Source organism: Pelophylax lessonae (assembly GCF_965119305.1).
Source record: "Pelophylax lessonae genome assembly, chromosome: 8".
In the NCBI taxonomy this organism is placed as follows: domain Eukaryota; kingdom Metazoa; phylum Chordata; class Amphibia; order Anura; family Ranidae; genus Pelophylax; species Pelophylax lessonae.
The window spans coordinates 171082659-171226837 of NC_138775.1; positions in this window are offsets into that span (position 1 = coordinate 171082659).

The following is a 144179-nucleotide window of genomic DNA, read 5'->3' on the forward strand; positions in this document are numbered from 1 at the left end:
CAGCTGCATATCCAGCCTACTACAAAAACGCAGGAGCGTTACAGATTGAACGAACCAGAAAAAAAAAATGGATTCAGCAGAATTACCCACTCAAGTGACACAATTAACACAACAAGTAAATGCGTTAATACTTGCTCTTACTGAAGTAAAAGAAGAGAATCAGACTCTGACGCAGCAGGTAACCCGTCTCTCACGGCTTACTACTGTTCAGCCCCCTGAACCTAAAATAAACCCTCCCCTAGTGTTTACAGGTGATCGGAAAAAATTTTGTGAATTCAAAAACGCATGTCAATTGCTTTTTTTGTTAAAACCTCGTACATACTCTACTGATCAGATTAAAGTCTGTACCACTATTTCATTCTTAACGGGTGATCCCCGGGCCTGGGCAGACTCTCTCTTTGAGAAAAATGATCAGATTCTCAACTCCTATTCCTTATTTCTAGCAGAACTCGCTAGTTTATATGAAGACCTCAATAGGCAGAGTACTGCTGATATTCAATTAAGGGCTTTAAAACAAGGAAGGAGACCTGTAGAAGACTTTGTAGCAGAGTTCAAATGATGGACCCTTGATTCAGGGTGGAATGATACATCTCTGCGAACTCAATTCAGACTTGGGTTATCAGAAGCTGTTAAAGACGAGCTCGCCCGAGCGGATTTACCTGGCACCTTGGATGCCTTGATACAACTTAGTATCAACATCGACAGACGACTACGAGAAAGAAGGGCTGAAAAAATGGGAATGCCATTAACTAGTCCTTCTCAGATTGCGGCCGTTGACCCTACTCCCATGGAGGTAGGAACTATACGCCCACCTTTATCAACTACTGAACAATCCAGAAGGAGATCCAGAAATCTCTGCATGTACTGCACATCCCCGGATCATTTGATATGCGTCTGTCCCCTTGTCCGCAAAAAAGAGGGTGAGTGTTCACATGTCTTGCTAGGAGGATTAACGACTTCCTTTTCTAACCCCTATCTTTTTGTTCATTTAACATTACAGTGGGACCAGACTAGGATCACCACCAAGGCTATGATCGACACTGGATCTTGTGGAAACTATATTGATACACGTTTTGTTACCTTAAATAAAATACCTATTATTTTAAAGCTTAAACCTGTTTCTGTTAGTTTCATTAACGGTATTCCATTGTCTTCTGGTCCAATCACCAACCAGACACAGGCACTCCTTGCCACTGCCAACGAGTCTCATGTGGAGACCATCACCTTTGATATACTATCCTCACCCCATTTTTCCATTATTTTGGGACTTCCCTGGTTACACACGCACCAACCAATCATAGATTGGAAAAGACGGACTTTGGCCTTCCCTTCTCACTATTGTGAGATTACGTGTAACCTCCCATCTTATGGAAAGATCCTGTCTGTGGTGTCAGATGAGAATGCACCACTATGCTATCAGGATCTGTCCGAAGTATTCCTTGAGAAAAATGCTCAAGTGTTGCCTCCCCATAGGGATTATGATTGCACTATCGATCTACTCCCTAACAGCAAATTGCCTTTCGGTCATGTTTATCCCCTTTCACAGGATGAACTTTCTCATCTCAAGGAATACTTGGATGAGAATTTGAAAAAAGGGTTCATCAGACCCTCTACTTCTTCCACAGCTGCAGGACTTTTCTTTGTCCGCAATAAGGATTCCAGTCTTAGGCCTATTATCGATTATAGGCAATTAAACACGATTACGATAAAGGATCGCTATCCTTTGCCGCTCATCCCTGAACTCATTGAACAAGTGCGTGGGGCTACTTTAGACCTGAAAGGGGCATACAACCTAATCCGAATCCGTGACGGAGATGAGTGGAAAACAGCATTCAGAACCAGATACGGATTATTCGAATATCTTGTGATGCCATTCGGGTTGTGTAATGCTCCCGCAGCCTTCCAAAGGTTCATAAACGACATCTTTAGAGACTTACTTGATGTCTGTGTCGTAGTATACCTGGACGATATACTTATCTATTCGCGATCTATGCCTGAACATATAAAACATGTAAGACTTGTGTTATCCAGATTACTCTCACACACTCTATACGTGAAATTAAAAAAATGCTTATTTCATAAGGAAGAAATATTATTTCTAGGATACATCATATCCAAAACTGGAATTAAGATGGATATGAGCAAGATATCCTGTATTCTGGACTGGCCTATACCAACAACTCGTAAGGCATTACAGCGATTCCTTGGATTCTCCAACTTCTATAGGAAGTTCATCAAGAACTTTTCAGCTATTGTGAGACCTCTCACACAACTGACAAGTATAAAGAAACCATTCAAATGGTCAGAAGAAGCGAATCAAGCTTTCTGCTTGTTAAAATCAAGCTTTAGCTCTGCTCCCATACTACGCCATCCAGACCCATCCCTCCAATATATTCTGAAGGTAGATGCGTCAAATATGGCAGTAGGAGCAGTTCTCTCCCAACGACCAACAAATACTTCACCACTCCACCCAGTTGCTTTCTTTTCAAAATCACTAAGCAGCCCAGAGGTGAACTACCCAGTAGGTGAAAAGGAGTTACTTGCCATAAAACTGGCACTGGAGAATTGGCGACATCTACTCGAAGGTACCCAGTTACCAATACTCATATATACAGATCATAAAAACCTTCAATACCTCCAGACTAACAAAACTCTCTGCCACCGACAGGTACGATGGTCATTATTCTTCCTAAGATTCAACTTCCTAGTGACCTACACGCCTGCAGACAAAAATAAAAAAGCGGATGTGCTATCACCTTTAATCGAAGATAACTGCGCCGAAATCCCTTCCATTCCCATAATACCTTATGAACGTATTATTGGTGTTGTCCGTTCCTTGAAGGAAGAGATTTTGCACAGTATAGGATTGGATTCACCTCCACCACAACTGAGTACTGATGCAGAAGGCTTCCTCTATTACAACGACAAACTTTACATACCCCCTACTATGCGCACCAAGATCTTGGAGTTGTCACATGATGTGCCCATGGCAGGACATATGGGTATGACGAAAACCCTTAATTTGCTTACCAGGCAGTTTTGGTGGCCTGATATGAAGACGTCTGTACAAAAATTTGTTTCTTCATGTGACATCTGTGCAAGGTCCAAGATTGACACTACAAAACCATCTGGTCTACTCTGCAGTCTACCAATACCCCAGGTTCCATGGAAAGTTATGTCCTTAGACTTTATAGTAGAACTACCACCTTCTAAGGGATTTAATACCATTCTAGTGTCAGTGGACCACTTGACAAAGATGGCACATTTCATTGCTATCCGTAGACTACCTTCGTCTAAACAAACAGCGGAACTACTGATGAAACATGTGTTCAAGTTGCATGGAATTCCAAAGACTCTTTTGTCCGACCGTGGTTCACAGTTCATCTCTAAATTTTGGCAAGCACTTTGTCAAATATTACGGATTGAGCGAAAGCTCACTTCTCCCTACCATCCTCAGACCAACGGACAGACTGAAAGAGTCAACCAGTGCATTGAGCAATATCTACGTTGCTATACATCATACCTACAGGATGATTGGGTGAATCTCCTCCCTCTGGCGGAATTTGCTTACAACAATGCAACCCACAGTACTACTAAGCAAAGTCCGTTCTACTTGAATTATGGGTTTCATCCCACTCTTCTTCCACCATGCATCCTGCCATCAAGTAACCCAGTAGCCTCGGATTACCTTACCCAAATAAAAGACTCTCTGGGTTTACTCAATACCACTATATCACACGCTCATAGTCAACAAAAAAGGTACTACGACCTTCGTAGAAGACCTTCTCCTCAGTATGCTATTGGGGACCTTGTTTGGCTATCAACAAGAAACTTAAGATTAAAAATCCCTAGCAAAAAACTTGGACCTCTATTTTTGGGACCCTTCCCAATTAAGAAACTTATTGGAAAAGCTGCAGTACAGCTCACCTTACCAGCAGATCTTAAGATCCATCCCATCTTCCATGTGTCGCTACTGAAGCCCCATGTTCCTAACCAAGGAATAAGGCCTACCATCTTACCTCCACCTCCAATACAAGTTGAAGGCGGAGAAGAATATGAGATCAAAGAGATTTTGGATTCTCGCATTCATAGAGGAAGACTCCAGTATCTCATAAGATGGAAGAACTATGGACCCCAAGACGACACCTGGTTGGATACCTCTGATGTTCATGCACCTAGGCTTATACGACGGTTTCACTCGAAATACCCAGAGAAACCAGTGCTATGGGCCTTCCGGAGCTGGCCTTAAGGGGGGGGGGGGGGTACTGTAAGATTCTGGTACCTCTGGTACCCTTAATAATCTATTTCCTTCCAAATATGTGTCCCACCTTTCCTACTAGGTGGTACGCATACACCTTTAAGACAGGTGATGTCATCGCTGAGCGCCGCAGAGCGGCTATTTCAACTGCCGGCGTTCTCACTCACATCGTTCGTTCAACCTGCCTTGTGTATCCACATGCTTTCAAGCCTGTCTTGCTGTCGGAACCTCCAGCTGGTTGCTTCTACCTGGAGCAGACCGGAACCTCGCTACTGATCCCTGTATCTCGCTACCGGATCTTCCCCTCTCTACTGGACCCCTCTACTACTAACATTTACTAGTGATAAGTACCCCACAGGGGAATCCTCCATAACCTACTTACACTATCTATCATCTGCACTGTTGCATAGATTGCTAGCTCTTGAGCCTACTACCATCTACTATCTACACTGTTACATAGATTGCTAGCTCTTGAGTCTATTACCATCTATCATCTGCACTGTTACATAGATTGCTTGCTCTTAAGTCTACTACCATCTATCATCTGCACTGCTACATAGATTGCTAGTTCTTAAGTCTACTACCATCTATCCTTGCACTGGGTTAGTCTATCCTGTAATTGTCATCTGCTGTCCTTACCACCTGTCACCATACTCGATTACTAACCTATCTTACCATCTCTATCACTGTTCACACCTGTCCCTTCAGCACAACACCTTCATACTGTCATATACATTCCACCACTCCAGGAACATCTTATTGAGTGTGTATATTTCTGTATGTTGAAGCTGACAGGCCCACAGTGATGAATCTGGAGAGTTGGATCTGGTTATTAAACACATCTCTACATGACTACTGAGTGGAGATTTTGCAGCTGCATATCCAGCCTACTACAAAAACGCAGGAGCGTTACACTTGTATCCATTTTCCTGGGCAGTTACATTGATCGAAGCGCAATGAGGTGACTGACAAATGGATTCCCAGTCACCCTCAGAGAGAGATAGTTGCAGGTCCCTTGACCCCGCGTGAGCAAACGTTGCCGAAGAGGCTGAGGGAGCATCAAGCAGGTGACCGTAAAGCTCAGAGATTATGTGTCTTTGAGGGCGAGTTCTCTCACAAATGGCTTCCAGAGGTTACCTGGGTCTAGTCCAGTCGATGGGGGTGCGTCTGGACGAAAGGAAGTGGCGGATTTGAAAGAACGTCCATAGTGGGAGGCCCGGGGCATGGAGAGAAGAATTTAGCTTTTCCCAGGTGATAGGTGCACCTTGTTTGTAGAAATGTTTAGCTAGAACTTCTTGATGTGGCAAGCAGGAGCGAAGGAAGCCAGAAGACATCCCCAGTGGAAAGGCTGGATTGAGCAGAAGGGACGTAGGGGGGCCACTGTGGGAAGGAATTAGTATCGTGGGCTAGAAGCGGAGGACGGATAAAAGGGTGCGAACGAAGGGATTGCGGGACAGTGGATATATGGAGCCATGGAAGGAGATTTAGTGGGGTGGTCGACCAGGAATTCTCTACCCCGACGACCGCCTTGTATCCAGCATGTAGGTTCCAGTCTACTATTCTGCTGAGAAGGCAAGCTTTGTAGTAGCTTTGGACATCCGGCAGACTTAGCCCACCTCGGTGCTTGGGAGCTGTGAGGCGAGAAAACTTGATCCTGGGCGGTTTACCTTGCCAACTGAATGTCAGCCACATGGATCAAAGAGAGGAGAAAAATGTGGGGGGTAGGTGTATGGGAATTGTTTGAAAGAGGTACAATAGTTTGGGGAGGATGGACATTTTTAAAAGTGCAGCCCTCCAGAACCAGGAGATCTGGAGATCCCTCCATGATTTCAAATCCGCCCCAACGGTAGACAAGAGTCCGTGGAATATGAATACCTAGGGACCATTTTTGTGGTAAGCCAATGATGAATATTAAGGGCTTTTGTAATGTTGGGAGAGATGGTAGGAAGGGGAGAATCCGATTGGCTAAGATCTTGGCGTATAGTTTGGCATCTACGTTTAAGAACTCGTCACTAAAGAGGTGTCCTTTCCTGCCTTGGGGATCACCGAAATATGGGCCTCCAGCAGGGAGAGAGGGTGGGAGGGGGAGGTGCCAAGACTCCCAAACGCACGAAGAAAGTGCGGCGCAAGAGTGTCGCCGAAAGTTCGATAGTACTGAAGCGATAGCCCATCAGGGCCCGGGCTTTCCCCCGGTTTCATTTCCTTGAGAGCTCGACTTAGCTCTTCCCCAGATGTGGGGGCTCATGCCGTGCGTCTGGAAGAAGGCGTCTAGTTGAGCTTTCCTGGATTCTGGAGAGGGCTTAACAGCAGAGGAGTCAAAAAAGACATTTTTTAAGTCAATGACAATCCATTGATCTGGACAGTAAACCAAGTTCAAAATAGCCGCTTCAGGTGAGTTGAAAAGAAACATCCTGCAAGAGCGGTTCAAGGGTGCCAGCATAGCTCGTCCATAAATGCACATCAAAGAAAAGTTTGTTAATTCCTGTACTCCTCGAAAATCCTTTATTGTTTATCATAAAAACATCCCAGAAACCATGGGGATATCACAGATGAAACATGTTTCATGCTAGTAGTAGTGCTTCCTCATCCTCCTGTGTCATACCAAGACTGACCAATATATGTAGGGGAAACAGGTGCAGGCGATTAATTAATTAATGTCTGCCACTAGCTAAACACAGCAACTCCTCTCATACAATTGAATCTTGTGTGCCATGTGCCACCATACACCATGCAATCTATGTATTTAAAAAACATGAGATCATTAAAAGAATTTGGTAGTTTGTGTCAAATTCATAACCCTAAAGATAAAAAGCAGCCCACACCACCAGATTACACATGTAAATGACCTGAAAAAACAGCTCTTATTGTGTGGTACAGGCTTGAATTGGATCGCTGGGGAAAGGAACAAACAGCAATTATAGGCTGTATTGATGGCCACTGATAGGCTGCGCTGATGGGCACTGATAGGCTGCATTCATGGGCACTGATGAGTCTGCACTGATGGGCACTGATGAGGCTGTACTGATGGGCACTGATAAGGCTGCATTGATGGGCACTGATGGGGCGGACTGATGGGCACTGATAAGCTGCACTGATGGGCACTGATAAAATTGCTGTTGTTAATATTAATTTTTGTAACTTAATTCTGCAAAAAACATTTAACAGTGTCATTTTTATGAGTTAATTTATGAGGGCATGTTTAGGGGCAGAATTAGGGGCAGGGCAGGGTAGAGGTTGGGTGTGGGGCAACTGGTGGCGAGTACAGTCTCCTAAACTTTGTCTTTAAAGTTAGATGTTTGCTTGCTTGGAAAGTGCGCTTAAAACTATTGCCTGTAGATACCATTGACAGTAGGTAGTACTCAGGGTTTTTCCTCAGGTTTCTCTGCATCTATTTCCACACAACTTGGAAAGTGCTCTCCACCATGATACCAATGGGCTGTGGCAGGTGACGGCTTTAAATAATTTGTTTTATTAGAGAAACAGGCAAACTAGAAAACATAAAAGAATCTAGAGTACTTGGGAAATGTTGTACTCATATTTGTTTCTTGGGTTTCACACTAAAAGGAAAACTAGGATGTGGAGAAAATTACAAATGTCAACACATCCATCATGCTGTATGTTAACACAGTAAGCTAGTACTGTATTTGTGTTATGGTGTGTGTGTGTGTCTGCGAGTTGTTTCAAGAACACTTTTGACCATTAAATTAAGCACTTGAATGACACAAGATTGTAACTGAACATTACAGCCAATGGAGATCCTTCCATCAATATGAATATGTCCTGTCCTGTAGTAGAATTATGATTGTCAGCAATGTTTTATGAATGTGACAAATGTACATGTTATATCAAATCTGTCAAGCGATGTAAGGTATAACTCTGGTAGAAGAAAACCAAAAACAATAGTTTAAAGGCTAATCTTTTTTCTATATTTCAGCTACCCTATGTACCAATGTACCATTATTGTACCTCTTTTGAAGAAAAGAAAAAGCTTTCTCTGTCTTCTAGGCCAGGCATTTCCTCAGTCTTCAGTGTGCTCCATAGAAAACTTCCACATTACTTTTTAGTATCTACCCCTTAGGTTGGGTTAACTGTTAAAGTATTACTAAACCTAGGGACCTGCATTTGCTATATCTGATCTCCCACAATACAGAGAGCATGGAAATGCAATTCGTTTAGGAAATATAACCTGCAAAAAAGTTTTCTCATTAGCAGTATATAGCGGTTTTATGACATCTATTAGTACCTGGTTAAAGCTTGCAGGAGGAGTTTTCATTCTACACTTGGCTTTCCTATAAGGGTGCAGGACCCCTGACCCTCTGTCTGGACAGCACTGATTGGCCCTGTGCTGATCACATCAAAAAAACAAAAAAACAAAAAAAAAAGCAATACACACCAAACTGAGCATGTGCAGAGTGCCTCTAAGTCTCTGTTCGATAAAGAGATGGATTGGAAACTATGGAAGAAGAGGAGGATCAGAAAATACAGAATCAGTGCTGTCCAGACAGAGGGTCAGGGGTCCAGCAGCCTCATAGAAATTAACCCTCTAGGCTCCACAGTGAGTATAATAAGCATACTTTACTGCATATACCGAATGATTTTACTATTGTGGGTTTAGTAACACTTTATGGCACAGGAAGGAGTTCAGCAGCTGACCTCATTGATTCACACCCTGCACCTGATCTCCCCCACCAGGAGATTGCTCCCTCCGCTCCTCTGTACTCACATACAATTAATGCTAATTAATGATCTTCCTCATTTTACAATTTACCTTCTTGCATTGATCGCTTACTTGACAGAGTGTGCAGGAGCTCAGTGATCACATAACAGCCTATGTGGAGCAGAGCTGTAGTGTTGAAAACAGGAAAAGTGTGTCCCTGGAAATCTGTAAAGCTCTTCACAGGCTTTAAAACCTGATTGTACCATCTTCTTTAGATCTACCATCAACTATGCAGTGCAAGGGCGTGCCTTATTGGATACAGAGTGATTGGATAGATATACTTTTCTTCTATTATGTTAATTTTGTATTAGGTTACTTTTTGCATATGTACTCTTAATGTTGTGCAAACATACTGTAGATCTTGGAATCACTAGACTGGACCCACCTGTGATTTTACGTATATATCAGTGTGTTTTGACTGCATTCCACATGGTTTTGCTAAAGCACATACATCGTGTGAAATGCATCAACCTATTTGTCCCCCCTTTGACGCAGTAGTGGGCTTGAGCACGATATGGCCATATGGTGGGACCAAACCCCCATTTTTATTTATGGACTCTCTTCAGATTTGGTAGTAATTTCTTTTGCATTTGCGCGCTATTCTTTTTTAATATACATGTCTTTTGGTTCATAGCTGCAGCAGCTTTGGAAATACATGGGTATGCTCCCCCAAATTTTTTGCCTGTTTATTATGTATTCGGTCTGACCAGACTATCGAGGTTGAGCAGCCCTCCCCACCCCCCACACACACCTGTACTCAATCAGTGTCCACCATCAAGTGGATATAGGAGGAGTCCCCTGTAGTGCATTTGCACATCTTCCCCAGCAAGGAGTGTTATCTCCAAGGGTTAGAAGGGCTGGATTCATCTCCTTTTCATGGATAGTGTAGGACCCACTGATAATGGGGTACTTTGACGCAGTAGTGGGCTTGAGCACGATATGGCCATATGGTGGGACCAAACCCCCATTTTTATTTATGGACCCTCTTCAGATTTGGTAGTAATTTCTTTTGCATTTGCGCGCTATTCTTTTTTAATATACATGTCTTTTGGTTCATAGCTGCAGCAGCTTTGGAAATACATGGGTATGCTCCCCCAAATTTTTTGCCTGTTTATTATGTATTCGGTCTGACCAGACTATCGAGGTTGAGCAGCCCTCCCCACCCCCCACACACACCTGTACTCAATCAGTGTCCACCATCAAGTGGATATAGGAGGAGTCCCCTGTAGTGCATTTGCACATCTTCCCCAGCAAGGAGTGTTATCTCCAAGGGTTAGAAGGGCTGGATTCATCTCTTTTTCATGGATAGTGTAGGACCCACTGATAATGGGGTACTTTGACGCAGTAGTGGGCTTGAGCACGATATGGCCATATGGTGGGACCAAACCCCCATTTTTATTTATGGACTCTCTTCAGATTTGGTAGTAATTTCTTTTGCATTTGCGCGCTATTCTTTTTTAATATACATGTCTTTTGGTTCATAGCTGCAGCAGCTTTGGAAATACATGGGTATGCTCCCCCAAATTTTTTGCCTGTTTATTATGTATTCGGTCTGACCAGACTATCGAGGTTGAGCAGCCCTCCCCACCCCCCACACACACCTGTACTCAATCAGTGTCCACCATCAAGTGGATATAGGAGGAGTCCCCTGTAGTGCATTTGCACATCTTCCCCAGCAAGGAGTGTTATCTCCAAGGGTTAGAAGGGCTGGATTCATCTCTTTTTCATGGATAGTGTAGGACCCACTGATAATGGGGTACTTTGACGCAGTAGTGGGCTTGAGCACGATATGGCCATATGGTGGGACCAAACCCCCATTTTTATTTATGGACTCTCTTCAGATTTGGTAGTAATTTCTTTTGCATTTGCGCGCTATTCTTTTTTAATATACATGTCTTTTGGTTCATAGCTGCAGCAGCTTTGGAAATACATGGGTATGCTCCCCCAAATTTTTTGCCTGTTTATTATGTATTCGGTCTGACCAGACTATCGAGGTTGAGCAGCCCTCCCCACCCCCCACACACACCTGTACTCAATCAGTGTCCACCATCAAGTGGATATAGGAGGAGTCCCCTGTAGTGCATTTGCACATCTTCCCCAGCAAGGAGTGTTATCTCCAAGGGTTAGAAGGGCTGGATTCATCTCTTTTTCATGGATAGTGTAGGACCCACTGATAATGGGGTACTTTGACGCAGTAGTGGGCTTGAGCACGATATGGCCATATGGTGGGACCAAACCCCCATTTTTATTTATGGACTCTCTTCAGATTTGGTAGTAATTTCTTTTGCATTTGCGCGCTATTCTTTTTTAATATATTTGTCCCCCCCGCCTGTCAGCTTACATGTTGTTTTTATGGAGGATGTGAAGTTTGAACACAGCCGAAACTGCATAGTGCGGGAGTGCAGCCATCCATTTTCTTTTGTTTACAATCTGCTATTATAAAGTTTTGGAAAATCTTAGAGCTTGTTCACACTTGAGTAAATAAAAAATGCAGGTAAAAACAGATATGCATTCGCCTGCATTTACATGCATGTTAATCTGCATTTTTGTGAGTGTTTTTAAACTCATTCTGACTCTTTCTTGTGTCATCATTTCCTTTTCATAAAAAAATAAATAAAATCATTATTATTGGATCAATGACCTCTCCTGTCTACAGCTGCGGGAGGTTTCTGTGCGCTTTGGCTGTGTTCACCTGGGGTGCAGTTTGGAAAACTGCAGAAAGTGACAGGTGTAGGGATGGGAAGTGTGATCGGGACACATAGAAAACCCTTGTTTTCTCTGTGCCCCTGCAGAAAGCTGCATTTTTCTTCTGCATAAAAAGGCAGCTCTCTGCTATAGTGTCAACAGGCCCTAATGGATATTGTATAGATATTGTACAGATCATATAGTGTATGACCACCTTTATACACCTGAAAGGAACTAATCATGCTTTCAGTACCACTAATTGTTAATGGCACCCCAAACACATATACAAAATATACATTTTGCCTCGTGAAAACAAAAGCATCAAACACAGCAAAATGCATAGTAAAAGATGCAACACATGAATTCCTGCTATGCAGAGATGTGAACGGGACCTGACAGCTGAGGGTCTCCATCCACTCCCTCCGATGTACTTGTATAAAGATGGCCATACGCTATGCAAACTAATTGTAAACTCTCTGTACAAATTTCCTTTAGATTTACCAAAACTATGGAATAAGAGTTTCCACCTAGGCCCCTTTCATACTGGCTTTCCGATCTGATCCGCCTGTCAGTTTTTCAGGCGGACCGGATCGGATGCTCCATGCAGCCCTATGGAGCAGCGGATGTCAGCAGTGACATCTCTGCTGACACCCGCTGCTATCCGATCCAATCCTGTCTGTGAAATCCAGACGGATGGAAACCCTATTTTCCATCTGTCTGGAGGATCAGATTGGATAGGATCGGATGAGGATGAACAGGCGGTCCGTTCTAATCCAATCTCCCCATATATACAAATGCTGTGCACTGTAGCAATCGGCTATATGATTTTTCAAGAAATTGTGTTGTCATACATTACAGGGCTGAATTATTTATCGATTAAGAATACATTTAGAATTCTCATCATGGGTCTATTCGTTTCTCATTTAACCACTTGCCGACCGGTCACATTGACCGTACTGCGGCAAAGTGGCTCGACATCGTCCAGCGATGTAGACTTACGTCCGCCGCAATGTTGCAGTCCCGCAAAAAAATCGCCGCCAGATCGCCGCCATTACTAGTTAAAAAAAACAATAAAAATGGCATAAATTTCCCCGTAGTTAGTATCTGCGATAACTTTTGCGCAAACCAATCAAAACTCACTTATTGCGATTTTTCTTACCAAAAATATGTAGCAGAAAACAAATTGGCCTAAGATGTTAAAAAATGTTGATTTTTACATTTATTTTTCATATAAAAAAATGTGAAAAATATTGTTATTTTTTCAAAATTGTCGCTCTCTTTTTGTTTATAGCGCAAAAAGTAAAAATTGCACAGGTGATCAAATACCACCAAAAGAAAGCTCTATTTGTGAGGAAAAAAAGGACATACATTTAATTTGAGTACAGCATCGCACGACCGCGCAATTGTCCGTTAAAATAACACAGTGCCGAATCGCAAAATATGGCCTGGTCAGGAATGGGGTAAAATCTTCCGGTCTTAAAGCGGTTAAAAATACGCTCATTGAGAATTTTTTCGTCAAAGACATGTAGCTAAATACATTTTGGCCTAAATATATGACAAAAATTGAATATATTGGATATTTTTTAACTAAAAAAATATTGTTATTTTTTCAAAATTGTCGCTTTTTTTTATTAATATCGCAAAAAATGAACATCGCACAGGTGATCAAATACCACCAAAAGAATACCTCCCGACCCACGGGGTGGGGACTGGGATAAACGGATTCTACAAGCTGAGACTCTCTGGATCGAGAGACTGAATGCTCTCGATCCTCCGGGACTTAACGAGATGCATACCTTTAAAGCATTATATATATAAGCATTTATAAATTGTGGATATATAGGTGCTCACAGGCGATGTCCGATATAGATCCTGTTGAGGGGCCTTTCATTTATCTTCCTTTTGTGTTTCCCTCCTTTCCATTTACTTTGAGATGCCCCTTGTGTTCTCTCTGGGTACCGCTCCGTCTGTTCTACACACGTTGTCCTTTTTTTGCGTTTTTATGTATTCCTTTATGTCTCCATGCATAGTTGTAACTATGGGATATATTGTTTAGCCAGGAGCGGAATTTCCGCTGAGAACTGTGTTCCTATGCGGCTGCGTTCTTGGCATATATAAATGTACTCACTTTGTATACTCTGTTGTGCAGGGCTACACAACTAATAATTTATTCATACAAATCATTATAATTGTATCCATCTTATTGTTTTTTATAATTACAGAGATGTGAACCCTGACATGTGGTCCGATATATGGCATGCGATTATCCCCTGGTAGGATTTGAGACCATCCTTGGATTTAGTGCATTGGATTGCCTGTAGAGTCCCACAGGCGGGTATGCGATGTACAGAGGCTCGTGATGACTCATCAGTCACACGCCCCTTTGTTTACATGGACGGACCGCCCACCGTGTGACGCCGTTTCCTCCTCACAGCGGATGCTGTGTCCCGGCGTGTCGGTTGGCTAGGCAACCACTGATGGGCGGTACCGCCCGTGCTCCTCACAGCTGCGCACCGCGTCTACCGACGCAGGTGCGCGGTTGTACATCGGACCCCGTGACGTCAGTGCGGCGCGCGTCGCCCGACACTGACGACGGGGTTGACGACACTCATAAAAGCAGCGGAAAGGCATGGTCATGACGCAGACGATGGAGGCTGGACACATGCACTAGGAAAGGTAATGGCGTTTACCACGCTGTATGCATAGGGGAATTAACACAGGCTGCTACAGACCTTGTACCCCCGTTTTTTACCTACTCTATAGTTGTTTGATTCTTTGGGTAATTGTATGGCTTTTTATCACGGAAGAGGATTGGTTAGGCTGTGTCAAACATGCCTCCATTATCTGATATCAATATATATATACCTCCACAGATATCCAGGGGATCCCTGGGAGACCCAAAGACAACGGGACACTTTTTATTCATATACAAAGATGTCCTTTTGCTTCATATATATCTAACCTCGCCATCTCCATCGTCTGACCAGTGCGCTGCCTGCTAGCCTTTATTTTGGTGGGTATTAAGATATTCAGATGTTGCTTTTGTTTCCACCGATTACCTAGATATTATATCCATCTACATCCGATTTATTTATGTTGATTCACTAGTACAGACTATACCCTATACCTTTTTAGGCATGGCTAACTGCTAGTTGTGATCGTCCATACCCACCTGGGGGACAATAGTCGGCACCCAGCACATGCATCTTGGATGCTTCGATACATCAGTCTCATTACCTAGGAATATCGCACGTTCTTCGGCCTACATGTCAGTGGTAATAATACTTTCTTGTGATCTTTGTAAGTACTCAAGACAATTTATGATTGAATAAATGACGTGCAAATGTCAGAAGATGGAGGGGTCTATGGCCCAAGACTCCATTCTTGACATACACGGATATTCATAATGATTTAATCATATGATATTTGAGCATGAATCGCTGAATTATAATGTTAATGACTGTTCTTTCTCATGTTATCTCTATAGTTGGTCACTGTTAACTCCTTATACCCCTGAGGAAGCGGTTCACACTGCGAAACATGTCGGGTAGTGGAAGTTGGATACACTAGAGGTTTGTCTATCGGCTAGGGTATCTAGGCCGGCAGCAGCCTCTTGGAGAGTCCACCCACGCAAACAAGGCTGTGACCACATGTTGATATAATGATGTTGGCCATTTTTGGCACATTTTTATTACATGTTATTTTTTAAAAAAATTTCTGTCAGTCACCATGTCTGTTGATATATGATTGTGCATCCCATTGTGGGATTATGTACACTTAATAACGTTATATATTCTTTCTTTTTTAAACAAGTGAACACACTATTTCTTGTGTCATATTGGTTATATTAGAACGGTACCTTTAAAATCCCAACCAATGCCCCAATGTTCGATACCCATTCTATTTGGGAAATATACTATATTACTATGGGATGAAGCAAATGTTTCTTTTACCATGTTTTTATTGAAGAATTTCAAATAAAATACAAACATCCAAATAGAACCTCTTCCCTTTTCTGCCAGCATAGTACTAATTACATTGGTGCCTGGCTCAGCATAGTCAATGTGAACAATATAGGAAAAACAAAACAATAAACACACAAAGCACAAAGGGTTCTGTGACACACTGGAGATGTTGGTGATGCCCCTGGAACATCCGAACACCCCTATTGGGAACTATCTGTGTCCGGATGGGGGCTAGACCAACTGCCTCCACCAATTCTTAATGAGTTGTTATTCATGCGAAAGTTATTATTACCTATCGCTATATTGTATTGTGTAAAAATGAACTCCTAGGGCAGTAAACAAATGCCGAGGCTAGGAGCCTACAGCAGTTTAACAAACAGTGTAGATATTACAAACAGTTTGACCCTGGATATGCTAAATTGTTTGGCTTCAGTCTGATAAATCTATCCAGGGCCCAAAAAAAAAAAGGGGGGTAAAAACAAAATATAATAGACTTCAATAAGTCTATTTAGAGACTAATAAAAGGGAGAAACATTATCCCAAAATTGTGACAAATGAGCAATAATAGTCTCTACGTGTAGGCTGCTGACTGTAGTCAACCAAGAAGGAAAAGCAAAAAAAAAGAAGGGAAAGGAAAGTACAAACAATAGGGGAGTAAAATTAAGAGATCTAAGACTTGAAATTGATGAGAGGGAGAAGAAGGGAAGAGGATAAACTAAGACCCCACCCCGGGGGGTTCAAGGCCACCTCTGACCGGCCAAGCAGGATCCTCGCTTACAAGTCCAGAAAGTGGGACAGTGGGCCCATTGTTGGGAAATAGTCCAGCAAAGGTTGCCAAATCTTACTAAACTTGTCTTTGGTGTTCGTGAGTATCACAGCTAATTTTTCGTTCGTCAATGTACCATGCACCCATTGCTTCACCTCCTCAAAAGAGAGGAGGGGCCTTTTCCATGATTTTGCTATGGTTTGTTTCGTGGCCATAAAGATGTGTGTTGCCAGGATACGTTCCCGCCTAGATAGTTCAAGAATTAGTTTGTGTAGTAATGCTTTCCAGGGATCTTTGCGTACGTTGGAATGAAAGAGCTTATTGACCAGTGCGTACACCCAAATCCACAATCTTTTAACTTTAGTGCATGACCACCATATATGTTTCATGTTGCCCTGGTCCAGACAGCCCCAAAAGCATAGAGCTGAATATCTCGGGAGGTATTTTGCAATTCTCACTGGAGTGTAATACCATCTAGACATAACCTTGAAGGAATTCTCTAATGCTATCACATTTTCGAGAGGACTTAAAGAGGGCCTCCCACATCCTGGACCATTCCTCCCGAGATGGAGAGATTCCAAGGTCCGCCTCCCACAGCCTACAATAGCTAGGGGTCTGGGTATTAGAAGCTCCCAGGATAGAGGAATAGAGCAGTGAGTCCAAGCCCCTAGTAGTCGACTGGGTACAACATGTGGTTTCAAATGCAGTTGATGGTCGTGAACTATCAGAATTTCTAACCAATGGGTCTAAAAAATGGTGAATTTGAAGGTATCGATATCCTTCTCTGGCCGGGGCTTCATAGGTTTCCTGAAGCTTTTGAAACGTGTATAACCCCCTGTTAGTAAGGAGGGAACGTACTGTTGTGAAACCCTTGGATCACCACCAATTAAAGCTTTGAGGATAATCTAGTCCTGGAGGAAACCACAGACAACTAAAGATCTCCAGAAGGGGTAGATGGGGTGAGAGTAGTACTGCAGAATACTAAACGGAACACCAGACTGCTAAGGAATATGATAAAATAGGGTTTAAGGATTTACGATGAAATTGCGCTGGTAGCCAAAGGAGGGACGATACTGGTACCGGGTCTGCATCCACCAGTTCCATATACATCCACCAAGGGGCCGATGCTCCTGCAAATAATTGTATCAGAGGGGCAATTTGCGCCGCTCTGTAGTAGCCCCTCAGATTTGGAACTCCCAGGCCCCCCCCCCTGCATACTTCTGTCTATAAAATACCGTCTGGTTTAGTCTTGGTTTGGTCAAACCTCAGATAAAATTTAGAACACTCCTTTGTAAAGATTGCAAAATATGGGAGGGGACCATGACCATAAGAACTCGAAAAGCATACAGAAGCTTCCTGAGAAAGGTCATCTTGACCACGTGAATGCGACCCCTCCAAGAGATCCTTGACTTATCCCACGTTTCCAGCAAGCGGGTGAGTGATTTGATGAGGGCAGGATAGTTTACCATATACAGTGCTTGATAGGTTGAAGTCAACTTAATTCCCATGTAAGGAAGCATTAACGTCCACTGAAATTAGTAATTTGTTGCTAGGGAGCATTGGACCAACTCCTTCATGTTTGAGGAGATAGTCACCCTGCATGCAGCCGCTGACATCAGCGGCACATGCAATGCATACTAGCACATTATGCTATTGTCTTGCAGGTTTTTTTTGTTTGTTTTTTTCAGGGGTTTACTACCGTTTTAATAAAGCGCCACCCAAAAACAGAAACTTGTTACCCTTTTCTCTAATCAGCATGAATAGTTTTGCAGTATTTTGTAAAAGCATTGGCATCTTCTGCTCAGTGATCCTGTACTCAAAAAACGTTTACTTACTAATGCAGAATTATGTCTCTATGGAGTATTTTCCTTGGTTAGGAACTGCAGCTTGACATTGCATATTAATATTCTATAATCTACCAGAGCAACCAGCTTCTTCTCAGCAATTGACTCCTTCAGCTGTACTCCTCATAGAATGTATGATGCAAGCTTGTTAACTTTACATTTAGCAATATTAGGCCTCATTTGCCCCATAGTTGCCCAATCAAACAGTGCATTAAGGTCTGTTTGTAAGCTGGAGACATCCTGAAAGAACATTATTCCACTACAGAACTTGGTGTCATCTGCAAACACAGAAATGGTAATTTTAATCTCAAACTCTATCTTATTTATAACTAGGTTAGAGTAAGGGTCTCAACAATGAACCTTAGGGTACACCACTAATAACTTTAGACCAATCAAAATTTGAATCACTATTCACAGGCCCTCCTAAAATGGTGTTATAGACTTTAACTTACAGTTTAACCATGTGTGGAGAACTGTCACATGCCTTTGAAAAGTCCAAGTATACTATATCTATAGCCACTCCTTTAATAAATGCTTTCCTATTTTGTCCAAAAAAAAAAAAAAAAAAGAAGATTTTTTTGACAACATCAGTCTTTCATGAATCCATGCTTAACCACGTCACCTCTGGAAGGTTTACCCCCCCCCCCCTTCCTGACCAGGCCATTTTTTGCAATACGGCACTGTGTTACTTTAACTGACAACTGCGCAGCCAAGCAACACTGTACCCAAATAAAATGTATTTTTTTCCTCACAAATAGAGCATTCTTTTGGTTGTATTTGCATTATTTTTTGTGCTATAAACAAAGATTGACCTACAATTTTGAAAAGAAAAAAAAAAACAATATTTTTTACTTGCTGCTCTAAAACACATCCAATAAAAAAATGTAAAAAATCAAATTTCTTCATTAATTTAGACCATGTATTCTGCTACATATTTTTGGTAAAAAATAAAACCCCTATAAGCGTATATTGATTGGTTTGTCAAAAAGTTATAGAATCTACAAACTTTGGGAAATTTTTATTTATTTATTTTTTACTAGTAATAGTGGCGATCAGCGACCTATGGTGGGACTGTGATATTGTGGAGGACAAATCGGACACCTACCTGACACTTTTGACACTTTTTTGGGGACCAGTGACACTATTACAGTGATCAGTGCTAAAAATATACAGTGTCACTGTACTACTGACACTAGCAGGGAAGGGTTAACAACAGGGGCGATCAAAGGGTTAATTGTGTGCCTAGATAATGTTTCTATGTAATGGGGGAGGTGTTTTTACTAGTGGAAAACATAGATCACTGTTTCTGCTTTACAGAAACACAGGAACTATGTCTTCCGTACTGAGAGAATGACAATCTGCCTTGTTTACATGGGCAGACTGCCATTCTGTCAGTGTACCGAATGGTCAGCGGGTTCCGGCGGAGATCAGGTCTGCGGAACCCGCTGATCAGCTCCCGCTGTGTAAAATCACAGTGGGAGCAAGTCACCAGCGGTGCACATTCACGCCCAATACCCAGAAGTGCAGTAAATCTGCTATGGGGTGGTCAGCAAGTGGTTAAAATATTGTTTTTTAGCAAAAACTCTTCTATGTGATCTTTTATCAAACTCTCAACTATCTTTTTTACCTAAAAAGTTAAACTAACTGGTCTGTAGTTACTTGGTAAAGACTTTTAACTCTTTGAACTTAGTCTTGTGTCAATCTAGTGATACTGAGCCAGCCATTAAGGAGTCTCGAAAAATTAGTAACAATGATTCTGAATGGCTCTGAAAAAATTTAATTCAACTCTTTGAGGACATATGAGTTTAAGCCATCTGGTCCCATGCTTTATTCACCTTTTGTTGTCCACATGCTTCTGGATCATATCAGTTTTCAGCCACTGGGGTTCTTTTGAGACTATGCAAATACTACACCATTATTACCTTCAGCTCCCCAATTTTGCTTTGCATACACAGACATGAAGAAGGAATTTAATATATTTGCCTTCTCTTTGTCCTGTCACCAGCTTTAAATTATATTACAGAATACCTAAAAAGGCCTGACCCTTTTGTTTCAATAGTTTCTTATTGAATTTTGTACAAGATAGAATTAAACCGCCTTGGCGGATGCAAACTAGATTTTAGTACAGTAGAACAATAGAACAAAAGAAAGTGCATGAGGTAGCACATCGATCAATAACCATTTCTAACATGTTTATACTCAAAAGGGAAAGAAAAATGCAAACTGTTCCGTAGTTATTACTATACGTTATGTTTTGTAGCAATCCAAGTTGACCAGGGTTCCCAGAGAGAATCAAAGCTGTTTAGTTGCCCATTCCAAGCTGCCAAAGTGTGTTCGTAAGAATGAAGGAGCTTAGTAAGTGCAACTGTTTCAGATGGGTTTTGAGCTTCATTTGCTTTCCAATTCCTGGCAATCGTGAGTCTAGCAGCTATAAGTAGATGCGTTACTACAAACGCAAAGAGTGGGGCATATTTTCGATGCCCAGATTTAGGATTGCCAGGTGCGGAGAGGGAGGTTTTATTATACCTGTAATTTCAGATATTATATGAAATATTTTGTTCCAGACACTTAGGATACATGTACATGACCAGAACACATGGAGGAGATTTGTGCTTTGTCCGATTGTAAGGTCTTCCTGTATCAAATTGGGTGCAATGCATTTGAACAGGTCTTGTGCAAAATGAGCAAGTTGGGCCTGTGAGACTCACTCAAGGATACCCCTTTTTTTTGCCGGTGATCGGCGAGATCGGTCTTCCATATATGCCACTTTCTACCTAAGCCAGTGTATATCTTCTCTTTGTTCCTCATGAGAGTTAATGAGGGAGGTGAAGGAGTATACATATTTTTCCATCCTATTCTCAGTCTCACTCATCCTTCCTCCTATCACTTTAAGATCTTTCTGAAACCCTTGAATACATGATACCATGTCAGCTTGCAGCGATGCACTCAGGGAGAGGAGCATATCTTTTAGATTTGAATCTTAGACAGACTGGTCCATAGGTGTGCTCAGTTTATTGCATTAGGGTGTGCACCCCAAAGCTCAAACACATATGCGTGTGTGTGCATGTGTATATATACTGACGGTATCAGTAGAGCAATGGATGGTGTAAGCAAGGCAGAGGTTGGTGTCAGACAGGCAGTGGCTGGTGTCAGTATTTTGTATTTTTATTATTTTATTTTTTATTATTTTTTACAATTTTATTTCTTCTATTTATTTATTTTTTCACAGTTTGTTTTAGGAGTCCCGTTAGGGGGCTTTGGTGAAATATCAGGGGTCTAAACAGGTGGAATCTGCACCACACGGGGTATTAGGGTGTGCCCAGGCACACCTGGCACACCCTGTGCGCACGCCTATGGACTGGCCAGAGGTAGGGAATGATATGATGGGGTCATTATGACTCTGGGCATTTTGAGGGGTGTACAAATTGCTTACCTCCATGCCATCCTGTATCAGAGGATCATCCTCCTTTTCCAGTCATGCTCTGGACTTGACAAGGCTTCTGGTGGATGGTGTGGAGGATCCAGAGCAGGTGGATGGGACTGGATGGAGGTTTATCTGGTCTCCCTGGAGTGTGGATGGAGCTGAGGAGGCCTCAGAGCTGCGGGCCTATGGTGGTGAATGGTGGCGGCCGCCGCCACTTTGTTGAGGTCTAGTGGCAAGGGAGGAAAGAAGCCGTCCAGCTTTCCAAGTAGGGGACCGTCTCTCCAGCACCTTGTCATGCTGCAAAGTTTTCACTGTGGAAGGGCCAGACAGTGGTGTGCTCTGGCTGTGCCATGGGGATCCTGAATGGGCTGTTGTGGTAGCAGGAGAGCAGAGCTCTTTCAGACTGCGCCAATTAATGAGTATGATAACCACGCCCCCAGGCCTGACCTTTTTAGTATTAGTTTTGGGGGTTTGTCTTTGGCAACCTGTCACTCATTTTGAATTTTGATTTTGTTTTTACATAGTCTGTTATATTCGTACATTAAAACAATGATAGTGTTTCTTCATTGTTAAAACTATTAAATGCCCTTTTCTTATTTATAGCTTTTTTAACTTTGGACATGAGACAAATAGGTTTTATTTTTAGCCTGTTAAACATATTACTCTTGAGAATATATTTTGCAGTGTGTTTGCATAAGTCGATCTGAAACATTGCCATTTCTGCAGTGTGTTCTTCAATGACAATATTCCCTCCCAGTCTGGGTCTTAGAGAGCATCTCTAAGCCCTAGAAAATTTGATCTCTTAACATAAAGTGTTTTTATCTTTCTAATATGTGCTTGTTGTTTACAGCTTACGTTAAATGAAAATATTGTTATGGTCACTGCTACCCAGATCTTCATCAATATGAACATTAGCAAACATCTCTATGCTGGATGATTTTTAGATATTTATCTATTACCAATGATCTTAACCTGAAAAGGGGGTTGATCTTCTTTTACTGACTCAGTTTCCTATTGATCCATCTTCTGGTGTTCCTACCTGTTAGTGAACCTGTTGCCAGCTTTGGCTTGTATCCTCAGCTTCACTCCTACCTAACAATTCTGACTATTGCTACCCACTCATTGCTGGTCTCCCTGGAGAGCAGATTGAGCTGAGGAGGCCTCAGACTCGCATGTCTCTGGTGGTGACTAACTACCCATGACCTCTTCTCTTCATACTGATTTGGTACTGCACTTTTGACCTGTTCTTCTTCTTGCGCCAACTGGGTCAGTGTGCTTCCTATCTCGATGCTTACAAGCTTTAGTGTGTGTGTCCATGCATCATAAGTCACTGATGCCCCTCCACACCCTTTCATTCTTTTTCTCACTACCTTAGGATTCTAAGGCTGACGTTTAAAGAGAGGCTGTTCTAAACATCTTGCGCTACTGATATCTGTACATGACACTAAAAAGTTTACCAAGTGGAAGTGGTCTCAAATCTTAGCAGCACCATTAACCGGTTGCCGACTGCGCACAGTATATTTACTGCGGCAGTTAGCCCCGGGCAGGCAAAGTGACGTAGATCTACGTCACTCGCCTGTCACTGCTACTAGAGCCAATAGCGGGCGAGCGCGCGCCCGCTGAGGCACGCGCCCACCTCGGCTCGTTCACAGAGGAGTGCGGGCGTGTGACCGGCGGACCCGATGTCCGCCGGTCACACTACCATCGCCGGTACAGCGGGAGAAAGAAAGAGCGGCTTATGTAAAAAATGAAAACAATACTATGTAGAACCGTTGATCTTTGTTTTTACACTAGGAGACCTGTCCTACTACAGTTAGAATCACGCCCCTAGGACACACTTAACCCCTCCCTGTCCAATACAGTTAACCCCTTCCCTGCCAGTGTCATTTTTGCAGTAACAGTGCATATATATAGCACTGATTACTGCAGTAATGTCACTGGTACCCCCAAAAGTGTCAAAAATGTCAGTCAAGGGTCCGATCTGTCCGCCCCAATGTTGCAGTAGCGCAAAAAAAATCGCAGATCGCCGCCATTACTCGTTAAAAAAAAACACCAAAAAATGACAAAAATCTTTCCCTTTGTTAGTAAACGCGATAACTTTTGCGCAAACCAATCAAAATACGCTTTTTGCAATTTTTTTTACCAAACATATGTAGCGTAAAACAATTTGGCCGAAAATGTTAAAAAATTTTGATTTTTAAATTTTTTTGGGGGGGAATTTCATATAAAAAAAAAGTGAAAATATTGCTATTTTTGCAAAAATTACGCTCTTTTTTTGTTTATAGCGCGTGATCAAAAAATCGCACAGGTGATCAAATACCACCAAAAGAAAGCTCTGTTTGTGGGAAAAAAAGGACGTGAAATTTGTTTAGGTACAGCATCACACGACCGCGCAATTGTCCGTTAAAGTCACGCAGTAAACAATCGCAAAAAAAACCCTGGTCAGGAAGGGGGTAAAATCTTCCGGGGCTTAAGTGGTTAAAAAATAGATTGTCCACTTTAAAGGTATCTGTAGAAGTTTTTTGCCTCTCTCTACCTTTTTAAATGTACTAAATTTGTAAACAGCGTTTGGCACTGTCTATTTAAAGCACCTTCGATTTTTGATTGGCAAAGTGGTAGGGTGATCTATCACACTGGGGTTAATTTACTAAAACTGGAGCACTCAGAATCTGGTGCAGCTGTGCATGGCAGCCAGTCAGCTTCTAACTTCAGCTTGTTCAATTAAGCTTTGGCTATAAAATCTGGAAGCTGATTGGTTTCTATGCAGAGTTGCACCCAATTTTGCTCTCTTCAGTTTTAGTAAATAAACCTCTCTGTTTTAACTACATGGTTTGGTATGGTCAAGTTTTATTTAATTACTGTATATTCTCCTTCATTCACATTTTGGCTGTTGCAACGTCCAGATACAGTAACCCTTACAATTTTAGAATACTTATAACTAAAACTATACGTGTGTCTCATACTTAAAACAAAGGCTAAATTTATTTTTCTTACTGGGAGTATGTTTCTCCAAGTACTTTGTTAAAATAATTCTTGCCAGTTATTCTAAACCATTTGTAGCTTAATCTTCACAAGCAAAGCCCACAAGACTGGATAGTGACCAAACACTATTATTTAATGTCAATGGCCAATCAGCATCTGGCTATAACTCATCCTCTCCTCCTACACAGACCTGCTGTTATAATATCTACAAATTCCATTCAATAGCAATGCAGAAACATGATAACAGAATACAGCTGTCATTAAATTCCCTGTCCCCTTCCTCCACTGTCAGCTGTAATGCTCTTTTATGGAAGCACTGAAATACTGGGATGCTGAGTATTTTACAACACATAATCAAAGTAATTAAACAATGTTGATGTATAAGCACACATATATATATATACATTTTTTAATTATATTCTCTGCGTCAGACTTAATTTTGTTATTACCTTGCTCCTTGCTATCAGTGTTAGGTAACTAAAAGACATGCAGTGTTAACAATCTTTATCTCATTCAGATTTTCTACAAGCAAAGGTTTATCTCCCATTTCTCTGATGTGACTTGTTCTTTATATAAAGTATATAAAATTATCTCATTAGTCAAGTAAGTAAAAGAGTGGGTCAGCCATTCTATGATGAAGGTGATGAGTTCTAGAGGACTTGTAGAAAAATAATGATTTGTTATTCATTAGAAAGAAATAAGAGCAACCCCCCCCCCCCCCCCAAAAAAAAAAAAAAAAAAGATAACGAAGCCAATTACATAGCTAAATGACTTTTCCTGACACCCCTTCATCCCAAATAAGCCAAGACCCTTTTTTTCTGAAATAATATTTTTTGCATTTCACTGGCTGCACATTGAATCCGACACAATGCAAACATCTGACTGTGTTTTTGAGTTTGCTCGTAATTAGGTTTTCACAGATGGAAAGCATATTCATCCTTACAGACCCATGTTGAGAATGTATGTGCAGCTCTCAACCAGCTGCATGAGTCATAGATCTGGCAATTAAACTTGGTCTCCTATCAGAGAAATGAATCTCTCCCTCCTGTGTTACCCACGGCAATTTGGCATGGAGGTAACTTTATTTCTAAAGGTTTCGTCTAAAATATTCTTGATGATTTCATATTTTAAAAAAAGGCAGTAGCAGTTATAAAACATATTTTTTTCAGCTTGTATTCTATTTTTTTCTCAAAATAGACTTTCGTGTTCTTGTTTTTTTTTTTTTTAATCTTTGCTGATCACTTTTCAGAGTTTAAACTACCACCCATATGAAATGGTCAGTACGCCATGTCAGTGTGTGGAATCATGAACCAGCCATTTATATCTCTGTGGAACTCTGGAATCTAAAAATTGGCAACGGAACTGCCAACTCACCATCAGCCAGTGAATTCTGTATTTATTTTTAAATAGTGAGAATGAAGATGAATAAAATAGATTTCCCTGCGTTGCTTTGTTACAGAGGCTGTCGGGCAAGCCATTCAGACCCCTGGAATTTTGTCACTTCAGCTGTAGGTGACCAGCTGCTGCTTAAATGCATAAAACATCAGAGTAAAAGAAGATGATCTGCATTTTTCAAACACTATATGATTTACTGTATTTCATAATGACAGAGGGGATTAAATAAAGGTTTTTACATGTGTATTAAGTTCTTTTTATAACCTAGTCAGGCTAACCTTCTCACTATTACCATAAGTGTGCGCAGCCTATTGCATTAGGGTGTGCACCCCAAAGCCCAAACACATATGTGTGTACATGTGTATATATACTGACAGTGTCGGGCAGAGATTGGTGTCAGTAGGGCAGTGGATGGTGACTGTAGTTTTTTTCATTAATTTTTTAAAATTATTTTTTAGTTTTATTTATTTTTATTATTTTTTTACAATATTTTTAGGGTCTAAACAGGGGGAATCTGCGCCACATAGGATGATTAGGGTGTGCCCAGGCACACCTGGTACACCCTGTGCGCACGCCTATGACTATTACATAGCATCATATGTAACTGTTGTGATAGAATTTTTTAGAAAAAAAAAATTACAAACAATATTAATGCTACTACTGTACATTGAGTAGAACTGCTTGTATTGCCTGAAGATTGTTTTTTCATTTTATTAGAGCCTGTTGTTTGTGTTTTTTTTTTTTTTTTTTAAAAATTAAAAAAAATAAAATAAAAATACAGCACATTTAAATAGTGAATATAAAGCACCAGAGACAAGCCCCATAACTAGGGGTAAATTAAGTCTATCTGTTGGGGAAAGATTCTGTTCATTAGAGAGGGGCATTGGCAAACTTTGGCAAAATCAATTATTGTTCTATTAAACCAGTATTAAACCAAAAAGCAAGCATTTATTATGAGTCCCAGTCTTAAGGAACACGGTCAGGAGACGTATCGGATCCCACTTACCAGGCCAGCTTGATAGACCCACATGCTGTACAGCTGGGGGGTCCACAACATTTGGTAAGTGTGTCTCCAGATGGGGGAGTGAATCACTGGACACTGCACAATAGGCCTGCGGAATATAATCGCCAAATCGATGCGTCGCGATGCGACCCTTAGCGGTTCTGCATCGATTCGGGGTGACTGCAAAATCGATTACCTAATGACGTCATTACCAGGGGTGGGGGGAGTTGTCTGTCAGTACAGATTGTCCTAGCGGTGCTGGCGCGAGATGAGAGTGGCGGCGGCGGCCGGGCCTCGCGGGAGAGCAGAGCGGAGCTATCAGTGCTCTGGCCCCAGGAAGGTTCGGGGCGGCCGAGGCCTTCCCAACCAGAGATATGATGGTGGAGTATGACGAGAACCAGGAGAGCGGCAGAGCCAGGTGAGTGGGCAGACACTGGGGAAGCACACTGAGGGAGAGGGGGAGCCAAACTATCCGGCATGGTCACAGCAACTTGGAAAGATCTGTGCCAGTGAAGAGACACACACCCATATTAGAAACATTACAGATTGCATAAGATGTGCTTATAACCTGTGCTGCAGCTTTGTATTGTCCTCCCCGAAGTCATGTGATTCTTCCTGTCCTCTGCAGACTGTCAGACATGCTGGGGTTACACTGGTTAGTATATAATATATATCACATCCCTGATATTCCTGAGGAGACCTCCATACACCAGTGATGTATGGAGGTCTCCTCAGGGATATCCAGGATGTGATATATACATGGCGGTGTATGGGGGTCTCCTCAGGGATGTGATATATACATGGCGGTGTATGGGGGTCTCCTCGGGGATGTGATATATACATGGTGGTGTATGGGGATCTCCTCAGGGATGTGATATATACATGGTGGTGTATGGGGGTCTCCTCTGGGATGTGATATATACATGGTGGTGTATGGGGGTCTCCTCGGGGATGTGATATATACATGGTGGTGTATGGGGGTCTCCTCAGGGATGTGATATATACATGGCGGTGTATGGGGGTCTCCTCAGGCATGTGATATATACATGGTGGTGTATGGGGGTCTCCTCAGGGATGTGATATATACATGGTGGTGTATGGGGGTCTCCTCAGGGATGTGATATATACATGGCGGTGTATGGGGGTCTCCTCGGGGATGTGATATATACATGGTGGTGTATGGAGGTCTCCTCAGGGATGTGATATATACATGGTGGTGTATTGGGGTCTCCTCAGGGATGTGATATATACATGGCGGTGTATGGGGGTCTCCTCTGGGATGTGATACATACATGGTGGTGTATTTATCACATCCCTATTTTTTTTTTTTTTTTTACTAGTAATGGCAGTGATCAGCAATTTTTAGTGGGACTGCGACATTGCGGCAGACAGAACAGACCGTAAACTGACACTTACTGTGACATTACTACAATAATCAGTGTTAAAAATATGCACTGTTACTGTACTAATGACAATGGCCGGAAAGGGCTTAACACCAGGGGCGATCAAAGGGTTAAGTGTGTCCCTATGGGATGCTTTCTAACTGTGTGGGGGCTGGACTTTCTGGATGAACACAGAGACCTGTATTCCTAAATAGGAGAAACACAGGATCCCTGTGTTCATCACTGACAGAACAGTTCTGTCTCCATGGGGAGCAATCGTGGGTGCCCAGCACACATCGCATCTGCCAGACCCACTGATTGGCTCCCCTGCGGGCAATCGGCGCTTGTGCGCCCCCCCACTAGCTGTCTCACGAAGCGACGTACAGGTACTTCGTTTCACGAGACAGAGGCGACCTGCCACAGTAAAAGTATGGCGGCTGGTCGCCAAGTGGTTAAACCCATGATTGCCACACAATGCACGCAATTGTGACATAGTAGTTGGGCAATTAGAGGTTTAAATCAGGTGTGATTTATTGTTCCCATATTGTTCAGGTAGATCTTCAACTCTTTAAGGTTGCCTACCCCTGGCATACAGAGTGCACTTTTATAGAATTATACAATGTACATCATAACATATAGCCTGCAGGAATCAGAGTGCATGACATACAACTTGACATACAAAGTGCAAGGGTGAGGAATATGTAATGTATAACGTAGTTTATAGAATTTAGTAGTCAGGATTATGTAAAATACAACATACCATATAGTGTGCAGGGGTCAGAGTATATAAAATGCAACACAGTGTTTGGAGTGGAGCAGTCAGAAGTATGTAATATACAACATAACATATTGACTTCATTCATTAGGAATATTGCTATACTGGTACTAAGAAAAGCGGAGGTAAAAATTACCTTTTGTATGTGTAAGCATTGTGTTAGACAAAATGTTTTCTGGGACCAAATTCTGTCTAAGATTATTCTACATCTGATTCATGTACACCTTACCGACAATTGTATGAATCTATCACAAGTTGCGCCATTTGCTTGAAGGACAGAAGAAATATTTATAACGAGTGTCTATGACACTTTTGGAATGGAGTGCTGGAGTCAGGTGTGGGTAATGTTCTACACTTGATACTGCTGGTCAATAGGAGAAACAAAATGCTTAGCATTAGTGGCCAGTGGGAGAAAAAAATTCCCCGGTATAGGTGACTTGCCCCTCCCCCAATCTTAAAGCAAATCTTTTACTCAACTAGATTTAGATGGACTTTATATAAGTGACTATTGTGGATATAATATTCTGGAGCCTGGCCATGTGGGGAGCAGAGTCCAGTGTCAAGTTGCTTGGAGGGGACCCCAATGCTGGGGAGCTCTGACCCTGGGCAGAAGGAAGGAGACAGAAGAAGGGAGAGAGAGAGCAGAAGCATCCAAAGCCTCACACCCGCTTAGCCTCAACTAGGCTTAGCTGAAGTCATTCTGAGAGCCATTGGGACCTGTCCAGCAGGAGGACTGTGTTAGCAGTCACATGTGCTTTAGGATTCACCAAGGGGACTGAGTGAGTAGCTTCAACTACTACACCCCAGAGCCTGTTGGAGGAGAAGCAGCCAGGTGCAATATCAAGCAAGCTAGCTTTCTACGAAGGGACAACTTAGAGCAATCTAAAGCCTGTACAGCTACCCTACACCTCTTGCTTGGGGAATCTGAGGAGCAGCCTGGTGCCATGGCATTTTCTGCAAGATAGGGTACCTGCATTCAGTGATTGGAAACATTTCTTTGCCAGTGGAGAATATCCATTTATCTTACAGGAAGACAGCTTTGTGATTTTTGGTTACCAGAGAGTTTCAAGTCTTCAAGTTGCATTCACGTTACCATTCTGGACATCCCATACCTACCCATCCCTATCCAAGTTTATCCCCTAGTAAACTAAAACAAAGCAGCCTAGACTGGTTCTTGATGTTTATGTGCTTGAAAAGACCTGTTGTCTGTCTGTGCATGTGAAGGGAGACCCAAAAACCCAGCTCCTAAGGGGGTAGCGCTACACAAAAAGAAAAAATCATTATATACTGTACACTTAGCTCAATAGACTTCACCTTAAACTGTCATGCGAAAAAGAGGAGTTGATACCATCTTCAGTCCAGTCCGGGCTACTGTTACTGTATCCACATATAAAAGTACATAAATTAATGTAGGCAGGGAAAAAAGTAAAGACCATCTGATGCTATAGCTCCAGCTTATGACAGATGTCACTTTGTGTCAGTTGGAAATGATAAAGTGGTGAACATGATGTAGAAATTTGCTCAATGTGATAAAGAGAAGACATCTGATGAAGAATGCGGAGAAGAATTATGCATTTCCCTTTATTTTATTATGCATTTGCCATTTGATAAAAATCAATATTATTCTATAAGGCTTTTGATATGCATCAACATGAAGCAATGTCAACTAAATTGGTCGCAATAATTACTGCATATCCAAATGACCACAGATCAAAAAGCAAACAATTACTACAGCATAGGCTTAAAAAAAATGCTGATCTCTCGTCGTCCCTACCCCAGTGTCCTACCCTTATACCTTTCCCTCACCTCCTGTAGTATTGTAGTACCATGCTAATAGGAACCGCCAGTTAACCGTCTGCCCTTATCTTTGTCCCAGCCCTCCCCGGCCTACTTATCGGCATATCCCCCCCCCCCCGATCATTGTGTCCCAGTGTTGGTCCTCTTTCAACCTCCTTGGGGGCATGCTCGGGGGTCTTTGGCACAGTGTGCTCCCTCTGGGGGTGCCTGACCCCCCGATTGTGTGCCTGGGTAACCCCCTAATTTCAATCGCAGGGTACACCTTTCAACGGTGATCAGGCTGAGGGGTTCTGAGGTATCATTTTTCTATGGGGAGTACTAATACCTTCAGTTCTGACAGTTACTGGTACTTGAGCACTGCTTACCATGCACAAGTCGCCCTATCCCTGTGGCTTTTTTTTTCTTTTTGCTGTTCGCTTTTGTGTTCCCCACAATTGAACATCACTTCTTTACCAGTCATGAGTTACATATCATTCGGTACTTGTTATTGTCCTAACTAATGATGTTTGTTGACACTTGATCTTGGGTTTTTATACACTCTTTGTAACCTTACCTGTATGTTTATAAAAGTTTTCAATAAAATGTTTATTAAAAAAAAAAAAAAAATGCTGATCAAAAATACATGGTACATATATAAAAGTGATTGTAAAGTCTTGTTTTAAAAAAGAATAAAAAAAAAATAGCAACTTGCTATGGGGGCACCTGAGCCGAGTCACAGGTCCCTGTGTCCATTCAGACAGGGAACCGCTACCCAGCCCTGCCCCCTCACTCTCTAGATTGGCTGACTGAATTTGATTGACAGCAGCAGAAGCCAATTGCGCCGCGCCACTGTCTCAGCCAATGAGGAGGGGAGTCTTGGGTGGCTGAGACACTCCTGTAATGTCGCTGGATAGAGATGGGCTCAGGTAAGTATTAGGGGGGCTGAGGGGCGCTGCTGCACTCAATCCCTTTAAATGATAGAAAGTTAGTGTGTGCTGCACAATAGTTAAAGTGTAGCTTTGGAAAAATGAAATAATGAATAAATAAATAAACCTCTCCAGTACATCTCTCTGATACATTTAAATTTTCCCATGTTTTGTCTAAAGCACTGCAAGTAAAGAAAAAAATGATCCTTGATGAGAACTTGTAACTTTATATTGCATGCTGACAACACTGTTCTAAACCCCCAAACAGTGCTATTAGCTCTGCCCAGTTCTTGTCTATGGGCTACATAACGGCTCAATACTCTGGGTTTGATTTACTGAAGGCAAACGAACTGTGCACTTTGCAAGTGTAGTTGCACTCTGCAAGGGCATTGGCTTCAGAGCTTAGTAAATGAGGTGAATTACTTTTGTTTGATTTACTGTATTGCTTCTGGCTATTATACCCCATGACTCATTAGCAATCTGTTTTCTACAATGCCCACGCATGTCATGGTCTCTTAAGGAAATTATGTGATTTCTGTATTGTTTGTACCACTTTTATTGCTCTCAATAAAAAAGTAAATGAGGTGAAACTTCACTTTGCAAAGAATAGCCAATCATATGCAAGGAAAATAAAAAACTGCATTTTATTCTTGCATGTGATTGGATAATGGAAGTCAGCAGAGCTTCCCCTCATCTACTAAGGTCTGGAACTAATGCCCTTGCAGAGCGCAACTGCACTTGCAAAGTGCACAGTTTATTTGTCTTTAACAAATCAATCACAATGTTACGAAGATGTACATATATAATACATCTTAAAGTGAGACTAAAGTCTCATTTTTTAAAAATAACAATCATGTTATATTTATGTAGCAGGATTTCCAGCCTTTGTACTGGATGTGGGTCTGCCAGGGTTACCGCTAGTAACAACAGCACATTTAAGCATGTTCTCCAAGTGTGAGCACTGAGACAAGAAACAGTCCAGCATCTTTGGTTTTTGTATTTATTTTAGGAACTTGGATGGGAGAAGGGAATGAGTGGGATACTCCTCTGGCTCGACTATACACAATGTAATGGGACAACTGAGAAAAATGCCTCTTGACACTGACTTGACGCCGGCTGAATGCTGGTCAACGCCGGTTGGCGTTTGTTAACGCTGCCTTGCTGTCGGTTAACACTTAACTGACTTTGACACTCCCTGGTGACACAAAGTCCTTTGCACAGCTCCCTTTAGCCCTCCTGGCTGAGGTAGCTACTTGTAACACTGCTGCAACTCTTAACACTTCAGGGCCCACACTGGCACCCTCTCTCACTGATTTCTCTTCAGGGCTTAGACTCTGGCACCCCTTTCCAAGCTTCCTCCTGGTTAGCTGGCTCCTGGATCCCTCTGACCTCCTGAAGTGGTCTCCTATCCCAGGCAGACCCCGGGGCAGTTCACAGTACTCACGACTCTGCTTTCCTGGAAACTCCAACCCCAACAGCTCCACACGGTCCTCAGCACACTGGATCCCTCTCTGCAGCTCAGCTCAACTTTCCATCCTCTAGGCTGACCGCCAAGGACACCTTTCCTCACGCTGACAGCTGGAGAGATAGACGTCACCCTCCTCCTGGGACTCTGCTTCCCGCCAAAGACACCCTGTCATGTGCTCCCCTCAGACTTATATCACATCCCAGGATGCATTGCAGCATATTCTGCCCTCTGGGATAGATACAAGCCCTGGTGTGCTATTGGTCAGGTTTCCTCCACTGTCCAATGAGAGCCCTCATTGAACACAGTGGGGAGACTCCCAAAACTCAACAGACACCTGAGTGCACATGGCAGCCTAACTGAACAATTAAAGCCCCCCTGATAAGCAGGCAGGGTCACCCATATACTTTTCCTAGCACCCACCTAGGGGGGTGCTACACTTACTTGCTCTGTTGCAGTGGTTTTGCACAGAGCAGCCCAGATCCTCCTCTTCTGGGATCCCTCTTCCTGGCCCCTTCCTCCTGTTGAGTGCCTCCACAGCAAGCAGCTTGCTATGGGTCACCAAAGCTTTGTGTGTCCATTCAGGCACTGAGCCATGGCTAGGCCCCACACCTCTCTCTTCTCATTGGCTCACTGAATTTAATTGACAGCAGAGGGAGCCAATCACTGCCGGCTGCTGTCTCGGCCAATCAGGAGGGAGAGTTTTGTACTGCCAAGTCTCTCGTGCAACATCACTGGATCGATATGGGCTCAGGTAAGTATTAGGGGGGCTGCTGCACACAGAAGGTTTTTTTATCCTAATGCATAGAACGCATTAAGATAAAAAAAAACCTTCTGACTTTACAACCACTTTAAGCAGCAATATGAAAGGTTCATATTGTAACTAGTCTATAAAGCTATGGTGGAACTAAGCTTTTTGGGTTAATATTCTTTATCAAACATATAAGGACAGCACAATTCAGAAGGGATTATGATGACTTGAATATTCACTAAATGAGAGGAATAGTATATGGCCACTAGTATTATTAAGGAAGTAGCAATTCTATCACAATGTGTCTGCTGTAGACTGTTCCAGTTTAAAGTCTCGTTTCATTTTATTGTTTATTTTCCTTGCTGCTGTTGCCCAGTAGTCCTCTTCTGGCTACAAATGTTCTGTCATCCGCCGCGGTGATGATAATAAAAGAGATGGAGGGATTGCTAGAAATTTCACTGTCAGTCTCGTGTGCAACCAGCTGCAAGGGTTTACTTTCCCTCTTCTCATCCACAGTCCTATTATCAGCAGTCATCATATCAGAAGACACTTGTACATGCTGAGTCACCTTCTCTAATATTTACAGTAAAGTGACACTAAACAATATTCTAATTCTCTAAAACAAATCTAAACACATTTATCCATATGCAATTTTCAATAAATTATTTCTCACGGTGGAGGTGATTTACTAATACAGGAGAGTGCAAAATCTGGTGCAGCTGTGCATGGTAGCCAATCAGCTTCTAACTTAAACAGAGTTCAAGTTTCTTAGCCAAAATTATCCTAATCACATTATTGAGATTGTTGTAATTCACCATAACTGCAATGGATGGAGCTGGTCATGTGCACATTATAATGACTTACTATATGAGAATTTCTCTTTTCTTCGTCGATTCCGGTTGCAGCCATGGAAGATGCGGGCAGCTCAAGCCAGCCTGGCTTCATTTCCTGGATTTGGTGCAGCTGGGTACCCAGCATGCACCTAGTGATCTCGCGCATGCATAGTAATTACACTGTGGGAACACTTTGTTTCGGTCAGGAAATCTCGCGACTTCTGGGATCAATGACATAGATTTCCCAGGAGTCAACGGTCCAGGCTGATGACGTAGTCGCCTAGGCGGGCTACGACCAGAAGTCATGGGGAAGATAAATGAGAAAAAGGTACTTACTTACGGCATTTCACCATATAAGCAGCCATATGGCGACATAGGCGGGGAGCAATCTACTGGTCTGGTAAAGGGCTTGCTGTGACCCTAAGTCTTCCCTCCCCCTTGTTTCTTTCTTCTGTTTTGCATTTAAACTTGACTCTAACCTAAGGGATGGCTATAACCCCTATTGGAGGATTTGCCTGTTTTCAGATGTATATGGTATATACCCTATATACACTACTGGGATGTTATATCGCACTACAATACCCTCATTCACCTACCAATAAACATTAAAGTTTGCATCGCAATACATCGTCTCTTTGGATATTGGTTCCTTTATGGGATTACTGTACCCGTAATATTAAGGTAAATATTTCCTTTACGGATTTTTTGGCCCTTCACCTTTGCTCCGTGTTCACCCAAAAGCCATTTTACCCTATATGCTTCATGTGCAGGAGAATTTTTTCTGTTTGTAAACGGTCCTGACGAAGCAATCTGCGAAACGCGTCGACCTTACACACAGACATATTCTCTCATATTGACGTTTATTGTGTATATTTTGAACTTATGTATAATAATTTACATGTTTTTAAATGTAGGATTAATCTCAACCCCTCTCTTCTGGGTTGAGTTTTTTCCTTATGTGCTGTGTGTTTAACTGCTATGTTTTTAATGGAATTAAATAAATGTGATATTTTATATAATTTTTGACATCCAAGTCTATCCTTTGTGCCTTGAAAGTCAATTTTTTGACCCAAAAGGTTAATCCAGTTGGGTTTATTTCTCTGTATTAGTTGTAGGATGATGGCACGCTCATGTTATCTCTCTTTTTCTGACACTAAACAATATTCTAATTCTCTAAAACAAATATAAACACATTTATCCATACTCATTTTTCAATAAATTATTTCTCACGGTGGAGGTGATTTACTAATACAGGAGAGTGCAAAATCTGGTGCAGCTGTGCATGGTAGCCAATCAGCTTCTAACTTAAAACAGAGTTCCAGTTTCCAAAATTATCCTAATCACATCATTGAGATTGTTGTAATTCACCATACCTGCAATGGATGGAGCTGGCCATGTGCACATTATAATGACTTACTATTTGAGAATTTCTCTTTTCTTCATTGATTCCAGTTGCAGCCATGGAAGATGTGGGCAGTTTAAGCCAGCCTGGCTTCATTTCCTGGATTTGATGCAGCTGGCTACCCAGCATGCACCTAGCGATCTCGCGCCTGCGCAGTAATGACACTGCGGGAACGCTTTGTTCCAGTCAGGAAATCTTGCAAATTCTGGGATCAGTGACATAGATTTCCCAGGAATCAACGGGCCAGGCTGATGACGTAGTCGCCTAGGCGGGCCACGACCGGAAGTCGCGGGGGTAGATAAAAGGTACGTACTTGCAGCATTTCACCATATAAGCAGCCAAACATTACACCACTATGGGTGCCCATTACAATGTGGCTAAGTTTAAAAAATCTGTGAAACTCCGCTTTAAGCTTGTTTAAATAAACTTTGACAAAAAAGCCTGGAAGCTGAGTGGTTTCTATGCAAAGCTGCACTGGATTTTGCACTCTCCAGTTTTAGTAAATCAACCCTTGTGATTTGTCCATCACTTCCATTTGTTTGGAAAAAAGCAGTGCACATTAGTTGTTGTCATTTGCACTGCCCCGTGCACACTACAAATCCCATAGTCCATATCAGAAGGGAGCAAGAGAGGGTGGCTACATTCCCACATACAGTACATTGACACCATGGAGAATGAACGTCACTACCTGCTAACTGGAATAAATAAAGATGGACTGCGTGGACTGAGGCCATCTTGTTGGTTGGAAACTATTTGTTTCTATACTGTATGACAGGCTTGATTTTATGGCTTTTATGTGAGTATTCTGGATTTATGTACAATAAAACTCTTGAGCGTTTTTTATTTACTGCACATGAGGAGTTGTTCTTTCTCATTTTTATACATGTGACCTGTGGAGAGACTTTCTTAGAGGAGCCTACAGGATCCATTTGTTCCTTATCGTTAATGAGAAAAGACAAGTCAGAGGATTGCTGGAATTCTTGCATGACCACCTATGACTTAGTGGTCCATACACTGGGGTAAGAGGTCCGGTGTGCTATGGTGTCTGTGAAGGATTATCAGTTCACCTGCAGTTCAGCGTGTTAAGCACCCTGGGTGTCCCCTATGATTTATGGACTTTTTTTATGAATGTTTGTTTTCTCTTCCATATCTGTGAACACACATGAGTTTTTATGCTGCATTCTTTCTTCTCATATCATTATCATTGTTGCCAGCAATTTATGCCAGCTGCTTTGTAGAGCCTAAGTGCAGTGAGATTATTTTTTCTCTTTCAGAAAGTTAGAGCACAGGAGCAAAAAATGAAATTTTGGAAATTTAGAGGATGAGCTATAGAAGGTACATTGCATTTATGGAAAACCCACGTCAAACAGGGAGAACCCCACAAACAAGGAAAATGGGGATTTGAATGTGTCCAAAACATCAAAGAAAAAACAAATCATAAAAAATATATACATTTTATTGAGAACAAGATAATAAAATTGACATGTAGAGGTACAATGTATAAAAGGTGTATCACTTGGCAAGGCATATCATAAAGTACAGTGGATCAACACGTTTCGCCCACAACTAGGGCTTCCTCAGGATCTGGATGTGTAGCAAACTTGTCAGTAAATGTATAAACACCTTATAATAAATAAACAAAATCCCATAAATAATCAATACATAAATATACGTATAACTTTATCTGTACAATATAATAGTGATAGTATACAATTCACATAGGTAAATACATTGGCATAGAAGGGAGCAATCCTGGAGCAGAGGGATCAGAGAAAAAAAAAAGGGGGCAAGGGGTACTAAGAAGTCTGGGGGACCAAGGATCGGAAACGAGCATCGGGGGGGGGAGTGGGGGGAAGGTACCTTTTTAAATTAAGAATACATATGTGAATGGATTTGTTTTTCTCTTTATTTATCAGAGTTTAGTTTCACTTTAATACATTATATTAAAAGTTAAAGCAGAAGTGTTTCAGTCAGCACAATAAAAGTATGTTATAGTATGTGTTTGGAAACACATCCAGGATTGTTTTAAAAACTGGACTCTGGGCATAAAATACACACAGTAATGCAGCCATTTCTTTATTAACATTTTAGTAAAGGTGTTCTTTTAACCACTTCTGGACCAGAAGATTTTCCTCCTTAATGACAGGCCATTTTATGCGATTCCATGCTGCATTAATTTAACTGACAATTGTGCGGTCATGCGACGCTGTACCCTAATAAAATTGATGCTCTTTTTTTCCCCACAAATAGAGCTTTCTTTTGGTGGTTTTCGATCACCTGTGCAATTTTTATTTTTTGCGCTATAAATAAAAAAAGAGCAACAATTTTGAAAAAAAAAAAATACTTTCTGCTATATAACATTCCCAAAAAAAATAAAAAATAAAAAAATCTAATTTTTTCATAATTTTAGGCCAATTTGTATTCTGACACATATGTTTGTTTAAAAAAAAAAAATCCTAATAAGCGTATATTGATTGGTTTGCGCAAAAGTTAGCGCATCTATAAACTAGGGGAAAGATTTTTGTCATTTTTATTATTTATTTATTTTAAATTTTTACTAGTAATAGTGGTGGTCTGCGATTTTTGCGGCACACACATCGGGCACCTAACTGACATTTTTGACACTTTTGGGGGACCAATGCCATTACTACAGTAATCAGTGCTAAAAAATATGCACTGTTACTGTAGTAATGACACTGGCAGGGAAGGGGTTAACACCAGGGGTGATCAAAGGGTTATATGTGAGCCTAGTGGGTGTTTTCTAACTGTGAGGGGGTTGGGCTTGTGGAATCAACACAGAAACCTGTGTTAATAAATAGGAGGAACACAGAATACCGGTGTTGATTATTGAAAGAACAATGGTCTGCTGTGTTTACATGAGTAGACCGACATTCTCTCTCCAGAGGGAGCAATCGCGGATGCCTGGCTGCATTTGCGGCCACCGGCCCGTGATTCAGCTTCCCCTGTGGTGAATGGAGGGGCGCGCACCTCCTGCGGCACACGCACGTCCCCAGGATTGGTACAGGTACAGCAATTCGCAGGATCCTGCCAACCTGCCGCCGTATATAGGCGGCGGCTGGTCGGCAAGTGGTTAAAGCAATTTTAATTGATTTAGCGCCACACTTTTTATGTATTTTAGTTCTTCTTCCGTTTTCAGATAATAACAAGAGGCAGGCTGATAGGAGGAGAGAGAAAAGGAGCAGAAGGGTGACCTCTACAGTCTTAGTGCCCTTCTGATTATTGTCCAGTCATAACCTAGGAGTGATAAGAGCAGAAACTGCTACCTAACTGCAATAGAGAAAAATCAGGTCCTGCTAGGCAGAGCTGTGCTGCATGACAGAGCTGTGTAAAGCTCATTAACTGTGTATTTAGCTGTTTGCCTGGAGTCCAGTTTTAATTCCTTACCCTAGCATTTGCACAGTGTGGTTGATTACATCTCTTTATTCTTTTTAAATATGCACAGTTTTTAATTGCAGATGTAAATAACAAACGGTGTTTCTCTAATTGTATTCTATATGCCCAAGAGCTTAAAAATATAATCTTTTCCTTCTAAAACACATATTTTTCTGCCAAAGCAGTGTTCATTTTGTAAAGGAAGTGTGCTTTATTGTTGGGCTGGGGACCCACCACTGGTTTTTCTCCTCCTGTCCCAAGCATTTTGATAGCATGTATCATCACATCTCTTTATTCTCTTTACAGAACCACAGTTTTCGTATGAGACAAATTGAAATCTAAAGAAATATTTCCATTTCTGCACTGCAGTTACTTGTGGATTGAAGAACTTTTTTTTTTTTTTTTAACATAAAATACTTATTTTTCTTTCCAATCAGGTAGAACAGACATTACAAACTGAACTAAAATGAGAGGATTTGTATGCTTTTATTTACTGTTTTTAATATAGGGGTTTAAAGGAAAACACTGTATAATGGTATACAATCACAAGATAAGTCAGCATAGACAGCCCAGGTAATACCATACAGTTCAACTGCAGATTCTATTCTTAGATGGCAAGTTAGGAGATGTGCCCCGGTCCTGCAGTGCAGTGCTTTATGAATGATCCCTATCTTTCACTCCCCAGATAGAACAGAGGTCACATACTAGCCTGAAAAAGGGTTTTTATAATGCTATACAATATATAAATAGATACTGTATATATATATATATATATATATATATATATATATATATATATATATATATATTAAAGGTATATTTCCTTTTAAATAAGGGTTGGATGAGCTCAATGACATCCATTTGTTATGTACACATATGAAGAATGCAACCTTGCAGAGATCAGTCATCCCATGTGTCAGCTTTCCAGTCTGCCAGTGGAAATAGTGGTAACAGGAAAAAAGATATATTCTCGATGACAACCAGTCTAATAAGATTGATATTTGCTCTTCCACTCTGTTCCATGTGATAGAACATGAGTTACATGTTCTGCCATTAATCTACATATTTACCTATTTCACTTATGTGGTATTGCAACTATTCATAAATACATAATAGATAAATATGCAAATGAAAGCATACCTAAATTAGTTTATAGTTACAAATTATAGAGAAAAAAAACTGTTCAAGTTAGATGTGCAAATTTACTTATAGATGCCTGTTATGATAATATAATTTTAAAAAAGGTTAAGGAAGATTTCAAAAGCAGTTTTCCTGACAGACTTCATTGCACCATACGTATAAATTAACCCCGCCTCCACTCGTCCCCTATAGGACCCCACTCCCATAAATACTTTGCTATGAGCCAAAGGCTGCATTCCTTTTTTGTCCTCCTCTTATGGACCAGAATGGTTGAAGTCTTACCTTGGATAAAGTGTCCATGATCAAGGCTTGGTTGTTTGGCAAGCTGTGCCCCGGAAGACGTGTGGAGTCTCCAGTAGTCCCCAGCTATTAGCGAGGTGGAGAAGGGCGATGGATTCGGTGCCATGTGGAGTCTCCAGCAGTCCCCAGCTATTAGTGGGGTGAAGAAAGGTGATGAATGCGGTGCCATGAAAAGCTTAAGTTTGGCCATTGGCAAGCAAAGTGGCAGTACGGCCCAAGAGCCTAGCTATTAGCAGGTGTCCATAAATGCCCTAGGCCTGTGCAGCAGCGTCTTCTGGATTCAGGCATGGTCGTGGGTGTGTGATGATATATACTTTTATATTGCATATTCCATGGCAGCAGTTGTGTGTGTTTGCCTGTTTTTATTCCCTGGCTCTAATGTCTTCCAGCCTATGGCGGCTGGTGTACATTTGCGTTCCAAGCCGCTGCTCTCTCTTCCGGCCTGGCGTTCCTGGGTTACTCCAGCCCAGGGACTCAGTGTCTAAAATGATTGACACTATGGTGTCTATGGATCCGATGGTCAAGTGGATGCTCCTGACAAGACGCTGTTACACCTTATAATAGGGATAATAATCCCTCTACTAAAAAATATATATCTTTGGTGAAGGGTCTATACCTTATCTTGTACTTTGAGTAAAACTCTTATACATGTATAGGGTACATAAAATAAGTGTATAAGAGTAGTACTAGTACTAGTAGTGTAAGGTTTATGGTCCTAACCTCTACCGCATATGCATATAAATCCGTGACAATACATATAAATACCACTATATATTATTAAATGCTTATGCAAAAAAAAATATTTCAAACTATCAAATGAGTTTTCAGTGAGTGTTACAACTGTCTTGTTTTTGTCATTCCAAATAAATAGTGCATTAATCAATGGAAAAAAAATCCAGAAAAAAGTCCAGAAAAATCCAGAGAAAAGTGACGTGTCAACTCAATAGTGGGAAACATATAAAGCTCATAAAACCTTCTTAATGTGATTTTCCGTGCTTCCTGTATATATTTTATTGCTACACCGAGTGCAAGTGTAGAAATGCATTGCACTCTCCAGAGCCCCCAGGCCCCCTGGGATCATAAAGCATTATATCCACAGATGTACAATAGTTCCATCAATGACCACGTCCTCTCATCAAACAAAAAAAGAATTTAGCTGCTGACTTTCAAAAAAGGACACTCACCTGTCCAAAGATCCAGCGCTGTCCTCACCTGGGGCAGTTCTTCACTGGTCTTTGGGTTCCCGTTGCCAGCATGCTTACTAAGAGAAGCCGGCTGTGACTCCTTGCGACTTCCCAGCCGGCTTCCCTCTGCGCATGCATGAGTAATGCTGTACTTTGTGAATGAACCCACAGCCTTCTGGGACCTGTGACATGTCCCATGCTGGCAGGGAGTGGAAGTAGTAGAACTTCCTATCCAATAGTCTAGGCAGTTGGTACAGAGGTATTAGCTGATACCTGCTAAAACTGGATACCTGTCCCCCCCCCTTTCAAAAAAAAAACCTCTAAAAGTGGGAGAGGAGAGGGGAAGGAGGTGCTAAAGCAGAACTTCCCTTTTAGGCTGAAATAAAAAAAATGTATAGATTACTCTACAGTTAGCTAATATTTTTCTAAAACTGGTGATAAATGTAAAGTGAATGTAAAGTCTCGTTTTTTTCCTATAAAAGTAACAAACATGTTATACTTACCCCCTCTGTTGCAGTGGATTTGCACAGAGCAGCCCAGATCCTCCTCTTCTCGGGTCCCTCTTCTGTGATCCTGGCCCCTCCCTCCAGCTTGCTATGGGGGCACCTGAGCCGAGCCACAGCTCCCTGTGTCCGTTCAGACATGGAGCCCTGACCCAGCCCCCTCTCTCCCCTGGCTAGCTGACTTTGATTGACAGCAGTGTCAGCCAATGGTGCCACTGCTGTGTCTCAGCCAATCAGGAGAGAGAATCTTGGATGGCTAAGACACTCGTGGACATTGCTGGACAGAGAAGTACCTCAGGTAAGTATTAGGGGGGCTGAGGGGGGCTGCAGCACACAGAGGCTTTTTTAACTTAATACATAGAATGCATTAGGATGAAAAACCTTCTGTCTTTACAAGCCCTTTAAACACGGCTTCCTTGTAATTGAACATTCTGTGCATGCCTGGTGTACATAATTCCCTAGTTATAACATTTCCTGTTTATGAGTTTGGCTCCCTCTAGCAGTTTTTCTCGAATTACAATATTAATACTAATCATTTGTCCATAGCAGGAAGACCATCCCACTCAGCACTTGGTAAATAGGAATTGGCTGCAGGAGGTAGGAAGTGAGAGGAATCTATGGGCTGATTTACTGAAACCAGGGAGTGGAAAATCTGGTGTAGCTGTGCATGGCAGCTAATCAGCTTCTAACTTCAGCTTGTTCAATTAAGCTTTGACAAAAAAAAACCTAGAAGCTGATTGGTTTCTGTGCAGAGCTGCACAAGACTTTGCTCTCTCCAGTTTTAGAAAATCAACCCCAATGAGTTCCAATTACAATTGCTAACATTCTTCCAATCTATGGAGAGACTAAGGAGAACTGTTTTTTTTCTTAATAAGAGGTAAATTATAAATACAATGGAACATATAGCAAACAATTATGGGAGTCTCTATTGCTAACTTGTAGGGAGGGGCAAACAGTTCGGCCCGAGCATGAGTTTCGGCCAAACTGTTTGCCTGTTCAGCTGAACACCCGAATTTGCAGGGTGTTTGCTAGTTGTTCACCTCGATGAACACCCTGCAATGCACTGAGTGCTGCAGAGTACATTATGCTCCGTGATTGAGCAAAGCTTTGCCCAATAAGGACACAGTGTAAGCTGGTTGTTAAAGAGCGGGAACGGTTGTAACGTCCTTAACCACTTAAGTCCCGGAGGATTTGGCTGCTAAAAGACCAGGTTGTTTTTTGCGATTTTTTTACTGCGTGACTTTAACAGACAATTGTGCGGTCGTGCGACGCTGTACCTAAACAAATTTGACGTCCTTTTTTCCCACAAACAGAGCTTTCTTTTGGTGGTATTTGATCACCTGTGCGATTTTTTGATCATGCGCTATAAACAAAAAAAGAGCGTCAATTTTGCAAAAATAACAATATTTTTCACATTTTTTTATATGAAATTCCCCCCAAAAAAATGTAAAAATCAAAATTTTTTAACATTTTCGGCCAATTTGTTTTATGCTACATATGTTTGGTAAAAAAAATCGCAAAAAGCGTATTTTGATTGGTTTGAGCAAAAGTTATCGCGTTTACTAACAAAGGGAAAGATTTTTTTCATTTTTGGTGTTTTTTTTTAACGCGTAATGGTGGCGATCTGCTTTTTTTTTTTTGGTATTGCAACATTGAGGCGGGCAGATCGGACCCTTGACTGACATTTTTTACACTTTTGGGGTTACCAGTGACATTACTGCAGTAATCAGTGCTATACATATGCACTGTTACTGCAAAAATGACACTGACAGGGAAGGGGTTAACTGTATTGGAGAGGGAGGGGTTAAGTGTGTCCTAGGGGCGTGATTCTAACTGTACAGGGACATGGCTATTGGTGTAAAAACAAAGATCAACGGTCCTACATAGTAGAACCGTCTAATCTTCATTTTTACACCAGGGAGAATGACGGGCGGCTTGTTTACATAAGCCGCTCCGCCTTTCTCCCTTCACCAGAGCAATCGTAGTGTGACCGGCGGACATCGGGTCCGCCGGTTACACGCACTGACTTGTCATTATCAATCATGTTGCCTGCCTACCCAAAAAAATACAAAATAAATAAACGCTCTGCCTTTTCGGATGGCCTCCCGTCGAATGCCTCCTCTATGCTTTGACAGTTCTTATATAGGTAAGGGGCGGGGCCACCTGGCAATGTCACTCGGTGATGTCAGAGGCCCAACATACGCTAGTCTGTGACGTCCGCCCCTTACCCATATAAGAAATGGCAAAGTGGGGACGAGGCATTCGGCTGTCCCATAAGGTCAACTGTTTTTTTTTTTTTCGGGTCAGCGGGTGGCAAAATTGATGATGAATTTACATCATTTTTTTATTGTTTAATAAAGGATTTGTCGAAAACGTATCTCTTGTTTTTGTTACTTTTTGTGCACTTTTTTGGTGAATGGGTAGGAGTAGTATGTACCTCATACTTATTCACATAGATCTGGGAGCTTTCAGATTCTATAAGCCCCCCGCCGGCAGACCCTCACAACCACCAGCCCTGCCCCAAAGCAACCATTCCCCATGTTGAGGGCATGTGGCCTGGTATGTTTAAGGAGGGGGGGCGCTCACTCTTACCCCCCCTTCCTAACCTGCCAGGCTGCAGGCACAGATAAGGGTCTGGTATAGATTTTGGGGAGGACTGCACACAATGTTTTTTTTTAATTTTGGGTATAGGCAATTACAACTGCAAGTCATTTTAAATGGGATTTGGCTCTTTTTTTTCTTCTTTAGAAATGTAATTTTTGCTGCAGCATGTTCAATGCATGCTACAGAAGCGCCACTTTATTTAAAGGAGATTTTCATTTTTATTTTTGCACTTTAAGCATGATTAAAATCACTAATCCTGAAAAAATTATGGATTTTAAAAATATAGAAACTCTAGTGCTGTCATGTTTATCTTTATCCCAGGGCATATTTCTTCCAAATTAGGTCAGCAATGGCAACACCTATACTTCTGTCCTGACAATTTACTTTAAAAAAAAATTTGATCATGACTAACTTTAACAGTTAGACTATTGCAGTAATGATTCTTTCTAAAAGAAAGAAAAAAAAAACTCAACCTGGATGTCTATAGGGAACAGAAACTGTAAATACCCACCCCCCCCCCCCCCATGCTTTGCACTACTTTGTGGAGCACAGATGATGCATAGGAATTCAATGCCCATCAGCTTTGGGTTTGCGATGTCAGAGGGAATCTCATACCTGTAAATCCCTCCTCTTGAATACTTTAACAGCATAGGTAAATGATAAGTCAAGGAATACCTGTTGCAGTTTACTAAATAGGTGTGAATCAGAGGCATCAATGCAAAAACAGGTTCTGAATGGAAAAGAACATACACGTACCACAGCATAATACAAAAACAGATTATGGAATCTGAAAAAACAAACTCTTCACAGCAATGTTTATGTGACTCAATCAGGGTAACATTTGGTGCATAGCATTGTCTCTACCGAACTCTATAACAACAAGGAGTCTATCTGAGGATCACTACTAAAGTAAAAAAATTTCAGAACACATTAATTTGCAAACATACAGCATCCCTCATAGTGTAGTGCCCAGGGTAGAGCTGGTAACACAGGTGCACGGCTGAAGGGATCCAAGACAAAAGAATGAAGAGGCATCTTATTGGAACTGCATTACCCTGATTGTATTTCCCTCATTTGCTGAGTCTTCTTGAGAAGCTGCCTGAGAAGCTTGCCCAACTGTCTACACAACAGCTCTAACAATGGGGATCCTCTTGTCTGGGTGCATATCACTTGCCCAACTACTTCTGCCTTGTCATATGTGGCTGCAATGAGCTGCTGTTAGACAAAAACAGAGAAACATATCTTAGGTCAGTCAAAGAATCCTAGAGATTTGTAAGAAAATAATTAAATGGGCATGTGTTTGAATCTGAGCATGATGAGTAATTGGCCAATCCACTGCAATACTAAAAGGCCTAAAGTCTAAAATCAACATGTGAGGAGGAGGGGCAGCACATTCAGTGTTCTCCAGTCATGGCTAATGTAATGAAACTAATGTGTTTCCCACTACTTTTCTTCAATTACAAAATTTCTAACACCTCAATGGGGTAGGACCAATCTACTGTGTAAAATGCTTTCTGGTTTATAGATAGTATAAAACCTTTCTGGTGAGTGCCTCCATCTCAAGGGGAACACAAAAGTGAGATTACATAAATTTCTCTCTGTATTTGATTCAGGCCCTGCCTCCCTGGGATGAATCCCACCTGGTCTTTATGTACACAAGGACTGATAAAACCAGACAGTCTGTTTGCCAATGTTTTGGTCAGAATTTTAAGATCATTAATAATTAGAGGTATTGGTCTGTAATTACTCACCTCTGAGGGGTCTTTGCCCAGTTTAGAAAAGACAGATATAAAAGCCAGGTTAGAGGTATTATCTAGGGTGGACCCCCTCCTCAGGGTATTAAAGAACAGGGTCAGAAACTGAGCTAAGGTGAAGGCAAAGGTTTTGTAATAGCACGCCCAGAACCCGTCGGATCCCGGGGCAAGTGTTTCAGAACCTCCAATACCTCTGAATTCGTTATCGGCCTTTCTAAGGCAGAGCTATGTTTCTGTGACAATTTAGGGAGAGGGATCTCATCTAGTAATGTAGGAAGTGATTGAGAATGCGTCTGTAAATTAAATAATTTTGAATAAAAGTCACAAAACATGGCCATTATCCGCTGAGGATTCTGTGTTAGGGTACCTTTGGAGGTGCAAAGTTTGGAAAGGAAAAATAGCATGGTTTGGGTGTCAACCTGGCAGTCAGCCTAGAGCCAATCTTGTTCATGTAAAGGTAAAAATGTGCATTGGACCATCAAAGGCTCTTTTCAATCTCAGTATTCAAGGCCATATTAAGAAATAGGCGAGCCAATTCCAGCAAAGAAAAAGACTTGATTGTAGGATTCCGCTTGAGGCTTTTGGATAGTTTACAAATTTCCCATTCAAGGTTATTAATCCCGCCCTGTCTCTTCCCTATAAGTTTAGTGGAGAGTTGAATACATTTTCCCCTGATGGAAAATCATGGGCAGCCCAGAGCGTTTTAGGAGAGACTGCCCCATTATCATTAATTTTGAAGTATTCCCCGAGATCCTTTTCCAGAATTGAACACTGGACCGGATCACTCAGTAGTGACTCATTTAGTTGCCAACGAAAGGGACCATCGCGGTCTGGAGGCTTGGGTTGAATCATGTTTGGGTTGAATCCTCTCCATGTATCCACCAACCCGTGGGAGTAAAGGAGTTTGGCTATCCACAGACTTTGTTTAGGTGGGCCCAGGAGGTGAGACTTCCCTCCCTCAGATCTGTTTGGCCTCAGTTCGGGGCATAGTAAGAAATAAACGTAAATGTGGACTCGCCCACAGCACCCGATGATAGAATGTATTTGCCATTGGGGTCTATAATTTCATTAAGTGGGAGAAAGTAGTAAGTTTGGAAAAAAATATCCCGACTCCCTTAGTCTTGTTCCCTACATTAGCAAGATGAATTTGGGGGATGTTTTGGTGGACAAAAGAGGGATTGAAGCTTCTATGAAATTGTGTCTCTTGTAGGAGAAGCACATCTATCCATTGGGAATGATAGTATTGGAAGAATTTATGATGCTTAATTAGAAAGTTTAGTCCCTGTGTATTGTGAGAGGCAATACGAAGGAGTGTAGAGGGATCTTTAGTCGCCATCATGGATCAGAGAGGGAGCAAAGCACATCATATGGCAGAGACTTACCTCTCATCCTATGAACAAACCCTTCTAAGGCCTAGGCTCAGGGTGCGAGAAGGAAGTTTTACAGAACTGCGGACTCCTGAAGAACCTGCGGTGTCTGACAAAGAAGAAGGAAAAAGAGCATAAAAAGAAGAGATAAAGACAAGGAAGAGTGAAGGACCTGTCGAGACAAGGAAGGGACCCATCTCTTAGACTCCCCAAGTCCTCCAAGGAGGGGAAGGGCCTGCCTGTCCCCCCCACATCACTGTGCGACATGTGGCAGATGGCAGACAAATGTCCACCACCACACCAAGGTACATCGATAGTGAAGAGGTGGAGAAGGGAGCATGACTACCGCTCCGGCCAAAATCCCAACCCAAACATTAAACTTTGGTATAAGCCCCCCGCTCCCCAGCAAAAAGTAGAGGAAAGGGCGATGCCATCTCCCCCCAGAACTCTGTGACTCTTCCCTCAGACACATCAGCCGGACGAGAAATCACCCCAAAACCCCAAAGGAGATCCCCACCCTCACTGCGGCATCCGAAAGGGGAGCTGAACTTTATCTTTAAAGCTAAAGAGAGTGGAAAGACAAAGAAAAGAAACTTATTTTGCAAATAATCAAGTTAAATTGATGACCAGTGATCAGTTAACTATGCAATGCAAGCATTAGCTTATGGAAATGTTTAACACTGACAGAAGCTTATTTATAAATAGATAAAGATCAATGTTTAAGCTTTTTTTGCATAATAAATATTGATTCCAGCAGTATTGCTGCTCTGGGCAATTTCTCACTCTCTCAATGAAGCTGAAAATAATGCAGGGAAATGTATTATGTACATAGATTTTGCCAATTTATAAAGACTTTCCATCTGCTCTTTCATGGAAAATTGCACTAATAATTTACATCTACTTAAACCTACAATAATATCATCTATTATTTTTAACTGGGCAAACTAAAATTAATTTTTTGTCCTGCTTTTTTCAGTGTTTGCAGCATTACACACGTTTCTCATCCCTTTTACACTGCAACTCAACACAGAATCCTCCCATGTCAAACTTTTATGAGCTAGAGAAAAAAAATAGGCAACACTCTACACTGAAATTGGACAAAATATGACAAAACAAAAGTAATTATTTTGTATACATTCATCTAAAATGAACAACATAACTGTCAACTTTGATGTTTTGTGAAGTTTTGTTATGCATGATGGCAATACGTGTTTAAGATTTTGCTGAATTGGATTCATATGAATGCTAACAATGTTCTTCCTCTGTCTGTACTGTGTATACTGAAGCTTGATACGTACATTAAATATAGATAAGAACCCAGCAGATCATAAGATAGAGTGTATCAGGAGGAAAGTGAAAAATTCTTTTTTTTTTTCCAGCAGTTAATCAATCTATCTGACGCAAATCACTATCCAAAAGAGGGTTCATGTCACCTAATCCTGAGAATGTGACACGTCCCACTTTACAATGAGTCATGTAACTGTTCCTATCAACAAATGCAAAGCATAGGCTTGGCTCTGTGCAGCAGGAAACCTTATGACACTAAAGATATGATTGCATACTATATGCTCTACTATTGCACAAACCTCTACATAGGATATACAGTGTATCCTATGCTATATATAACATATGTTTATGATTAGTCTATCTATCTATCTATCTATCTATCTATCTATCTATCTATCTATCTATCTATCTATCTATCTATCTATCTATCTATCTATCTATCTATCTATCTATCTATCTATCTATCTATCTATCTATCTATCTATCTATCTATCTATCTATCTATCTATCTATCTATCTATCTATCTATCTATCTATCTAGAAAATTACAACAAAGACTAAGAATTGGTTTAAGATAAAAGACCCATGTGATCACAGGGGGTTAGGGAAAACACATCAAAGTAAAAATCAATGATCTAGGAGGAATATTAATATTACAAGATCCAGCAACTCCAACTGGGAAGCACTGCTTCTGAGTCAAAAGCAACAGGATTCACAGAAGACAGACAGAGTCTGTACCTATCATCTGCAGGAAGGATAAGGAAGTTGCACATCTAATAAAATAGTGTTTGCTTAATACTGTCAATATGATATACCTCAATTAAGGCATTTAGGTGCTCAGATAAACAGCACATTGTTACATAATTATGATTACAGTGCAAAGATGCACACATGTATATTTTTTTTTTATCATGTGTCCTTTCATATAAAAAATGTAAAATATAATAATCTCATGTATTTGCCATACTGTATTTTTTTTTATTATTATTATACAGGATTTATATAGCGCCAACAGTATGCACAGCGCTTTACAATATGAGGGAAGACAATACAGTTACAATACAATTCAATACAGGAGGAATTTGGGGGCCCTGCTCGTTAGAGCTTACAGATTCAGATTGGATATTTAAAGTTTAAAGTTAGTCCATACCTTCCAACAGGTCTCTAAACCTGCAGGACTGTCCTGCATTTTTAAAGTCCCAGAGTACCATTGTCCTGCAATGGCTGTGCCCTGCTACATGTACATACATATTCGCCAGCACACCATGGATCTTGCGAAAGCAGTCAAAAGAAACTTTTTATTGCAGAAAGGATCACATCAGAAACAGTGCAAAGTTTCGGAGTCACTCAGGACCCCTTCTTCAGGCATGTGATAAAGTGCTAACAGTGAGCAAAGAATATATGTGAACATACCACCTATCAAAACAAAGGAAAATTGTGACACCCCCCTCCTCTGACGTCATGTTCCCACCTATTGGCGTAAAGTAAAATAATCCTTCAAACTTTGATTAGTGTAACAGTAATGTATCAGTAAAACTGTATATATCTGGGGGGGCCCCAGTGGGTATGAAGACGTTTGATCAACATGTACCGATCGGGTATATCACCAGGATGTACACCCATCTCCTCTCTCAGGTGTACTCTACTCTACTCAACTCTACTGCCCTGCTACATAACGCCCATAGTTGCTAGATTTGCATTTTATTGAGACACAGCGTCATTTTTATATGCATAAGACGGCAACCGGATTTGCATATGGTCTAGCTACTGCGGCACAGTCTATGGAGGACTTCCTACTGCTACTGTATGTGAGATCTGAATTGCATCTAGTGAGTGAGTTTTTTGTGAAAGAAAATGTAGCAAAAAAAAAAAATACTAAACTGTAGCAAATAAAAAATCATATAATAACAGTATAGCATTTACAAATGCTACAAAGCCTTATTGTTATTAAATGTTAATAAAATACATTTCTTTTTAATCTGCAGCTGCTGTAATTTTCCATAAAATGTAATGCAATATGGCAGCCTGCAGGCCTTACTGTACACAGCTGGTGTGCAGAACTTCCCCAGAAATGTAATTTGCTGCTTGTGTGATTGCCTCACTGATATTACCAGATGTCTGAAGTAAGTTACAAGTTAAATTTACAAGTACATTTTTCATCTGCAACAGGAATGATATTCTTGGTGAGATATTCCCTAAGGGTTAATTACTTGTAAGCAGGTGTTAGTTTCCATTTTAGGGAGAGCACTTCCCTGGTTAATGCAGATAGATGAAGTACTATGTCCTTAATGATCTGGTGTGGCTGGGGCCCTCACTGAGAAGGTGAATGGGAACAGGCTATCCTTGATCTACAGTATCTAGTTTTGTAGCCTAAAGAGTAGTAGGCTAGAGCCTAGGCCCAGAGACAGACTCTGTGTAAGGACCCACTGCTAGTGGACTCATGAAAGGATATTTGAGGAGATGGCTGGACTTTGAGTTTTAGTTGGTGACACCAATGTGTTTTGCACTGTAAAAAGAGAAAAGGTGAAGTTGAGAAGCATGTCTACAATCAATCATTGAAAAAGCATGTTTAAGCATTCTTTATTCAGAAGGTGGACCTCAGGCTAGGAGTACTGAGAAGAGAGTGGCCTTTAGGCCTGGATTATGTGTGAAACAATATGGCGGATTTCCACCTAAAGGGAAGTATGTGTGTACCCTATCTCATGAAGATGCGGGTGGAACCCCTGGCCAGCTTGTCTGAAATTGGCAGCAAATCTAGGGCATTTACGCACTTGGTGTACTTAGCAGGATATTGTATAGAACTGCTTTGAAGATGTGTAAACCCCCCTAATTGGAGCAGTACCAGGAGGAAGGATGAAGAAGAAGGAAGTGTATCCTGTAGTCAGCACTACATCTTTAAATTGTCTACTAACCAGACAATACAAAAAGTGCTCACCTCCCCCACCTATAACTGGTCCTGACAGTAAGGAACATTGGAAGGACAAACGCAGGTCAAAGAAGCCAGGTGGTTTCCAGTCACTACTTACCAACCAGTCAGCGACCAACTGAATAAACCTGTCTAACAGAATGCGTCAAAAACAAGCTTACGCATGTATTTGCAAATGTGTGCAACTAAACCCCTGTTTTTAACGCATACTGTTTATTCAGTTGGTCGCTGGTTGGTAAGTAGTGACTGGAAACCCCCTGGCTTCTTTGACCTGCATTTGCCCTTCCAGTGCTCCTTACTGTCAAGACCAGTTATAGGTGGGGGAGGTGACCACTTTTTGTATTATCGTTTATATTGGTTAGGCAAAGCACTGACACCTTTGCTGCCATTGTGCAATGTGCTGGGTGTTCAGTGTGACCCTGTGCCTTTAAGGAGGGGTGGGCTCCCTGCAGTCACCTGTCCTCCATCTATCCATTATAATACATGTGCTCCCTCTGTGGAGACTCTTAAAAGGTAGAGTTAGGGTCTGCAGATATCAGGGTGTCTTGCCAGGGCCTGCAGCTTACACATGTATTTTCAAATATGTGCAACTATACCACTGTTTTTAACGCATACTGTTAGACGGGTTTATTTGGTTGGGCATTGGCTGGTTGGTAAGTAGTAACTGGAAACCCCCTGGCTTCTTTGACTTGCTAACCAGACAACCATAGCAATGTGTGCTGTGAGGTATGTGGTTGCCGAGAAGTCCACAGTAAAAGGAGGCCACAAAGGATATTGAGCTGCACATGACTCCCCAAAAAGGATTCATCATCTGCTGCATGGTAGGAGTGATAGAAGCACTGGTGCCTGTCTGTCCAGATTACATAGAGGGAAAATGATGCCTTGGGCTCACTGTTGGAACTGTTGAGAATTCCTTTACAAAGTTCTCCCAAGTCTTGTGCCAAGGTGGTCCCAGGGGTGCAGGAGACAGTACAACAACCTATGGATCCCCTGGGTCAGGAGAAAGAGGGGACATGAGCAGTGGCTGCTACAGCTCCAGAAGAAGCACCAGGTGCATTATGCACCACTGCTCCAAAGGGTTGATGAGAAACTTTGTTTTTTCTGACATTTCTCTCATACACAGAAAAATTACTAGAAAATTGCTAAGAAACCCCAAACATATATATATTTAAAAAAGATGTATGTTTTTTTTAATAATCAAAGTTACCTAGGTGGATACAGCATTGATCCGATCTGTCCCCCATGCCTCTAACACTGAGAAACGAACCATCAAACACTGCCAATCGCTTGATTCTCACAGCTCTGTGCTGCTGCTGACTGCCCCCTCCTCCTTCACTATAGTGTTGGGCTGTTGAGGGGGCAGGAGCGGCCTGGCTCAGGCTCTCAGTGGCTCACTGAGAGGCTGAGCCGGGTGCCAGTCCAGGCATGTGGGCGAGTCCCGATTCACTAGTTGTCATGATGCTCGAGCCTGGACCAGCTCTGTGACGTCAGCAGGGAACAGATTTCAGCCTGCTCTCTGCTGAAAACGGGTCACAGGAGTGCAAAACGATCTGCACTCCTGTGATCCACAGGAGAAGTACAGCCAAATGAGCTTTGGCTGTACTTATTCTTTAAAGCAGAGACTGTGGAGAATAAAATGGTTGTTGTTGCAATGTTTTATGTCACACAATATCTGCACAGCAGTTTACCAAACCACATTTTCACAAATAAATAAACAAACTTTAATGGGTTTTAGTGAACACAGACACAATATAGTACCCAATTTTTTTGTAAAATTTAAGATGTTACGCCATGTAAATAGATACCTAACATGTCATGCATTAAATTAGCATACACCCGTGGAATGGTGCCAAACTACAGTACCTAAATATCTCCATAGGTGATGCTTTAAAATACTAAACCAAATGGACTCTGCACTGATGACACAATTTGTGTCACTCAAAAAAATATGTTTCACAACTGAACAGCTGCTCACAGAAATACACCACAAACAGATATCTATACAAATTATATACCATACATGTAAAGCACTGTCCCTTTAAGTGACAAAAAAAAATATACCACCAACCCTTTGAAAAATCAAAAAACAAATAAACATCCATGAAATAATCATCACACATTATATTAACCACTTAAGCACTGGAAGATTTTACCCCCTTCCTGACCAGGGCCTATTTTGCGATTCGGCACTGCATGACTTTAACGGACAATTGCGTGGCCGTGCGACGCTGTACCTAAACAAATTTGACATCCTTTTTTCCCACAAACAGAGCTTTCTTTTGGTGGTATTTGATCACCTGTGCGATTTTTTGATCATGCGCTATAAACAAAAAAAGAGCGTCAATTTTGCAAAAATATTTTCACATTTTTTTATATGAAATTCCCACAAAAAAAATGTAAAAATCTAAATTTCTTTTCTTTTGGTGGTATTTGATCACCTGTGCGATTTTTTGATCATGCGCTATAAACAAAAAAAGAGCGTCAATTTTGCAAAAATAACAATATTTTTCACATTTTTTTTATATGAAATTCCCACAAAAAAATTTAAAAATCTAAATTTTTTAACATTTTAGGCCAATTTGTTTTATGCTACATATTTTTGGTAAAAAAAAAATCGCAAAAAGCGTATTTTGATTGGTTTGCGCAAAAGTTATTGCGTTTACTAACTAAGGGAAAGATTTTTGTCATTTTTGTTGTTTTTTTTTTTTAACGCGTAATGGCGGCAATCTGCGATTTTTTTTGCGGGACTGCGACATTGCGGCGGACAGATCAGACCCTTGACTGACATTTTTGACACTTTTGGGGTTACCAGTGACATTACTACAGTAATCAGTGCTATACATATGCACTGTTACTGTAAAATGACACTGGCAGTGAAGGGGTTAACTTTTTTTGAGAGGGGACCCGCGCGGGGGGGTCCGTGATCGAGCGGGAGCGCGCCTCCGGCGGCGCGCGCTCGCTCCCTAGAGCCTCACAGGCTAGCGACGTAGACCTACGTCGCTTTGCCTGTGAGGGGCTGACTGTCGCAGTAAATATACTGACGGCAGTCGGCAAGTGGTAAAGAAATAAATTAATCAAGTTTCATCACATTCTGTGCATTATGCATCACAGGGAATTTATCTTCTTAAAAATAGTTAGATATTGTTTCGAATTGAAATTCTGACACATTTTTTGTTATTTGGAAATTCGGATGTATCATGTGCAGCCCAAGGGGTATTAAAACGGATTCATCTGCTGCATGGGAGTGATTTCCGAATTACCATTGTAACAAATTTTAAGGAATACAAGATAAAGAAACAACATTTTGGATTAAATTTGATTTTTTTTTCAAATCAATTTGAATAGTTTTTGAATCAAGCTCTAATTTATATTTAAGAAGAGAATAAAATAGAATAGAAAATAAAGTAATAGAATAGAAAAAAAATATAATAGAATGGAAAAGAATAGAATAGAAAATAAAATAATATAATATAGAAGAGTAAAACAGAACAGAATAGAAAAAAATAGAATAGAAAATAAAGGGATAGAATAGAAAAGGTTATAGTAAAACAGAACAAAATAGAATAGAAAATAAAAGAACAGAATAAAATAAAACATAAAGAGGAATAGAATAGAATAGAATAGAATAGAATAGAATAGAATAGAATAAAAATAGAATAGAATAAAATAGAAAAAATATAACCATCTTCTGAAATTCAGATTTCAAATAGAATACATTTGAATACAATATAAAAGAATAATGTAGGGAAAAAGAATAGAATAGAACAGAATAGAATAAAAAAGAATAAAATAGAATAGAAAAAAGAATATACAAGAATAAATTTGAAAGAATATGACTTTTTTCCAAAATTCTAATTTCGAATAGAATAAATTCAAATTCAAATAGAATAGAAAAGAATAGAAAAGAATATAAAAAACAATAGAATAGAAAGAAAATAACCATTTCCCAAAATTCGAATAGAATACATTTGAATTTGGACAGAACTTCCCAAAATTCAAATAGAATAGATTTGTAGATTTTAATTTGAATAAAATAGAATAGAATAGAATAGCTTATAAAAGTATATAATAGACTAGAAGAGAAAAGAACAGAATAGAATAGAAAAAGCCCAATAAAATAGAATAGAATAGAAAGAATATACCCAACTTCTGAAATTCAAATTTCGAATACAATAAATTTGAATTCAAGTAGAATAGAAAAAAATAGAATAGAATAAACAATAGAAAAGAATAGAAAGAATATACAATATAACTGTTTTCTCAAGTTCAAATTTCAAAAAGAATAAATTTGAATTACGAATAGAATAAATTTGAATTTGAATAGAATAGAAAATAATAGAATATAATAGAAAATAAAACATTAGAACAGAAAATAAAAGAATAGAATAGAATAAAGAAAACAATAGAATATAATGAAATAGAAAGACTATACCCCTCTTCCAAAAATCTAATTTATTTCAAATGGAATAAATTTTATTTTAAATGGAATTCAAATGGGATGGATTTAAATTTGAATGCAATTCAAATGGAATTTGAACCTGAACCTGAAACAAAACACATTTTTTCATTCCGCACTTGTCTAAAAATACCATCAGCACAGGAGTGAAAAATCCTTCACCATCACCACCACAACCAGATAGCCAAACTCCTTACCATGTGGTCTGACTTCTGATTAATGGGGGATCTTTGAGTCACTCACTCTAACTGACAGAGTGTCTTATGGAGCTACTGTTTAAACAAAGTTTCTCAAAGGAGGTGGGAGAGTATATTGTCCTAAAAGCCTCAGGGAGACCATGTAAGTAGCTGTTCAATCGAGCTTGGCATAAAAAGTCCAGTTAAATTGCAAATTTAGTCTCCAATTTTCTTCAAATCAAGGAGGGATTGCCTGAAGAGAAGTGGGTTAAATGTAATATACCCTTCTGTATGACAGTATGGAATTGAGGGTCAGATTGAGTACTGCAAAATTCTCCAGAACCTAAAATAAATATCAATGGGCTTGGTGATGGGGATAGGGATATGGTTTGAAATAGCATGTGAATTGTTTGAAGCAGAGGTAAGCAACCTTAGTCAAAGATCACCAGGCCTAGTGTCGCCCCCTCACACCTGATTTAAACCTCTAATTGCCAAACTACTAGCTCCTAAAAAATTGTAAAAAAAAATAATATTGTAAAAAAAATAAATATAAAACAAATGGTAGAGAAATTAAATAAAAAATAAAAAACTACTGACACCAGTGGCAGAACTACCACACAAACAAGCCCTGGTGTTCCGCCACCAGGCCGGAAGGGAAGGGCTCCGTCGGGGGCTTTATTGTTTCTTGCATCGTTGCCCTGAAGGTTCTACTTACGCCACTGAGGTGGAATGCAGTTGATATACTGTAACCCTGTATGGGACAGGAGCCAGCACTACAAAGGGGGCTTATATGACTCTTGTTCCCTACACAGCTCCAACTTTACAAGTAGTTCCTCTGCATTGTACTGTGTGATGTTCTGGAATGGCGGGTCAGCAAGCCCACACTGCGATCTACCAGTCACCTGTCCGCTATCTACTGGCAGATCACGATCTGCTTGTTGCTGACCCCCGGCTTGAAGCATAGCTGTTGTCAACAGATGTTGGTTATTTTTTAAAGGATCTAACTGATGGAGAAGTCAAGGGAGTCCTGCTAATTAAGGCTCTATCTGGACCTAATCTAGATTAAGGCCCCTTTCACACAGGCGGACCGTTCAGATCCGCCTGTCCGTTTTTTTGGCGGATCTGAACGGTCCCCCCATGCATTCCTATGGGGCATCGGATGTCAGTGGAGACATGTCCGCTGACATCCCATCCGATCCGTCAAATCTGGACGGATGGAAACCCTATTTTCCATCCGTCCAGCGGATCGGATCGGATGGGATCGGGTGAGAACGGACTGACGGTCCATTGACATCCGATTTCCCCCATAGAGATGCATGGGGAACTGTCAGCTGTGTCTCCGCACACAGCGCGGAGACACAGCTGTCCTCCTGCTGCTCAGCGGGGGATCGGCGGCTCGATCCCCCGCTGAGAAAAACGGACTCCGTCCAACGGACGGAGTGTGTGAAAGGAGCCTAACCCATGGTTTATAATTTAACTAGGCACACCAGTGGAGCAATCCCAATAAGTGCTGTGCTTATTGATATTTTATTGGGTCTGGGAAATCCATCCCTCCTGTTTTTAGGTAGGGACAATATTGGGCATTTAATTTAAAGTTATTTTAAAGTCTCTGTTTTTTTTGGTTAAAAATAACAAACATGCTATACTTACCTGCTGTGTGCAGTGGTTTTGGACAGAGCAGCCTGGATCCTCCTCTTCTTAGGTCCCTCTTTGGTGCTCCTGGCCCCTCCCTCCTGTTGAGTGCCCCCACAGCAAGCAGCTTGCTATAGGGGCACCCGAGCCGAGCTGCAGCTACCTGTGTCCATTTAGACACAAATCCATGACCCAGCCCCGACCCGCCTTATTGACTCACTGAATTTGATTGAGAGCAGCGGAAGCCAATGGCACCGCACTGTTGTCTCAGCCAATGAGGAGGGAGGGTCTCGGGCAGCCGAGATAATCCTGCAACATCACTGTATAGAGATGGGCTCGCAGGGCCGATCCTAGGGTAACAGACGCCTGGGTGCAGAAATATTTATGGCGCCCCCGTGTGGGCGTGGTCATCTTACTAACTCCTCCCCTTTCCTAATGGGACCTGGAGGGGGGTCTCTGCAAGGAACACAGAGAGGGCCTCTGTTAGAGAGTCTGTTAGAAAGAGCCTCCACCAGGCCCCATTAGAAACTACAATGGGGTTGTATCATGGGACCTGGAGGAGGATCTCTCTAACAGAGGTCATCTCTGTGTGCATTTTAAAGTCTATGTTAGAAAGACCCCCCACCAGGCTCCATTAGAGACTACAATGGAGTCTAATGGGACCTGGAGGGGGGTTTATCTTACAAAGGCCCTCTCTGTGCCTATTGGAGAGTCTCTGATAGAAAGAGTCCCCTCCAGCCCCCATGAGAGACTACATTAGAGTGTCACCGAACAATAGAAAAATAAACCATATTATATTAATTAATAGCACTTTGATGCCCAGGCCCAAGACTAGAAGACTTCACTTACCTTAAATAATGGGTACTGGGGCTGGCTGCTGGTCCTGGGGCCTGGCTTCTGGGGCTTTGCTGCTGGTCCTTAGGTCTGGCTGCTGGGGCTGGCCTGCTGGTCTTGGGGTCTGGCTGCTGGTCCTCCTGATTCCTGGTTGCTGGTCCTGTATTCCGGCTGCTGGTCCTGGGGTCTGGCTGCTGGGGCCTTGGGGCTGGCTTCTGGTCCTGATTCTTGGCTGCCTGTCCTGATTCCTTGCTCCTCTGTGGTGTGCTGGTCTCTGTGATGCTGGGCTCTGGGGTGTGCTGGGCTCTGGGGTGTAAAGCTCTTGTGTGATATCTCAGCGGGGCTGCGGCTGTCACTGTGAGAACGGCTCCTCCATAGTCCTGGCTCACAGACGGAGTGATATCACTAAGCCTCCATACAGGGCTGCCGCTAGAAATCCCAGGGCCCCATACAGCCTATTTGACAGGGCCCCCCCCCCACTTCCGGCGAAAATATCAAAATGATTACCCCCCCAATCTCTCTTCCTAGCACAAATCCCTCCCAATCACCCTTCCCAGCACAACCCCCTGAATCCCTCCACAAATTCACAACCCCATCCCCCCAGCACAAATTCCCCCCTCCTAGCACAAATGCCCCAGCCCCGCTCCTAGCACAAACTTTCCCCCCCAATCCCCCCTTCTGGCTCAAATCCCCCAAACCCTCCTACAAGCACATACCCCCCCCCCCCCATTCCTCCTTCTATTAAATGCCCTGTCCCCCAAATCCCCATTACACTTTTACACTTTCTAGCAACGAGAGTTGCCAATCCCTCAAACATCCCAGGCATAAATTATTTTCCCATTATTATTTCTGTAAGCCCCCCAAACCGACAGGGAGAAACCACTACTAAGCCAGGAGGGGGTGCACTGTGTTGTGCTTTCCCCTCCTGTCTGAACAACACACAGCATAAGAGACAGGATCGCTCTTACATTGCATCGGACTGTACACTCACACACACCGTTTGATTACCCCCCCCCCCCACCCACATTTCCTGCTGTCGGGAGATGAGCAGCCTCTGAAGGAGGTAGGGGGTGGTAATCAAACTGTGTGTGTACAGTGTGATGCAATGTAAGAGCGATCCTGTCTCTTATGCTGCATGGACGAGTGTTGTTCAGACAGGAGAGGAGAGCCCACGGAGCACCACACAGCGCACCTCCTCCCAGGACTTACCTCTCCACGACTCCACCACTTCTCCAGACTGCCGCCCCCGTGTCCCAGCTCTGAGTGTGGGCGGGGACAAACAGCTGAAAGCCGGCAAGAGGTTGGAAAACCTGGCTTTCAGCTGGTGGAGGAAGAGGCAGACAGTGCATCGCTCTGTCATTGATCCCTCTCCCCACCAATCCTCCTGCTGCCCGGGCCCCATACAGGAGTACTGGCTGTACCCCCTGATGGCGGCCCTGCCTCCATATACATGAGTTCTTTAGAGCCCATTCATATGTGGTGCAGACGTGTAACCTGTGCAGGGCGCTCTGTTATCAGCACAGGGATGTACGGGCGCTGTGTGCGTCCCTGTGCCAGCGTCCCATTCATTTCTATTGGAACCCGCATCTGTGTGTCATATTAGAATACAGAGGCTGTGTCCATGCAGTCTTATGTCCCAATAGAAATGAATGAGGTGCTGGCACAGGAATGTGCACACCTATGTACCCCTGTGCTGATAAAAGACAGCCCAGCATGGGAGACACATTGCTTGCACCCCTTGTTAATAGGTTCTTACTAAAAATAGAACAGCTGTCTGCACAGCTATATCAGGGACTAAAAAGCCTGAACTTTTTACCTGTTAGCTGAGTAGAGAGTGGTAGACTCAGCAGCACAGAGACAGGAGGAGGGAGAGCACCATTCAACTTTGCTGTACAGCTAGAGAGGAGGGGGTCAGAGGAAAGGGCACAGGAGGAGGAGGGGGGGGGGTCACTACACAGAGGAGGAATGAGCTCTGAGATCGTCCAGAGCAGGGAGAGATAAAAACAGAAGGCTGGGGGGGGGGGGGGTGCTGATGTCCCACGGACATCAGGAAGCTGTGAGAGAAATCAGGAGTGATAGAAAGGATTAGATAGGGGAGGGGGAAGCCGCTGTTCAGAGGCAGGAAAGTTATACAGACTGTGCATCTATTCTGGAGTCATCAGGAAGCACTGATAGTCGGAGCTTTCCATCCTCACCTGCCCCTCCTCCTCCACTCTGTCACTTGGGGAATAGTACAGCGCGCTGTGCAGGCAGGGGGTGGGTGATACCATCTACTCTACATGTAGGTACATAGCCGCACTCTGTCTCTTACATTCGGCAGCATATTCTGTGCAGGGCAGGGTTGTACCCATCAAACTGCGCCCTCTTCCCATACTGGTCCTGCTCAGTACTATGTGGAGCAGCGGCGATTCAATGAGCGGCAGAGTGGTGTCACCCTCCCCCCGTGGACACCCTGGTGCGGTCCGCCCCGCCCCTCCCCTCAGCTCACAACTGCAATGAATATAGCAGCTCCGAGGCTGCAGTGAGAGACTTGCGGCCGGGAGAGGATAGTGCGCCCCCCACCAGGCGGCGCCTGGGCGCACTGCACCCGCAGCGCCCGCCTGGGATCGGCCCTGTGGGCTCGGGTAAGTATTAGGGAGCTAAGGGGGGCTGCTGCACACAGAATGTTTTTATCTTAATGCATTGAATGCATTAGGATGAAAAAAAACTTTCTGACTTCACATCCACTTTAAGGTTTTTTTGTCCTGCTCAAAAAAATATAAGATATCCCCCAGTTAGGTTTTTTTTTCAGTATGTGTTGGTGTTGAGGAAATTTTCCAGCCTTCTTGTGTGTGGTTCCAGCAGGACAATGACAAGACTGTTAGACAAGTGAAGAGAATAGGGTTTTCTTTCACTCCCCAGCGGGCATCTTGTCTAAAGCCTGATTAAGCCCTGACCGAAAAGTATCAGGGGAGCAGTGGTTTATGGAAAAAGGAAACATGCACTATACCATTTCTTGAATTCAAAGTTTATTAAAGAAAAAATCTTATGGCATAGAGGGAATAAATTCATTGCATTCCTGTTTTTTCTGGCACCCATGGCCAGTGTGAACAGCCTATATTCTGTATTGAGAGATGTCAACTTGGGACGATTCTGCTTCTGATCAGATCTGAATAATATTGTAAAAGAAAATGAAGGTTTTATTGGCTTAGATGCCAGGCACTGATATTTGGTGGGCATGCTGAACTCATGAGCCGGAGACAGCTGTCTTTTTTGCCCTTTCTGTTAACCACTTCTGGACCAGAAGATTTTCCCCCTTAATGACCAGGCCATTTTTTGCAATTCCGCACTGCGTTACTTTAATAGACAATTGTGTGGTCCTGCAACGCAGTGCCCAAATAAAATTGATGTTGTTTTTTTCCCCACAAATTGGTGGTATTTCATCATCTCTGCGATGTTTATTTTTTGCGCTATAAACAAAAACAGTATTTTTTACTTTCTTCTAAATAACATTCCCCCCCAAAAAATTAAAAATACAATTTTTACATCATTTTAGGCCAAATTGTATTCTGCCACATATCTTTGGTAAAACAAAAATCCCAATAAATTTATATTGATTGGTTTGTGCAAAAGTTATCGTGTTTACAAACCTAGGGGAAATATTTGTCATTTTTATTTATTTATTTATTTATTACTAGTAATGGTGGCGATCAGCAATTTATTTATTTTTTTGTTTTTTTTCATTAAATAGAGTTTATTGAAAAGATTATAACAATACAATATGAAATAATGCCAAACTTAGAGCAGTATCAAAAGGGATGTACAATATATTCAAGAAAGCATTTCTCCATGCATAGCAAAAAAAAAAAAAAAAAACATTTTCATCAGCGTCACTTTCAGTATTTAACAAAAATAAAACAAGAATATATGTATCTTAATCGGAACAATAGGGTTAACCTGACCCTAAGTTTTTCCGTAGTACATAACGAGGTGGGGATCCCTATGTCATATGTTTCAGTCTCAAATGTCTCCTTTCAAGAGTTTGCATAAGCTGGTTTGGTAAGCTGATTATTTGAGAGTGGGAGGGAGTCGATCAGTGGCTGGTTGTGTCTAATTGAAGGGTAGATGAGCTGTCCTCAAAGTTTGTCAGTGTGACGGTCTGTCTGGCATGTTTAAGTTGTGTGAGAGATACGCATGTAGAAATAATCATAGCAGAGAGAAAGAAAAGTAAAGAAAGGCAGGAGAAAGACAAGAATTGAGGGAGAGGGGGTTGGAAACAGTATATGGGGGGGGGGGGGGTGTGATCAAGGAAACAGGTAGGGTTAGGATACAAGTCAAGAGTGGGTAAGGGGGAAGGAAAGTCAGGGTGGAAATATCCGGTAGTGGGTTTCTCCTTGATTAGAGTCCCTCATTCCCTGCAAAGGGGGGGGGGGGTATGTTGATTACTTGCATAAGTGGAGTATTGTTCACAGGGAACCCTTCCTCCATCAACCTTTGTTCAGGGGAGGAAGGTTCTCCTGTATAAATTAGAAGGTATGTGTTTAGAGTGTTTGCTGGAGTATGCAATTGAACAGTTAGTGGTCGGTTGATCAACAATTTTTAGCGGTACTGCATCATTGCAGCAGACATATGGGACCCCTAACTGACATTTTTGACACTTTTGGGGGGACCAATGCCATTACTACAGTAATTAGTGCAAAAAATATGCACTGTTACTGTACTAATCACACTGGCAGGGAAAGGGTTAACACTAGGGGTGATCAAAGGGTTAAATGTGTCCTTAGGGGGAGCTTTATATCTGTGTGGGGGAATAAACACAGAGACCTGTGTTCCTAAATAGGAGGAACACAGGAGCCCTGTGTTCATTGCTGACAGAACAACGGTATGCCGTGTTTACAACAGCAGACTGCCATTCTGTCTCCGCAGGGAGCGATCACGGGTGCCCAGTGGCAATCGCGGTCGCCGCCCCCCCCAGATCAGCTTCCCCTCTGGTGAATGGGAGCCTGCGCCCCCACAATCGCTCCTGCGATGCGACGTATGGGTACGTCGTTTTGCGGGAACCTGCCGTCATAGATCTGCCACAGGTGGTCGGCAAGGGGTTGATGTAGCTCTGCACCCCCTTTTTATTTTTTTTTTAGAAATAATTTTTTAGGACAGGGTCCCAAGAAGGGAAAAAGAAGAAAATAAAGAGAGGTTGCAGAGGAGGATCTACTCATAAAAAAGAAAAGGTTGAGACACCAGGAATTTTCAATATCAGTGGTATTCAACTGACCGAGTCAGAGAAGCGCACTTTGAATAAGGGGCTCAAATACGCCCCTAAAAAAACCACTGAACAAATTCGAAACCTTTATTGACATTCACAAATATATCAGGAAATTGAATGTTAAAAGACATTTCCTCTCCAAAGCTAATGAAAGGAACCATGTTTCCTATAAACCTGCCTCTTTTATCCCAACAGGCCTGAGAAATGCCTCCCTTTTTAATCCATCGGGAATGCAAAGTCACCATGTGACTATCTTTAAGGACCTAGTGATTAAAGCGGAGTTCCGGGCACAGATGTCATTTTTTACTAAACATACCCCCGGGACAGTTAGGGCTAGCACATTCCACAATGGCTAGCCTCTGATCTGTCCCGCTTCGCACTTGCCTTTTAGAAGAAATACTTACTTATAAAATTTCTTCCACAGCGTTTCCATCTCTCTTGTGGGCAGCTGAAGCCGGCGCGGTCCTCTTCTGTGTCTTCTTCCGCGTCTTCTTGTCCCAGAATGCGCCTGCACCGGCCCCTCTCGTCACTTCCGGTGCAGCGCCGCATTCCTCCACAGCTTCTGGGCATGCCCAGAAGCTGTTTAGCAGGGGAATGCGGCGTCGCCCGGAAATGACGAGCGGGGCCGGTGCCGTCGCATTGATTCCTGGGAGCTATGACATTCAGCTCCCAGGAATCATAGCGAGACAGGAAGTGACGGGGTGAGCCGCGGCTCCGAGGGAGGAAGTACTCTGAGGTGAGTATCTTCGATCTTCAATTACAAGGTGAGTAAACAAAAAAAAAAAATAACTATCCAATTCCTTTTCAGGTGAGGTCTACCTAGCGGAGGGGCACAAAAAAAAATATTGTTTTTGTGCCCGGAACTCCGCTTTAAGGAATTGGAGGAAAAAGATCTAAAACAGCAGCCGCAGAGAGATTTAACTAGAGGAGTGAAAACTTTATGTGAGAATAAAGATCTAGTTATAAGACCTGCGGACAAAGGAGGGGGCATTGTGCTGTTAAGCAAGGATCGATACAGGAATGAAATGGAGAGACTTCTCTTGGATAAAGATACGTATGAGATCCTGAAAAAAGACCCCACACATACAAAAAAGAATTGGAGAAAATAGTCAATAAAGGATTTGAAAAAGGGATTATATATAAAAAGGAGAAAGAATTCCTGATCCCGCTGGCCCCCAGGATACCTACGATATATCACCTTCCGCAGGTGCACAAAAGTCTTACTAGACCACCAGGAAGGCCTATAGTCAGCGGGATTGACTCCGTGACCTCTAGAATAGGAAGATATATCCATTTCTTCTTGCAACCATTAGTACAGGAGACACCCGCCTACTTAGGATACGACCCAATGTATCCAGGAAATGTAATAATAAAGAAAAAATTCAGCGCAAATGGATCTCCTTATATGATTGGCTGCAGCCTACCCCAAAAATATAGTAAAACTATATCAGGGTATGGAAAATATAATAGGGTAATTGGCGCTGCCAAATAATGAAAAATGTACAAAGGTGTGTCTCACAAATCTAGGTACATATAGGTGATCAATATATAATATCAATACTATAAGTGATGGTCCTTACAATATACCCAATGGTACTGATATTAAGCCACAGTATGTGTTATAGATTTCAATAAATTAACCAACCATTCATCAATTAATAGCACTAATACATACTTAATGGAATTCAATAAAAAAGTAAACCAGTATAAATAAATAAAACTGTGAGCAGTGTCTCAAAGCTAAAAATAAAGTGACTCTTGTAATAATTGGTGTAAACACTAGGTGGCAGTGTTGGTTTAAAATTAATAAGTGTGGATATCCAAGTAAAACAGATAATGGGTGATACAAGGTGCCAGGTGCTGTAATTATATCAGAAGTAAATAACAATATCTAAAAGTAAAGAAGTCTCCAAATTCAGTGCAATAATGGATATCCAAGTGAAATTAAATATATAAAAAACATCAAAATGAATTAATTAAAAAATACATATAATGTGCCAGGTGAAATATAAAAAAGTATCAGAGCTCTAAAAAATATATTTAAAGAGATCCCAAAAATAAATAAGTAAATATCTGGTGAATAAATAAATATAAATATAAATGAGAAATTAGATAGTCCGTAATATAAGTGAAAAAAAGTCCACAAAAAATATGTTCAATATAATAGTCCAACAACGTGCAATATAGTGATAAAAAGTGCCAAAGGAAATTGCATGGATGGAGGGGGTGCTTCCCGGTGTGGGTCAGGATGTGGGTGCTGGGTGAGGGAATTCCGTGCTCCCCTTCCTATGTAGCCCGCACTCACCAGAGAGCGGCACCCCTACAGGGGTATCCAGCGTTGGATATTTGGGGTATTCCCCGGTAAACCGCGGTGAGTCTCTCCTCTCCTCCTGGGACCAGTTGCACTTCCTCCCTCAAATGGTAAGGTGTTAGGGTAAGCGATGTATAATAGGGGTGATAGGCAGCGCTCCAGAGTAATAAGGGTGATGTCCGGGATTATATGGATAGAAAACGCTAATATAGTGAAGTACCGTAATGTGTATCCATTTATTAAACAAATAAAATCAAGTACTCACATTTAAAAACAAGATACAGCATCTGTAAGCAAGAAGGGACCGCGAACCCCTCGTGTAGCGGTATTTCCGGACGTCGTGCGCCTCAGCGGCCGGATATGCGTCTCAAGGTGCGGAACTAACGTGCCTACGCTCTACGCGTTTCGTCATCAAGCTGACGTCATCAGGAGCAGCGTGAGGCTACGTGAGTCCCGCTGGTATAAATCCTAGTAGGTTGCCCGGCAACCGGAACAGGCGCCCAATCAGAATATACATACTAGCGCGCCATCAGTTGTTGGGCAAATATTGTTAATGCAAATCTAAAGGGAATGTGAAGCTCCACCCGAGTGGTTTATTCGGCCAATAGATTTGAGCCTGAGTTTGGCTCTAGAATAAAATCCATTGGCTGAATAAACCACTCGGGTGGAGCTTCACATTCCCTTTAGATTTGCATTAACAACATTTGCCCAACAACTGATGACGCGCTAGTATGTATATTCTGATTGGGCGCCTGTTCCGGTTGCCGGGCAACCTACTAGGATTTATACCAGCGGGACTCACGTAGCCTCACGCTGCTCCTGATGACGTCAGCTTGATGATGAAACGCGTAGAGCGTAGGCACGTTAGTTCCGCACCTTGAGACGCATATCCGGCCGCTGAGGCGCACGGCGTCCGGAAATACCGCTACACGAGGGGTTCGCGGTCCCTACTTGCTTACAGATGCTGTATCTTGTTTTTAAATGTGAGTACTTGATTTTATTTGTTTAATAAATGGATACACATTACGGTACTTCACTATATTAGCGTTTTCTATCCATATAATCCCGGACATCACCCTTATTACTCTGGAGCGCTGCCTATCACCCCTATTATACATCGCTTACCCTAACACCTTACCATTTGAGGGAGGAAGTGCAACTGGTCCCAGGAGGAGAGGAGAGGCTCACCGCGGTTTACCGGGGAATACCCCAAATATCCAATGCTGGATACCCCTGTAGGGGTGCCGCTCTCTGGTGAGTGCGGGCTACATAGGAAGGGGAGCACGGAATTCCCTCACCTAGCACCCACATCCTGACCCACACCGGGAAGCACCCCCTCCATCCATGCAATTTCCTTTGGCACTTTTTATCACTATATTGCACGTTGTTGGACTATTATATTGAACATATTTTTTGTGGACTTTTTTTCACTTATATTACGGACTATCTAATTTCTTATTTATATTTATATTTATTTATTCACCAGATATTTACTTATTTATTTTTGGGATCTCTTTAAATATATTTTTTAGAGCTCTGATACTTTTTTATATTTCACCTGGCACATTATATGTATTTTTTAATTAATTCATTTTGATGTTTTTTATATATTTAATTTCACTTGGATATCCATTATTGCACTGAATTTGGAGACTTCTTTACTTTTAGATATTGTTATTTACTTCTGATATAATTACAGCACCTGGCACCTTGTATCACCCATTATCTGTTTTACTTGGATATCCACACTTATTAATTTTAAACCAACACTGCCACCTAGTGTTTACACCAATTATTACAAGAGTCACTTTATTTTTAGCTTTGAGACACTGCTCACAGTTTTATTTATTTATACTGGTTTACTTTTTTATTGAATTCCATTAAGTATGTATTAGTGCTATTAATTGATGAATGGTTGGTTAATTTATTGAAATCTATAACACATACTGTGGCTTAATATCAGTACCATTGGGTATATTGTAAGGACCATCACTTATAGTATTGATATTATATATTGATCACCTATATGTACCTAGATTTGTGAGACACACCTTTGTACATTTTTCATTATTTGGCAGCGCCAATTACCCTATTATATTTTCCGTATCCAGGAAATGACCAAGTTAGAGGTTAAAGGTGACGTATTGCTAGTCACAGCAGATGTGACATCGTTATATACGGTTATGCCACACCACATAGGCTACGAAGCCGTTTGTACCTTTTTAGACGTGAACTATGAAATTCCGTTCGAACAGAAGAAGTTCATTTTGGACCTCTTGATCTTTGGTACTGAACACAACTATTTCTATTATGGTCATACGTTTTATCGTCAGCGCCTAGGTGTAGCTATGGGGGCAAAGTTTGCCCCCAGCCTAGCTAACCTATTCATGGCCTTATGGGAAGACAGAAATGTCTTATCCAATAGAGCCAAGGAACTCATTCTATGGAGGCATTATATAGATGATACGCTGATAGTATGGCAGGGTGATGAGAGTTCACTGCAAAGGTATATGGAAGATCTGAATTGCAACGATTGGGGCATCAGATTCACGTATCAACACAGCCCCAGAACAGTGAACTTTCTAGATCTCACGATCCTGAGACATGGCTCGGGCTTTAAGACCAAATCCTACCTTAAGCCCACCGATAGGAATGGCTTCATAGCATTGGACAGTTGCCACCATCCAACTTGGCTGAGAGCTGTACCCAAGGGACAGCTCAGGAGAATCAGGCGAAACTGTACAGAAGACACAGATTTTTTAAATCAAGCTTCGACTCTAAAACAGAGATTCTTAGAAAAGGGATACAAGTCAGAAGAATTGGATAGAGAAATTCAAATCCTCAGCTCGGTCAAACAAGAGGCATTAGTTGTTCCGAAAGATGGAGGTGTTACAAGGAGAAACAACTCTCATTCTGAATTTGCCTTCCTTACGCAATTCTCCTGCCATTACAAATGGCTGAACCACATTTTTCTGAAACACTGGGGAGTCCTACAAGGGGACAAAATCCTTGGACCTGTTTTACCGAATATCCCAAAGGTCATTTACAAGAAATCTCGAAACTTGAAAGACATAATAGCACGTAACCCTGTTGAGAAGCCGCACATGTCAAAGATCTTTCCTGACATGAAAGGCTTCTTCCCTTGCAAGCAGTGTAGAATGTGTAAAGAAGCCAACACAGTCAGAATCAACAAATTTCGATCCACAGTTACAGGGAAAGAATACCCCATTAGGGAATTTATTTCCTGTCACACCAAGGGGGTAGTATACCTACTAGAGTGCGACTGTAATTTACAATATGTGGGAAGAACCATCCGAACAGCCTCGATACGTATTGGCGAACATCTGGCCAATATTTATAAAGGTTTTCCGGGGCACAGCGTGTCCCAACACTTTGCTAAGTGCCATAATAAAAGTCCCAAAAACTTGGAAATAATCGCCATAGAAAAATATATGCCGCACTGGAGGGGTAGCAATCTGAGAAGATGTATATCCAGGAGGGAGACTTTCTGGATATACGAGCTCAGATGCTCAAGACCCCTAGGACACAACGTAGAGTGGGATATTAACGCCCACATCAACAATAGTTGAAATACACATGTTTACCACATAATTCTTCATTCTCTATTATTTATTCACCATTTTATTCCAAGTTTTAAACTATAGTATATGTAAAGTTTTAGGCAATTTTGCCATAATTTTTAACCTAGGTCAATTTTACTTATTTTAATAAGGGATCCCCCAGATTTGCGGCATAGTATTGAATGTTTGCCCAGAATCTGTGAGGGAATTATTTCTATGTTTTTATTGCCATATTTATAAATATGTTTTATCAATATAAAGAACTTTTAATTTTGAATTGGGATGTAGGCACACAGGAACTTTGCTATTTACTACTTCCAGTGTCACCCTTTTTGAAATTTGGATCGTTATGGCAATTCGCTGATTTTTGTTATCAAGATTGACTTTGTCACAGATCGGGACTATGAGTTCCGTTATACAGCAAATTGCTTTGTTTTTCATTCAAATTGCACCTACACTCGCATTAATATGGAAGGGATAGACGTCCTGTGCAGACACCGGAAGTATGGTAGCGAGTTCAGGTACATATAAGGCGGAAGTGACGGTGCGCAAGCCACTCCTATCTCGGTCAATGTCCAATAGGAAGAAACGCGTCAGAGAGGAGGCGTAACCGTCACGTACGACTGCTCGTGGTCCGTGCTGCAGCCGGACACGAGCGTAGCTAAAGAAATTCCGGCATCAATACCATCTATGCTGATTTGCCATGTATCTCCTGTAAGTGCATTACTGCTTTCTTAATAAATTGTATAGAAGATATCACACTATTTGCTGCTTTATTCCTTTACATCCCATGCTTGGAAATCACCGGCTTTTTGGTCAGAGATTTACCTCGCTGTGGGCTGGATACGGAGGAGGTGATAGTGGATATCAGTGGAACCACAAGCACCTATTACCTGCTGTTTGAGATTCACCTTGCTGTAGGCTGGATATGGAGGAGGTGGTAGTGGATATCAGTGGAACCATAAGCGTTAAATACCTGATGTCTGGTAAGGGACTATTTCGGGTGGTTCACTTGGAGTTTGGAAGCACTTATAATTTGTGGTTATCAGTAGATTTGCTATTTGTGTGCACCTTATTTCCATCTGGTAAGGAGGAATTCTACTTGGTGGTTGGTCTTTCACATTGAAGTTGAAGAAATCTTTCATTTTGTGGAGCACCAGTTTGATATTATTATATATGGACACTTACGATTGATGTATTATGGACTTTTGAAACACACCATTCACCTGTTATCCAACATTTTGTTTGATTGCAATTTAACTGAGTTGGATCCATATATTTGTTTTAGCGCACCTTGTCTTTTTCATATTATCATTTATATTCATCTGGCACTGAATACCGGTAGCAGCTTTAACCAATTACTATCAGCGCCCCCTCCTATACACACACAATATATCTGCCACAGGTGGTCTGCAAGGGGTGGATGTAGCTCTGCACCCACATTTTTTTTAGAAATATTTTTATTGAAAGTAGCAAAACAGATATAACAATAACAGAGCTGCAACATTTTTCTTTTTTTTTTCATAATCAGACAACAACATGACATTGGGTCAGGGAGTACCTGAATGAATAACAGTCTGAACTCAGCAAGGCAATCAAAATATGATCAACCAATTAAGGGATCCAACAAGTAAAACAGTTGCTAGAAGAAAGCTGGTAGTACAGTAAACATTTAGGTATTCGGGTTGGAACGAGACTCTCTAACAGAGGATCCTGACTAGGAGAGGGCAAGGGAGTGGAAGCCTGAAGTAATATTCAGGAGGTACTAAAAGACATGAGTGCAATAGGTTTTGGCTAGCTGGGATGTCAAGAAGGCTGTCATAAGCATTAGGTTTGAGCTAGCAGTTGGGAGGGGGGATAGAGCTTGCGGAATGTCCAGGGGGTTTTTGAGGTCTGGGTGGCTAGTTAAGATAGTATTCTTAGTTTGCCAAGGGTGCCAGTGGCCGCCAATGTGAGGTACCATGTGTACCCACATTTAATTAAACTCTCAAAAACAGAAACTGCAGCAGTGAAAAGAAGTTTATATTATTTGATCATATTTTGTTAAATAACATATAGTTTCTGTATTAAATAATTACACTTTGCAGCCATATTAAACCATTTTATTTATTTTACTTAATGAAATCTCTCTATGACATGACATGAACTCCATTTGCAGTCATATATTGTCATATATCATTTATCCCGCGAGGCACTGAACCAGGAAGAAGTTTTGATGGTTTTCTGATGTTATTCAAGGCTTATACCTCAGACAAGATATTGGGCTTGGTTTCTAAAACAAAGAACAGTGCTCAAACACACACCTAATATAGATAGCTTTCCTTATTGTATTAATAATGTGCAAATATATCAAGCAATTCAAAATAATTCAATAGTGACAAATACATATAACATAAAATCATATTAAATTGACATTATGTGCAAATATTTCAAGCCACAACAAGCTACGAAAAGGATAATAGTGCCAAACTCATCCACAGTAACATGCAATTACATAAAATTGCAGTATATTATAAAAGCACAAAAGTGCTAATTGATGTAAACAAACCTGTGCAATATCACAAAACACTGCAAAAGCACATCTGTGTGATAGATGAAGACACATCTGTTTTCCACCTAATCTTTCACTCCCACTTTCAGGTGACACTCCCCCTTATAGTGCCCACTCACCTCCTTGTATTGACCCCTTTGGGCATAAGGTCATCAAATTCAATCCATTGATTAAACCTGTACATGGACTTAAAGCGTAATTCCACTTTTGTTGAGAAAAAAACATTCCCCTTTGGGTGATCTATGTACATTGCAAGGATTTTAACCACTTCTGGACGGAAGGATTTGCCCCCTTAATGACCAGGCCCTATTTTGCGATTCAGCACTGCGTTATTTTAACGGACAATTGCGCCGTCGTGCAATGCTGTACCCAAACGAAATTTACGTCATTTTTTTCCCACAAGTAGAGCTTTCTTTTGGTGGTATTTGATCACCTGTGCGATTTTTATTTTTTGCACTATAAACAAAAAAAGAGCGATCATATTTTTCACATTCTGCTATATGACATTTTCAAAAACAAAATGTAAAAATCAAAATTTTTTAACATTTTAGGCCAATTTGTTTTCTGCTACATATGTTTGGTAAAAAAAAAATCACAATAAGCATATTTGGATTGGCTTGCGCAAAAGTTATTGCGTCTACTAACTACGGGAAAGATTTATGTCATTTTTAATGTTTTTTTTTACTAATAATGGTGGCGATCTGCGATTTTTTGCGGGACTGCGACATTGTGGCGGACAGATCGGACCCCTAACTGAAATTTTTGAAAATTTTGAGGGTACCAGTGACATTACTACAGTAATCAGTGCTAATAATATGCACTGTTACTGTAATAATGACACTGGCAGGGAAGGGGTTAACAGTATAGGTGATCAAGGGGTTAAATGTGACCCTAGGGGTGTGATTCTAACTATGGGGGGGTTGGACTTGTGAAATGATCCCAGAGACATGCAATCCTATATAGCAGAATCCCATGAGCTCTGTGATCATTGCAGGAAAAAGGACAGTCGACTGTGTTTACAACACCTGACCGTCCTTCTCTCTCAACGGGGAGAGATCAGGGGTGTCAGGGGACAATTGGAGCCATCTGACACCCACATCGGGGGCGTGCGCGCACCCCCTAGCGGCCTTCAGAAGAGCGACGTAGACCTACATTGCTTTTCCTGTCTGTGCCACCCTGCCGCAGTAAAAAGGCGGCGGGTGGTCCGGAACTGGTTAACAAGTTGCAGATTCCTACCTTTTGTTATTCTGAAAAATCGTTATTTGTTCCTCTGTAGAGATGGCCTTGCGGTTCGCCCGGCGGTTGGTTTGCGGTGGATTTTGCTTGTTCACAAATTCGCAAAAAGTCGGACTTTTGCCAATGTTCGTGAATATGTCCGCGCCGCCATTTTCTTTTTCATTCAGAAGAACTTTGACCCATGACACAGCCGTCAGGTGGAACGGGACAGCCAATTGAAAAATTCCAGCACATGGACAGTCCCCCTACCCTATAAATAGACCCAAGCTGGTGGCCATTTCACATTCCGCTTTCTGCCAGTGTAGGGAGAGGTCTGCTGTGCTCATCAGGGAGAGTTTGCTAGACACATGTAGCGCTGTGAAGATCCACAAAATCCTTTTCAGGGCTGGTATTTTTCGGTATAGGTCCAGTATCTTTTGAGCTTAGGGAGAGGTATCCTGTGGTTGCTGTAGGGGCAGTTAGAGATTGGCTGCAGTCACACAGAAATCGCTTTGTCAATGTCCACAAAAGTCATTTAACATGCTCCAATGTCTTTTTAGAGTCTATTGCAGTCTCTTTACTATAGGGGCAGGTATCCTGTGGTTGCTGTAGGGGCAGTTAGAGATTGGCTGCAGTCACACACAAATCGCTTTGTCAATGTCCACAAAAATCATTTAAAATGCTCCAATGTTGTTTTAGGGTATATTACAGTCTCTTTATTATAGGGGCAGGTATCCTGTGATTGCTGTAGGGGTAGTTAGAGATCGGCTGCAGTCACACAGAAACGGCTTTGTCAATGTCCACAAAAGTCATTTAAAATGCTCCAATGTCGTTTTAGGGACTATTACAGTCTCTTTACTATAGGGGCAGGTATCCTGTGGTTGCTGTAGGGGCAGTTAGAGATGGGCTGCAGTCACACACAAATAGCTTTGTCAATGTCCACAAAAGTCATTTAAAATGCTCCAATGTCATTTTAGGGTCTATTACAGTCTCTTTACTTGAGGGGCAGGTATCCTGTGGTTGTCACAGATGTGTGAATGGACCCTATATGTATTAGACAATGTATTTACCGGCTGCTGCCAGTTCTGGCTGATTTATGAAAAAATATATATATATTTTTTGCTGTAAAAAAAAAGAAAACATTTAGGGCAACTTTTTCAATTGCAATACTTCTGTTATGCCATTGTCCATGTGCTGGGACTATTTGTGCACAGCTAGTATGTCTTTTGTGGCTGCAAATATGACCTAAAGGTTTTCAAAGTTCACCTCCCATTAAAGTCAATGGGGCCCGCCGTGAATTTTGAGAAAATTTGTGGCTGGCGTTCGCAAACCGCCCTGGCCGATGTTCGTCCATCACTATTCCTCTGTGCTGAGTGGGTCTAATGGCAGTGGTTTCATAATTATCCATCAGCTGTGGCAGCTGCAGGGCACTAGTGAGTAGAGATGGCCTTGCAGTTCACCCGGCGGTCTGTTCACGGCGAACTTTGCTTGTTAGCAGACCACCGATTTTTCAAAAATATGGCGTTGTTCGCGATGGCCATATTAGTTTTCATTGGGGAGAACTTTGACACATGACACAGCCATCAGGTGGAACGGGACATCCAATTGACACATTTCAACACATGGACTTACCCCCTATCTTATAAATAGACCTGAGCTGGCGGCCATTTCACATTCTGCTTTTTGTCAGTGTAGGGAGAGGTTTGCTGTGTGCACCAGGGACAGATCGTCAGTGACACAAATCGCTCTGTTAAGGTCCACAAAAGTCCTTTTAAGGGGTGGTATTTAGTATAGGTGTACTGTCTCTTTTGTCAGTGTAGGGAGAGGTTGGCTGTGTGCACCAGGGACAGATCGTCAGTGACACAAATCGCTCTGTTAAGGTCCACAAAAGTCATTTTAAGGGCTTGTATTTGGTATAGGTGTACTGTCTTATTTTTATCAGTGTAGGGAAAGGTCTGCTGTGTGCACCAGGGACAGATTTGTCAGTGACACAAATCACTCTGTTAAGGTCCACAAAAGTCCTTTTAAGGACTGGTATTTGTTATAGGTGTGCAGTGCACTGTATAGGGGTGTAATCCACAATATACTTTCTAATATCGAAAGCATATTATAGTGGATTTGTATTGTGCACTGTGCAGCATTGTGACTGGTGTGTTCAGTGTTTCTGCAGCAATACTGCAAACAGTGACAAAAACACTTTTAAAGTATTATAACTGGTGTGATAGACCATTGGCTCCCCAATACCACATATTGAAGTGGGGTGTTATCTGAGTATACTTTTATAAGTGTATTTGTGTCCTGCAACAATATTGCCTCTTTTGCTGCGTTAACTCTGCTACACACAGTGCCAAACTTACTGGCCAATTTATTGTGCAAGTGGTGTGATAGACCAGTGGCCCCCCAATACCACATATTAAAGTGGGCTGTTATCTGAGTATACTTCTCTAAGTGTATTTGTGTCCTGCAACAATATTGCCTCTTTTGCTGCGTTAACTCTGCTACACACAGTGCCAATCTCACTGGCCAATTTTTTGTACAACTGGTGTGATAGATCAGTGGCCCCCCAATACCACATATTGAAGTGGGGTGTTATCTGAGTATACTTGTATAAGTGTATTTGTGTCCTGCAACAATATTGCCTCTTTTGCTGTGTTAACTCTGCTACACAGAGTGCCAAACTTACTGGCCAATTTTTTGTACAACTGGTGTGATAGACCATTTAACAGTATACTTTTATAACAGTGTAGTTTAGTCCTGCAAAAAATTGGCCTCTTTTGCTGCTTTAGCTGTGCTATATACAGTGACAAAAGTTACTAGCCAATTATTTGTAGAACTGGTGTGATAAACCAGTGGCCCCCCAACACCACAGATTGAAGCGGGGTGTTATATACCTTGTTCCACATATACTGCGCTTCTTTAGAGACTTTTGTTACAGGGTAATTTAAAAAATGACAGACAGAGGAAGAGGCAGGCCCTTAAGCAGGGGTGGTAGGGGTAGGGCAGGAGCAGTAGGCCGGAGCCAAAGTGTGAAGTTTCAGAAGGTGCATTCAATTACATCAAAGGACGCACCAGACTTTTTTGAGTGGCTCACTCAGCCTTCCTCTTATGCACCCTCCTCATCCTTTCTATCAAGCACCCTCTTCACTCTCTGCTGTGTGCACCCCCAAAGACACCACCACCAACACCGCTACCATATACCCTCCACTTGAGTCACTGTAATTATTTTTCGATCCATCACAGGACATTTGCGAAGCGCAGCCATTGTTGGCATCGGATCAGGAAGAGGAGGTTACAACAGCTGCCACTCAGCAGTCTGACGACAGTACCCAGATCAGCCCAAGGAGGTTGGTCCTCGCTGTTGCTGCCTACTCCACTGCCTACTCAAATGTTAGTGGTGGGGAAGGTGACGTGGATGATGACGTGTCTATGGACGTCACAGGGTGGCCACAAGAGAGGAAGAGGAGTGGAGAGACAGATCAGCAGATAGGGAGGAGAAGCAGGCAGAACTTGCATTGCACAGGAGGGACAAAGCAGACTGCAAATGTATCAGGAGCGAGCTATCAACCATGTACAGTCACATCTGGCGCTCCCAGGACACCGGCACATGGCTCCGCAGTGTGGGCTTTTTTGAATGTGTCCGCTGCTGACAATAGTGTTGCCATCTGCAGCCTTTGCAGTCAACGCATAAGTCGTGGTAAGCCCAACATTCACCTAGGGAACACCGCCTTAAAGAAGTCACCTGAACTCCCATCACCGAGCCCAGTGGGAGCAACGCCGTCAGAACCCACAAAGCCACACTCCAGGCTCTCACCACCCAGCTTCTTCTCCTTCTCCTCTCTCCTCACAATTGTCCTCCACTCCACCTTCCATCATGCCGTCCTCACGTTGTTCTGGAAATAGGTAGGCTTCCGTGGCCCAAATGTTGGAGCGTAAAAAAAATGATGACGCCGGATAACCCTTTTGCCCAACGTTTGACTGCTGGCTTGTTGGAACTGATAGCCTGCCAACTACTACCATATCAACTGGTGGACTCTGAGGACTTTCGGAAATTTGTGGCCATTTGAACACCACAATGGAAGGTCCCAGGCAGGAAATATTTCTCACAGAAGGGCATTCCAGAGCTGTATGGCCATGTTCAGCCGCAAGTGAATGTATCTCTGGTGACCACAGACACATGGTCTAGCAAACATGGGCAGGGAAGGTATATGACCTCTACTGCCCACTGGGTGAACCTTCTGATGGCCGTCAAGCTTGTAAACTGTGGCACCCGTATAGATTTGGTTTTACCGCCACAGATTGCATGCAGGCCTGCCTCTTCTTCTCCTCCTTCTACTCCATCCTCCCTCTTCTCCTCGGCTGACTCCTCCTTTTCCTCTGCTACCATCTCTTCCGCTGTGCCGCCCAAGATCCCCAGAACCTATTCCACATGCCAGGTGAGATGTTGCCATGCTGTGCTGCGTCTGTTGTGCCTGGAAGCCAAGAGCCACACTGGTCCTGCACTCCTTTCATCTTGCATTTACAGGCAGATCAGTGGCTTAAACATTTTGGAAAAAAAAAAAGATCAGTGGCTGGCACCGCACAATTTGACAGTTGGTAAAGTGGTGTGCGACAATTCAGCGGCGACACAACCTGCCCATCAGGCGTCTTATTTGTGACTGCCTGACGCGCTGGAACTCAATGTTGCATATGCTTGATAGGCTGCTCCAGCAGAAACGTGCAGTTAACGACTACCTGTACGACATGACAGGTTCTGGGGAGCTTGGGTTTTTTTCACCTCGCCAGTGGCTGCTCATGCACGACACATGCAGACTTCTGTGGCCATTTGATGAGATCACCAAACTGGTCAGTCACGGACAGGGCGCCGTCAGTGACATCGTACCTTATGACTTCTTTCTGGAGCGTGCATTGCATTGTGTCATTGATCAAGCCGTAGAGGAGCAGAAGCAGGAAGATGAGGAAGTCGCAATGTTGGATGAATTCCCAGGGCGTGCTACTCCATCTGAGGCAAGTCAACAACAGGAGTCTGAAGAGGAGTCAGAGGAGGATGGTGCCGGGGCGGATAAGGAGGAGCAAGAAGAGCATGCTTTAAACCTGTCTGGGATCCCTGGTGTTGTCTGTGGATGGGGGGAGGAGAACGAGAACGAGATTATCCTGGATGATGAGCTGGAGCCAGGCCACTACACAGCGTCCAGTTTAGAGCGAATGGGGGCCTTCATGCTCCAGTGTTTTAAGGGGGAATCCTGTATAATAAGCATAAAGGGCAAGGACCAGTACTGGGTGGCAACATACTTAGACCCCCGGTACAAGCAAAAAATGGCAGAAATGTTACCACCATCACACAGGGCGGTCAGAATGCGGCACTTCCAGTCCTTGCTGCGAGAAATGCTGCATTCTGCTTTTGTGTGCGCTGGCAGAGGAATTTCCAGTCACAGAGATACAGTTGCGGGTAGCAATCCAACAGCGCCTGCAAGAAGAGGGCGGTTTGAAGATGTGTTGGTCACTTCAGATATGAGATCCTTCTTTCAGCCAACCCATCGACAGCTGTACTCCGGATCCAGCATCAGGGAACGCCTAGATCGACAGGTGTCTGACTACATCGGGTTAACGGCCGATGTGGATGCTCTGAGGAGTGATGAACCCCTGTACTACTGGGTGGGCAGGCTTGACCTCTGGCCAGAGCTTGCACAATTTGCAATGGAACTGTTGGCTTGCCCCCCCCTCCAGTGTCCTGTCAGAAAGGACGTTCAGCGCAGCAGGGGGGATTGTGACCGATAAGCACACTCGCCTAGCTCATGACAGTGTTGACTACCTCACATTTATAAAAATGAATGAGGCATGGATCTCTGAGGAATTCAACACATGTGACCAGTAGACCATGTTTCATTTAAATTTCCTCATGACAGGCCACAAATATCCACCAGACCGCCATCCACCCACAACAATTCATGGTCCTTGTCTTCGGTAAATACAGGGGCAGAAAAGGCAATTTTCATGTCCATTGAATGCCTAATTTTTGGGGCCTTTTATGGCCGACACTTCTGTACCTTGTGAATGCCTAATGAACCTTCAGCCACAGAATACAATGATCTTAGCTGTCAAGTAAACCCATGTGGGCTAATTTTTGGGGCCTTTTATGGCCGACACTTACTTCTGTATCCTGTGAATGCCTAATGTACCTTCAGCCACAGAATACAACGTTCTTAGCTGTCAGGTAAACCCATGTGGGCTAATTGTTGGGGCCTATACTGGCTGACACTTACTTCTGTATCCTGTGAATGCCTAATGTACCTTCAGCCACAGAATACAACATTCTTAGCTGTCAGGTAAACACATGTGGGCTAATTTTTGGGGCCTGGAATGGCCGACACTTACTTCTTTAACCTGTGAATGCCTAATTTTTCAGACTGGAATTGAAAATCAATGGGTCTGTAAACGTTCCGCCAAATTGTAGAATGGATGCGGACCCATTTTACAGATTTATGAATGGACCCTATATGTATTTAACATGTATTTACCGGCTGCTGTCAGTTCTGGCTGATTTAGGAAAAAAAAAATGTTTTTGCTGTTAAAAAAAAAATAAAAAATTTAGGGCAATATTTCTGTTATGACATTGTCCATGTGGTAGGACTATTTGTGCACAGCTAGTAAGTCTTTTGTGCCTGCAAATATGACCTAAAGGTTTTTAAAGTTTGCCTCCCATTAAAGTCAATGGGAACTTGGGGTTTTGCAAACATTTTAGAAAGTTTTAGAAAGCTAACGTTCGCAAACCGCCCCGGCCAATGTTCGTCCATCACTACTAGTGAGGAAATCTGCTGGGCCTGCATCCCTTTAGATGTGTTTTATTGGGAGTATCGCACCAAAAATTACATTTTTGTTCCAGGGGATGCCTGAAATCTGACTTGTATCTTAGACAGACTTCTGGGAAAATCGGTGAGCCAATCACGCAAGCAGGACATTTTGTGTGTGGGGGACAGCTCCAGGTACCCATATTGCATTGCATTTTCAGAAAATCACAATAGCTGAAGATTGAAGAGGAAAGCTAATTTTTAATAACATTAAATCACTATACGTGTTTTCTATATTATGTCTTTAATTGTGGTTTAATTGTGGGATGTCCATTACCCTGCTATTGCACCCAATGCTGAACTTCTGAAACCTGCGTTTTCTATATTCTGTCTTTAATTGTGGTATGTCCATTATACTGCTATTGCACCTAATGCTGAACTTCTGAAACCTGCGTTTTCTATATCCTGTCTTTAATTGTGGTGTGTCCATTATCCTGCTATTGCACCCAATGCTGAACTTCTGAAACCTGCGTTTTCTATATTCTGTCTTTAATTGTTGTATGTTTATTTGTTTACCTATCTGTAGACTGGTCCTTGCAATGTTTTCTTACCTTTAATTTATAACCATTATAGCCTTTAACCTTTAGAGGTATCTCTTAGTTGTCTATCTCTAAATCTCTCTGAAGTGAAAATCCTGCTCTGTCTATCGAGACTTAGGGCCTGATTCATAGTACGGAGAATTGGCGTTTCGGCTGGATTTTGTGAACCGGTGAATTTTTAAGTCTGAAATTGGTATTCAAAGAACGGCGGGCGGAAAATAAAGCCAACTGTGAGATTCATTAAGATCAACTAATGTCAGGACTGGACTTAAAAACAGTCCAGCTAAAAGGTGGACTAATTTTTTCAAAATCACAAAATATGGCAGGAAAAAAATAAAAAATGTGTGGGAAAGATGTGTTATATGATTTTGAGCTAAACTGCTTTTAAACTGTGTGAAAATGTTAAGTAGAAAAAAAGATATTAATAAAAGTGTAAATTGCAAAAATAGCTCCAGAGTCAATTTCTGGCAGATAGCTCATGTGAGCATGCTCCAAACCAAAAACTAGGCTGAAAATAACGTTTTTGAAAACGTTAGTGGGAGTTTTATTGAATTTGCGGCAAATACCGCCGCAAATTCGCGGTAAAACGGCGCTATTCCGGCGCTAATAAAAAATTTTTTTTTTTATTTTTTTTTTTTTTATTTTTTTTTTTTTTTATTTTTTTTTTTGCACATATCTATGTATGTCTATATATATATATGAATCACAAAAATAAATATATATATATATCTATATATATATAGATAGATATATATGTGTGTGTGTGTATGTGTATATATATATGTATATATATATATATATATATATATATATATATATATATATATATATATAGATACCCAAAAAATAATTATATGTGTATGTATATATATATATATATATATATATATATATGTTTTTTATTTATTGATTTGCCTATGTGTATGTATGTATATATATATATATATATATATATATATATATATATATATGAAAAGGAACACTAACACGGCTCCTCCCCGAAAATTAAACATTGTATATGTGTGAAATTAATATATTTTTGGGTTGGTTAGATATAGAAAGTAACAATAATATATGTTTTTTTGCATATGTATATATATATATATATATATATATATATATATATGCAAAAAACAATATATTATTGTTACTTCCTATATCTAACCAACCCCAAAAATATATTAATTTCACACATATACAATGTTTCATTTTTGGGGAGAAGCCGTATTAGTGTTGCTTGTCATATATAACAACATACAGTTGTAGGTAGTTCAGGGATTCGAACACTCAAATACACTGTTGCAAGGCAGCGGTGCTAACCACTTAACTACCTAAAGCTAATGACATTTTTTTCAAAGCATGTGTGATTTGTACTTTAAAAAAAAAATAAATATATATATATATATATATATATATATATATATATATATATATATATATATATATATATATATATATATATATATATATATATATATATATATATATATATATATATATATATATATATATATATATATATATATATATATATATATATATATATATATATATATATATATATATATATTCTATTTAGACCCAATTCAAGCTCAAATTATTTTTATTTATTAAAATTTTTTGATGGACTAATTTAATCAAACTATATTAATTTTTAGAGCCCATTCACATTAGCGCGACTTGTCAGGCGACTTGTCAGCCTGACAAGTCGCGGTATGTCACGGTCCATTGAGTAGTACAGGACCCGTTCTAATAGGAGCGACACAAGTCACTCCGACTTAGAAAAAGGGTCCTGTACTACTTTGGGGCGACCTCGGAGCGACTTGCATAGACTTCCAGTATGTGAAGTCTCTGCAAGTCGCGGTGCACAGCGGTGCACGCGACTTCACAGGTCACCCCCCGAAGTCGTGTCGCCTCAATGTGAATGGGCTCTTAAGGTGCCAGTGCATGTATGCTTGGTATAAAGATAACAAGAAACAAAAAAAAAAAAAAAAAAACCTCAGAGACCACAATTCCCAAATAATTAACCTAGTTTAGTAAAACTGTATATAATCAACAAATTTTTAAAAATAATCCTGCATGCTGGAAATTATATATAGGTGTTTAAAACATTTATTTCTGTGAAAAATTAGTATTTTAAACTTAAATTGATAGGCTAAGAAACTATCAGTGGCATATATTATGAAATAAATGTAACAAAGTGATTATGTTTGTGTAAATTGTGTTTTGCAAAAATGTTGCAAATATGTATTGAGCTTGAGCTTGATTAAATAAACTGACCAAAATATCCAAGTGGTTAGCACAGCTGCCTTGCAATAATGTATTTGGGTGTTCAAATCCTTGAACTACCTACAACTGTCTGTTGTTATATATGACAAGCAACGCCCCAAAAATAAAACATTGTATATGTGTGAAATTATTATATTTGTTGAGTGGGGGGCCATATTACTGTTGCTTCCTATATAGAGCCACATTACACTCTGAAAAATAGCAGTGTTTGAGCTTGCAAATCTGAGAATTTGCAAATTGATTGAACATATGCAGTGCAACCCCAGAACTCAGAATTCAACAACCCAAAAAAAGATATGTAGATATATATATAAAAAAATTACTACATCAAGTCAACACACATAGGAAATGCTTTCAGTAATCTCAGAATGAGCACAAAGTGGCTTTTTCATTTAGACTAATGGGCCATACACACTATAAGATTTTCTGAAGATTTTTTCCTTTAGATTTACCAAAACCAGATAATATGAGGTCAAACCTAAACACTTTCAATTTGTATGCAATCTGGCAGGCCCTTGCACTACATAGAAAAGGTAAATCTGAAGGAAAAAGTCTTCAGAAAACCTTATAGTGTGTATGGCCATACATGATCCAATTTTCTTACAATTTTCTGTCCAATTTTCTTGAAATTTACCTTCAAGTATGTAGTACAAAGGCCTGCCTAATTGGATAAGTGAAAGTGTTGTTTAGCTTTGACATCACATTATGTGGTTTGTGGTTAATCTATCAGAAAATTGTACAACAAAAATTGAACATGTATGGCCATACACACTATAAGATTTTCCGTAGACTTTTTCCTTCAGATTTACCTTTTCTATGTAGTGCAAGGGCCTGCCAGATTGCATACAAATTGAAAGTGTTTAGGTTTGACCTCATATTATCTGGTTTTGGTAAATCTAAAGGAAAAAGTCTTCAGAAAATCTTAAGCCCCGTACACACGTACTGATCGTCGGCCGAACGATCGGCTGTCTTTTGTCCAGGGCTGTCCTGTCTGTTGAAAACTGCAAAAGACTGCACACAAATTTTGTCGGCCAACAACAGACGACTGCAGAAGTGATGTCATGTGATGGTTAACTTTCCCTGTGTTTTTTCTTTTCTGAGCATGCCCAGTCTTGCAAATCAGCCGATTGTCGGCCGAATTCTGTACTGACTGGCGAACAATCGGCCGTTCTGGTGTTGGCCAACAAAAATTTTAATGCCTGCATGACAGATTCTGTTCGGCCGAAAATGCGCTGTCGGCTGTCGGAAGCATCATACTAACAAGCCTACAATCGGCCGATCGGTCGTCGGCCGAATATTTACGGCCGAAGATCGGTACGTGTGTACGAGGCATTATAGTGTGTATGGCCCATTAAGCTGGCCATACATGTTCAACTTTTGTTGTACAATTTTCTGGTAGATCTACCACAAACCACATAATGTGAGGTCAAAGCTAAAAAAACACATTCACTTGTATCTAATTAGGCAGGCCTTTGTACTACATACTTGAAGGTAAATTTCAAGAAAATTGGACAGAAAATTGTAAGAAAATTGGAACATGTATGGCCAGCCTTAAGCCTCGTACACACGTACCGATTGTTGGCCGTAAATATTCGGCCGACGACCGATCGGCTGATTTCAGGCTTGTTAGTATGATGCTTCCGACAGCCGACATCGCATTTTCGGCTGAACAGAATCTGTCGTGCAGGCATTAAAATTTTTGTTGGCCAACACCAGAACGGCCGATTGTTCGCCAGTCAGTACAGAATTCGGCCGACAATCAGCAGATTTGCAAGACTGAGCATGCTCAGAAAAGAAAAAACACACGGAAAGTTAACCATCACATGACATCACTTCTGCAGTCGTCTGTTGTTGGCCGACAAAATTCGTGTGCAGTCTTTTGCAGTTTTCAACAGACAGGACAGCCCTGGACAAAAGACGGCCGATCGGTCGGCCGATGATCAGTACGTGTGTACGAGGCATTAGTCTAAAAGAAAAAGCCACTTTGTGCTCATGCTGAGATTATTGAAAGCATTTCTTATGTGTGTTGACTTGTAAGAAACTTTGATCATGGATGGCCAGCCAAACACTCATTCATTAGTGAACTGGTGATTTTGGTTTAGGAACCAACAGACCCAATTAATTACTTTGCTGGGCGTTTCCTATACTGGGTGGGTGTAGTTTAACCAAGGTTATATAAAGGGATGTATGAGATCATATCATTTGGCCTGTGGAAGGGCCACAGGTCTTTATGTCCGAATTTGCTTTTGGGGTGGGGGTTTGCTGGCATGCCTAAAGATCCATATTGCAGTAAGTGTATTCTGTTGGATGAATACTTTTCATGCTCTAACTGTTTGGTATAGTTTTTGCAAAGTGTGTCTTTATGTACTCTATACATGTTTTTTTTTTTATTTTCATGCCTCTGTGTAGCTGTATGTTCTACTGATTTGATGGTATTTAAATGAAAAGGCAGGCTCATGCAAACAATTAACATAAAAGTATGTTGTGTATGTTTTATGCTTAATACTAAGGTGTCTACAACTTATTTTGCTTGACTTTTGGATATTGTAAGCTCTATCTATCCATCATATGTTGTATCTTTGCACTGTAATTTGAATAAAAATTACTTGATTTGGGGGTTTGGGGGGGGGGGGGCATTGCACATTTCACATTTCACATTTCACATTTCACATGCTTGCTTGAGTGATTACTGATGTTTTATACATGTTCAATAAAGCTTATTCATTTGTACACAGCTCCTGGTTTTTTGTTTTCTTTTCTTCATATTTGTCTAGATGTAATTCATATATCTTTTGTGTCTGTTGAATGTAATCCATTTCTTGTATTTTTTGTGTGTGTGCAATGGCAGTACAGTATGAACTTGGGTAGGGTTTCTCCATTTACTCCAGCGAAGTGTGTGTGTGTGTGTGTGTGTGTGTGTGTGTGTGTGTGTGTGTGGGGGGGGGGGGGGGGGGGTGTGTGTGTGTGGGGGGGGGGGGGTGTGTGTGTGTGTGTGTGTGTGTGTGTGGGGGGGGGGGGGGGGTGTGTGTGTGTGGGGGGGGGGGGGGTGTGTGTGTGGGGGGGGGGGGTGGTGTGTGTGGGGGGGGGGGGGGGGGTGTGTGGGGGGGGGGGGGTGTGTGTGTGTGTGTGGGGGGGGGGTGTGTGTGTGTGTGTGGGGGGGGGGGGGGGTGTGTGTGTGTGGGGGGTGTGTGTGTGTGTGTGTGGGGGGGGTGTGTGTGTGTGTGTGTGTGGGGGGGGTGTGTGTGTGTGTGTGTGTGGGGGGGGGGGGTGTGTGTGTGTGTGGGGGGTGTGTGGGGGGGGTGTGTGTGTGTGGGGGGGGGGTGTGTGTGTGGGGGGGGGGGGGTGTGTGTGTGTGTGTGTGGGGGGGGGGTGTGTGTGTGTGTGTGTGGGGGGGTGTGTGTGTGGGGGGGGGGGTTGTGTGTGTGGGCTAAATTGTAAGAAAAAATTTAAGTGTTTATGTATATATTTAGCTAAAAATATATAAATTAAGGAATAATACAAAATTTCCATTCAGTCGCTGTGGATGAATGTAACCAAAACATTTAATAAAAAAATCACTAAAAATGATTACTAAATAAAAGATTGCTACAGCGCTCACTCACCTTTTTAGTTGGCTTAGGTCAGTGATGAACCTTGGCAACACAGGTGTTTTGTAACATTTCCCATGATGCTCACCTACACTGCAGAGTACATGAGCATTTTGGGAAATGTAGGGCAAAAACATCTTGGGGGGGGGGTTAAGGGTTACCATCACTGGCCTAGGTAAAACATTTCCAATACATTTTAGTTGTCTGTGTGCGCCATTTTTAAAATAAAGCAAAATCTCTTTACAATAAATTGCAAATGGCACATTGGCGTTCGCCCTGGACCAGAAATGACACCAAATTGGCTTGCACACATTCCAGCAAGAGGTCACAATCAACTGGCTAATCATGGTGAGGGCCACTTTCAGCTGTGAAGAAATGGCATTCATATGCAAAGTAAGTGTGTGTGTGTGTGGGGGGTCTGTGCTTGTAATCAGAGCATTGATTACCAGTGCAGACCCTTGGGGGATGCCACTAGAGCCACCAGGGATGCCCACCCATGCCACCATTGATGCCAATCAGTGCTCAGGGAACCTGTTAGTGCCCTCCTCATCAGTGCTGCCCATCATTACCATCTTTCAGTGCTGCCCACCAGTGCCAATCATTGCCCATCAGTGCCACCTATCAATGCCCATCAATGCTGCATATCAGTGCCACCTATCTATCTATCAGTGCTGCATATTAGTGTCTCATCAGTGCCTGCCAGCGCAGCCTCATCAATGCTCGTCAGTGCAACAAAAAACATATTGATTTACCAAATTTTATTACATAAACAAAAACACATTATTTTAGGGGTCAAACATTTAGGTCTTCTTTTTGCCAATAGAAAAAAAACCTTGCAGTGATCAAATACCACCAAAAGAAAGCACTATTTTTTATGAAAATACTGTCATACATTTGTGTTAGGTACAGGGTTGCATGACCGCACAATTGTCATTCAAAATGCAACAGTATAAAAAGCTGAAAATTGGCCTGGGCAGGAAGGGGTGTAACTGCCCTGTAAGGAAGTGGTTAACTATTGAAACATGGGAATAAATATTCCAGGGGTAATCATGCTCAGCTCAATGGTTTAGTGGTTAGTGTTCCTGGCTATAAACACTGAGAGCATGAGTTCAAATCCCAAGTGTGCCATCACCTTCTTAAATTTTAGACAGCTATAAATAAATACTGAAACTTGGCAAATGCATAATTGCACCCTGCACATATGCATGTTTGTTTCTTGAATATACAAGGCCATTGACATGCAATTTTAGGTGATGTATCCAATGTATTACTATGTGGCCAAAAAAAAATTATGGCACACAGGGTGTTATCATGGTTGGGCCTTGAACTCATGACCTAGCAATCTTTAGCTGTGAGCTTAGCCCACTACACCAAAGTGCTGAATACAATCAGATATGCCTGAAAGTTTCAGATGAATAAAGAATGAAGACTGCTAATTAGACAGCTGTGTAGTCTGCTATTAGAAAATCTAAAGGTTAAAACACATAAGATACATAACTATACCTTAAAATTAAAATAAACCATAATAAATTACATTGCTGTGTAATAGTGATTCAGAATAGACAAATTTCCTTTTATGAAAAACACAAAGGGAATTTGGCTAACTCCAAACTCAAATTCAGCCTAAGTTAACTCCAAATCCGAATTCAGTCTAAGTTAACTCCAACTCCGAATTCATTAAAGCATCTAGTTGATGGTTTAACTCCAGCCACTTACCTAATTAGGATGCAATGAGTTTAGGCTGGAGTTATTTCTGGAGAAGTGAGCAGCTCTACTCCAAACTTATACTGAATTAGGCCCTTAATTTATTAATTCCTGATTGATTAATTGGATAGTCTCCACCCCAGGTCTAACAGTATATAAGTACAGCATCTCTTGGGGAAGGTACGTTTGCAAGGGGGGGCACGTTTGCTTTTTGGGGGCTCAATCTCAAAGTGGGGCGATTTCTATAAGTGGACGCACTTCTGATTCTGCACTTCATTGAATGCACAAAGTGAATGAAAGGAAAGGCTGAGATAAACACCACATAGACTGCAGGTGACCTAATTTACCCTATCAGCTCTTGCTCCTTGTAACATGCACTCTCTACCACTTCTTTTTACAGCTATGTCCTCTATCCTTAAACTCTCTCTCCTTCACCCCTCTTCTCCACCTCACAGCTAACAAATATCACCCTCACTACTGTCCTCTCCTTATTACTGCACATACCATCTCCTGCTATTTCTAAATCCACACACACACAAAACCTCCAGGACACTAGGACATGTCCCTTCATATAAATCACACTCTCATATTACCACCCTCACCTTTCTGCTTCTCCTAACCTCTGGAGACATATCTCCAAACCCTGGGCCTCCATCATTTACCTGTACTCAACACACCCACTACCCTTCGCCCTCTGGCTGCAGCCGCAATCAGCACAATTTTGTTCCCATCTCTCTTCTTCCCAAGACCAGACTCCCTTTCTTTTGCGCCCTTTGGAACACCCGCTCTGTCTGTAATAAACTCACCTCTCTCCATTTTTTATCGACCTTTTTTCCGACCTTTTTATCGCTAACTCATTTAATCTACTTGCCATCACCGAAACCTGGCTTCATGAATCTGACACTACGTCTACTGCTGCCCTATCCCAAACTTCTCTGCCTGGCTACCCTACTTTCTCTCTTCCGAAATCCCCACAATCATTCTCGGCGACTTCAACATCCCTTTTAATACCAACACTCCTGCCACTTCCAAACTTCTCAGTCTAACCTCCTCCTTTGACCTGAAGCAATGGAAGCATGAAGTAGAAGTATGCTTCTACTCACTCTGAAGGCAATATCCTTGACCTTGTTTTCTCCCCCCTATGCACTCCGCATAACCTTTATAACAATCCTTTCCCTCTCTCTGATCACTACCTTATTAATTTCACTCTCTCACTCTTCTCCATCTCCTCTCCCTCCAGCTACCTTACAGTTACCCGCAGAAACCTACGCAATCTCAACCCTTCTCTTCTCTACTCTGCTACCGACCACCTCTATGACAAAATCGCACCCCTGTCCTGCATTAACCTAGCCACTTCTGCCTACAACGCTTCACTCTTAGCCTCCCTGGACACATTGGCACCCCTCACTACACACCGAATCAGACCCCGACCCCTTCAACCTTGGCAAACAGATAACACTAGAAGTCTAAAAAAAAATAGCCGTGCTCTTGAGCGCCTATGGCGTAAGACTAAGTCTCAGAAAGATTTCAACCAATATAAATCTGCCCTCCAAAAATACAATTCCAGTCTCCACACTGCCAAGCAGACCTATTTTATCACTCTCATTAACAATTTGTCATCTCGCCCCCTGCAACACTTCGCTACCTTTAATTCTCTACTCCGTCCCCCACTGCCTCCACCCACTGACTCACTCACTGCCCAGGAGATTGCCAACCACTTCAAACAAAAGATTTATACTATCCGTAAGGAGATCATTGCTGTTCAGATACCTTCCATGGTTTACGCTTCATGCCCACAAGTGCGATCACTACTTCCCTCATTCAACCCCACCACTATAGACGAGGTTGCTAAACTACTTGCTAATGTCCACTTAACCACCTGCCCTCTGGATCCTGTTCCCTCGCAAATGCTACGTTCACCCTCTGGCCCTATTCTACGCTCTCTAACCCACATCTTCAATCTCTCCCTCTCTTCTGGCATCTTCCCCAACTCTCTAAAACATGCACTAGTCAGCCCCATACTTAAAAAGCCCTCACTGGACCCAACCAATCTTAACAACCTATGCCCTATTTCCTTGCTCCCCTTTTTATCCAAACTCCTTGAATGTCTGGTCTGCAACTGACTGTGCGACCACCTTGCCGAAAATAGCCTCCCTGATCCCCTTCAGTCTGAATTTCGGCCTCAACACTCCACTGAAACTGCTCTCCTAAAACTGACAAACGATCTACTAGCGGCCAAAACCAATGGACACTATTCTGTACTCCTCCTCCTGGACCTTTCTGCTGCCTTTGACATGGTTTACCATCCCCTCCTCCTCAAAAAAACTCCACGCCTTTGGTCTCTGTGACTGTACTCTTCACTGGTTATCCTCCTACTTATCCGACCACACCTTTAGCGTTACTAACAATTCTACTTCCTCCTCTCCTCTTCCCTTCTCTGTTAGGGTCCCCCAAGGCTCTGTTCTTGGACCCCTCCAATTTTCAATCTACACCTCCTCTCTGGGTCAGCTGATAGCATCCCACGGCTTCCAATACCATCTCTACGCTGACAATACCCAAATCTATTTATCCACCCCTCAGCTCTCTCCCTCAGTCTCCTCACTTATCACTAATTTACTATCTGATATATTGGTCTGGATGTCACACCACTTCCTCAAACTCAATCCCTCCAAAACCGAGCTAATAGATTTTCCTCCACCACGTGCCCCCTCCCCTGATCTCTCTGTCAATATTGATGGAATTACTATCAGCCCATCCCCGCATGCCAAGGTCCTCCTGCTCTCTAGCTCCCTTGTCACCTCCTCCCATGCTCGCCTCCAGAACTTAACCAGAGCCTCTCCAATCCTATGGAACTCCTTACCCTTATCTGTCCGATTATCTCCTACTCTATTAGCTTTTAGGCGATCTCTGAAAACCCTCCTCTTCAGAGAAGTCTATCCTACCCACACCTAACAACTCTACCTCCATTTTATCCATCTGCTCACCCCCCTCGGTTACTGCCTTTTGTTTCACTTGACCCTCCCTTCTAGATTGTAAGCTCTAACGAGCAGGGCCCTCTGATTCCTCCTGTATTGAATTGTACTGTAACTGTATTGTCTTCCCCCACGTTGTAAAGCGCTGCGCAAACTGTTGGCGCTATATAAATCCTGTATCATAATAATAATAAAAATAAGCAACTCATCAGTGGGGACTCTGTTGCATCGGGCAGGCAGCTCCGATTGCCGCCTGCTACCCACGATCGCTCCCCGCTGAGAGATAAGGACGGTCAGCTGTTGTAAACACAGCTGACCGTTCTTCTCTATGGAATGATCACAGAGCGCCTGTGATCCTTCAATATAGGATCACATGTCTCTGTGATTATTTCAAAAGCCCCATCCCCATACAGTTAGAATCACTCCCCTAGCCTCACATTTAACCCCTTGATCACGCACAGTGTTAACCCCTTCCTGGACAGTGTCATTATTACAGTAACAGCGGATATTTTTAGCACTAATTACTGTCACTGGTCCCCCCAAAAGTGTCAAAAATGTCAGTTAGGGGTCCGATCTGTCCGCCGCAATGTCACAGTCCCTCAAAAAAAATCACAGATCCCCACCATTACTGGCCTGCTCATTAAGGGGGCAAATCCTTCCAGTCCAGAAGTGGTTAAAAACTCCAAAAGCAGCTATCAGGTATGGCAAATCCTCCTTCATACAGCCCAATTGTAGAGAAAAGAATGATGCAGGCTTCATTGTTTAACATGTATGTGCTTTATTAAAACCATTAAAACATAGGGTAAAAAACTCACATTGTCCAGTGCTGTCACACCTTACACAGAAACTAACAACTCAAACACACTACCAGAGAATGCCACAGTATTACCTGAGCATATGCCACAGCAATCTCAGTGTGATGTCATCACCAGATTCTGGCTCTGCCCAATGGACTTCATCCATAAACTTCGCAAGATATCGGGTTTGGGTTTACCCAAAAATGGCTCTGCCAGTCTCATCACCGTATGCACTCAGGACAATAAGCATGGACTTTGTTTGCTCTTAGGATTCTACAGGGTGACATGCCAGTTTTAGTCATTTCAGAAATGTTGCCTCTCCTGAATTTAGAATAGGGTTTATATGCAGTATGTAAGTTACGAGCTTCAGGATTTTCAATTTTTTCTGAGCTGTGCTTCACTTTCAGAAACCACCTTTCTGATGCACTTTATAGATGTTGGGCATATCCTTCACTTATCGCATTTTAAAAGAAAACAAAAAACATCCAAAAGTCACTTGGACCTCAAACCAAACAACAAGAACCAGTAGTGCAAGATCCCCATTAACATAAGACATAACAGTATTTATTTATTAAAAGAAAATAATAGGAACATTCAAAGTTAAAATTCTTGGAAGTCAGCATAAGTGGTAGGAATCACCAAGGTGGGGGCAAAGCAAGACTGTATACAGGAAGCTGCAAGTCCAGATTCCCTGGTTGGCATCACAGGAACCCACTCTGACAGCTTTTAAAAAGCTGCCAATAGACTGTCCACTAGAGTTCAGTGCTGCTGCCTATTGCCTTGTCAAAAAAGAGATAAACAGGTGTTCTTATACAAGAACATTTGAAAACACTATATGTGGACTTTAAGGGCACAACATGAGACATAAGAGTATGTTTATAGTAAAAATAGAAATTGTATTAACAATCATCTAAAACATGAAAAAGATTTTTAAAAAAGAGATAAAAAGAGAGCACTCTAAACTAATAGGCACAAAATAGCCCAAAACGATTTCAAAGAAGGCAGTAAATTCTCCTAAAATCATATATTGTATACACCTAATATACGAGTTACAGACAAGACAAATGGGATAGTAGCATATGCTGGATACGTGTATGCATGTATTCCTGTCTGCTCTCAGATCGATCAACGCGTTTCACACATGGCTTTTTCAGGACCATCCAGATTTAGGTGTACACGTCATTTTCTTAAAGCAAACACATTAGATATTAAAATACAATCCTTGAAATAATCATGTTACAACAATATAGTATGGTAATTTCACAATTTGGCTTAACATGGGTTACTAGAGGCAGCGTGTATCCACTTCCCTTGTGTAAACGTCCGGGGGCGGACACAGGGGAACAACAAAAGGACAAGAAAAAATCTAGGTGTTTTCATAGACGATCTGTTTGTAAAATATTTATAATTAGAAAACTCACTCTTGTCTGTATTTTATAAGAAGAGAAAAAAACAAATCAAAAGATCCTGGGCTTATTTTAAATGTCAGGTACCAGCATATGTTGGTATCATATATGTATTGCTGTAAGTAGGGAATCCGTATAATGGGTGCATGGATTCTGGCGCATATAATGATATCTCCCATGCATACAAGCCAAAATATGGTGTATAGAAAAATAAGGAAAGGCCGGATCTATGGAGACGTAGATGGATCTATTGTTCATTCAAATAAAGACCATTATATATATGGGATACCATATAGTTTGGAATTTTTTTAGAATAAAAGACAATGAAAACAATGCTCACCCTTACACAGTATATTAGAAGTGAGATATCATTTGCTTCAGTAGAAGCAAAAAAGAGTCATTATGTCTTAAAAGTATTGATATTTGATCAATGTCAATCCAAGCAAGGATCACCAACATAGTATCCCATATCTTATATGAAAAAGTCTAATGAATATTACCTATGATAGATGTTGTGTAGAAAAGCGCTGCCCTGTAATGCATATCCCAGGAACCAGTCCTTACATGCCCCACCGCCTCGCCAAAAATGGCACCGCTGCACACGTAGAAGGTGGTGACCAATGACGTCATCCGGTGGCGTCACCGCCCGATGACGCATTGGCACAACGTCCGTTCCAAACAGACAGCACATGTGCAAGGGGATGGCGCGTCGTCTGTGAGGATGCTGCCTGGGTTCCAACCTAACCCACAAAATACTAGTGACCAGATTCGCACATGTGCAAATCAGTCACTGGAAGGATCTGCATAGATGGAATATTTTAGGGTGTATGGGGGGGGGGTGCTAAAGGTTCAAAAGCACATCCCCCATCCTCGTTCAGGAAACTGAGTATGTGGAACGCATATGCCCACCCCACATCAGCACACAGGACCAGAGGAAGCCTGCCATAAGTCATATTATACAATACAACAAAGTCATAAATAGCAACAGCAAATATAACCAATGCATTTGTATAGCCCACGCATCACTAAATGGCGGCCCGCGGTCCGTTTCCGGCCCCCCCTCCTTCCCCCTCCCGGACCGCAGCTGTCTCGCCATTTATCAGCCTGCTCTCCTTTCAGCTGTGATGATTTCTTTGCAGAGCTGACAGCGTGAGTCAGGACAGCTCTGAAGGGAGGGCGGGAACTGCCCGAGGTATATAGCCAGTGATTAGTTGCCAAGATGAATGGCAGTCCAAGCAACCAATCACCATCTTGCAGCTTCCTTCCTCCAGACCTGCTATGCCTCGAGTTCTCCTGGCTGTGTAAGGTAGGGGAGACGTAATGTAGGAAGGGGGAGAGACACTTAGTACAGCAAAGAGTACTCTGTGTGTGGGGGATATGTACTCTAATGTGTGTGGGGGCTATGTACTCTAATGTGTGTGGGGGATATGTACTCTAATGTGTGTGGGGGCTATGTACTCTAATGTGTGTGGGGGCTATGTACTCTAATGTGTGTGGGGGCTATGTACTCTAATGTGTGTGGGGGCTGAGGACTCTGATATGTGTGGAGGGCTGTGGACTCTGATATGTGTGGGGGGGGGGGCTGTGGACTCTGATATGTGTCTGGGGGCTGAGGACTCTGATATGTGTGGGGGGCTGTTGACTCTGATATGTGTGGGGGCTGAGGACTCTGATATGTGTGGGGGCTGAAGACTCTGATATGTGTGTGGGGGGCTGTGGACTCTGATATGTGTGGGGGCTGAGGACTCTGATATGTGTGGGGGCTGAGGACTCTGCTATGTGTGGGGGGCTGAGGACTCTGATATGTGTGTGGGGGCTGAGGACTCTGATATGTGTGTGTGGGGCTGAGGACTCTGATATATGTGTGGGGGCTGAGGACTCTGATATATGTGTGGGGGCTGAGGACTCTGATATGTGTGGGGGCTGAGGACTCTGATATGTGTGGGGGCTGAGGACTCTGATATGTGTGGGGGGCTGAGGACTCTGATATGTTTGTGGGGGCTGAGGACTCTGATATGTTTGTGGGGGCTGAGGACTCTGATGTGGGGGGAATGGGGGTTAAGGCTGAGTACTGTAATGTCAGGGGGGGACTGAATACTTTAATGGGGAGCTGAGTACTGTGATGGGGGGATAGTAATGTAGGGGAGTTGGGTTCTGTAATGAGGGGATAAGAAGGGTGTTGATGTTAAGGGAGTATGATAACACAAAGGGGGGATCTTGGTGAAGGGAAGGGAACTGTGATGTTCAGTGGACAATGTGGAACGGATGTAAGGATGGGATTGTGATATGGGGCTCAGTGTCACAGGTAGGTCAGCCCATTCATTTTAATGGGCTGCACTACCCATGAGAAATGCAGGAAAACAAGTCCCTGACCCTTTTTTTTAAATTGCGCAGCACCAAGCTGTGCTGAAGTGTGGCTTGTTCCTCTGCGGGCCGGGAACATGTGCAGTTTCACCTACATTCCCCAGCTGCAGAGATGGGACCGCCTAGGAGAGGGCGCTGTAATGTAAAGGATCTGAATCAAAGCACAAACATGATTCGGACATCCGCTAGAAGAAGATTTTACTAAGCGGACCTCCATGAATTTTAATTCAGTACCCCTGGTATAGCCTATCGATTCCAGCATAACATAGCCTCCTCAAAGTGGCCTCTACATGCTGGTGTAAAGATTGGGGGGGGGGGGGGCGGTAACATATTTCGAAGGACACCCCTTCTTTCTCAAAACTCAGTCCAAGTATGTGTAGGGCAAGCAAAGGGAAACTAATCATTTGGAGGGCTCATTGAATCTGGTTAGGCAGCTGGCAACACATGGTGCTTACCTCAAGAAGTACCCGGCATGCTAGCCAAAGCAGAAAAGAGTGCCAGATGAAATGATAAAATATTTCAAATAGCATTAAAGCTATTTGGACTTTTATCATTGGATCTGACTGTCCTTCTTTTTGGTGTATACTTATCTCATCCCAGCAGTTTTTTAATTTTTTTGTGAGAGCATCTTTTTAACCTTGCCATTTTTTTAATTTAAAGGTTTTTATTGGTTTTTTTTTAAGAACATACATAAGAAAATAAAATGTCTTGCAACAGTAATACAACAGTCCAAAAGACCACACTGTGGCCGCATTGGCAATATAAACATTACAGAAGTGAAATACGCTTCAGCTATTATCAATAAGTAGATAGAATTAGTCAGCGATGCAAGCAATGTATTTCCATACTAAACTCGAAAACCAAAAAAACAGAATGATGTGGTAAAACAGTATCAAACAGTTATACATGACCACCAGTTGACACATAAAGGCTAGGATCTCCTGTCTCCTGTAATCCCATGTAGGTAAAGTGAACAGTTGGGCACCCCCCATAGCCTCCGCTTCCCGGGCACCCCCAAGGGGATCAAAACTGTGCCCAAGTGCAGAGACCACGAGGAGGAGCCGCCCCATTCCTTGATAGGGAATGTTAAAGAAATCATACCAAGGGGAGAAAGTGAACTAGCTAGGGGGTAAATTGACCACTCTATGCTTAGACCAATGTATCCAAGGTTGCCATTGCAGATTCGTATCACGTGCTGATTTGTTTTTAAGAGAGAGAGTACGCTCAAATATGTAGTGCGTGTTTACAAGGTCAACAACCTCCTCAACTTTCGGGGAAATCTCTTGTTTCCAGGCTCGGGTAAGAACAAGTCTCGTTGCCAACAAAATATGTAGGGTTGAGTGTCTCAGGTTCCTGGGGACGTTTTCCATCCCAAGTGATAGTAACGCCAAACTCGGATTGCTCAAGACAGGTCTCTGCGATACTTCAGAGATGACCGCAAATACATCTTTCCAATAAGATAGTAGCTTTGGACATTGCCACAGTGTATGGAGAAGAGTGCCCTCCTCCCCACACAGCCTCCAGCATGTATTATCATATTTACTATCAAATCTGTGTAATCTCGAGGGGGTCAGGTACCATTTAAGAGATATTTTTAGGGAAAGCTCCCATAAATTGGAGCAGCTAGTAACTTTATGGACGGATTGGAGTGCCCGGGTCCATTGTCTGTCTGTGTATGTTATCCCCAAATCCCTTTCCCATTGTATATGAGGGGTGGACTTGGTGAAGATCAGTTTATGTTGGAGGAGGTTATAGAAGAGGGTGATTCCCTTTTGTTTAGTGGGCCCAGAGGCCGAAAGATATTTCCAGGCTGGGGTGGAAATAGATTGCGGCCATGGTGGAATTGAATTCAGGAAGTGAACTAATCTCATATATGTGAAGAGAAACGTGTGGGGAAGTTGGAATTTAGTTTGGAGGGCGGTGAATGATAATATCTCGGAGCCCTGATACATGTCATCTATATATTTAATACCTCTCCTCCGTCAATCCACAAAGTATGCACAGTCCATAAGGGAATGTAGTGCTGTAATGGGGATCCGAAGAGGAGTTTGTGCAGAGGCAGGGGACTGTTGTGCTAACAAAATCCTCCAGGCTGTAGCCGCTGCTTTCATGAATGGTGGGAAATGTGAGGGTATCTTAGCTCCTAAAGTGGTTGCCATAAGCCAGGCCGGTAAATCCTTTTTGATACAATAGGAGGCTTCGATCGAACCCCATAAAGTCATGGGGACCGGCCGGAACCAATCCTGTAATTGGGTGAGAACCGATGCGACGTAGTAATCTTGCACATCCACATAACCCACTCCTCCCACTGATCTATGTTTGATAAGTTTAGCATGCGCACATCTAGGTTTTTTACCCTGCCAGACATATTTAGAAATCATAGATTGGAGGGATTTAAAATAATATTTCGGTATTGGGATAGGGAGTGTTCGGAACAAGTAAAGCAGTTGGGGAAGGTACATAATTTTAAAGGCTGCCAACCTCCCAAGCCAGGAAAACTCAGAGGACGCCAAGTGTTTGAGGTTGTCTTGTAGAGTGGAGCGGGCTGGGATGAAGTTGTGCTTAAATAATGTTTTAGCGGAAGCTGTCAAACGCACTCCAAGGTAGGAGATGCTTTTGTCGTCCCATACATAAGGAAATTGCTGTTGAAGGAGATTGCTCGTAGTATCATCTATCACTATGCCCAAGATATGAGATTTCGATTCATTAACTTTGTAGAATGAAACATCTCCAAACCATTTTAGAGTCCTCTGAATTTCCGGCAGGGAGGTGTTGGGATTAGTTACCATAAGGATAACGTCGTCTGCGAATAGGCTGATTTTGTGGTGCTGGTCGGACATACGAATCCCCGAGATTTCAGGGATAGAACGAATATGTTCTGCAAGCGTTTCCATGATCATGTTAAAGATCAGTGGGGAGAGGGGGCAGCCCTGTCTGGTGCCGTTGGTTATGCTAAACGGGATGGATATGGCTTCTGTAGTGCGAACTATTGCCGAAGGTGTGGAGTACAGTGCCATGATGGCATTATGTATAAAACCGTGTATACCAAATTTATGGAGGACAGCCGATAGGAATCCCCAGTGGACCCTGTCGAACGCCTTCTCTGCAACCTTGCCATTTTTTTTATAACGCAGGCAAGTTGTCCCACACACCTCTGTAACAATATTGCAGAAATTTGGTTTCTGCTTCTCCAGCTTCCTCCTCATCATTACCTTTTTATCATCTCAACACCCGACACTTTCCTCTCTAGACCAATTATCAGATTTCAGTGCTGCCACATGTTGAATGACAATTACATGTCATGCAACACTGTACCCAAATTACATTTTTATCATGTTTTTGAGACAGATGGAGCATTTTTTAATAGTATTTATGTATCCCTGAGTTTTTATTTTTTGTTATAAAACAAAAAAATACTTACAATTTTGGAAAAAAAACAAGTTTTTCTTCTTTTTTTGTAATAAAATATTTTAAAAAATGTATTCTGCCACATTTCTTTGGTAAAAATAACTGAAATCAGTGTATATTATTTAGCTTGTTTGAAAGCTATAGAGTCTACAAACTATGGCATCTACTATATATTTGAAAACAAATCAATCTGGATGTACTAACTGCCTATCCCATTATTTGGGGCCCTAAAATGCCAGGACAGAACAAATACCCCAACCCCCCCAAATGACCCCTTTTTGGAAAGTAGATCGTCCTGGATATTTAGTAAGAGGCATAGTGAGGTTTTTGAAGTTGTAGATTTTTGTCACATTTTTAGAAAAAAATAAAAAATGCTAATACAAGTTATTTCTCACACACAGCCCAGGCATACTTATAATTACACCCGAAAACACATTCTGCTATGCCTCCCGAGTAAAAAAAAACAAAACACGTGTGAGACTTTTTTATAGGCTAGATACATAAAGTGGGCTCAAAATCCAAGGAGCACCTTTAGGCTTTTGAGGAGCATAAATTACACTTACATTGTGCATCTAATTTCCTGACTACCTATCACATTTTGGAGACCAGGACAATAGAAATGTTCACAAAATTGCACCATTTTGGAAAGCAAAGTTAAGTTATTTTATGAAAAGCATAGTCTTTTGGAAATGTCTTTTTAAAATGTAATTTTTTCCTGACAAGTTTTTTGAAAATGGTGGAAATAATTTTGTTTTTCTTTTTTTGTCAATTAATAAGACATTTATTAACCACTTGCCGACCGCCGCACGACCATTTACTGTGGCAGTCAGCCCCTCACAGGCAAAGCGACGTAGGACTACGTCGCTAGCCTGTGAGGCTCTAGGGAGCAAGCGCGTACCGTCAGAGGCGCGCTCCGCTCGGTCACGGACCCCCCGCGCGTGTGCCCGGCGGATCCGATGTCCGCCGGGCACTCACAATCGTCCGTTACAGCGGGAGAAAGGCAGGCGGATAATGTAAACAAAGCCGCCTGTCATTCTTCCCTGTGTAAGAATGGAGATCATACGGTTCTGCTATGTAGGACCGTTGATCTCTGTTCTTACACCTCAAGCCACATCCAGTCACAGTTAGAAGCACGCCCCTAGGGACACACTTAACCCCCCCAAAAAAAAACACAAAAAAGTTAACCCCTTCACTGCCAGTGTCATTTTTACAGTAGCAGTGCATATGTATAGCACTGATTACTGTAGTAATGTCACTGGTAACCCCAAAAGTTTCAAAAATGTCAGTCAAGGGTCCGATCTGTCTGCCACAATGTTGCAGTCCCGCAAAAAAAATCGCAGATTGCCGCCATTACTCGAAAAAAAAAAACAACAAAAATGACAAAAATCATTCCCTTAGTTAGTAAACGCAATAACTTTTGCGCAAACCAATCAAAATACGCTTTTTGCAATTTTTTTTACCAAACATATGTAGCATAAAACAAATTGGCCTAAAATGTTAAAACATTTTGATTTTTACATTTTTTTGGGGGGGAATTTCATAGAAAAAATGTGAAAAATATTGATATTTTTGCAAAATTTACGCTTTTTTTTGTTTATAGCGCATGATCAAAAAATCGCACAGGTTATCAAATACCACCAAAAGAAAGCTCTGTTTGTGGGAAAAAAAGGACATCAAATTTGTTTAGGTACAGTGTCGCACGACCGCGCAATTGTACGTTAAACTCACGCAGTGCCGAATTACAAAATAGGCCCTGGTCAGGAAGGGGGTAAAATCTTCCGGGGCTTAAGTGGTTAATACACACCATAGGTATCCTTAGAATTACACTCCAAAATACATTCTGCTACTTCAAATCCAAAGAGCACCTTTAGGCTTTCGAGGAGCATAAATTACACTTACATTGTGCATCTAATTTCCTGACTACCTATCACATTTTGGAGACGAGGACAATAGAAATACCCACTAAATTGCACCATTTTGGAAAGCAAACACTCCAAGTTATTTTATGAAAAGCATAGTCTTTTGGAAATGTCTTTTTAAAATGTAATTTTTTCCTGACAAGTTTTCTGCCGGGCACTCGATGTCCGCTGGGCACTCACGATCGTCCATTACAGCGCGAGAAAGGCTAATGTAAACAAATCTGCCTGTCATTATTCCCTGTGTAAGAATGGAGATCATACGGTTCTGCTATGTAGGACCATTGATCTCTGTTCTTACACCTAAAGCCACATCCAATCACAGTTAGAAGCACGCCCCTAGGGACACACTTTGTTTTTCTTTTTTTGTCAATTAATAAGACATTTATTAATACACACCATAGGTATACTTAGAATTGCACTCCAAAATACATTCTGCTACTTCTCATGAGTATGATGATATCAGATGTGGGACACTTCTCTATAAAAGTGAAAAAGGGGGGGTAGGGGGAGTGGCGCTGCCTGATAGCGAGGTATATAGACTGTGGAGTGCCAGGTAGATGTGGCAATAAATAAATAAAATCTAAGATAAAGGTGTTCAGTAAAAGATAAGTGTGTAAAAATGAGTATATAATATCAGTGGGTCAAAGTGACATGTGCATGAACGTCCCTGTGAGGTGACGTGTGCAAGTATGATCATAAATATAAACTCCACAGGATGTGAAAAAATATAAACAATATTGAACAGGTAGATAAGTGGGTCAAAGTGACATATGCATGAACGTCCCTAAAAAGTGACGTGTGCAAATATAATCATAAATATAAACTCCACAGGATAAAAAATGTTTAAACAGATAGATAAGTGTAAATTAATCAAGGTGAGTCAGTGAGTCAAAGTGATATGTGCAAATACGTACAAATAAAGTGACATGTTCCAGTATGACCGTAAATATAAAATCTACCAATCATAAATAAAACGATATTGAACAAATAAATGAGTGCCAATAAATCAAGTTAATATGTGCAAAGGTGGCCAAAGGTGATGTGAAATACAAAATATACAATAGTACAGTATAAATACAAAGTGACTGGTGCGTGAATGTCCAAAACTGGTGTGCACCAGTAACACCAAGCGTGATGGCATATTTAAAGAAAAGGTCCAGTAATGGGTATAGAATGATACATTTTAGATAAATCGTGATAAAGTGATTAAAAACATCCAGCAAGTGTAAATCTTGTAAACAGGTGACAATCTTTGTGTAAACAATACACAATAAGTGACCCCGTGGTGGGTGGTGAGGTGCTCAGTGACCCCTCTAGTAAACAGCACACTCACCGGAAATACCCACCCCACACAGGGGTATAGAGCGGGTATATATGGTATATGGGTGGTGGGTCCTGACTCCCTCTCCAGGTCCTAGTATGGAACGTCTGGGATGATCCCTAGTAGGTGATAGGGGTCTAGTGGGGTCAGATGGTATGGGATGTCCACTCCAGATATCCGGGATATATTTGTGGGGTATGTGTTTAAGAAATGGAGGAAAGGCACATAGTGTAAATCTGTCGATTAGGTTTATTCCAAAAAAACAGGGTTAAGGGTACTCACATAGACAATATAGGTAAGCGAGCGGGGAAACAAGCGTCTGAAGCACAATGCGGGATCCTCCACACCTGGACCTACTAGGGATCTTCCCAGACGTTCCATACTAGGACCTGGAGAGGGAGTCAGAACCCACCACCCATATATCATATATACCAGCTCTATACCCCTGTGTGGGGTGGGTATTTCCGGTGAGTGTGCTGTTTACTAGAGGGGTCACTGAACACCTCACCACCCACCACGGGGTCACTTATTGTGTATTGTTTACATGAAGATTGTCACCTGTTTACATGATTTACACTTGCTGGATGTTTTTAATCACTTTATCACGATTTATCTAAAATGTATCATTCTATACCCATTACTGGACCTTTTCTTTAAATATACCATCATGCTTGGTGTTACTGGTGCACACCAGTTTTGGACATTCATGCACCAGTCACTTTGTATTTATACTGTACTATTGTATATTTTGTATATATATAAGACATATGTAAGACATATATATAAGACATATATGTCATATATAAGACAAAATGTATATATACCTATTAATTCTTTATACATAAACAAACTCATACTTTTTTCTCTTCTAGAGACATTTATATGAAATATATATCTCTATTGTTTTGCTAGTTTTTCAATTATTTTGGTCCCTAAAGCCTATGCATCGCTATAGCCCTGTCGCCTAACACAAGTCACTGTTCAAAAAGGGTCAGTACAAAACTTGAGCCAAATATAAAAATATTCAGCAGCATGATGTATGTTATATTATTAAATATGTAAACTGAAATGTAATTACTTGTATTTATGTTACTCATAGAAACATCGGTCTGTTATGGTCTCTCAGGCCCTGAGGAAGCCTTAAGCGAAACGCGTCGGCTTGCTGGGGACCTACCGTGACCGAATTCAGCTTGAGACCCATCATCCACCTACACAGGCTTTGTTTTTTCGCTCTAATCCCTTGTGGGATATGTTTCTATACAAACAGTGATGTTAGAATCTGATTTTAACAATTTTGTATGTTGTTTTGTTGCTATCATACATGCATGGTAATCCATGCTTGTTTTTTACTTGCCATAATAAAATGTAATTCTGATTTTACAATTAGTTTTGGTTTTGATCCTTCTACTCCCACTGGCCCGCAAAGCCCCGCCTTTCTCTATCCCAATGGTTTTCACTAATCTTCAACAGGGGTAAGGGCCCATTTTACATGGCAATTTTGTTGTCTACATTCATTGTCTGGACTTATTATGTATAGGACATTTTATCTTGTGTATCACAAAAATCAACCAATTGTGTGAAAACCAATGTACTGTAACGTCACCTCTATATGGGTGGTCAAGAAATATAGTGTAGTGTAGCTCTACCTATAGCAGTCCCAGTTCCTATCTGGCAAAGGAAGCCTAGTTCACTGGTACATAGCTGCCCCAGGAATGTTATGTTCACTGGCCTGGTGTCCTGCAGAAATGTTGTCAGCAAGATGGGCAGATGGGTCAGTTTAGACTAAAGGCAGAGACATGGTCAGCAAACATCTAAATGATCGGTTCAGGCAGCAGGTAGAAATGTTGTCCAATTATAAGACCGGGGTTAGTGCAGGCAGCAGGCAGAGGCAACACTGCACTGATGTGACCAGGGACAATGTAGCTGGTGTGGTGGTGATCAGGGACACCATGTGTTCAGTGACACTGTAACTGGTGTGGTTGGGATCAGGGACACTGTAACTGGTGTGGCAATAATTAGGGACAATATGATTGGTGTGGCAGTGTTCAGGGAAAATATGACTTGTGTGGTGGTGATCAGGCATAATATGACTGGTGTAGAGTTGCAGACCATAGTGAGGCAATGGCAGGCAAAGTTCAATTGAAAATCCTCACAAGTAGGGTCAACACGTAGGCCATTTGAGCTAATGAACACTACAAAAGGTAAGAAACCAGTATATGCAACAAGTAGTTACTAAATAGAAACCCAAACCAAAGTCTGATGAAGTGAGGAAGAGTGTGGCCACATCGTCCCGTGTCAGAGATTCTATGGGATACATTATCCAAGTTCTAGTGTGCATGACTTACCAACCCTTTGCCGGTAAGTACCTGACAGGGAACTTGTCTGCCTGCTTACCATTTCAGTTTGGAGCATAATTCTTTCAGTGAAATGACCACCAACTGAGCAATGTTTTCTTTTGGAAAATATATTTTTAATTATTATGTAACATTTTCATGTTAAACTACTAAAACCCCAAGGTAGGAGATGGCAAAGGCTATTGTCTCCCACTCTGGGTAACCCCCTGATCTAAACGGGTAAAGGTGGTATTCATAGCATAGGAGCAAAAATATTGTATTAGAGGAAAATTGTATGAAAAGTATTATTATCCTTTAAGATACATATAGACATACACTATGTGCTTACATTCACAACAGAAAATCTGCTTAAACTTTCCAACTCAACTGCTTGACTTTATTGAAGTAGAAGGTCATTTAGGCTTCAAAAAGGTTTTCTTTTCTTGAAATCTCCTTGTATTTGACTACTCCTGTCATTCAGCTTGTAAACCCCCTGTGGGTTATCATTTAAAGCTATGGAAACAAATCATATCATTATAAAATTCAAAATCTTGAACGTATTTTGCATTCATTTGAACAGAATATTTTTAACTTTACCAAGCAAAAGCAGTATTATATTCTGTTGGAGTATAAAAAGCAGCAAGCAGCATAACAATACTAAAATATCAGCTTGGAGTTAATTTAATGAATGTGGCTAGACAAAATAAAATTATCACCAGAAATGCCTTGGCTAATAACATTTGAGTGTAAAATGATACACAGTTTTCAGGAGCTAAAAAGCATCATTCTGTATTGAGGATGAATATCGTCAACATTGCTTAAACTAACTCAGGAAATAAATTACATTTCAAATAGGATTAAAAAAACACACACATTGTCTTGCTGATAGGATAAATGGTTTGGTATGGCATATGTATTTACCAGAACAATTTCATTTAAATGTAAACATACAATGAAGCATGTGTGTGCACAGGAGTGTGAAATGTGTGTGTTGTATGATTTGTGTACGTATGAACTATTAAAACCAGAAACAATTATGACATGAAAACACACGATTTCTATGTCTGTTACATATCAGTAATTCAGTGATGTTTTATCTTACCATTTTAGGGGCTAAACTAGAAATGTTCACATTTTTCAAGAAAAACAAAATGCCTTTTTACTTTACAAGCCAAGCAATTCTAGGTCCCATTCCAGTAAGACCTAATTCCTGTAAGCACCAAAAAGTACTTTGTAACCACTTGCCAACTGCCCTGAAGCAGATTTAATATGATCCTGCGGACCCAATGTGCACCGGCACCCGCTGATAATTCGCTGCACTGACAGAATGGCAGTCTTCCTATGTAAACAAGTTTGATTGCCATTCTGTCAGTACAGAAGGCATGGATCCTGTGTTTCTGTAAAGCAGAAACACTGATCCATGCCTTTCACTAATAAAAGCAACTCCCCCGCTACACTGAAACATTAAAGAGGAAGGATATAGAGCATTGGATACGGGCCTTTAAATATACTTAAAATGTCACCCTAATCAGTATAAAACCAAGAATAGTAAAAAGTACTAAAAAAATATATACCTTTTATTAAATACAGTTTAAAAACAACATATTGTAGATATAAAAAAGTACATTACAGACAGATACAGGTAATGTTTGAACCCTTTAAGTGGGGGTCGACGCATTTTGAGGATCATCCGATTCTTCAGGACCAGATGTCCTTAACATAGAACAAAGGATGTATACATAAAATAAATAACACCAATGCTATAAAGAAAAAAATATATACAAACATCAAAATGCATTTATAGAGTATTGTTTCATGGTAAAAATGCCTATGACATAATTTTTTAATTCATATTTTTAATCCATAGGGTATATTAATCAATAGGTGACATAATGTGTCCATACAGAGTTCAAAACAACTATTCCCTATGTGTGGGAAAACTACAAACAAATCATTTTATAATAATAAATGAATACTTACTCACCCTATTGAATTAAAAAGTCAAACAGGGTGATTCCAGGGGAGAGAAAGAAGGTACATGGACTCGAAATTGCCCATGGGAGAAGAGTCCCCAGAGTGTGTAGGTAAAAAAAGAGAGCTGTTCATAAAATAAAGAAACAAGATAATACCATTCAGATGGGCCCTGATATAAACTTCCTATGTATCAGAATGCCCAGGAAAACAGCAAGAAAGATGTCTAAATACAGCCCATCTTACCTAATAGGTTAAGTTTTCAAGTCAATACAATGGTGATTGAACTCCAAGATGTTATTCAGTTGTTTAAAGTGCATAGAGTATGGAAGCAATGAGACTGAATTGAAAGAAACTGCTGATAAATATTGGATAAAAAACTTTTCTCAATATACATCAAATGATGTGAGCTATCAAAACCAGCTGGGTGGCACTTACCTATTGTTGATAAAATGGAGTATAGCCTTCCCTACTAAAGGGACCAAAGTATACTTGATTCAATAGGGTGTATTGTCACCTCAAAAAGAGAATAAGTTCAAGCATTCAAGTGAAGGAAGACCATATAAAGACCTAAAAACGGTTTAAAAAAGTATATATGTATAGAGGCTATATTATCAAAGCCTGATATAATAATGCATTGTGCAAAAGCCTTGGGAGATATATATTACCTTAGTCACAGGGCTATCCACCTAGTTGTCCACCCTTGAAGACAGCATCTGCAGCACTGACTAAAAAATGTTTTGCTCCTTATATACAAACATACATACATCGCTCAGGCCAAAAAGGGAAAGTACAACATATCTGTTGCAGTTGCTCGCTTTGGCTCACCACCATAGACCATGAAGATACCAGAGAAAGGTAGGACCGCACTCCACAGTTGAGGTAAGATTATGAAGTACCTTTATTCATCATCAGACCAGACAAACAGGGGACAGGTAGACAGGTTAACATTTCATACGACCCACTGTGCTTGTTTACAACATTGATATAGCCAAAACACATTATTTAAGGCGTGGGCTTAAGGAAAAACCACACCTCAAACTACATGTGTTTTCAATTGCCAATTTGTTGCAAACATTTGTATAAAGAACATAATCAAACAATATAAAAAATAGTGTAAATTGTAAGTATCGTACATGAACAAGAGACAAAAAAATTATCGACAAAATACAAATAAAAATAAATAAAATATGCAAATAAAAATGCATGTAAGGAAAAAAATCAAGAAAAAAGAGAAAAAACACAGAGAAAACAAATAATATACAGTGCCTTGCAAAAGTATTCGGCCCCCTTGAACTTTGCCACATTTCAGGCTTCAAACATAAAGATATAAAACTGTAATTTTTTGTGAAGAATCAACAGCAAGTGGGACACAATCATGAAGTGGAACTAAATTTATTGGATATTTCAAACTTTTTTAACAAAAAGAAAACTGAAAAATTGGGCTTGCAAAATTATTCAGCCCCCTTAAATTAATACTTTGTAGCGCCACCTTTTGCTGCGATTACAGCTGTAAGTCGCTTGGGGTATGTTTCCATCAGTTTTGCACATCGAGAGACTGAAATTTTTGCCCATTCCTCCTTGCAAAACAGCTCGAGCTCAGTGAGGTTGGATGGAGAGTGTTTGTGAACAGCAGTTTTCAGTTCTTTCCACAGATTCTCGATTGGATTCAAGTCTGGACTTTGACTTGGCCAATCTAACACCTGGATATGTTTATTTGTGAACCATTCCATTGTAAATTTTGCTTTATGTTTTGGATCATTGTCTTGTTGGAAGACAAATCTCCGTCCCAGTCTCAGGTCTTTTGCAGACTCCATCAGGTTTTCTTCCAGAATGGTCCTGTATTTGGCTCCATCTATCTTCCCATCAATTTTAACCATCTTCCCTGTCCCTGCTGAAAAAAAGCAGGCCCAAACCATGATGCTGCTGCCACCACCATGTTTGACAGGGGAGATGGTGTGTTCAGGGTGATGACTGTGTTGCTTTTATGCCAAACATAACGTTTTGTATTGTTGCCAAAAAGTTTGATTTTGGTTTCATCTGACCAGAGCACCTTCTTCCACATGTTTGGTGTGTCTCCTAGGTGGCTTGTGGCAAACTTTAAACAACACTTTTTATGGATATCTTTAAGAAATGGCTTTCTTCTTGCCACTCTTCCATAAAGGCCAGATTTGTGCAGTATATGACTGATTGTTGTCCTATGGACAGAGTCTCCCACCTCAGCTGTAGATCTCTGCAGTTCATCCAGAGTGATCATGGGCCTCTTGGCTGCATCTCTGATCAGTCTTCTCCTTGTATGAGCTGAAAGTTTAGAGGGACGGCCAGGTCTTCGTAGATTTGCAGTGGTCTGATACTCCTTCCATTTCAATATTATCGCTTGCACAGTGCTCCTTGGGATGTTTAAAGCTTGGGAAATCTTTTTGTATCCAAATTCAGCTTTAAACTTCTCCACAACAGTATCTCGGACCTGCCTGGTGTGTTCCTTGTTCTTCATGATGCTCTCTGCGCTTTAAACTGACCTCTGAGACTATCACAGTGCAGGTGCATTTATACGGAGACTTGATTACACCCAGGTGGATTCTATTTATCATCATTAGTCATTTAGGTCAACATTGGATCATTCAGAGACCCTCACTGAACTTCTGGGGAGAGTTTGCTGCACTGAAAGTAAAGGGGCTGAATAATTTTGCACGCCCAATTTTTCAGTTTTTTATTTGTTAACAAAGTTTGAAATATCCAATAAATTTTGTTCCACTCCATGATTGTGTGCCACTTGTTGTTGATTCTTCACAAAAAATTACAGTTTTATATCTATATGTTTGAAGCCTGAAATGTGGCAAAAGGTCGCAAAGTTCAAGGGGGCCGAATACTTTCGCAAGGCACTGTATATATATATATCCCATAAGTTGTAGATGCTATAACATTTGCACAAACAAATCAATTTATGCTTAGTGGGATTTTTCTAAAAATATGTAGCAGAATACATATTGGCCTAAAATGATGAAGAAATTAGGTTTATTGCATTTTTTATTGGATGTGTTTTAGAGCAGAAAATAAAAAATATTGCTTTTTTTTTTAAATTGTTGTTTGATTTTTATTTATAGCATAAAAAAAAAAAAAAAAGGCAGAGATGATCAAATACCACCAAAAGAAAGCTCTATGTGTGGTAAAAAAAAGAACATACATTTTATTTGGGTATAGTATCGCACGACCATGCAATTGTCAGTTAAAATGACGTAGTCCTGTATCACAAACAATGGCCTGGTCAGGAAGGGGGTTACATTTTTGGAGGTCAAGTGGGACATAGGGGGTGGGTTACTAAAGGCAACTAGGCTGTTCACTTTGCACGGGAATTTTCACTTTGAAAGAAACATTTCCTTTAGCTTTGTGAATGAGGTGAAGCTCTGCTGACTACCATCATCCAATCAGATGCAAACAAATATACAGTTTTTTTGTTTTTGTTTTTGCTTTCCTTGCACATGACTGGGTATTCTGTGCAAACTGAACATTTACTAAGCCAAGGAAAAATTCCTGTGAGAAGTAAAAATTCCCTTGCAAAGTGAGCAGCCTGTTTACCTTTAGTAAATCAACCCCACCGATTTTAATGTTTGCTGCCATTTGCAGAACCGAATCTATAGAACAAGTACTGTAATTATTCAGGCTTCCTACAATGTCGCAATAAAGTTGCTGTTGTTACACTGATCGGAACCTCATCAAACATAGTGTCAGAAGAACCTGAATGTGAAAAAACAAAAATTAAACCCGCGCTACACAACGTGAGAATTTAAATAAAGATAAATGCAATATTGGGCAGCTGCTGCAGACACTAAGAAAGTCTTAGGAAAATATGATGAAAACGAAATTATGCAGCGCTAGCTCAAAACAAAGTGTTAAGTGTTGTGATATAAATACAATAATCAGTATGATCAAATATACAAAAAAAGTGCTAAGTGCTTATAAATATCTGAGCAGTAACAGATAAATATATAATTAAATATAATAGTGCACAATAAATAAGTGATTGAAAATAGTCCAAATAAATATTCAGTGCTTGAAAAAGTCCTTATAGTGATCCAATTAAGGTGCCAAGGTGCCAAATAATTAAGGTGCTTGCAGAGTGATATGGTGCCCCTCAAGGTTCCCCACTCACCAGATTGCAGATAATCATAGACCTTCAAAGTTATTGCACATTGCCCGGGATCTTTACAGGACCAGAACTTCTCCTATGTAGCCTTGGAAATTGTTTTGGGTCAGCTTCCGCTTCCACCGTTAAACAAAAAAATGGCCATACATGGTGAAGTAAGTATGAGCAATTTTATTCCCAAAAAAAATTTAGATGGGTACTCACAAGCAAGAATATAACTCAGGCATATACAAGGAACTCGTGTGGCGCCGCTCTCGGCGTGCGTTCCACACACAGGAAGTTCCTGACCGGAAGTGACGTTTGTTTTGGTCCGCGACCGGAAGTGCGTCAACGCGTTTCGCCGTCAATACAGCGTCTTCAAAGACATCACTTCCTGTTAGCGGAGGCTCTTTATATCGTAGCCTCTCGATGCTAATTTCCGGAATCTAATTATTTAAACTTTGGCAATCGATCATAAACCATATATCTTATCCAATGGCATTGTTATAGTGGAATTACTCATCTATAACCTTTGTTATTTAATTGATATATCTATAATATTCATGAGCGATTGTTACGTCCGGGCATCACTTCCTGTACACAATGCTTATTTAACCCATTGTTTATCCTGCTGTTTTACAATGTTAAAAACATCAAAGATATAAATATTTTATTGTGTTCTCATTAAATAGTTATTCAATTTTTAATACTAAGTTAATTGATGATAATAAAAATAATAAAAATTCATTAAAATTGATCTTAAATTAAACAAAATAAAAACAAAAAATATAAAATTATAATAATAGAAAAACCTGTAATATGTTCCTATAAATAATGGGACAATTGATATTTTAATAATATGATATGCATAAATCATTAAACCTTTATATAAATTAATATATAATCTTGAATTATAAAAACATGTAAATATATGTGTGGAGAGGAAATATGGTCAACAGAGGAATATAATAATATAATAGTATATATAGTCAATTCTGAATTTCTATACTAAAAATAATGAATAAAATGTTAATTAAAAAAAGGTTGAGAGGAGATTATATATATATATAAACATTTTATTCTTAAAGGAATAAAGGATATTTAGGGAGGGTTACCAATTGGATAGGAAACAATTGACATCTAAGTCTACGTTCAATCCTTTTGGTTTGAGTGTCTCCAACCGATGGATCCACTGGGTCTCGTTTTGTGACACTGCTTTTTTAAGGTTACCACCCCTCCAGTGGGGTTCTATTTTGTCTATGGCACAAAAGGACAAAAGGGTGGGGTCACTATGATGGAACAATTTGAAATGGTGGGAAAGGCTGTGGTTTTTAAACCCTTTCTTTATATTGGAGACATGTTCTCTCAGTCTCACCTTCAGTTCCCTTGTGGTCCTACCCACATATTGTAGTCCACATGGACAAGAGAGAAGGTAAGTTACATGTGTGGATGAACACGTTATAAATTTATTGATTTTATACATTTTACCATTAAAAGATGATTTAAAATTCATATTTTTCCTTTTTCTAAACCTAGAGGTGCGGCAGATCATACACCTGCCGCAACTAAAGAACCCATTCTGATCCCAGAATGTGCCTATTTTTTTAGGTGGATTGACCACATTATGTGCTAGTTGTAACCTGAGGGTTTTAGGCTTGGTATAAATGAGCTGTGGTTTTGAGGGAAGTAAAGTTTTAAGAACATTATCTTTTAGTAAAAGGTGCCAGTGCTTTTTTAAAATCTTCTCCATTTGGGTGTGCTGTCTTGAAAAGCTGGTGAGGAATGCCATACTATAATCTCTATTAGTCTTTTCTTTTTTCTTGAATAGATCCTTACGTTCAATATTTTTAACTTTTTTCTTTATTTTCTCCAGATCTTTTTTCTTATATCCCTTTTCAGAGAATTTATTTATGATTACTTCTGCTTGTTCATCGTAATCACTTTCTTTGTCACAATTCCTTCTTATCCTCATTAGTTGACTGCTAGGAATTGTATTGAGCCATCTGGGATGGTGGCAGCTACCTATGGGGATGTAGCCATTGGCATCTACTTCTTTAAAATAGGTTTTTGTAAAAAGTTTGTTAAAATCTTTAAAAATACAAAGGTCCAAAAAATTGATACCTTCCAAACTATTTGTGTGGGAAAAAGAGATGTTATATTTGTTGTTATTCATAGATGATAAAAATTGATCTAATGTATTCTGGGTACCCCTCCATATAATAAAAATGTCATCTATGTATCTCTTATAGGTGATGAGTTCCTTAGGTCTGTTTTTAAAAATTTGTTCACTCTCCCATTTCCGCATAAATATGTTTGCTATGGAGGGAGCATATTTTGCTCCCATGGCGACTCCTTTCTTTTGTCTATAGTATTCTTTCTCATGCCAAAAAAAATTGTTGCTCATTGCGAGGTCAAGACCTTGTAGTATAAATTCCTTTTGTTTCGTTTTTATTTCCGTCTGGTCTAGGGCCCATTTTGCTGCTTGTAATGCATGATCCTGCTTAATGTTTGTATAGAGGGAGTTAACATCTACTCCCACTAGAATGTCACTTTCCTCTATTTTAATATCTTTTATAATTTCCATAAGGTGTTTGCTATCTCGCAGGTAAGCCAATCCTTTCTGTGCTAGCGGCTGAAGAAAACAGTCCAGATATTCTCCTAGACGTGATAAAAGGGAATCCACCCCGCTCACAATGGGCCTGCCAGGTGGTTGTTCCTTGTTTTTGTGTATTTTGGGCAGCTGGTATATTACCGGTACTCTGGGTGCATCTGGTACCAGGTACCTACTTTCCTTCTTGTTAATAATATTTTCTTGGCGTGCCCATTTAATAAGTCTGGTAAGTTTAGCTTTGTATTTCTTAGTAGGGTTCCCTTTTAATTTTTCATATGTCTCAGGATCATTGACCAGTCGGTTTAATTCATTCAAGTAGTCATTTTTATTTAAGATTACAAGACCGCCTCCTTTGTCTGCGGCCCGTATTACTATATCTTTTCTTTTTTCCAATAATTTAAGACCTCTTTCTATGTCTTCTTTTTTCCTGGAATTTTTTATTTTCAGACTATCCAAATCATTTTCTACCATAGCTTTAAAAACATCTATAAATTGATTATTTAAAATTTTGGGGTTAAAAACAGATTTGTTTCTCAATTGGGTATAGGTGAACTCTCCTAAGGGTGCAGTGTTAGATGTATTCTTCCCCGCATAATATTTTTTGATATTTAATTTTCTCACAAATTTTTGGAGATCGATATAGGTATCGAATTTATTTAAATTTTTTTCTGGCGCATATTTCAATCCCAAACTTAAAACTTTGAGTTCATCCTCTGTGAAAGTGGCAGTGCTTAGATTAAAAATTCCTTCTGTTAATTTGTTCTTTTTCTTTTTCTGCCCTCCTCTACATCCTCTCTTTCTTCTTCTCTTTCCTCTCTCACATATTGTGTTTGTTCCATCTGGGGCCAGGGTCTCCAATCGTCTCTCCGGTCCAGGTGGTAGGGGTTCCCCCCTCCTCCTCTGTAGTTGGGTGCTCCCCTTCCTCTCCATGGGGGTCTGCCTGATCCCCTCCTTTGAAAATCCCCTCTGTAATTATTGTATCCATAGTTGCCTCTACCTCCTCTGAATCCTCCATTATTTTGTGGACGTCTTGCTCCACGTTGTCCACGTTGTCCTCTATAGTTATTATTATATCCTTGTTGCTGGGGATAATGTTGTTGAGGATATTGTTGTTGAGGATATTGTTGTTGAGGAGTTTCATTCCTTAATGGCATGAATCTGTTACTCGTAGGAACATTGTACATTGGGGTGTTTGGTTCCGATCTACCGTATGGAGTAAAGTTGGGATTCTCAAATCTTTCCTCTCCATATTCTTCGTTCTCATTGAGATTCACTCTGGGGGTCATGGCAAGGGGATATGGGAGACCTCTTTCTGGAGATGAGTCTCTAGAGGCTCCTTCTTGGGGAGGAGCTTCTTCTTGCCATTTGTAGATTTTATTAGATTTGTAATCATTTGAATCTCTTAAATATTTTTTCATTTTTTTCCTTTGTGTGTCCCTATCAACTTTTTCAACAAATTCTTGTAGGTTTTTCATTTTTTCTTTGAAATCTGTAGTTTCCTCTAAGTTCACAAATTTAGCCTTAATACCGTTAATATTGGCCTCCAATAATTTTAATTTCTTTGCTTTCCTAGAGATGAGTAATTCTAATAGTTTCCTCTCCATAAGGTTAAAGAAACCAAACCACTCCTCCTCCAGGGCCTTATCAGTAAGGCCATCATTGGGGGCCAGGTCCCATCTTAATCTCCTGGGGGTCATACCATCTTTAATGTATTTGTTTAATGTAAAGATGTCCCACCAGGTTCTGACCTGTTTATCCATATAACCTTTCAGTAATTTAAAATCCTGGTGCATGGTCTGTCCAATGTTAGTAGATGAAAAAAATTCATCTGCATCTACTTTCTTGTTGTTCATAAAATTAAATATTGCTAAGTGAGCTGCTGGGGGTGATTCCATAATGGAACAAATGAATGTGAAAAAACAAAAATTAAACCCGCGCTACACAACGTGAGAATTTAAATAAAGATAAATGCAATATTGGGCAGCTGCTGCAGACACTAAGAAAGTCTTAGGAAAATATGATGAAAACGAAATTATGCAGCGCTAGCTCAAAACAAAGTGTTAAGTGTTGTGATATAAATACAATAATCAGTATGATCAAATATACAAAAAAAGTGCTAAGTGCTTATAAATATCTGAGCAGTAACAGATAAATATATAATTAAATATAATAGTGCACAATAAATAAGTGATTGAAAATAGTCCAAATAAATATTCAGTGCTTGAAAAAGTCCTTATAGTGATCCAATTAAGGTGCCAAGGTGCCAAATAATTAAGGTGCTTGCAGAGTGATATGGTGCCCCTCAAGGTTCCCCACTCACCAGATTGCAGATAATCATAGACCTTCAAAGTTATTGCACATTGCCCGGGATCTTTACAGGACCAGAACTTCTCCTATGTAGCCTTGGAAATTGTTTTGGGTCAGCTTCCGCTTCCACCGTTAAACAAAAAAATGGCCATACATGGTGAAGTAAGTATGAGCAATTTTATTCCCAAAAAAAAATTTAGATGGGTACTCACAAGCAAGAATATAACTCAGGCATATACAAGGACCAGGACCCTAGACCAGACGGAAATAAAAACGAAACAAAAGGAATTTATACTACAAGGTCTTGACCTCGCAATGAGCAACAATTTTTTTTGGCATGAGAAAGAATACTATAGACAAAAGAAAGGAGTCGCCATGGGAGCAAAATATGCTCCCTCCATAGCAAACATATTTATGCGGAAATGGGAGAGTGAACAAATTTTTAAAAACAGACCTAAGGAACTCATCACCTATAAGAGATACATAGATGACATTTTTATTATATGGAGGGGTACCCAGAATACATTAGATCAATTTTTATCATCTATGAATAACAACAAATATAACATCTCTTTTTCCCACACAAATAGTTTGGAAGGTATCAATTTTTTGGACCTTTGTATTTTTAAAGATTTTAACAAACTTTTTACAAAAACCTATTTTAAAGAAGTAGATGCCAATGGCTACATCCCCATAGGTAGCTGCCACCATCCCAGATGGCTCAATACAATTCCTAGCAGTCAACTAATGAGGATAAGAAGGAATTGTGACAAAGAAAGTGATTACGATGAACAAGCAGAAGTAATCATAAATAAATTCTCTGAAAAGGGATATAAGAAAAAAGATCTGGAGAAAATAAAGAAAAAAGTTAAAAATATTGAACGTAAGGATCTATTCAAGAAAAAAGAAAAGACTAATAGAGATTATAGTATGGCATTCCTCACCAGCTTTTCAAGACAGCACACCCAAATGGAGAAGATTTTAAAAAAGCACTGGCACCTTTTACTAAAAGATAATGTTCTTAAAACTTTACTTCCCTCAAAACCACAGCTCATTTATACCAAGCCTAAAACCCTCAGGTTACAACTAGCACATAATGTGGTCAATCCACCTAAAAAAATAGGCACATTCTGGGATCAGAATGGGTTCTTTAGTTGCGGCAGGTGTATGATCTGCCGCACCTCTAGGTTTAGAAAAAGGAAAAATATGAATTTTAAATCATCTTTTAATGGTAAAATGTATAAAATCAATAAATTTATAACGTGTTCATCCACACATGTAACTTACCTTCTCTCTTGTCCATGTGGACTACAATATGTGGGTAGGACCACAAGGGAACTGAAGGTGAGACTGAGAGAACATGTCTCCAATATAAAGAAAGGGTTTAAAAACCACAGCCTTTCCCACCATTTCAAATTGTTCCATCATAGTGACCCCACCCTTTTGTCCTTTTGTGCCATAGACAAAATAGAACCCCACTGGAGGGGTGGTAACCTTAAAAAAGCAGTGTCACAAAACGAGACCCAGTGGATCCATCGGTTGGAGACACTCAAACCAAAAGGATTGAACGTAGACTTAGATGTCAATTGTTTCCTATCCAATTGGTAACCCTCCCTAAATATCCTTTATTCCTTTAAGAATAAAATGTTTATATATATATATAATCTCCTCTCAACCTTTTTTTAATTAACATTTTATTCATTATTTTTAGTATAGAAATTCAGAATTGACTATATATACTATTATATTATTATATTCCTCTGTTGACCATATTTCCTCTCCACACATATATTTACATGTTTTTATAATTCAAGATTATATATTAATTTATATAAAGGTTTAATGATTTATGCATATCATATTATTAAAATATCAATTGTCCCATTATTTATAGGAACATATTACAGGTTTTTCTATTATTATAATTTTATATTTTTTGTTTTTATTTTGTTTAATTTAAGATCAATTTTAATGAATTTTTATTATTTTTATTATCATCAATTAACTTAGTATTAAAAATTGAATAACTATTTAATGAGAACACAATAAAATATTTATATCTTTGATGTTTTTAACATTGTAAAACAGCAGGATAAACAATGGGTTAAATAAGCATTGTGTACAGGAAGTGATGCCCGGACGTAACAATCGCTCATGAATATTATAGATATATCAATTAAATAACAAAGGTTATAGATGAGTAATTCCACTATAACAATGCCATTGGATAAGATATATGGTTTATGATCGATTGCCAAAGTTTAAATAATTAGATTCCGGAAATTAGCATCGAGAGGCTACGATATAAAGAGCCTCCGCTAACAGGAAGTGATGTCTTTGAAGACGCTGTATTGACGGCGAAACGCGTTGACGCACTTCCGGTCGCGGACCAAAACAAACGTCACTTCCGGTCAGGAACTTCCTGTGTGTGGAACGCACGCCGAGAGCGGCGCCACACGAGTTCCTTGTATATGCCTGAGTTATATTCTTGCTTGTGAGTACCCATCTAAATTTTTTTGGGGAATAAAATTGCTCATACTTACTTCACCATGTATGGCCATTTTTTTGTTTAACGGTGGAAGCGGAAGCTGACCCAAAACAATTTCCAAGGCTACATAGGAGAAGTTCTGGTCCTGTAAAGATCCCGGGCAATGTGCAATAACTTTGAAGGTCTATGATTATCTGCAATCTGGTGAGTGGGGAACCTTGAGGGGCACCATATCACTCTGCAAGCACCTTAATTATTTGGCACCTTGGCACCTTAATTGGATCACTATAAGGACTTTTTCAAGCACTGAATATTTATTTGGACTATTTTCAATCACTTATTTATTGTGCACTATTATATTTAATTATATATTTATCTGTTACTGCTCAGATATTTATAAGCACTTAGCACTTTTTTTGTATATTTGATCATACTGATTATTGTATTTATATCACAACACTTAACACTTTGTTTTGAGCTAGCGCTGCATAATTTCGTTTTCATCATATTTTCCTAAGACTTTCTTAGTGTCTGCAGCAGCTGCCCAATATTGCATTTATCTTTATTTAAATTCTCACGTTGTGTAGCGCGGGTTTAATTTTTGTTTTTTCACATTCATTTGTTCCATTATGGAATCACCCCCAGCAGCTCACTTAGCAATATTTAATTTTATGAACAACAAGAAAGTAGATGCAGATGAATTTTTTTCATCTACTAACATTGGACAGACCATGCACCAGGATTTTAAATTACTGAAAGGTTATATGGATAAACAGGTCAGAACCTGGTGGGACATCTTTACATTAAACAAATACATTAAAGATGGTATGACCCCCAGGAGATTAAGATGGGACCTGGCCCCCAATGATGGCCTTACTGATAAGGCCCTGGAGGAGGAGTGGTTTGGTTTCTTTAACCTTATGGAGAGGAAACTATTAGAATTACTCATCTCTAGGAAAGCAAAGAAATTAAAATTATTGGAGGCCAATATTAACGGTATTAAGGCTAAATTTGTGAACTTAGAGGAAACTACAGATTTCAAAGAAAAAATGAAAAACCTACAAGAATTTGTTGAAAAAGTTGATAGGGACACACAAAGGAAAAAAATGAAAAAATATTTAAGAGATTCAAATGATTACAAATCTAATAAAATCTATAAATGGCAAGAAGAAGCTCCTCCCCAAGAAGGAGCCTCTAGAGACTCATCTCCAGAAAGAGGTCTCCCATATCCCCTTGCCATGACCCCCAGAGTGAATCTCAATGAGAACGAAGAATATGGAGAGGAAAGATTTGAGAATCCCAACTTTACTCCATACGGTAGATCGGAACCAAACACCCCAATGTACAATGTTCCTACGAGTAACAGATTCATGCCATTAAGGAATGAAACTCCTCAACAACAATATCCTCAACAACAATATCCTCAACAACATTATCCCCAGCAACAAGGATATAATAATAACTATAGAGGACAACGTGGACAACGTGGAGCAAGACGTCCACAAAATAATGGAGGATTCAGAGGAGGTAGAGGCAACTATGGATACAATAATTACAGAGGGGATTTTCAAAGGAGGGGATCAGGCAGACCCCCATGGAGAGGAAGGGGAGCACCCAACTACAGAGGAGGAGGGGGGAACCCCTACCACCTGGACCGGAGAGACGATTGGAGACCCTGGCCCCAGATGGAACAAACACAATATGTGAGAGAGGAAAGAGAAGAAGAAAGAGAGGATGTAGAGGAGGGCAGAAAAAGAAAAAGAACAAATTAACAGAAGGAATTTTTAATCTAAGCACTGCCACTTTCACAGAGGATGAACTCAAAGTTTTAAGTTTGGGATTGAAATATGCGCCAGAAAAAAATTTAAATAAATTCGATACCTATATCGATCTCCAAAAATTTGTGAGAAAATTAAATATCAAAAAATATTATGCGGGGAAGAATACATCTAACACTGCACCCTTAGGAGAGTTCACCTATACCCAATTGAGAAACAAATCTGTTTTTAACCCCAAAATTTTAAATAATCAATTTATAGATGTTTTTAAAGCTATGGTAGAAAATGATTTGGATAGTCTGAAAATAAAAAATTCCAGGAAAAAAGAAGACATAGAAAGAGGTCTTAAATTATTGGAAAAAAGAAAAGATATAGTAATACGGGCCGCAGACAAAGGAGGCGGTCTTGTAATCTTAAATAAAAATGACTACTTGAATGAATTAAACCGACTGGTCAATGATCCTGAGACATATGAAAAATTAAAAGGGAACCCTACTAAGAAATACAAAGCTAAACTTACCAGACTTATTAAATGGGCACGCCAAGAAAATATTATTAACAAGAAGGAAAGTAGGTACCTGGTACCAGATGCACCCAGAGTACCGGTAATATACCAGCTGCCCAAAATACACAAAAACAAGGAACAACCACCTGGCAGGCCCATTGTGAGCGGGGTGGATTCCCTTTTATCACGTCTAGGAGAATATCTGGACTGTTTTCTTCAGCCGCTAGCACAGAAAGGATTGGCTTACCTGCGAGATAGCAAACACCTTATGGAAATTATAAAAGATATTAAAATAGAGGAAAGTGACATTCTAGTGGGAGTAGATGTTAACTCCCTCTATACAAACATTAAGCAGGATCATGCATTACAAGCAGCAAAATGGGCCCTAGACCAGACGGAAATAAAAACGAAACAAAAGGAATTTATACTACAAGGTCTTGACCTCGCAATGAGCAACAATTTTTTTTGGCATGAGAAAGAATACTATAGACAAAAGAAAGGAGTCGCCATGGGAGCAAAATATGCTCCCTCCATAGCAAACATATTTATGCGGAAATGGGAGAGTGAACAAATTTTTAAAAACAGACCTAAGGAACTCATCACCTATAAGAGATACATAGATGACATTTTTATTATATGGAGGGGTACCCAGAATACATTAGATCAATTTTTATCATCTATGAATAACAACAAATATAACATCTCTTTTTCCCACACAAATAGTTTGGAAGGTATCAATTTTTTGGACCTTTGTATTTTTAAAGATTTTAACAAACTTTTTACAAAAACCTATTTTAAAGAAGTAGATGCCAATGGCTACATCCCCATAGGTAGCTGCCACCATCCCAGATGGCTCAATACAATTCCTAGCAGTCAACTAATGAGGATAAGAAGGAATTGTGACAAAGAAAGTGATTACGATGAACAAGCAGAAGTAATCATAAATAAATTCTCTGAAAAGGGATATAAGAAAAAAGATCTGGAGAAAATAAAGAAAAAAGTTAAAAATATTGAACGTAAGGATCTATTCAAGAAAAAAGAAAAGACTAATAGAGATTATAGTATGGCATTCCTCACCAGCTTTTCAAGACAGCACACCCAAATGGAGAAGATTTTAAAAAAGCACTGGCACCTTTTACTAAAAGATAATGTTCTTAAAACTTTACTTCCCTCAAAACCACAGCTCATTTATACCAAGCCTAAAACCCTCAGGTTACAACTAGCACATAATGTGGTCAATCCACCTAAAAAAATAGGCACATTCTGGGATCAGAATGGGTTCTTTAGTTGCGGCAGGTGTATGATCTGCCGCACCTCTAGGTTTAGAAAAAGGAAAAATATGAATTTTAAATCATCTTTTAATGGTAAAATGTATAAAATCAATAAATTTATAACGTGTTCATCCACACATGTAACTTACCTTCTCTCTTGTCCATGTGGACTACAATATGTGGGTAGGACCACAAGGGAACTGAAGGTGAGACTGAGAGAACATGTCTCCAATATAAAGAAAGGGTTTAAAAACCACAGCCTTTCCCACCATTTCAAATTGTTCCATCATAGTGACCCCACCCTTTTGTCCTTTTGTGCCATAGACAAAATAGAACCCCACTGGAGGGGTGGTAACCTTAAAAAAGCAGTGTCACAAAACGAGACCCAGTGGATCCATCGGTTGGAGACACTCAAACCAAAAGGATTGAACGTAGACTTAGATGTCAATTGTTTCCTATCCAATTGGTAACCCTCCCTAAATATCCTTTATTCCTTTAAGAATAAAATGTTTATATATATATATAATCTCCTCTCAACCTTTTTTTAATTAACATTTTATTCATTATTTTTAGTATAGAAATTCAGAATTGACTATATATACTATTATATTATTATATTCCTCTGTTGACCATATTTCCTCTCCACACATATATTTACATGTTTTTATAATTCAAGATTATATATTAATTTATATAAAGGTTTAATGATTTATGCATATCATATTATTAAAATATCAATTGTCCCATTATTTATAGGAACATATTACAGGTTTTTCTATTATTATAATTTTATATTTTTTGTTTTTATTTTGTTTAATTTAAGATCAATTTTAATGAATTTTTATTATTTTTATTATCATCAATTAACTTAGTATTAAAAATTGAATAACTATTTAATGAGAACACAATAAAATATTTATATCTTTGATGTTTTTAACATTGTAAAACAGCAGGATAAACAATGGGTTAAATAAGCATTGTGTACAGGAAGTGATGCCCGGACGTAACAATCGCTCATGAATATTATAGATATATCAATTAAATAACAAAGGTTATAGATGAGTAATTCCACTATAACAATGCCATTGGATAAGATATATGGTTTATGATCGATTGCCAAAGTTTAAATAATTAGATTCCGGAAATTAGCATCGAGAGGCTACGATATAAAGAGCCTCCGCTAACAGGAAGTGATGTCTTTGAAGACGCTGTATTGACGGCGAAACGCGTTGACGCACTTCCGGTCGCGGACCAAAACAAACGTCACTTCCGGTCAGGAACTTCCTGTGTGTGGAACGCACGCCGAGAGCGGCGCCACACGAGTTCCTTGTATATGCCTGAGTTATATTCTTGCTTGTGAGTACCCATCTAAATTTTTTTTGGGAATAAAATTGCTCAGAAGAACCTGTAAAGAACTTGGTTGTTTCCTAATTTTTATTCATGTGTTAATATCTACGCAAACATAAGAAAAGAAAATGTCTGCAGACAACTTATCAGCTCCAAATGCAATAGACTTTGTAGGAGACCTGGCAGCAAACTGGGACTTCTTCAAATCACAAAAGAAGAATTATGAGGTTGCTAATGAACTGGACAAAAAAGACCCCAAGGTAAGGATGGCTATCTTATGCTCAGTGACGAGAAGAGACTGTCTGCACATGTATCCCTTCAGATCCTGTATGAATTTTAAAGTGGGAACCCGGTGCAAAAATCAAGAAAAAAAAAACACACCGGACCCTGCAAGAAGTCAGCCTGGCAGGCTTGAAAAGGGGAGAGAGTTCAGTGTGCACCCTCTTCCTTTAAACCATAGCATGCCAAGTGTCCTCACATAGCGATACTTGCCAGGTGGAGACACCCTGGCAAAGCACCTTGTCCCCACATTGATGAGGACAAGAGCAATTAAAATCTGGAAGCCCCCTTTACCAAGACAGGGGAGTCCAGATACTGCTTCTTCAAGTGAATAAGTAAAGGATATATAGTACCCCTACTCATTCACAAAAAAGTGTAATGTAAAGTATGAAAAAACATATACAGTGTTGTACCTGCTACAGTTACAAAAATACAACCTAAATGTGAAATCCAAAATGTATATTACAGACTTCTTCACAAGCAAAAAAATAAATAAATAAACAAGTCAATGCCAAGATAATGCAAAAAGTTTATTCTATGCTAAAGAAGTATTTCAAAAGGAGACAGAGAAAATGAAAGAGTATGTAAACCCAGCATTTCATATTTGTGGTATGTATCTGTACCATGTACTTGTATAAAAAAAACATATTCTGTTCTCTTTGTATTGCTCCTTTTGTGTGAAATACCTGGTGTTTCTGTCATTCTCTTTGCTTTTCTATTAAAAACTGACCATTCAAACAGGAGAACACATCATGGTCAGTTCTCCAGCTATGCTTGGAACTCAGTGTGCTCCTCTTCATTAATCAAATTTGTCTTGATGCACCTCGGGATCGTACCAGACTTTTGGGTGTTCGGTACCCGGACCTGAACATTTTACTGTTTATTCGGGATACAGTCCGTTTTATTCGGTAATTTTATTTCATGTTTTGGCGCAATTTTAATGTTTTGGCGTGGTTTTAATGGCGCGGTTTAAACAGCTGCAGGGCAGCCAATCAACAAGCGTTTAACTAGTGTGCCCTTAGAAGCCATCACAGCCATGCCTACTAATGGCATGGCTGTGATTGGCCAGTGCAGCATGTGACCCAGCCTCTATATAAGCTGGAGTCACGTAGCGCCGCACGTCACTCTGCTCTAACTACTGTAGGGTCAGGTTCCTGCTGCTGCGGAGGGAGAGATAGGAGATTATTGTAGGGGGTGCAGTGCACAATCTTTTTGCCCTTACCTGAGCCCAGTGAGGAGGAGGGAGAAAAAAAAACTTTTATCAGTCTGTTAGGTGGGCGGCGTGCGGCGTGTAGCAGCCATGTAATGCTCAGTACATATGTGTCTGCTTAATCTTGATTTAAAAAAAAAAACTTTTTTTCTTAATATTTTACTGTCATACAGTGTTTAGACACTGCTGTTCTAATCTGCTATTCTAAAATTTAACAATTTAAGGGGAAAAAAATATTTTTCAGTTTTTCATTCAAATGTTTTTTTTTTATTCAGTAGCGGAATAGAACAACAACAGTATCCAACCTGTTAGGCATGCGGCGTGTAGCAGCCATGTAATGCAAGTTCAGTGCATATGTGTCTGCTTAATCTGGATTTAAAAAAAAAAAAATCCTTCATATTTTACTGTGACATACAGTGTTTAGACACTGCTGTTCTAATCTGCTATTCAAAAATCACCAATTTAAGGGAAAAATAATTATTTTTCAGTTTTTTATTTATATGTTACTGTGACATACAGCCTTTACACACAGTGCTGTTCTAATCTGCTATTCACAAATCACCAATTTAAAGGGAACATTTTTTTTTTAATTTTTTCCTTTATATGTTACTGTGAGATATAGCCTTTAGACACTGTTCTAATCTGCTCTTCATAAATCACCAATTAAAGGGAAAAATAAAAAAATTTCATTTATACACTGTGAGATACACCCTTTGGATACTGTTGTTCTATTCCGCTATTCAATAAACACCCATTTAGGGGGAAAAAAATTGCGGCCTAGTCTGCATATTTTACTGTAAGATACACCTGTTGGATACTGTTGTTCTATTCCGCTATTCAATAAACACCCATTTAGGAAAAAATAAATTGCGGCCTAATCTGCATATTTTACTGTAAGATACACCCGTTGGATACTGTCGTTCTATTCCGCTATTCAATAAACACCCATTTAGGAAAAAAAATTGCGGCCTAATCTGCATATTTTACTGTGAGATACACCCGTTGGATACTGTCGTTCTATTCCGATTTTCAATAACCACCCATTTAGGGAAAAAAAAATAAAAAATTGCGGCCTAGTCTGCATATTTTACGGTGAGATACACCCGTTGGATACTGTTGTTCTATTCCGCTTTTCAATAAAAACCAATTTAGGGAAAAAAAATGCGGCCTAGTCTGCATAATTTACTGTAAGATACACCCGTTGGATACTGTTGTTCTATTCCGCTATTCAATAAACACCCATTTAGGGAAAAAATAAATTGCGGCCTAATCTGCATATTTTACTATGAGATACACCCATTGGATACTGTTGTTCTATTCCGCTTTTCAATAAAAACCCATTTAGGGGGAAAAAATGCGGCCTAGTCTGCATATTTTACTGTAAGATACACCCGTTGGATACTGTTTTTCTATTCCGCTATTCAATAAACACCCATTTAGGAAAAAAAAATTGCGGCCTAGTCTGCATATTTTACTGTAAGATACACCCGTTGGATACTGTTGTTCTATTCCGCTATTCAATAAACACCCATTTAGGAAAAAAAAATTGCGGCCTAATCTGCATATTTTACTGTGAGATACACCCGTTGGATACTGTCGTTCTATTCCGATTTTCAATAAACACCCATTTAGGGAAAAAAAAATAAAAAATTGCGGCCTAGTCTGCATATTTTACGGTGAGATACACCCGTTGGATACTGTTGTTCTATTCCGCTTTTCAATAAAAACCCATTTAGGGAAAAAAAATGCGGCCTAGTCTGCATAATTTACTGTAAGATACACCCGTTGGATACTGTTGTTCTATTCCGCTATTCAATAAACACCCATTTAGGGAAAAAATAAATTGCGGCCTAATCTGCATATTTTACTGTGAGATACACCCATTGGATACTGTTGTTCTATTCCGCTTTTCAATAAAAACCCATTTAGGGGGAAAAAATGCGGCCTAGTCTGCATATTTTACTGTGAGATACACACGTTGGATACTGTTGTTCTATTCTGCTATTCAATAAACACCGATTTAGGGAAAAAATAAATTGCGGCCTAATCTGCATATTTTACTGTGAGATACACCCATTGGATACTGTTGTTCTATTCCCCTTTTCAATAAAAACCCATTTAGGGGGAAAAAAATGCGGCCTAGTCTGCATATTTTACTGTGAGATACACCCATTGGATACTGTTGTCCTATTCCGCTTTTCAATAAAAAACCCATTTAGGGAAATAATATTAAATTGTGGCTTAGTCTGTATCTGTACGTGTGAGATACACCCTTTTAGATATTGTTGTTGTATTCTGCTATTCAATAAACACCCATTTAGGGGAAAAAAAGATATTAAATTGCGGCTTAGTCTGTATCTGCTCGTGTGAAATACACCCTTTTAGATACTGTTGTTCTATTCTGCTATTCAATAAACACCCATTTAGGGGAAAGAAAGATATTAAATTGCGGCTTAGTCTGTATCTCTACGTGTGAGATACATCCTTTTAGATACTGTTCTATTCTGCTAAACAATAAACACCCATTTAGGGGAAAATTAATAATTTTGCAGCGTTTGCTGATTATGTTACTGTGAGATACACCCTTTAAATTTGTTTGGTGCATCTCCTTCCACCACCGAGGATTGCAGGGCGCTTCAGTTTGCCTCCTGTTACTAACTCCTCCTACTCCACTTCCTCATCCTCTACTGCCTCCACATCGGGAGCAGTGATCATTTCCAAGGCTTTCAGGGCAGTCAGTGGCTCCGAGGGTGGGTTCCTTCCAAGCCCCCATCACTGCAGAAGGTTTGCATAGCCGCCACCCAACCTTGGATGAAAGCATAGCGCCCCCACTGGATAACTGATAGCAACAGATACTACACTTGATCTTAGCCAAAAGGTCGAGAAGCGATGCTCGTGGCATTCCCACCTGACAGCGGGGGGCACAATGGAAGCACAAGGCGAGGTCGCCAACGCAGCCAGGGCACCACCAGCACCTCAGAAGGCAGGGTTAGCATGTATGAAATGTGGAAAAGCTTTGTAGGTACGCCACAACAACCAGGAAGAAGAAGTGCAAGAAGTGCAAGGTTAGTGCCACGTTGCAATACTATGGCAGGCCCTTCAGCCAGGAATAAAAAAAATTCCTCTGGTCCTGACTCCTGACCAAAAGGCCCGGCCCTAGAGGCAGGTGTGAAAAACGTGTGTAGGAAGTGCAGTGTCCTTGGTGCCATACTCATAGTGTTGCCATCCACCGTGAATTATGGCACCCCTAGACTGCCACTCCAGGGGCACGTATACCACAGGCTTTACAGAATCTCGGTCCCTGGCAAGGCCAGAGCAGCCCCATCCCTACCAGAAGGCCTCAGAACTTAGACAGCTTTGGGAGAGCCCAACCCACAACCAGGGACACATACCTTTTTCTAAGGCCAGACTCAACCCAGAAGGGGGGGGGGGAAACCCCGCCGCCATCACCGTTCCTTGCCATATACCATATACAGTTATTTACCGTTCCTTACATACTATACACGTATTGAATGACGGTTCTGCCCCCTTCAACTTCTGGGTCTCCAAATTGGGCACATGGCCTGAGCTTGCCCTTTACACCTTGGAGGTGCTTAGCAAGGCTGGGGGGCGTTATCACAGACAAACGCAGCCGCCTGTCCAGAGCCAATGTGGACAAGCTCACGTTCATTAAAATGAACCAGGCATGGATCCCGCAGGACTTGTCCGTACCTTGTGCAGAAAAGACAACCAATGTTGTATTTTTGATCTTTCTCACTATTTTGGGGTGTACCCTAATTTAAAAAGAAATACAATTAAAAACAAAAACCAGTGTTGGCTACCTCATCCTCCTCCACCGCCTCTTCCACCTACACCACCACATCCACCTCTACCTTAACCTCCTACTCCATATGGGCCTCGTGCTAGATCAAGAAGATAATTCTTTTTTATTTTTTATGTTTTTTATGTTATTTTAAGATATTCCCTATCCACATTTGTTTGCAGAGCACTTGCCATGCTCTTAAGAAGATTTTGCTGCCATTTTCAGCCCTCTAGCCCTTTCCATGTTTGTTTTAGGGCCATTTTAGTGCTCAAAAGTTCAGGTCACCATTGACTTCAATGGGGCTCGGGATCGGGGTCAAGATCGGGTTAAGTCCGGGTCACGAACCAGGACTTTTTTTTCAAGTTTGGCCAGAACCGCCGAACCCGGGCATCCAGGGGTTCGCTCAACTGTACCCCTGATGCAACCCCTTACACAGCCTTTCACTGGGAAGACCAGTGTGCTGTTGTATCTCCTCCCCCCAGCTCTTATGCAGCTGAGAACAGAGGGAATGTGATCACTTATAAAAAAAGGGAAAAAAGATGTTTATAATGTTTTTAATATCTATAGACAAATGTTTTGCCTTTCATTTCTATTTTAAACTGAGTAGGTTGTTTTACAAGGTGATTGTTTACAATCACTATAACTTTGCCGAGTATTTAAAGCTGATGCCCAGGTTTCAGTGAAGTGTAACAAGTTTGTTTGGACCCTGCAGATCCTGGATCCTGTAGGCCAATTTTGCTTTTTCAACGCGATGTAAACACTTTAGCAAAGGTTCTTGCAATCAGAATAAATAAGGTCGTACCCACTATTATAGAAAGTAAACAATAAGGCTTTAATCTTCACAGCCTTTTTTTAAATCTCCAATCTAAGGCAGATAATTTGGGTACAAGAGCCTTGCTCTATTTGGCTGCTACCAAAGGGTTTGACAGTATAGAATGGCAGTACCTGTGAGCAACCATGTTCGAATTTGGATTCGGGAAAACCTTTTTGTCATGGGTTAAATTACTCAGCAGTGATGGCGAACCTTGGCACCCCAGATGTTTTGGAACTACATTTCCCATGATGCTCATGCATGCTACAATGTAGTTGAGCATCATGGGAAATGTAGTTCCAAAACATTTGGGGTCTCCTCTTCTTATCAGGTTCAGAAATAGGATTAAGATCTAGAATAGATTGTTGCTCTCCTTGGTAGGCAAAACTAACCTTATCAAAATTATCTTGATACCCCAGCTAATATATTCTGCACAAATCTCCAGTGGTTATCTAAAAACATTACAATAAAAACATTCAGTTTCATTAATTCAATATTTTCTGTAATGGCACCATCGACTCTCTAGAATATATATGGAGTGCTTGCAGAGACCAAAGGACATTGGGGGATTAGCATTTTCAAACCCCTGGCTGTATTATGTTGCTGCCCAAATTCAGCACTTTATAAAATACTTGGCGAAACCTACAGGTGCTATTTCTGTTGCCCAGACTTTACGGGCTCTAAATACTTAACACTCTATTAAAGCTCAGGACATTCCTGCAGGTATTGAGGCACAAGGAACTTGGTAAATCTAATAAACAGCCCAATCTGGGATAATGAAAAGAAAGAGAGGAACCCTGCTCCTATATGATAAATTACATATCACCTTAGTGAATAAACAAATAAATAAATAAATCTTAATTTAAATGATAGAAAATACATACAAATTGTGAAGTCCATGTATAGATCCAACATGTGAATAACATCCTCAGTGAGTTTTGGAAAGGTTCCTCTCCACCAGAATGCAAACAAATCGGTATGCAAACACCACCCATCGCTATTTTGTCAGCCTACATCTGAGGTCCTCAGAGGACGTCAGACGTAGGCTGACGAAACGCTGTTGGGTGGTGTTTGAGATATGTAATTTCCCATCAGCTGGAACACAGCTGAAACTGGTGATTCCTTTATATGTAAGTGCAATACAACGTTCTTGTTTAAATTATTTGAAATACTGCACCATGAGAGTGTTCTTTCCTCCTCCCTTTCTATATGGAAACACTAGAGCTTTGAATACATTATTTATATATATATATATATATATATATATATATATATATATATATATATATATATATATATATTTAATAAATGACAGCAGTGGTTTGAATTAATTCCTGTGATTGCGTATTTTGACTACCTGTAATAGGGGTCAATTAAGTCTGGTGACTGCATACTGTGTCTGCATGCTGGTGGAGAGGAACCTTTCCTATACTCGCTGAGGATGTTATTCACGTGTGGGATCTATATATGGACTTAACAATTTTTATGTGTTTTCTATCATTTAAATTAAGATGTATTTATTTATGTATTTATTTGTTTATTCTCTATTGTTTATTCACTATGGTGATATGTATTTTATGATATAAAAGCATAGTTCCTTTTCATAGTATAGGTGTTTTTTACACTTTACAACACGCAACTTTTTATTTTAGTTTTTTTGTTTTTTGGTTATTGATTTGTGCAGGTTTAGAACCTATTGGTTCCTATATTTTTAATCTGGGATAATGCCCAATATCTTGATCTAGCTGAAATTCCACATAGTTGTAACTGGGGGAAATTCAGACCTACTCATATTTTAGTGAAAGGCTCACTAAAGACCTTTACTGACTGGCAAAACCAATTTGGTTTGCCCCAATCTATGCTGTTCTACTATATACAGTTGCACTATTTTGTTACAGCTAAAGGAGATACAACTATGTGGAGTCAGTCCCCTACCCCAATCTTCAATATAATGCAAAACATCACTGCCACTAAGGGGTTAATTTCAAAACGGTATGCTGTGTTATTAGTTAACTTTCTTGATAGTTATCCTCTCGAGGTGAAGAGTTCTTGGACTACTGATGTTGGCTCATTTGAGAAGGACCTGTGGGAAGAGGCAATTCAGGCAGTCCAGGGAAGCTCTCTTAATGTTTCTCAGAGACTTAAGCAACTTTTTATTCTTCTAAGAGTATATTACATGCCTCACAAACACTTCAAGATGGGCATCACCTATGCAGTAATTTCCGAAGAGATCATGGAGATCATTTACTATGGCACTGCCCCAGGTTATATATCTACTGGGCAGGAGGCATCCAACCTCTGAACTCAGTATTTCAGTGTAAATTGTGTATCTTAGACTCAATACAACTACAAAAATGTACCAAGAAGGCAATTTTGAGGGCTCTGTTCCAGGCATGTAGAATACTCTTATTCCACTTGAAATCTGCAGATCCACCCACACACACTGAATACACAATGTTAACAGGCGCTTGATCACATATCGAACCAAAAGTCCATAGAGTTAAAAGTCATTAATGGCACAGGGGGAGAAAAAGTCCACCATGTAGGGCAGCCATCCAGAAACCAAAGCCAGGGGTTCCACAGGGCTAAAACAAAGACAAACAGAGGCACCTCTAAGTGTAGACTTTATGCAACAGGTTTAATGAATAAAATGATGCACTCACATTAGTAAGTATATATTCATGCCCATAAAACAAGGTTCCAGTGTGGAGAAGTGTACATCATTCGGTCATGGACATCCGTCCTGCTGGAGCCAAAATCCTTTCGCTGTGGCCGGCTTGTACGGCAAGGTTAGAACCAGGAAGTAGGCTCTGTGTATTTGCTTGACAGCGAGGCTTGGTGGATAATCGAACCTGGATGATGTCATCTGCATGTGACGTGTTTCCGAGCGTGTTTGCTGCCTGGGGAGGGCAGCCGCGCTCCTTCTTCACGGCAAGTATAATAGCAAGTGACACGGTGTACATTTAAATAATGAAATGGGAGGAGAGATGCAAATGAACCAACAAAGGGGAATATGTCTAATCAGTAATCTATACAAATGGGCTAATAATCATTGTGTCAATTATATCAAAAGTCACAATATAATATTGCTAGATTAAAATTCAACTTTAAAAAAGTAATTCACCAATATTTATATATATATAAAATATGTATGGTAGTATTAAATAATAAATAATAAAAATGGGTGTATCACAATAACTAAATTAAGATATACCAACTAGCTGTGTGTGACTGACCACCACTATCAACCGGTGGGTATTATTTATAAAATTACTAAATAATGATATAAAAGGAAAAAATAATAAAAATACAAAAAATAAAATAAATATAAGTAAATGTGAAAATAAGAAATAGAAATAATATGAGAAAAAAAAAATATATAAAAAAAATTAGAAGATATATATATATGTATGTATTTTAAATGAGAGATATTGCTAATGGATGTCGGAAATTGATAATTATGGTAAACGTCAGAGATTTTATGAAAAAAATTAATACATTCATTCATAAATAGGATTAAAATAATGTGGCAATCCACTCCTGTATATCAATATGCATCCATATAGGCATGTGAATCTATATACAGTCCTGTATGTCTGAAACAAATATAGCCTGTAGGTATTCATAATATGGTGGCGATCTCGATACCCTCATTGAGGCCACCAGGAGAAAGAGAATCCAGGGAGTAAATCCAATATGTCACAATATGTCACATATATATCACAATATGGCACATAGTTTCTTATAACGTTCAGCTGCTGTAAGGGTTTTTGTTATCTGTTCAATAACCCACACAGTTAGACCTATAGTTGATCCCTGGTGAGCCTCAGCAAAGTGTCGAGGAACACTCCGCTTGTCTTTGCCAAGTTCTATAGAACGTCTATGTTCTCCAAAACGTTGGCGAATTGGACGAATGGTGCGGCCCACATAGACCAGCCCACATGGACAGGACAGGCCATATATAACAAAATCTGATGAGCAGTTAAAAAATTCACCCAGATGAAAACTCTTTCCTTTTGTTTGAAAGGAGATTTGGCCGTGTTTGACAAACGAACACATTTTGCATAAAGGTTTCCGACATTGGAACATTCCTTTAAGGGGAATGAGAATTGGTACAGAAGTAGTCGGAGTGATAGATTTGATTTTACTAGGGGCCACTTTATTTTTCAAATTTAAGGCCTTTCGATAACTCACCCTGGGTCTTTCTGGTATTATGGTTTTAAGATTAGGTTCTTCCCGTAAGATGTTCCAGTGTCTGGCCAGAATTTTTTCCATTTTTTTATGTTTTGAAGTGGTAAGTGGTGGTAAATCTAAGGGTCTGATCTGATGTAGGTTGACTCTTTTTTGGTGTTTTTTTTACCTTTATACATCTCAAAAGCTTCATTGACCAAAGGTAGTGGATATGCTTTGTCTAAAAAAATTGTTTTTAATGACAGTACCTTGGTCAATATAGTCTGACTCTAAGGTACAATTTTGATTGAGTTGGCAAAATTGTCCCTTGGGAATATTCGTAATCCATTTTGAAAAGTGACAGCTTTCGAAATGAAGAAAAGAGTTGCCAGAGTTGGCAAAATTGTCCCTTGGGAATATTCGTAATCCATTTTGAAAAGTGACAGCTTTCGAAATGAAGAAAGGAGTTGCCAGCTGTCGGTTTGGTATAATTTCTAGCACAGATTTTCTCTCCAAGATGATACAGCTCCAGATCCAAAAAAGCCAATGAATCAGTACCTGATACTGAGGTAAAGAGAGCCCATATGTGTTCTGGTTACAATGACGGACAAAATCGTCAATGAGATCTAGGGATCCATCCCATATGACGATGATGTCATCTATGTACCTGCCAAAAAACACGATATTGGCCAAAAAGGGATTACATTTCCATATGTGATTGTGTTCCCAGTACCCCATTGCCAGGTTAGCATATGAGGGCGCAAAATTTGCGCCCATCGCGGTGCCCTGAAGTTGTAGATAGAATTGTCTGTCAAATTCGAAATAATTATGAGTCAAACAGAAGGCAGTGGCCTCTAAAATGAAAGCTGACTGTCTAGCATTGGTCAACGGATCCTGGGCGAGAAAGAATTCCAACGCTCTTAGTCCAAACTCATGGGGGATAGAGGTGTATAGGGAATTCACGTCCAGGGAGAGCCAAATATACAAATTTTCCCAAGAATAGGGGGCAAGAAGTTCTAACAGATTCTGACTGTCTCTGATGTAAGACTGAAGTTGATATACTAATGGTTGAAGGTACTGATCGATATATTGGCTGAACCCGGACGTAATGCTTTCCATGGCCGCCACAATAGGTCTACCTGGAGGGTTGGTAAGCCTCTTATGGACTTTGGGCAGATGGAAGAAGTAGGGTGTGGAATAGAATTCTCTACGAAAGAATTTGGCCTCTGTCTTGTTGATAATACCATTATCAAGTGTAGACTTGATTAATTTGTCAGCTTCTAAGGAGAACTCCGTAATGGGATCTTTAGACAGTTTTTTGTATATAGTGGGATATGCCAATAATCTGTTGGCTTCTGCCACATACTCGGTGCGGGCTTGTAATACAATGCCGCCACCTTTATCGGCAGATTTGAGGACAAGGTTAACATTTTTGGTAAGTTTAAGAAGTGCTTGATGTTCTTGTTGGGATAGATTATGTCTATGGGGTTTGATGGATGTGGGGTGTTTACATCATTTTTCAAATTCGGCAAAAACAACCCTATAAAAACGTTCTAAATACGGGCCTTTAGCATGTGCTGGAAAAAATGTTGATTTTGGTCTAAGGGAGGAGTGTACTACTGTAGGGGAGGTCGCTAGATGTTGGGTAAACAGACTCAGTGATTCATTCTCAGGAGAAAAAGAGTCTAGAATATCTATAAGGTCGCCTTCATATTCAAAAATAGGAGAGGAAGGAATGGGAGGTGAACCTACGGTGGCAATACTGGGTTCTTTGTTATGATCTTTCATCTGGAAATATCTTTTCAAAGTTAGGTTTCTGATGTACCTATTAAGATCTTTAAAAAGTATAAAAGGGTTAGGTTTATTGGTGGGAGCAAAGTTTAAACCTCGGCTAAGTAATGAGGTTTCTACTTCTGAAAGTGCATACGAGGAAAGATTGCAAATCTTTACAGTTTGCGGGACTTGTGAAGTTTTTTTGGGGTGGTTTCGTCCTCCGCGACATCCTCTTTTTCGTGCTTTCTTTTTTTGTGATAAAGAAGGAAGCGAGGAGGACTGATCACTAAAAAATGAGGGTTGTCAGAATTTATAGGGCCAGGGTGATACTGTTCTGCGGAAAGATGACCTGTAATGAGGGGAGTGTTAGACCTCACAGGAACATTGGGACGTGACAAGGATGTACCATTGTCACATAAAGATGAAGTCTGGCTATTGGCTGAACAGAACAGGGGAGGGGTGAACTAGATATATCCTGGGGTATGGTGTTGGTGGGACCAGACTCTGGAACAAGTGGTTTTCTAGAGGCAGTGATGTTGGAACTACAGTCACTACTAATGAGTATAGAGTGATCCTTATTGATAGAAGATGTAGTTAAAGGTGGTCGACGTCTATTGTAAAATGAATTTAGGTCAGCAAGAACCTTATCATGTCCCTGATGCCTATTCAGTTTTGTGTTTTTATTGATATTTTTATTATATTGATAATTGGGATTATGAGATCCAGAAACAGCAACTGAATGCATAAAAGATGAAGGGAGACGGGTGGGCCAGGATAAGCTCATGAGTGGTACAATATGGTTGGTGTTGGTATGAGACGGCATGGTAGTAGATGGTCCCTGAGATGTCCTGAATTTCTTTTTCCATGTATATACCCTGTCTTGGTTGTGATCATCTAGATCACGTCTAAATTTTCCCAGTTTATTGCTGATAATGCTATCTTCTTCTCTCTTAGTGTTAAGTTTGAGAGTAGTAAACCATGACATGGGGATAATGGCGTGTAGATCAAGAATGTCTGTGGCAAGCATTTGGACCTCATGTACAAGCTTCTCATATTTTTGTAACCTATGGGTGGCAAGTATTTCCATCCATTTAAATGCACAAAAATCTGCTATACCAGCCCATTCTTTAGCAATATCTGCAAATGGGCATTATTTTTCTACTCTGAGTCCTCTAGGGGAGATTTTTGTACTGATATATTTAAATAAAAATAATCTATCCCACCATTGCTGATTAGCAGTGGTGATTAATCTCTCAAGATGTTTAAATTTGCCACACAGTGTGTGTCTAATTTTCCCTTTGAGGATCACATTATAAATAAATTCAAAGGGGAAGGGAGATGGAAAAAATGTGAATATGTGCATTAAATAAAAATAGGAAAGTTAACAAAGTCAAGATATATTCCCCTTTGTTGGTTCATTTGCATCTCTCCTCCCATTTCATTATGAGCCCATTTGTATAGACCACTTATTAGATATATTTCCCTTCGTTGGTACATTTGCATCTCTCCTCCCATTTCATTATTTAAATGTACACTGTGTCACTTTCTATTATACTTGCCGTGAAGAAGGAGCGCGGCTGCCCTCCCCCAGGCAGCAAGCACGCTCGGAAATGCGTTGCATGCAGATGACATCATCCAGGTTCGACTATCCACCAAGCCTCGCTGTCAAGCAAATACACCGAGCCTACTTCCTGGTTCTAACCTTGCCGTACAAGCCGGCCACGGCGAAAGGATTTCGGCTCCAGCAGGACGGATGTCCATGACCAGATGATGTGCACTTCTCCACAATGGAACCTTGTTTTATGGGCATGAATATATGCTTACTAACGTGAGTGCATAATTTTATTCATTAAACCTGTTGCATAAAGTCTACACTTAGAGGCGCCTCTGTTTGTCTTTGTTTCACACACACTGAATGAATAGGGTATATGGGAGATACTCTCCACCTGGAAAAATATATTTACCAGCATAGAGGCTGCCTGAATACATTTGAAAATGTATGGGCCCTGGCTTGATACCCCAGGTCTTGGTCCTCTAGATTTCATAACTAATAAGATTCAGTAATTGACCTGATTGTGTTTGATTGGCACACTACCATTTAGGCTAACGGTATTTGTATTTATCTCCTTGTTAATGAAGATATCTTGATGATATCAGCAGTGTATTATGTGAATTTTCCACTTTATATTTGCACTATGGATGGATTCACAAGTTGTCTATGCAAAATGTTTGCTTCAATTCTTGAATGTTCTGGAATTGTATGTTTACGTTTTCAATAAACGTTCTTCCTGATTTAAAAAAAAAGTGTTTGTTTGGATCAATACCACTATCATACATGATGATCAGCTCCTATTGAACAGGTAAATGTTTGGATGGTCATCTAAAGGCATGAACAGGAAAAGTTCAGTCTGAACTAGTGTTTGGACTGAAATTCAAGCTCATACCTAGTCATTTTACCCAAATGTACAGTATGTGTATAGAATTATCTGCACACATCCCTTCAAGTCACCTGGGCATAGATGCATGTCTTCGAAAAGACATAGGTCAACTGGAGCAGTATTGTACGTACCCTGGGGCATGAGTTTATTCTCTGTACCAGGACAGGATTACCTAATAAAAGCTTAATATTATTCAGACTTTTTGGAGATAGATGCACTACTTGACAACACTTAAAAAAAACAACAACAATTGAATGCTGCGAAGTACATTTTAGTCATCATGGAATACCTGACTTTGTCATCACAGATAATGGGCAGCAAAATGTCATTCAAAGTTTTGCTGTTGTTCCAACGAATAGGAAATGGAACACCTTACATCACAGTAAGTCCAATGGCAAAGTGGAGCTGCTGCAAAATGAGCAAAGACACCTGCTTTATAAATAAATCCAAGAGAGATAGCACAAATCTCTGAAAAACCATACTGTATTGGTGAAATACCTCAACAGATGGTGCTAAAAGCAGTGCAAAGACATACTGTAAGTCAAAAAGAATCATCTTTCCCACAGCTCACAATAAAATGCCAAAAAGCTAAATCATTCCCATGGTTTTGTTAGAACATTTTCACAAGATTTCACTTAAGGTGAAATTAATAATTTGTAGCAAAAAAATGCTAAGTAAAACTATTCTGCATATTCTTAGTCAAAATTCAGAAAGGAAAAGCAAAAACTAGCCTAGAGGTGGGAAGTCCCGGGAAAAAAAAACAATATTTTTTTTTTCAAAAGCATTTTTTATTTTTTCACAAAAATGTAAAAAAAAAAAAAAAAGATAAATAATATATCTATGACATGGTATCCAAACTATATAACATTAACTAAAGATTTCTGAGACTTTATGTAAAAATCCTAAATCATTGCAAATTCTCTCAGCTGAAGACAAGCAAATTCTGGAATACAATTCAAGAAACACTATACTTCTCAACGCAGTTCTCTAAGAAGATAAATATGCATTTTTGACATTTGGGGGCACTGCAGGGAAAACAAATCTCCAGTTTAATTTGCTTGTGAGCTCCATCTGGTAATCATTGTTGGGATACAATAAATTATAGTTTCTGTCCTCTCAGGCCTTAACTGACAGGTAAGAGGGGGAATTTGTCTGACAGATTATTTTATCCTTTTTAACATTTGGATGAATCCTGTTAATGTTCTCCATTATCACAGCATAATGTTTTCTTATAGCCAAGTCAGAAAATTGTTTTTTCTTTTCCTCCTATCAGTAAAATGGAGACATCCACATCTAGAGTTTGAAAATATGTCCACGGTGCAATTTCTGCTGAAGGCAAAACTGCAATTTGCAAATATTGTGAGAAGAAATATTATTTCCCAAATGTTGCAAGGATGACAAAGCACATCCTGGTATGCCAGAGGTGCCCTAAAAAACAATAAAACTAATTTATGGAATTAAATGAAGAGGACCATAATGAAAGTACAAATAGCTTTTCCCTCCAGAGTTCTCATTACAGAAACACTCTTTCTGCTGAATCACCACGATGGGGGGTATTTACTAAAAATGGAGCATGAAAAATCTGGTGCAGCACTGCATGCATTTAAACCAATCAGCTTCCAAGTGTTTTTGTCAAAGCTTAAAGTGTTACTAAACCCAGGAATTTTCATTCACTATATATGGTCTCCCACAGTACACAGAACATGGAAATGCAATTATTTTAGTAAATATAAACTACTAAATACCTTTTCTCATTCAGTTAATTCTAAAGCTTGTAGGAGAAGGTTTCATACTGCACTTAGCTCTCCTATCAGGATGCAGGACCCCTGACCCTCTGTCTGGACAGTGCTGATTGGTCCTGTGCTGATCACAGAAAAAAAAACCTCTCTAGCAATACACACAAAACAGAGCAAGTGCAGCCCGACTCCAAAGTCTCTGTCTTATCTGGACATGTTCTGGAGTCAGTGGAAGAAGAGGAGGATCTGTGCATACAAGATCAAACAACCTTTTTATACAATGTAGAAGATTAACCCCTTAGGTTCCACAGCAGTAAGTGTAACAAGCATGCTTTACTGCATACGAAGACTGATTTCACTGTTGTGGGTTTAGTAACACTTTAATTGAACAATCTGACATTAGAAGCTGATTGGCTATCATGCACGGCTGCACCTGATTCAGATTCCCATCATGTTTTTGTAAATTTCACCCAATGTGTTTCTTTACCAGCAGCATCTTCAAGTAAGGAAGCGCTGCAGCCATGACCTCACAACAATACACAATGACATCTGAAAATCAGGAGAAAATTGACAAAGCTCTTGCAAGAGCAATATATGCTTTTGAATCACCATTATCAATAACTGAAAATGCATATTAACAGGAAGTGTTTACATTATTATGAAGGAAAGGGAGGTGCTTACCTGTTCTCATATATAGTTTACATTTTTGTAACACATACAGTCCTTGTTATTCCATTTGTAATAAAAAATACAATTTAAAAAGCCAGTTTAGGTTATTTACTGAATAAGCTATACTTTTATTTTAAACATAATACTTTTATATACACTGAATCTCCTGTTCCCAGTGTAACAAAATAGCTTTCAATTTGCAGTAGTGATGAGCTGAACACCCCCTGTTCGGTTTGCACCAGAACATCTTGAACAGGGGAAATGTTTTCGCAAACATACGAACACCCACTGGCCAGGGGGGAATCAAACCCATAGCCTCTAACTTGCAAGCCTGTTATTCTACCATGTGTAAATTTAAGCTAAAACAGCGCTAGCAACAGATATAAAAACAAATGGTACAATCAATATAAATATAAAGTCTCTTAATAAAATTAATATAAATTATTATAAAGGTGCTCTAGTGCAAGTCTTGGTTCCTTCAGTGCAAGTGGATAAAGGTGCTCAAGTGCAAATCCATCCAGGTGTATTGAGTGCTCACACGAGTGACCCTCCAGGTCCCCTACTCACCACACTATGGATGGTTCAGCGTGTTTGGGTATATTGGGACTATGACATCCATACTCCAATAATTCATCCAAATTAGAATCGCTCCGTTGAAATAAAAATGGGTTTCCCCGATATATGTGGATGAAAGAAAGGGGCTGATAGTGTAATACCTTCAAGAAATATATTTATTCCCCCACAGTTTAAGTTGTACTCACAAGATCAAACGAATGAGAAAGCGATATAACAAACAGGAACGCCGCTGTTGGCGTGCGTTCCACCGAGACCAGGAAGCCCGACCGGAAGTGACGTTACGTGGCTCCACGCCGGAAATACATCAACGCGTTTCACCCTGATAGTAGGCGTTTTTGAAAACGCCCACTATCAGGGTGAAAACGCGTTGACGTATTTCCGGTCCCAATATACCCGAACACGCTGAACCATCCATAGTGTGGTGAGTAGGGGACCTGGTAGGGGACCTGGAGGGTCACTCGTGTGAGCACTCAATACACCTGGATGGATTTGCACTTGAGCACCTTTATCCACTTGCACTGAAGGAACCAAGACTTGCACTAGAACACCTTTATAATAATTTATATTAATTTTATTAAGAGACTTTATATTTATATTGATTGTACCATTTGTTTTTATATCCGTTGCTAGCGCTGTTTTAACTTAAATTTACACATTTTTTCTAACAATTGGTTTGGATGCACAGCAGCTGCACTTTACTTGATACACTTATCAGTCACTACTATTATCTATTAATTGTGTTGAGCGCTGTTATAAGTTTGTTTTTTCAATTTCTGTTATTCTACCAGCTACATCCTCAAGCCAGCTGATTATCCCTAGACTCTTTCTGTCTAACTAACTTCTATCTGAGTTTGACAGCTTTTTTATAGGGCTCTGATCTCGCAAGTGCCCCATAATCCACTGCTCAGATGCAGTGAGTAAATTACTAACGTCATGTCAGAAGGGGCGGGACAACGAATAGGTTTTAATTAAAATCCATAATTAATATTAATTAATATTAATCACCCGCTGGCCAGTGGATGCGAACTCACAGCCTCTCACTTACAAGCCCATTATTCTACCAGCTACACCACCGAGCCAGCTATTTAACCCAAGACTCTCTCTGCCTAACTAACTTCTATCTGAGTTTGACAGCTCTTTTATAGGGCTCTGACATCACCAGTGCCCCATAATCCACTGCTTAGGTGCAGTGAATAAATTACTGACATTGCACCTGAGCAATGAATAATGGGGAGCTGATGGCATCAGAGCCCTATAAAAGAGCTGTCAAACTCAGATAGAAGTCATTTAGGCAGAAAGAGTCTAAAAGTTAATCAGCTGGCTCGGTGGCGTAGCTGGAAGAATAACGGGCTTTCAAATCCCCTGGCCATAGGGTGATTAATATTAATTATGGATTTTAATTAAAACCTATCAATTGTCCCCGCCCCTTCTGATGTGACATCAGTAATTTATTCACTGCACCTGAGCAGTGGGTTGTGGGGCGTTGGTGACATCAGAGCCCTATAAAAGAGCTGTCAAACTCAGAGAGAAGTTAGTTAGGCAGAGAGAGTGTTTGGTTAAACAGCTGGCTTGGTGGCGTAGGTGCTAGAATAACAGGCTTGCAAATGAGAGGCTGTGGGTTTAATTCTCTGGCCATTTTTATGGCCATAATTATGGATATTAAATAAAACCTTTAAAAAATAGAGTAGGTATAATATTAAACTAATCCCACTCACCCAGCGCTAAACACATAAAATCAAACAATCAGTAGTATAAAACTCATAAAACAGCTGCTGCTATTAAATCAATAAATATTTAGAAGTCCTTGATGACGAAACGTGTAAGGGTGTGAGCACGTGGTCACCCTGGTAACGCCTGACGTCACGCCACAGTACTCTGCCGGCTAGGTACTGAGCGGCAGCGGTAGAACGTGTGAAGCGTCTGACAAGTGAGGTTACCATAATATACCATACATTACGCCTGAAGTGTTTTATCAATTGTGAGTTGTATTTTAAGGGTTTTGGGGGGTTTTCTTGGCAATAAATG